General features: G+C 40.9%; 1 protein-coding gene and 5 non-coding genes across 14 annotated transcripts; 5 read left to right on the top strand and 1 right to left on the bottom strand.

Moving 5' to 3' along the window:
• The first annotated feature begins 14044 nt into the window (after positions 1 to 14044).
• Positions 14045 to 14123, top strand: LOC122123092. Its single transcript, XR_006150304.1, has one exon. It is a non-coding gene; the product is annotated as a small nucleolar RNA SNORD115 (small nucleolar RNA).
• A 3073-nt stretch (positions 14124 to 17196) lies between these two features.
• Positions 17197 to 17254, top strand: LOC122123048. Its single transcript, XR_006150262.1, has one exon. It is a non-coding gene; the product is annotated as a small nucleolar RNA SNORD109A (small nucleolar RNA).
• A 1196-nt stretch (positions 17255 to 18450) lies between these two features.
• Positions 18451 to 18512, top strand: LOC122123049. The gene has a single exon (XR_006150263.1). It is a non-coding gene; the product is annotated as a small nucleolar RNA SNORD109A (small nucleolar RNA).
• A 3589-nt stretch (positions 18513 to 22101) lies between these two features.
• LOC122123046 lies at positions 22102 to 22169 on the top strand. Its single transcript, XR_006150260.1, has one exon. It is a non-coding gene; the product is annotated as a small nucleolar RNA SNORD109A (small nucleolar RNA).
• Positions 22170 to 25477: 3308 nt separating this feature from the next.
• Positions 25478 to 25540, top strand: LOC122123047. Its single transcript, XR_006150261.1, has one exon. It is a non-coding gene; the product is annotated as a small nucleolar RNA SNORD109A (small nucleolar RNA).
• Positions 25541 to 43786: 18246 nt separating this feature from the next.
• Ube3a (ubiquitin protein ligase E3A) lies at positions 43787 to 119388 on the bottom strand. 9 transcript variants are annotated; one of them, XM_042697483.1, is made up of 14 exons: positions 119196 to 119388; positions 116031 to 116102; positions 97876 to 97995; positions 92107 to 92151; positions 87994 to 88121; positions 65818 to 66116; positions 63239 to 64485; positions 56966 to 57110; positions 55368 to 55573; positions 54608 to 54772; positions 54202 to 54357; positions 54030 to 54103; positions 46814 to 46957; positions 43787 to 45876 (listed from the first exon to the last, which is right to left on the bottom strand). In XM_042697483.1, exons 5-14 carry the CDS (start codon positions 88044 to 88046, stop codon positions 45756 to 45758), a joined length of 2610 nt encoding a protein of 869 aa, XP_042553417.1. In that variant the 5' UTR covers positions 88047 to 88121; positions 92107 to 92151; positions 97876 to 97995; positions 116031 to 116102; positions 119196 to 119388; the 3' UTR covers positions 43787 to 45755. The 9 variants fall into 9 exon arrangements, with proteins under 9 accessions (XP_042553417.1, XP_042553411.1, XP_042553413.1 ...); XM_042697477.1 differs by lacking the exon at positions 87994 to 88121; XM_042697479.1 differs by lacking the exons at positions 87994 to 88121; positions 119196 to 119388 and adding an exon at positions 118560 to 118644.
• Positions 119389 to 144179: the final 24791 nt, after the last annotated feature.

Genomic DNA, 144179 nt, shown 5'->3' with positions numbered 1-144179 from the left:
GTTGAGAAATAGTCCATATGGTGGAAATGCAAAATGGACTTAAAAACAAACTTCATCATCATAAAGCTAAAAGGAGTTCTGCCATACATCTAGCAACTATGCATTTAAGTATTTACCCATGTTTGCACAAAACTAGAATGCAAATATATATAGCAACTTTGTTATACATATTCTAGAAAAAATGGAAATAATGAATTAACTAAATTATTCAGTGGATGAGTGGTTAAACAAACTATAATATACACATCAACAGAGTATCACTACAGGTAGTTTTATTTTTTTCAGTTGTGGGGCCTGAACTCTGGGCCTGGCCACTGTCCCTCAGCAATTCAGCTCAAGGCTAGTGCTCTACCACTTGAGCCACAGCGCCACTTCTGGCATTTTCTGCTTATGTGGTGCTGAGGAATCAAACCCAGGGCCTCATGCATGCAAAGCAAGCACTCTTACCACTGAGCCACCTTCCCAGCCCCACTACAGGTAGTTTAAAAAAGTCTTTTGAGCTACACAAAAACATAGCAAACTCTCCCAGGTGGCTATAATCCTAGCTACTCAGGAGGCTGAGATCTGAGAATCTCCCTTTGCAGACACCCTTGGGAAGAAAAGTCTAGAAGACTAATTAACCAGCAAAGAAGTTGAACTGGAGGTGTGGCTCAAGTGGTAGAATGCCAGCTGTGAGCAGAAAATTGCAATGTAAGACTATGAAACCCTGAGTTCAAGCCCAGCTACTATAAAGAAAAAAAAACAAACATGGAAATTCTTAGATGTATACCATTAAGTGAAATAAGCCAGTGTATTATATACATATACATATTCCTCCTTTCATACGACATTCTGGGAAAGGTGAGATAGGTAGTGATAGATGGATGGATAGATTGATTGATTGATTGACAGATAATAGATAATAGAGTGGCGCTGTGGCTCAAGTGGTAGAGTGCTAACCTGGAGCCGAAGAGCTCAGGGACAGCACCCACGGCCAGACTTCAAGTCCCACAACTGACACACACACACACACACAATTCTTTGGGCTGGGAAGGTGGCTCAGCGGTAGAGTGCCTTGCACACATGAGGCCCTGAGTTCAATTCCTCAGCACCACATAAGCAAAGCTGGAAGTGGCCCTGTGGCTCGAGTGGTAGAGCGCTAGCCTTGAGCTAAAGAGCTGAGGGACAGCGCTCAGGCCCAGAGTTCAAGCCCCACAACTGACAAAAAAAAAAAAAAAAATAGGTAAGGTAAGTTGATAATAGGTAGACAGACAGACCAACCGACAGAATGACATACTTGTTAGCAGTCAGGCACTTATTCTCATGGAGTTCAGTTGTTGTTTTTTTTTAAATTGCCAATCCTGGGGCTAGAACTCTGGGCCTGCTCTCTTTCACTGAGTTTCTTTTGTTCAAGGCTAGCAATATGCCACTTGAGCCACAGCTCCATTTCTGGCTTTTGGTTTTTGAGTAGTTTATTGAGAAGTAAGAGTCTCACAGACTTTCCTGCCCAGCCTGGCTTTGAACCTTGATCCTCAGATCTCAGCCTCCTGAGTAGCTAGGATTACAGGCATGAACCACCAGTGCTCAGCTTGGGGTTCAGGATTTAATAAAACACATGAGCCTCTTCTGTAGACTCTGGTAACTGTGTACACCTCAGGGCTGTCCAAACCCATAGCACAGAGTGGGCTTAATATACATAAAACATTTTTAAAACACACAATTTAGGAAAATGGACAATCCCAGGATGTGATAACGATTTGTATTGCAAGCGTCTAAGACAATCTTGCTGATAAGCGAGGTGGGTTGGGGCTGGTTTAAGTAACTTTGGAAATGAGTGGAATTTTGGAGACAAAAAGCAAAGTGACAGGACAGGAGCTCTTTGGCCTGCTTGGAAACCTCGCTTCCCTTGTGTATGTGTGCCCGCAGTTCCATACATCCACACAAGAATTGAGAAGTCAACTGCCAGCAGGTGGTGTAAGTTTTCTTACTGTTTCAGTAAAAGGTTGCAGACAAGACAAAAGAGCTAGATGGACTTGTTGCAATGGATTGAAATTGGAAACATCAGCATTTATTTTAATCATAGCATTCTTATTAACCATATCAGTACAATGTCATATAAAGCCATATAATTCATATCGATATATGTGTATTCATTTGTCATGGGTGCATATATATTATTATAGATAATTATTTAATAAAATGAAAGGTATTTGTAGAAGGAAACAATTATGAAACCATCAAAGTGGAGAGGCTAAAAGTTTTCCTCTGAGAATGGGAATCAAACTGATTTTCTGTTATACATTTCTGTCCAACACTGTACCGGATGTTAAGTAAATCACAGATGAAGGGTTTGAAATGAAAAGGCACAAATTTTGTTCTTCACAGACAATCTGAACATGAGTCATAAAAATTAGAAAAGGGAGCCAAGTTGCTGGATTCAAAAGCAGTGGCCAAGTAAAAGTATAGATAGCTCTGTGAAATAATAAATGAATCAGTAATAAATGAAATTTAAAAAAAAATATCAATTGCAAATGAAAAGATCTATGTACAGTATTAGAAAACTTTTTGGAAATGAAGTAAATAATGCTTAGAAATTAAGATGTATATATTCCATTAACAAGTTCAACTCATATAAAGGTGGTCATTTCCCATGAATTCCATGTAAAGAACCAATGTTATCATATGCCCAATATATATCTGATTAAGTTTTTGTTGGAAATTATCAGTCTCATTTCAACAATTTCATAGGATCCAGAGTCAAGAAGAATTAAGATAGGTGATGAAGATGAATTATATAACCAAATTTGAAGGCCTATTATAAAATTAGAGTACTGATAAGTGACAAAACATTACCCTGGAGCTGGGAAGGTGGCTCAGTGGTAGAGCGCTTGCCTTGCATGCATGAGGCCCTGGGTTCGATTCCTCAGCACCACATAAGCAGAAAAAGCAGGAAGTGGCGCTGTAGCTCAAGTGGTAGGGTGCTAGCCTTGAGCTGAAGAATTGAGGGACAGTACTCAGGCCCAGAGTTCAAGCCCCACGACTGAAAAAAATAAAATCAGGAAACGAGCAGTTTAAAAAACAAAAAACAAAAACAAGAAAAAAAAATTATCCCTTGCTGGGCACCAGTGACTCATGCCTGTCATCCTAGCTACTCAGGAGGTCAGCCAAGGAAAGAAAGTCTAAGAGACTCTTATCTCCAATTAACCCCCTAGAAAACCTGAAGTAGAGCTGTGGCCCCAAGTGGTAGCGCGCTAGCTTTGAGCAAAATAGCTCAGGGACAGCGCCAGGCCTTAAGTTCAAGCCCTACAACCACCACACCACCACCACAAACAACAAAAGACTAAAATCTGAAAAAAGAAAATTGATTTTTAAGTCTAATATCTAAGGATCATGGTTTGAATAACATTATTAGATATCACATTAAAGAGACTAGGAGCAGTCTGCAAACAGGAGGAGAATCTAATATAAGAAACAAGAAAGGGAGTGGCGCTGTGGCTCAAGGGGTAGGGCGCTAGTCTTGAGCTGAAGAGCTCAGGGACAGCGTCCAAGCCCAGAGTTCAAGCCCCACGACCAACCAAACAAAACAAAACAAGAAACAAGAAAGAAAAAAATAGGTGGAATAAGGGAAGAATTTAGAATTGTACATCTTGGAATTCAGGTTTGTTGCAGAAAGATACACATTAAAAAATTTTGCAGGCCGAGTGCTGGTGGCTCATGCTGACGATCCTAAGCCACTCAGGATGCTGAAATCTGAGCAACAAAGTTCCCCACCCGCCCAGCAAGCAAATCCCGGGGGTGCTTATCTCCAATTAACCAACAAAAAGCAGGAGGGTGTGGCCCACATATTAGAATGTCAGCCATGAGTGGAAAATGCCAGGCAAGAATATACAGCTCAGAATTCAAGCTGCCATACTGGTACCAAATAGCCACCACCACCACCACCACCACCACCACCACCACCATCATCATCATCATCATCATTCAAGGCAGAAGACAGTGGATAGAAAGGTTCCTGCTTGTCACTCCATAAGTAAAAAAGACGGATTAGCTCCTGAAGAGATTAGGAGCAGTTGGAATCAGGAAAGAGATGACACAGAAAGTTGATACGGAGAGAATCAGGCTGTAGCTCAAACCCTGGCTCTTCAAGCCACGGTGGGAGTCGACCAGGATTTGTTTTTTTTTGTTTGTTTGTTTTTTTGTCAACAGACTGGCTGGCAGACCTAGCTACTGGGGAAAGCCAAAGACCTCCCCAGCCTTAAATCCATTGTGGGGTTTGGTGCATTGGGAACTCCTCTTGCCAGGGCAAGCCAGTGTTAGAGAACTTCACCACCTTGCCTATCATATCTTGGAGTTTTGTATCCATCTTGAGGAGGAGATATGGATTTGGGGGGTGTAGAGGGTGTGTGTGTGTGTTTGAGACTGAGTTATTCAGGGCACCTAAACGCATATGCAGCCCGGGTTCTGGCGGCCTGCCCTCCCGCTGTCAGCAGCAAGCCCCGTCACCTGGGGATTCACATCCAGACTCAGCCAGCTGAGCTGAGGGGCAGGAGCTTTCTCAGTCCTGGAGCTGCTGCTCTGACACAGGCAGGCAGGCCGAAAGCTCTGAGCCCAGGACTGGACTTCCGTGGGATCTTCAAACCCTGAAACCAGCCAGGCGGAGGGGAGTAGCTCCCAGGCAGAGTGGTAGTCAGATTTCCTCAGTTCTCCAGCTCTAGTGCAGCTCAGAGTCCTCAGTCCAAACAGAGTCCTCAGTCCTCTTGGCCTTGGACATTTGCTACCCCTAGGTGCACACACATGGGTGGTGGGGCATGTGTGGAGTGAGGGAAAACCTACCCAGCCACCAGCTGATTGGGGCCAGCAATATGGCTCTGGGTATACACAGACTGAATGCTGCCGGATGCAGCCATCAAATGCAAACCTGACTTTGGAGCACGTTGACCCTTTGGCCTGCACACAGCACCAGCCTGAAAACGAGAGACAGTAGAGCCGGTGTGAGACATGGCAGCCCCCACCCAGCAGATCGCAATGTTAGAGGAGCCAGAAGAGGGGGTGAATCAATAAATAAGAGACTAAAAGAAGAACACAGAGGATCAACAGAATGGGATTTGTTCTTTGAGAAATCAACAAGATTCACAAGACCACAGCCAAAGCTTACCAAAAAGAGAGAGAAGGCCCAAATTAATTTGTTAAAGGTGCAAGTGAAAAGAGATACATACAGTGTAACACATGCTGCTGAAATCCAAATATACCTCTGGGAATGTTTTTGAAAACGTATTTCAAGAAAATTGGATGTGTAGATCCAAAGGACCAACTAAAATCAGATCAACAGGAAACCTAGATCTGGTGAACACTTTGAGCAAACTAGAAGGGTATGAAAATCAACAGGTAAAAGTACACCTTCTAGATAGTAATGATGAGCACATGACAAGGAAAATCAGGAAGATAATCTTATTCACAAGTCCCTCAGAAATTAATAAAATACCTAGAAACAAGACAAACCAAGAAGATAAAAGAACACTACCATAAAAGAACTCTACCCACAAAAGCCAGATCTGGTGGCATATGCCTATAGTCCTAGCTACTCAGGAGGCTGAGATCTGAAGATTCTGGTTTGAAGCCAGCCCAGGCAGAAAAGTCCACGAGACTCATGTCCAGTTGACCACCAAAAAAAACTGGTAGCTTTAAATGAAAAAGCTAAGGGACAGTGCCCAGAAACTGAGTTCAAGCTCTAGTCCAGCACAAAAAACAATAACAAGAAACAATATAATGAAACTATAGAACATCTAAGAATAAATTTGGAGGATACAGAAGACATTAGAAAACACAAAGATCCTCCATATTCATGGACTGGAAAACTGTCATGAAAGTGCGTGTAAAACCAAAAGTTACATACAGACTCAATGAAATAGTCATCATAAAACTATTGACATTCCCCCCAGAAATAGGGGAAAAAATCTCAAAATTCATATGCAAGCACAAAAGCCTCCCAAGTAACCAAAGCAGTCTTGAGCCAAAAGACCAATTTTGGAGTTATCATAATACCTTATTTCAAAGTATATTACAAAGCCATAATAAGAGACTCTGACACAAAAGTAGACATGTAAGCCATTTGGAAAGAGGACATGGAAATAAACACACAGCTGCAGACATTGGATTCTCAATCAAGGTTTTAAGACCATATGGAAAAGGACAGTTTCAAAGAAATAGTCAAGGGAAAACTGAAGGTTCACATGTCACAGACTGAAACTAGTCCCTTATCTCTCAACCCATACCAAAAGAATCAATTTGAAATGCATCACAGACCTTAATAGAAGACCTAAAAGTGAAACTTCTAGAAGAAGACAGAGAAACACTTCAAAATAGAGGCATAGGCAATCACTTTGTGAACAAGAATACAATAGCTCAGAAAGTGAGTTAACAAATGAGATTGCATTGAATTAAAAAAAATCCAAGGCAAAGCTAACGATTATGCGACAGCCTTCATATTACTTCAAATTCAGGATGTCTAAAGAATCCAGAAAGTTCAACAGCAAAAGAATAACTAATCCGATCAGCAAAGGCACAAATGAATGGAGTAGATGGTTCTCAACAGAAGTGCCATAAATAAGGGGGCACGGGGCAGAGGTAGAATTCAACATCTTTAGCCATCAAGAGAATGCAAATCAAGGCTTGAAGTTCTCACCAAGTCAGCATGGCCCTGATCAAGAAAGGAATACATGAGATGAGAATGGAAAGGAGAGGAAGTTCACTACGCTGGGCTTGTAAAGAAATCCAGCCCTGCCAGAAGAAACACAGAGACTTCCTCAAGTAGCTGAAACAGAACTAGCAGCTCACAGTGCTATAATATACATATATATATACACACACATATATATATTGTTGTTGTGTATATGTGGGTATACACATATATACTGCGTTTGTGTCTATGTATACTATATATAGGAGCAAATGAACTGATTAGCTCCCAGTATGTAAACTGTATGTATAAATATATACTATATAAACTACATAGTCTATATACACTGTATATACTATACACTATATGTACAGCATATATGTATATATGTATAGATATACTATAGACTATATACATATATATCTATATCACATATAGATATATATCTACAGTATATAGATATAGATACAGTATATATAGTATATAGATATGTATATATTTACCTATAGTGTATATATAGATATATATGCACTATGTCATATATAGGTGTGTGTGTATATATATATATATATATATATATATATATATGTAATATATATTCCTGGGTATCTATCCAAAGGCGTCTCAGTCAGTTTAGGTAGTGGCAATCCAATTCACAACATCCAAGTTATGGAATCATCCCAGGTGCCAATCAGCAGTTGGATGAATAAAAAAAATGTGGAATGCATACATACATGATGAAGTTTAGTTTACTTCATTTTCATGTTTATCCCATCTGTAATTTATCTTCATGTAGTTGTACCAAAGGGTTTCAACGCAACATGTCAGTTCACGAGTACAGTATGCCTTGACCAGTGTCACCCTTTCCCTTGTCGTCCTCCTGTCTGTCCTGACCTCACCCCCCACCCCCCACTCATTACCTGGTCACAGGAAAGTTTAACTGAGCCATAAGGAAGAATAGTGAAAGGCGAAGATAGGGAGGAATGCATTTGGAGGCCAACGTGAACAAAAGAATTATGAGAGTCCCTCCTTCACCAACAGCTGGGCCCCGTGGTGTGTGACTGTCATGCTAGAGATTCATGGGGAGCACAAATAAGCAATGATAAAAGGGGTGACATAGATCAAGATGCATGCTATGTATGCACAACGAATTCTGTACTTTTGCACAGTCAATCTGCACTAATAGGCACCAAAAAAGGAAAAAGCCTCGTTATAAAATGCTTAGGAAGATAAGCTATTTCAATGAATCAATAACTTATGAATTTGTTCTATGATGGAAAACAATTTTTTAATGAGCTAATCAAGAATATGATGTAATGTTACATGCCAGTGCTTCACTCACACCTGGAATCTTAGCTACTTGGGAGCTTGGGATCCGGAGGATCATTCTTTGAGGTCAGCCAAGGCAGAAAAGTTTGCCAGACTCCATCTCCAAAATAACCAGCAGAAAAACAGTGCCAGAGGCATGACTCAAGCTGTAGAGCACCAGCCTACCAAGCAGAGGACACTGAGTTCAAACCCAGTATGTAGTTTCAAATATATATGTGTGTGTGTGTGTATGTGTGTGTGTGTGTGTGTGTGTGTGTGTGTGTGTGTGTTTCATTTATTTTGTTTTTTGTTGGTCGTGAGGCTTGAACTCTGGGCCTGGGCGCTGTCCTTCAGCTCTTCAGCTCAAGACTAGTGCTCTACCACTTGAGCCACAGCGCCACTTCCAGCTTTTTCTGTTTATGTGTTGCTGAGGAATCGAACCCAGGACCTCATGCATGTGAGGCAAGCACTCTACCACTGAGCCACCTTCCCAGCCCCCTACCCCCATTTTTTAAAAAAGAATGTGCTTTAATGTACGTCAATGATAGAATACTTTCAGAGGCTAGTCACCAGAGGTTTATTCTTATTTATTTATTTTTGGTTGGTTGTGGGGCTTGAATTCAGGGCCTGGGCACTGTCCCTGAGATTCTTTTTCACAAGGCTAGCACTCTACTACTTTGAGCCACAGCACCACCTCTGGCTTTTTTCTGAGTTAATTGGAGACGAGTGTCTCACGGACTTTCCCCGCCAAGGCTGACTTTGAACTGCGATCCTCAGATGTCAGCCTCTTAAGTAACTGGGATTACAGATGTGAGCTGCTGGTGCCTGGCCTGGTTTATGTGTTTTAAGCTTTGAAATGCATCCCATCATAATATTATTTACTACTTACTATTCTCCTTCAGGGTCTTTAGATAGATGGGAAGTTAAAAACGTATACCAAAAAGGTAAAAGAAAAAAATGTAATGCAAATATTATAAAAATCTAACTTTGTGTGCGTGTTGGTGCTGGGGCTTTGAACTCAGGGCCTGGGCACTGTCCCTTAGGGTTTTTTTGGGGGGGTGGGGGGGCGGGGATGTTGGTTTGTTGGTTACTTTTTTTTTACTTAATGCTGCCAACTCTACCCCTTGATTCATTGGAGAAAAGAGTCTCACAGAGTGATGGTGTGTGTGTGTGTGTATGGTCGTTGCTTGTGCCCGGGCTTTGTGTGTGTGTGTGTATGGTCATTGCTTGTGCCCGGGCTTTGTGTGTGTGTGTGTTGTGTGTGTGTGTGGTCGTTGCTTGTGCCCGGGCTGTGTGTGTGTGTGTGTGTGGTCGTTGCTTGTGCCCGGGCTGTGTGTGTGTTGTGTGTGTATTGTCGTTGTTTGTGCCTGGGCTGTGTGTGTGTGTGTATTGTCGTTGCTTGTGCCTGGGCTGTGTGTGTGTGTGTGTGTTGTGTGTGTGGTCGTTGTTTGTGCCCAGGCTGTGTGTGTGTGTGTATGGTCGTTGCTTGTGCCCGGGCTGTGTGTGTGTGTGTGTGTGTGTGGTCGTTGCTTGTGCCCGGGCTGTGTGTGTGTGTGTGTGTGTGTGGTCGTTGCTTGTGCCCGGGCTGTGTGTGTGTGTTGTGTGTGTGGTCATTGCTTGTGCCCGGGCTTTGTGTGTGTGTATGTTGTGTGTGTGTGGTCCTTGCTTGTGCCCGGGCTGTGTGTGTGTGTGTGTGTGTGGTCGTTGCTTGTGCCCGGGCTGTGTGTGTGTGTGTGTGTGTGTGGTCGTTGCTTGTGCCCGGGCTGTGTGTGTGTGTGTGTGTGGTCGTTGCTTGTGCCCGGGCTGTGTGTGTGTGTGTGTGTGGTCCTTGCTTGTGCCCGGGCTGTGTGTGTGTGTGTGTGTGTGGTCGTTGCTTGTGCCCGGGCTGTGTGTGTGTGTGTGTGTGTGGTCGTTGCTTGTGCCCGGGCTGTGTGTGTGTGTGTGTGTATGGTCATTGCTTGTGCCCGGGCTGTGTGTGTGTGTGTGTGTTGTGTGTGTGTGGTCGTTGCTTGTGCCCGGGCTGTGTGTGTGTGTGTGTGTGTGGTCGTTGCTTGTGCCCGGGCTGTGTGTGTGTGTGTGTGTGTGGTCGTTGCTTGTGCCTGGGCTGTGTGTGTGTGTGTGTGTATGGTCATTGCTTGTGCCCGGGCTGTGTGTGTGTGTGTATTGTCGTTGCTTGTGCCCGGGCTTTGTGTGTGTGTGTGTTGTGTGTGTGTGGTCCTTGCTTGTGCCCGGGCTGTGTGTGTGTGTGTGTGTGGTCGTTGCTTGTGCCCGGGCTGTGTGTGTGTGTGTGTGGTCGTTGCTTGTGCCCGGGCTGTGTGTGTGTGTGTGTGTGGTCATTGCTTGTGCCCGTGCTGTGTGTGCGTGTGTGTGGTCCTTGCTTGTGCCCGGGCTGTGTGTGTGTGTGTGTGGTCATTGCTTGTGCCCGGGCTGTGTGTGTGTGTGTGGTCGTTGCTTGTGCCCGGGCTGTGTGTGTGTGTGTGTGTGTGTGGTCGTTGCTTGTGCCCGGGCTGTGTGTGTTGTGTGTGTGGTCGTTGCTTGTGCCCGGGCTGTGTGTGTGTGTGTGTGTGGTCGTTGCTTGTGCCCGGGCTGTGTGTGTGTGTGTGTGTGGTCGTTGCTTGTGCCCGGGCTGTGTGTGTGTGTTGTGTGTGTGGTCGTTGCTTGTGCCCGGGCTGTGTGTGTGTGTTGTGTGCGTGGTCGTTGCTTGTGCCCGGGCTTTGTGTGTGTGTGTGTTGTGTGTGTGTGGTCCTTGCTTGTGCCCGGGCTGTGTGTGTGTGTTGTGTGTGTGGTCATTGCTTGTGCCCGGGCTTTGTGTGTGTGTGTGTTGTGTGTGTGTGGTCCTTGCTTGTGCCCGGGCTGTGTGTGTGTGTGTGTGTGTGGTCGTTGCTTGTGCCCGGGCTGTGTGTGTGTGTGTGTGTGTGGTCGTTGCTTGTGCCCGGGCTGTGTGTGTGTGTGTGTGTGGTCGTTGCTTGTGCCCGGGCTGTGTGTGTGTGTTGTGTGCGTGGTCGTTGCTTGTGCCTGGGCTGTGTGTGTGTGTGTTGTGTGCGTGGTCGTTGCTTGTGCCCGGGCTGTGTGTGTGTGTGTGTGTGTGTGTGTGTGTTGTGTGTGTGGTCGTTGCTTGTGCCCGGGCTGTGTGTGTGTGTGTGTGTGTGTGGTCGTTGCTTGTGCCCGGGCTGTGTGTGTGTGTTGTGTGCGTGGTCGTTGCTTGTGCCCGGGCTGTGTGTGTGTGTGTGTGTTGTGTGCGTGGTCGTTGCTTGTGCCCGGGCTGTGTGTGTGTGTGTGCGTGCATGGTCGTTGCTTGTGCCCGGGCTGGCTTCACACTTGCATTCTCTGAGCAGCTAGGATTACAGACCTGCGCCACCGGTCTCTGGCTAGAATTGGGGGAACCTCTATTTTTATCCTAGATTTTCATTTTGGCCGGGAAGTTGTTAAGTCTTGAAGAGAGAAGATGACAGAACAATCCCGACCCCATCTAGGCCGAAGCCCAGCGGTGGGCGCTGGGCGGCGGCGCCATCCGGCGGGGAGCTGGGCTCGTCCTCGAACCCCCGACTCCGCGGCCGGTGGTCGTGGCCGTCCATCCGCAGACAGGACGCGCGGCTGCCGCCCGGCTCGGGTCTCACTTCCCAGTGTGTCTTCGGCCGGCCGCCATTCCCCCGCTGCCCCTGGCCCTGGCTTCTGCTGCATCCTGCGCCAAGGCCCAGGTTCTGGAACTATCCCCAGGCACCAAGGATGCTTCCCGCGGGTCCGCGCACAGCCGGTCCCCGCCCTGCGTGCACCGCGGAGGACTCTGCCCCGGTCCTGCCACAGACACGCCGTGGCCCGTGGGCGCCACCGTCCGTGCACGAGCCCGGCCCGGGCCCGGGGTGCGGAGTTCGCTGCCCCGCGAACCAGGGCTGCCATCCAGGGTCCCCTCGGGAAGCAGACAGAACAGCGGGCCGTGCGATGGAAACCTGATTTCTGGCCCCAAACCCACAAGGATTCCTGGGGAAAACAGTTTTTTCCCTGGTCCCAGAATCTCCTGCTTGGAAAGGCCCCGTGTGGAGCCAATTAGCGTTGGCTGCAGGGGTTCTCCAGGGGTTCTCGCGCGGGATGCCGAGGGACTCCTGATTGGTTGGCTTTTAGATAAGGGGAGGATTGGGAATCAGGCGGAAGTGTGCCAGAGCTCCTGATTGGTTGATTTTTAGATGAGGGCGGGGTTGAGAAAAAAACAGGTAGAAGTGTGCCAGAGCTCCTGATTGGTTAATTTTTTTAGATGAGGGCGGAGTTGGAAGCAGGTGGAAGTGTGATGGAGCTCCTGATTGGTTGAGTGTAGATGAGGGCGGAGTTGGGAGCATGTGGAAGTGTGCAGGAGTTCCTGGTTGGTTGATTTTTTTTTTTTTTTTAGATGAGGGTGGAGTTGGGAGCAGGGAAATGTGTGGGAGCTCCTGACTGGTTGATTTTTAAGTGAGGGCGGGGTTGGTAGCAGGTAGATGTGTGCTGGAGCTCCTGATTGGTTGAGTATAGATGAGGGCAGAGTTGGGAGCTGGTGGAAGTGTGCGGGAGCTCCTGGTTGGTTGATTTTTTAGATGAAGGCGGAGTTGGGAGCAGGGGGGAAGTGTGCGGGAGCTCCTGATTGGTTGAGTGTAGATGAGGGCAGGGTTGGGAGCAGATGGAAGTGTGTGAGAGCTCCTGATTGGTTGATTTTTAGATGAGGGCGGGGTTGGGAGTAGATGGAAGTGTGTGGGAGCTCCTGGTTGGTTGATTTTTAGATGAAGGCGGAGTCGGGATCAGGGGGGAAGTGTGTGGGAGATCCTGATGGGTTGATTTTTTAGATAAGAGCGGGGTCAGGATAGGGGGAAGTGTGCGGGAGCTCCTGATTGGTTGATTTTTAGATGAGGGCGGGGTTGGGAGCAGATGAAAGTGTGTGAGAGCTCCTGGTTGGTTGATTTTTAGATGAGGACGGAGTTGGGAGTAGGAGGAAGTGTGTGGAGCTCCTGGTTGGTTGATTTTTAGATGAGGGCGGGGTCGGGATCAGGGGGAAGTGTGTGGAGCTCCTGGTTGGCTGATTTTTAGAGGAGGGCGGGGTCGGGATCAGGGGGAAGTGTGTGGAGCTCCTGGTTGGCTGATTTTTCGAGGAGGGCGGGGTCGGGATCAGGGAAGGGCGAGGCCGGCTTTGGCCTTGCTCTCTTGTCTGGAGTGAGCGACGAGGGCGGGTGCTGGCTGGCTGAACGACGCAGGGAGAGAAGCTCGAGAACTCTCTGCCCACTTCGAGGAGCAAATGGCCCAGGTGAGCGAGCGCGGCCCAGGCCGGGGAGGCGCCTGGCGGGAGCCTGCGGCCTGCTCGTAGTGAGGCCGGCTGCTCCGACTGAGATTCCATAGCCCCGGGCTGGCTTTGTGGGACAAACAACCCGGGTCAGGTGGCTCTCGTTGACAGTCAGGAAACCGGGCCGGAGAGCCACAGCCGCTGTCCCGCTCTGAGCTCAGCCTCGGCCCTTGGAGGGCTTCCAGTCTGGACCCCGGTTCGGATCCGTCCTGGGGGCTTGAGCGGATCAGACTAGGGATCATCGACGCCTCACGTCGGCCTGGGCTGTCGGGCCTGGCCTTGGCTGATGCTCCCAGAGGCCTCGTGTCAGTCAGCTGCTGTCTTTTGAGACCAGGGCTTTTAAGGTATCTTGGAAAGGATGTGCCATTTGGGCCGTGCCATCCCTCGTTGGAGGACCACGGTGCTGCCAGCTCGGACAGGTCACTGCTGGCTGCGAGGCTTGTGGCTGGAACTGTAGATTGTCAGGAAGGAACGAACGCTGGACGTTCAGCTGACGGTGCTCACGGAAGGACCTCCTCAGTGCTGGGCTATGCGCAGCCCCTTTCAAGATCTTCCTGGGCCTGATGGACTGATGATCTATGGGTCCGTGTTGAGGATCCATCTGAATCCTGAGTGGAAGTCCAGAGCCCGTGAAACCCATCCTTGAGGCAGAATCTGCAGTTTACTACCACACTCCTTTTTATCCAGGATACTTTAGACCTAACGGCAAAGCTGCCATGCCTCACAGAAAAAGTGTGTGTGTGTGTGTGTGTGTCTGTGTGTGTGTGACTATGACTCAGCATGGGTCAAAGATGACCCCTTACATTGTCGTGAAGAGTGGCGGTGACCTAAAAACGATGCCCAGCCAGGCACTGGTGGCTCATTCCTATCTCCTAGCTACTCAAGAGGCTGAGATCTGAGGACTGTGGTTCAAAGTCAGCCCGGGCAGGAAAATCTGTGAGACCTTTTATCTCCAATAACCTGCCCCCTCAAAAAAAAGGTGGAATTAGAGAGCTGTGGCTCAAGTGATCCAGGACTAGCCTTGGGGGGTGGGGGGTGGGGGAACAACAGCTCAGGGACAGTGTCCAGGCCCTAAAATTGGAGTAAGGTCCAGAAAGTTAGGACAGGAACAGACGGCTTACCTCCTCTTTGCTCCTCTGGGGATGGGTGCCCTTGGACCCTGTGGAGGTGTCCCTCCAGGAACCAGCAAAGCTGGTTGACCAGGTCAATTCTGGAAGGCTTCAGGACATCCAAGCAGCTGCTGCCCTACTCTTGTCTTTCAGCGACACCTGCTGTCCAGGTTTGGCCCTAGGGCCTTCAGTACCACAGGGGAATCAGACTCACTGGCATCGTGGCTCTCCTGATGGAAGGGCAGTAGACCAGAACGATCCCAGGGGATGCAGGATGGACTCAACTACCGAAACTTGAGAGCAAGGGTCTCAGAGAGGCAGCGCGGGATGCTGACAGGTAGAGTGGTCATTGATCTCTTAAAAGTTTGGGGTAGAACGTGGATGTGTGTGCTGGGGGTGACGTGACCTTGGAAATCCAATGGCTGAGCAAAAATCCTGTTAGAAGACTTGGGAGAAACAGTTTGTCTAGGCCCCTGTGGGAGTCCTGGAGTTGCCTAAGGTGGAGGCTATGATCAGGAGACTCTGAATGGCCTCCAGCTGGGGAGCCTGTTGGGGCAGGTGGAGGCGTGGGGCTAGCGAATGGCTGGGGCCTGGCTTTGTGCATTGTCAGGGAAGATAGCAGCTGCATTCCGGGATGACTCACATGAAGAACACTGAGCATGCGTGGGCAGGGAGAAGCCTGCAGCTAAGGTGTCCAGGCACAGACCTTGTTCCATGCGGGCCTAGTTCTAAGGTAGATTTGGAAAAGGGATTAGCCCCGGCTGCTGGGCCTGAGAAATGTCCTTGATACATTTGATTGGAAATTCAGCATCCCTGTGCCAGTGGCCAGTGGTACCTGGCTGTTTGAGGGTCTATAAGTATAAGGGTGGACTCTAAGTGAGCCTCAGTTCATCCTGCTTTATAATTAGAAAGCCTCCACCTCTGAGGACTGGCCGTTCCTGAAGCCCCAGCTTCTGGCCACATGAGCAGACCACTCCTGGATGAGATTGGTGCCTATGGACACGGGTTCTGGTCTACCCTGAACGGCCATGATGAGATTCCTTAATTCCTGGAGGCTGGCTTATGAATCAGTGAGCCATGGCTTATGGAGGTGTGCGTGAGATTTTTTTTTTTTTTTTAAATCTTGGAAATCCATGCTTGGGGCTGAAATTTCCAGTTGCAACAGGTGTGTCTCGTTGACAGTTTTGCGGCTGGAGAACGTGTGCAATTGTGGCAACACAAAATAGCAGCAGGGGCTTGGAGGGCTCTTTCGGCCCTCAGATGGACTGAGGGGTAGCTGTGGCGTCCCTGCAAGCAAGGAGGAGCCGTGTGATGCTCAGCAGCATCACACACATAGGGGAAAACTATTGTCTGTCTATGTCCTCCCAAATGGTTCAGTTTTAGGAGAGATCTGCAAGGTCTTGAGCTATCCAGATTGACCCCCCACCCCAAAACCAAAACAACGAACAAACTCCATGCTAGAAACAGCGTTTGTGCATTGCTAGGACACTTTTCTACTTCCTTTCAATCCAGGGGATCCCGCCGGCTAGCTGCCTGACATTCCCCACAGCCACCACAAGAGGGCAGCACAACCCCACGGCCGTTTGGCCCGCGGATGGTAAGCAAATGCAGGGAACCTTTCAACTATGCCTGCGAGGGGCTGTGCGGGGCCTGGCTGGCTGGAGAGAAGGGAAGATGCAAAACTCATGCTTGCCAGGATGGCTAAGGCCCCGTAGAGGCGGAGGCACGGCTGGAACAGGCGGCTTCCTCCTTCCTTTGCTCCCTTGGGGACCTGCAGGCCCCAGGCTCTGGATTTCTTCCTCCCTGAACCCCCAGAATTCTCATTCTGGCTCTTCCAGTAGACACCAGCCCCCTCCCCATCCCACCCCCCACCCCCGTTATTTTTAAGATTCAGAACAGCAGGCTACCTGCTGGCTCTGTCGTTGCGGTTCCATTTTTGCCTTTCAGTGACACCTGCTGCCCGGATCAGCCCCAGAGCCTTCTAGATGGCATATGGGGGAGTGGGGTTGGTGGGTTTGGGGTTAGAATGGGAGGATCCTGGGATCCGAATACCATCACAGGACTCCCCTGTCCATGAAAGATGCCCTTCTTGGATGCGATCCCGGGACTGTGGTGCGCCTTGGGCCCTGCCAGACTAAATGGCTTCAGGCAGGAGAGGACGGGGCCCGGCAGAAATGCTGCCGACCACGGAGACCCCTCCATCCTTACCTGCACTGATTTCAACACGAGCAAGTGGCATTTAGACGCCCTCTGTGCCAGACTTAAGCTGCTGTTCCCTCCCTCCCTCCCTCCCTCCCTCCCTCCCTCCCTCCCTCCCTCTTTTGCCAGTGCTGTGCGCATGGAGTGTTCTGATTCTTTCCTTTACGTCTTTTATGACCTACTGTGCATAATCATTTTTTTGGGGTGGGGGGTCCGGTCGTGGGGCCTGAACTCTGGACCTGGGCACTGTCCCTCAGCTCTTCAGCTCAAGGCTAGCGCTCTACCTCTTGAGCCACAGCACCACTTCTGGCTTTTTTCTTTTTGCTTATGTGGTGCTGGGGAATTGAACCCAGGGCCTCAGGCATGCAAGGCAAGCTCTCTACCACTGAGCCACCTTCCCAGCCCGCTGTTAAGTCTTTAACTTCTTGAGGGAAGCCTTGACATCTTTTCCTAAATTCTCCTCCTAACTTTCACTATAACTTTACAAATCAGAAATCTCTTTCACACCCACAGTGTGGCAGATGCATTCCTGTCACTTGTAATCTTTCGAGGATCGCTCAGTGTCGTTGGCTGCCCAGAGCCAGCCTGCTTGGGGGAGTGCTTATTTGTCACCAGGGCGCATGTCTGGGTCCATGATGAGTACAGGACACTGAAGGACTTAAAGCAGGTGTCAATCTAAGAGCCAGATGTGGGCTCTGGAAGAGAGGCGGGAAGGACAGGTTTATTTGGCGACTAGCTTCCATTTCCTTCGAACACAGAGAGGTAGAAACCTCCTCCTAGGAAACAGGCTAGTCCTGTGTAACTTAACAATAGGATGGCAATGGGACTGCGCGTCTATTCATCATGGCTCATGTTGCGAAGCATTTTCTAAGGTGGCATCTTTTTCCTTTCAGGATTTGCTGACACAGAAAACCTAGCATCTCAACATGTCCTTCGCAGGAGATGGGTGAATAATCCGCCAGTGTCTGTTGGAACTCACGTGTCTCGTACCCGTTAGCTTGTATTTGGAAGGTCATTGTGTTCAGATTTTCAGAAACCTGTTGGAAATTCTCATCATGGTGTTTTGTTTTTCCTGTTGAGCTTGTCAAGAATGATTCCTGCAGGATTGAATACTTTATCATTCTTTTTCGTAGTTACATCTTTCTCACAGAGGTGTGAAAATGTGTAGAATTGTTATAGAAGAAACAGAAACCCCCTGTTACATCATCTTTATAATAATGAAAAAGTATTTGTACAAAGGGTTCACTGTCATAGCAGTTTCATAGCGGATCAAAATATTTAGTGTAGCAAGACCTCTTTGTGCCAAAATATTTTCAGACATTCCTCAGATTTCCCTTTTTAGTTTCCTTTATCTGGCACATAAAGAACTTGTATATTTCCATTCTTGTCTTACCTATAATGATATGACTTAATTCTTTTTTTTTTTTTTTCTCTTGATCATGGGGCTTGAATTCAGCCCTGGGCACTGTCTCTGAGCTCTTTTGCTCAAGACAAGTGCGCTACCACTTTGAGCCACAGCGCCACTTCTGGTTTTTGAGTGGTTCATTGGAGATAAAGAGTCTCACAGGGACTTCTCTGCCCAGGCTGGCTTCCAACCGCAATCCTCAGATCTCAGCCTCCTGAATAGCTAGGATTATAGATGTAAGCCATCTGCACCTGGTGATAGAATTTAATTTCCTAAATGTGAACATTTGAAAGTTCATAAAAAAAATTCCTGAACATAGTCAGCCAATTCACTAAACAAATAGGAGTCACAAACTTCTTCATACTGCAGAAAAAAAATGTCCACTGTGCATTTCCAGTTCCTTTTGTATAACCCAGTAGAGGACCAAGGCTGGCTGTGGAAATGCTTGTCTGCCACCAGGGGGCGCACGTCTCACTGCACGGTGAGCACAAGCGTCTGAGGCTGCTGAAAGACTCCATGCAGGTGTCAAGCTGAGCACCAGATGCAGGCAGTCTAAGAAGACAAATAAGAGTCTCAGCTTGGTTTCATTGATTACTCCGCAGTGGTACCACCGGGGGAAGGCCTTGCTGCTAACAGGCACTAGCATCCTGTCTTTTAAGGCCATGCACATCTTTATTCTACTCAGTGACTCGTTTTCACTTGAACACAGGGTTGTAAATGTATACTTATTTTTAAAATGTATTTGCTAGCCACCAAGGAGGACATAAAAATATGCAATTCAGAAAAGATCCAGCAATGGTTATTTGTCCCGAAATGATTAACATGGCCAAAGGGAGGGAAGGCTGCCTATTGGCACAGTGGCAGTAGCTCATTATTGGATTTGTGGTTGAGTATCTTCTAATATGTCCCATTTTTTTCTATCTTTCTGCTGTGCTCAGCTAATAGGGAAGAGTTGGACTCTGTTGCTCCACTTCAGTAAAGAGGGGTGAGTAATCACCCAACAGTTTCAAAGCCTACATGTTTTGTACCCTGTCCCAGGTTCAAGTTTTTATGGGCTTTTTGGACAATACTGTCATGGTGTTTTGTTTTTTCTACTGGATCTTCCCCAGTGACCCTTGAATCATTGAAACCTTTATCATTTTTTTTCTTTCCTTTTACATCTTGCCTATGTTGGTGCAAAACATGTGGCACTTATGATCACTGATAGGGCAAGTTCCCATTTGAGCAAGTTATTTATTATAATAAGTCTTGTTGTTGCCCAGATATTATCAGACTTTGCTGGCTGGTTTAATTCTTGGAGTTTCAAAAGAGTCAACCTGCAGTCCACAAGTTATGCGTCGTCTTGCTCTTTGTATCTGCATTTAAATGAGTCACTGGCTTGATTTAGTTCTTATGAGTTCTCTTCAGAACTCGTAAGTTTTGAGGATGGATATGGAACAGCTTAGATGAGAGTCAAAATAAGAAACTTGGAGGTGCTGGGGAGGTGGCTCAGTGGTAGAGCGCTTCCCTTGCATGCATGAGGCCCTGGGTTCAATTCTTCGGCATCACATAAAGCAGAAAAAAACAGAAGTGGAGCGGTGGCTCAAGTGGTAGAGCACTTGCCTTGAGCTGAAGAACTGAGGGACAGCGCCCAGGCCCAGAGTTCAGCCCCCGCAACTGACAAAAAAAAAACCTGGGTTGTGGCTGCCAATTTATCTCCTGTGTGTCTCTCTCGATAAGTGCTCGCTATGTTTAGAGTAGGGTGTATTTACTGAGTTTAAATTTTTTTATTTTAATTCCATAATTTTTCTATTAGAATGCCATACTTTGATAGAACCATGTATTAGCGCAAGAAATGAGTCTAAGTATTGCTTTAATGCATCCCGTAGGTATCTTGTCCAGTAGATTGAGTGGTACTTAGTTCTCAATGAATAATGTCAGAATAGTAAGTCATCCTTAATCTATTAAGTGCTTCGCTTCCTTTGTATTTGAGCAGAGAGTGGTAGGTGCATGTATATGCTTTTAGAAACCAATGAAAGAGTTTGAAAATGCAATTCAGAAAGGAGCCAGCGATGGCAGAGTTGACGGAAATGGTTGTTACCATGGATACCGAGAGGGAACAGGGTCTACGAATCTGATACAATGCAACAGAATCCCATTTTAGCTCCTCACTGCATTCGTTGCTGAGCATTTTCTCGTCTCTCTCTTTATGTCACGCTTTGTGAGTATAGGAGCGAGGCCAGCCGTTCCCCACTTGAATGAAGCATGAGCAGACGGGAAGAGCAGGATAGCTTTGATCCCTTGAAGAAGCGAATGCAGGAGGATGGCAGGTCCAGGCAAGCCCGGGCGGCGCGGAGGGACACCGCTCTGAGCGAAACGGGCAAAATCCTACCAAGCTCTTGTTGGTGGTTCACATATGTAATCCCAGCTGCTCAGAAGGCTGAGGTTGGTAGGGTCCTGGTTGGAAATACAAAGAAACTAAGAGGAATGATGAACTCTCATGTGATCCATGGGGCCCCCTCCAGCCAGGTGATAAAAGCGTTCTGGGATTTCCTGCAAGGAAGAAAGGGGCAGAAGCATTAAAAAAAAAAAAAAGATATATATATATAATGGCTATTAAACTCCAGAATCTAGAGCGAGGTACGAACATCCAAGCACATGGTGTCAAAGATTAGCACAGTAGACCCGAAAGAATCTCACTAAGAGGGGCTGGGAAGGTGGCTCAGTGGTAGAGTGCTTGCCTTGCATGCATGAGGCCCTGGGTTCGATTCCTCAGCACCACATAAGCAGAAAAAGCCAGAAGTGGTGCTGTGGCTCAAGTAGTAGAGCCTTGAGCTGAAGAGCTGAGGGACAGCGCCCAGGCCCAGAGTTCAGGCCCCACGACCGGACCCAAAAAAAAAAAAAGAATCTCACTAAGAGCTGGGTCCTGGTGGCCCACACCTGTCATCCCAGCTACTCAGGAGGCTGAGATCTGAGGATCGTGATTCAAAGCCAGCCTGGCAGGAAAGTCTGTGAGACTTTTATCTCCAGTGAACCACCAGAAAAAAATGGAAGGAGTTTCATGTTTGCTATTATCAGGTGATTGCAAATATATATTTTTTCATGGCATATCCAAGTGTGCAGTTAATTCTCAAAGCTTTGCACCTAAAATATTAAGTAAACATATTAACATACCTGTAAAAAAGAAAAAAGCACTGTGCTTTACTTAGAATGACCTTTCACGTTTTTGAATCTGATATCTTTCTTTGCTATGTTGCTGCAGGTAAAAAACTACAACATACTTGGATGAAGAAAAGTGAGCCGTTACTCTGGTGCTTTTAATTTTTTTTCTAGTATGCTTTGCTTTGTGATGTCAAAAGGCCAAAATCTTCTGAGTTCCCTATCTCAGAAGCTCGAGTGGCGGTTTATTCCTGAAAGATGTATTTTGGCCTCAAGAATGTCACTTCCTTTCTGAGGAGTATTTTTTTTAATTTGTTGATATGCATTTATTCATTTTAATTCATTTCTAAAGAAAGAAGTTAAATAATATTGGGAAACCAGTGGCATTGTTTCAGGAGTTTTGTTTAGCCACAGTAATTTCTGATACAGTTCAAAGCATTGGCTTGCTATTATCCCGAACTTTGATATTTGCACGCTTGTTTTTTGTTTTTTTTTTTTTTCTGGTCCGTTGTGGGTCTTGAACTCTGGGCCTGGGTGCTGTCCCTCAGCTATTCAGCTTAAGGCTAGCACTCTACCACTTGAGCCACAGCACTACTTACAGTTTTCTGGTGGTTCATTGGAGATAAGAGTCTCACGGCCTTTCCTGCCCGGGCTGGCTTTGAACCATGATTCTCAGATCTCAGCCTCCTGAGTAGCTAGGGATTACAGGCATGAGCCACCAGTGCCCGGCTTGCACGCCTGTTTTTACTGTAGTGCTATGATTGACTTCTTAAACATTAACTTTTTAAAGATCCATGGTGTTTCTGGAACACATTCACCTGATCTACTAGAACTATGGAAGTGACATTTTTTTTTTCCCCTACGAAAGATGCTATGGATCCAACTCAGAACAAACACGTACTGGACATTCATTGTTCTTCGTGCATCACACGGTGCATTTGGCTGCCTAGAATAAGCATAGCTATGGGGCATGTCTGGGCGAATGTCTGGATCGATGTTGAGCACAAGGGTCTGAGGATGGCCGAAGGACTCAATGCAGACATCAAGCAGAGAACTACATGAGGGCTGGGTAATAAGACAAATACTCAGCCCTGCCTGCCTGCCGCCTCCCTCAGAGAGACCACAGAGGGAAAGCTCTCTTGTCATTAGTGTCCTGTCTTACCAGGCAGTGCGCATCCTTCATCTATTACAGGACCAGCTTCACTTGTATTTGAAAGGAGAAGTTTTGATGCTGGTATATAAGGAATACATTCCTGAGCAATAAGTAAAGGCGTTAAGTAGGTGGGATTCAGCTAGGAGCCGGCCATGGTGATGTGTGTGGCGGTCACAGCACCGTGGCAAGACCTTATCAAAGTCAGTGACACCCTGTCCTATGAGACCAGGCACACGTGTATTCAGTGAGTAGCTTCACTTCGTTTCCACACAGGGCTGGTCCGTATTGGTGGTACGGTATAGGTTCTTGAGTAACAAATGACGAAGTTTAAACTGCTGGGATGCTGAGCGGAGTAAGCAGTCCACGGTGTGCACCGAAAATCTCAAATGCCTCACCCAGAAGAAGGTCCGTGTGCTAATGGCCAAGGGACCATGTTTTAGTTCGTTCTTGTTTCTGTTGTCAAGTAACTCCTAAGGTGGCATATGTTTTCTTTCTGCTAGCATTGCTGACATAGACAAGCCGGGATCTATTCCTCCGCTTGAGAGAAGAGGGTAAGTTCTAAACCAAGGCTCTTTGGAATTTTCGTGGTCAAGGACGCTATGCTAGATTTCTCCAGTCATTTCTTCAATGACTTTTTCAAGAAGAGATTGTCACCATGGACACCTGCATTATTCAGTTCTTAAAGACTTCCCCCCACCCCCAAGTCTTTCTTTCATTAGTGACCACAGGATAAACCTAGATCTATGATGACAATTTCATATTGAATCAAGAAACTTGGGGAAGATCTCTTTGTGCGAAACACGATCAGGTTCTTCTTGTTTGTTTAATTCCTGGTTTTTCAGGAAGGAGAATCTGTTCGTACAATTTTAAGGGTCACGTTAGGTTTCTTTTTTACAACCACGGTTATCAAGGACTCGAATTGTTTCTTTTATTGTTGTAAGATTAGAATCTATCGATATATAATTCTTGCGTGGCATGGTATCCATGGGATACTCCAAGATAATTAGGTGATTGCTGCAATCTTGTAAGTTCTTTTGATCTGTGGAGTTGATTCCTTACTGAATTTTTTCTGCTTCTAATGGAATCATTGCCTTAGTTTTTGTTGTTGTTTTTCTCACTGTTTTTGGAGTAGTAGCCAGATGCATAATTTCGTTCTGTCTATAGTACAGATGAGGCAGTCAGAAGTAATAAACCTAGGTGATTACTGCGATCTTATTTTTCTTGTCTGTGAGTTGATTTCTTGCTATGTTTTGGAGGGTGCCAGTTTACTGAGCTATACAGTTTTAGTGTATGTACTTTTCACTAAGTATTTTTTATTTCGGTAGAAAGCAGAAACTATAGGAAGATGCTAGACCAAATAGGAGTTATAACATATCTCAGAAATATTGTCCATGAGATGGCGGGTCACTATGTGCTGCATGAGTAATGTAATGTCTGAATGAGAAGTTGGGTGTCTTCTCCCTTAAATGCAAGATCTTTCCGAAAACCACAGTATATTATGGTGTTGATTATTAATCCATGTGGGTTAATATGGAAAGATTCAAATCAGTCAGTGCAAAAACCTCCAAGTAGCTAATTTCCCCATAAAATTTATAAATGATTTGATGAAAATAGAAAACCATTCATTAATGATGGTGTATTTTTTAATTATTAAGGTAGACAAAGCGGCTGGAGTGAGGAACTTAGAACCAGAGAGACAGCAGGCAACAGAGAATCCCTTCCCAAAAGGAATCAGGCACAACCGTGGTAAGTGCTGGTCTCTAACCAGCATATCTGTAGCCTAGCTTCTCAAGGCCCGAGGTGGAAAGGGTCCCAGTTTGATAAAGAAAAAGCCAAAAACAATAAAAACAGTAACCAAAGCCAATAGGATTGATGGCATACATCAAGAGAAAGAATGTAAGCAAGCCAGACCCAAAGAAACACAGGTTGTATGGCTTCCTTCATTTGTAGGAACTCGAATGTGCCCAGAAATCTCTTAAGTAAACACATTAGATGGCATGAGAAAAAAACAATACACTGAGACGTGACAAACTATACAGGTCTCTAGACATTCACACAGAGTGAGACCAAAGGCAGACATTCTGGAGAGGCTCACATAGGTACAGTGTCTCTGTGCCTTTGATCGTATAAAATAATATTTACCCAAAGAGCTCCAGGAAACGGAAATGAGGTTGTTTTATGGTTGTTGCTGTTTTTGTTTTCATTTCCTTTTGTCTTGTTTGTTCATTTATCTGTCTTTGGGAGGGGAAAGGGGGGGGCATAGAAATGGAGGGACAAAGGGCGAACAAAGGCAGCAGTAGTACTTACCAGACACTGTGTTGAAAAGGAACTCTACAACTTGTGGGAGGGAAAAAACCTGGGAGAGTGAGGGAAAGGGTGACTGTCCAAAATGAGATGTCCTCTCCATCTCACTTACGGAACCGCAAGCCCGCTGCACATTACCTTTACCGTAAATGAAAAATAGCAGTAACGATAAATTAAAAAAAAAGAATGAAGGGACTTCCTGATGGAATGAGAAAAGGGCAGAATTATTAAAAATATAACAGTTCTCCACTTCCAAAACCTACAAGGAGATTGAGTAATACAGATACAGAACACTACAAATCCATATGGAATGTCTGTGAGACTCTTTATCTCCAAAACAAAATGCTGGAAATAGAGCTGTGGCTGGAGCGGTAGAGTGCTAGCTAGCTTTGAGCAACAAGGTTCAGGGACAGCACCCAGGCCCTGAGTTCAAGGATACTTCTTCACAAGTTTATGTTGGGGGGGGGGAACATTTTTTATTATTTTATTATTGATATTTTTATTATTTAAATTCAAGCATGCCCATCCTTGATTCTTCCTTTTTTTTTTTTTTTGGTCGGTCGTGGGGCTTGAGCTCTGGGCCTGGGCGCTGTCCTTGTGCTCTTCAGCTCAAGGCACGCACTCTACCTCCTGAGCCACAGAGCCACTTTGATTCTGCGTTATCTAGCTGGCACACGCAGGACTTGGCCGTTACTACTCTTGCCTTTCATTCTCTGATTTCTTGGAACCTTTCTCTAGTGTTCAAACATTTTCCAGGCTTTTGCATCCTATTTTACTAGCGTAGTACAAGTGATGGGCTTTTCTTACTGTACACTTGCTAGACCTCTTTCTCAGCACAGTAGTCGAAGCTGCCCAGAACGGGTCTGGCTAGGGAGGTTCTTTACCACGAGGGGGCGCATGTCTGGAAGCAGATGAGCACAAGGGTCTGAGGACACTGAAGGACTCAAGTGCAGAAGTCAATCTGAGAAGCAGATGTTGGCTGTCTAATTTAAAGACAAGTAAGCTTCTCATCCTGGCATTAATGGGCGATCTTTCAGTGATGCCATTCTGGGCATTAGCATTCCAAATCTATCAAGGCAGTGCACATTTTTTTTATCTTTTATTTTTTAAATCTTGCTTCAGTTTTTTCCTTTTTGGCGATCCTGGGGCTTGAACTCAAGGCCTGGGGACTGTCCCTGAGCCTCTCTGTGCTCCAGGATAGTGTTCTACCACTTGAGCCACAGTGCCACTTCAGCTTTTTTCTGTGTATGTGGTGCTGAGGAATGGAACCCAGGGCCTCATGCATGCAAGGCAAGCACTCTACCACTGAGCCACCTTCCCAGCCCCTCTTATTTTTTTATGCAGAAGTATTTACTCATTTGTACACAGCAAATACACTATTGAATAACAAATAAATGATGTTCAGAAAGCAGTCTGAGCAACGGTGCTGTGTACTGAAATTGTCGTTAGCTTTCTGAAAGAAGGGAAAACACTACTTATTGTAACAAATAAATGGAACCTTAATTTAGCTCTATGTCACTTTTTCTGTAGAGCATTTTCCAACATTACGCCTCCTTTTCTTTTTCTCACAGGTCAATGATATAGATGAGTAGAAATTTGCTCCACTACATCAGAGAAGAGGGGTGAGTATTGAGCCCATATCTCTTGGAATTTACATACCATGTACTCTGTGCCAGGTTCTGAGATTCCTGTGTTTATCTCGAGGCATATTGAAGAGTATTCTTGTTGGGCGCTGGTGGCTCATGCCTGCAATCCTAGCTAGAACTCAGGTGGCAGAGTTCTGAGGATTCTGGTTCAAAGCCAGCCTGGGCGCAAAAGCCTGTGAGACTCAAATTACTCACAAGAGTAAATTTGTGGTCCATGGGTGTTGTGGTGACAGTATGCATAGTTTAGCTTTTCTTTTGGTTATTGGCTTGAATTAGTGTTGTTCTCATTTTTTATACCCTAAGACGCTACATATGTAATTGTGTTTTCTTGATGGTATGGGTGAGACAGCCAGATTTAAGAAACTTGGCTGGTTTCACCAACTAGTTATGTCTCTGTGTTCTGATTACTGCTGGGTTTGGGATGGTGTGTGTTACTGACTTATCCAATTTTAGTGTCTGTTCTTTCCTATAAGTATTTTATTCTTAGATAGAAAGCAGAAAGGATGGGAAACAAAGCCAAACGTTGGCCAATACGTATCTTAGGAATAGTGTGTGGAAAATTGTGTTTTCCTTGGTGCTCGATGATTAATGTCCTAGTAATGAGTCAAGTGTTTTCTCTCTGTAATGCAAGCCCTTCCAGAAAGAAAACATAATATTCTGTAGTGACTTGAGTATTTTTAATTTTAGCACATTGACGTACCTTCTACGCACATTCTTAAATTCTATTACTTATACTTTTTTCCTGTTACGAAAATCGCCATATGATTATTTCTACATAATTGCCAAGATGGTACTCACTGATTTGAAGAAAAAGAAGGCTAAATAGAGTGTACAGTAGAAAAATGCCTAATGCTGTGCGCTCTGATAAAGTATAGATGATGAATAGCTTGGGTTTTCTGGTCCTTTTTGTTCTTGACATATTTAGACTGTGAGTTTGAACTTTGAATCCTACTGTTCAAATGTCCCCGTTTTCAGCTTAAGGTTTTAAAAAACCCCAGCTCTCAACTCCTACTCTTGCTTCGAGAAATGCTAATAGGAAAATATAAACAGGTTTGTGACATGTTTTTGACATTCCTCCCGTGCCCTGAAGTAATCATGAGAATGAAGCATATCTGCTTAGCTTTCTTTGTGTGGATTTGTGTGGAATGGTCTAGAAAGCATGGGCATTGTTTTTATTTTTTTTGAAAGGTTTAGAAGGTACTGGAGTTATACTTATGTCTTCTAGCAACAACTCTATAAAACATTGCATACAAATGTGTATATGTGAATATGACCAAGAAGCAGGAACCCAGGAGAACACTGAGCTACTCTGGGTTTCGCTAGTCTTAGTGAAACCATGGCTGCCCAGTTCTGCAGTGAATCTGCAGATCAAACCTGGCCAAGTGTGCTGTCCTGCGGTATTTCACACTCATCTTGTATCAGTAGTCACGAAGCATGCATTTTGTGCAAATACAAATTAACAGTCATTTTTAAGCCAGTCTATGTGGTAGTAAAAGGACTATTTACTTACTTAAAAAGATTGAGAGTATGTGGCCTGATCAAATAGTGATTTAAGATTGTACATGTGTGCGTGTGTGTGTGTGTGTGTGTGTGTGTGTGTGTGTGTGTGTGTGTATGCTGGTCCTGGAGGGGTGTGTGTGTGTATGCTGGTCCTGGAGATTGAACTCAGGGCCAGGGCACTGTCTCTGAGTTTTTTTTTTGTCTTCAAGGCTAGCTTTCTACTATGAGTCACAGTTCCACTTCTGGCTTTTTGGTAGTTAATTGGAGACAAGCATCTCAACAGGCTTTCTTGCCCAGGCTGGCTTCAAATTGCGATCCTCAGCTCTCAGCCTCCTGCTGCCTGGCTAAAGTTTTCGACTTGAAAATATCTATTAATTATGAAAATGTCTAATATATGAATGATGCTCTTGGTTTTGGGGTGAGCTCATCTAAAAAGAAATTGGGAAAACACAGATGGCAGGCAGGTCCCGATAGAACTCTAGAGGACTTCGCTAAGTTTTTGGTGGGACACAAACATTTGGTTGGTTGTCCCTGAGTTTCAGCTAGTAACTCGGTTTACAGGTGGACCCTTAACAGTAATAGTATTTTCCCACTGTGGGAAAAAATTATTTAGGGTAAGGAGGGTAATCCACGTTGGTGAAAGCAACAAGCCCCCCAAGCTGGTCCTCTACCACTTGAACCCGCTTTTTTGGACTTTTATTAAGAGTCTTACAGACTTCTGCCAGACCCAGCTCCTCAGATCTCAGGCTCCTGAGTAGCTTGGATTACAGGCGTGAGCCACCAGCGCCCAGCCTCAGGTCCTTTGGGGAATTTCATGGCTCCTAGTGTACCAGTACAATTCCCTCCTAGTATTTTCTTGATATAGACTTTGACTTTTCTCTTCCTGGCTATCCAAGGAGTGAAAAATACCTCAATTTCATATGATGATTTATCAATTTTATGGCAGAAAAATTCTTTAGTAACTCTGAGACCCATATCCTTGTTGTAAAAAAATTGCAACATAGCGGCTGGGAAGGGGGTAGAGGGCTTGCCTTGCATGCATGAGGCCCTGGGTTCGATTCCTCAGCACCACATAAGCAAAAAGAAAAAAGCCGGAAGTGGCGCTGTGGCTCAAGTGGTAGAGCGCTAGCCTTGAGCTGAGGGACAGCGCCCAGGCCCAGAGTTCAGGCCCCACGACCAGACCCAAAAAAAAAATTGCAACATATCCTGCGTTCATGAACAGATCTACAATTATGACTTGTGGTGGTACTGATATTTAAACACAGGGCCTTGTGTTTGCTAGGAAAACATTCTTTCACCAGACCTATTTGTTTTGGTTATTTTTTAGATAAAGGCTCAAGTTTTTGCCTGGGACTAACCTTAAACTGCAATCCTCCTACCTGTGCCTCTTACGTATAGGCAGTAGACCACCATGCTCACCTCGTTGGTTGAAATAAGGTCCTGCTTTTTTTCCTAGATGGGTACCAGCCGAAGACCCAATTTCTGCCTCTTGATATTTCTTAAATCAGTGAAAAAGGCTCATAACCCAATACAGGCCGCCTAGTGGCTCTGAGATTTAGCTAGTCGGCTACCCTTCTGAAGGATTTTTCTACTGCTCTGAGTATCGTGCTTCAGCTTGAAGCACGCTCCTTAGCATTTCTTGCTGGGCAAGTCTTCTAGGGGGTGGTCACAGGTCTATTTTTTATTTCTACCTGGGAGCACACTTACGGCTTCACACGTTTTTCTTTCGGTGCGTTAGCTATTTCTCCCAGCGGCTTTTGGGTTTCCATTGCTTCTAAACAGAAATTTCCTGTCGCTGTTATCTGAAGATCCCGTAGCGTGACAAGGACTACACTTACTGTTTTCTCAAACAACATGGCCTTGAGGTAGACACCCGTTCTGGTTGGAGTGAGATGAATTTCTTGAATGTGTGCGTTCTTCTTTTCCTCAAACGTGGACGTAAGATGTTTCTCCCCTTTTCTACTTCTCCTCCACATTCCCAGTAAGTGTGTGGATACACTCGATGGTGTAGCATCCATCTTCTGGCTTGTTTGTGCTTCATTCTCTTCAGGTTTGCTGGTTCTTCTTGCACAAAGATGATGGCGTTCCTCAGTATGTGTGAGAGAGAGTACTTGGGTTTGAAGTCAGTGCCTTGGGGTGGCTAGGCAGGCAAGCTACCGTAGCTTGGCTCATACCCCAACCCTTTCTGAGTTTGCGTACAATGTTAGAGTCAGGTGATTTTCGTTAAGGCTGGGCTGGATCTGGAATCTCATATTTACACCACCTTCGTAGCCGAGATCACAGGCACAGATCACTCGAGTTTATTGACTGAAATTGGGACATGGCTATCTTTTTGCCCAGGTGGGCCTCAAACTACAATCCTTCCAATCACTGCCTCCTGAGCATTAGAAGCCTCAGCCACCACCACACCTGGCTTTCAATAAGCCTTTCAGTTGCAGATTCCCTGTGGTATTTGTGAATTTCCCAGTTTCCCTTCTGATTCCTGGTCTCATCCTATTATAATCAAAAAAGCTGCTTTCTATGACCTCAGTGTTTTCAAAACTTCCATGAAACATCATCAGCATATTTCCTCATTGGTTTTGAGACATGTTGGATCTAGAACTCCCAAGCCTCAGCCTCCAAGTGAGATTACAAGCATGCTCTACCACACTGGCATGAAAATTTACTATGACTCACTTTGCACAACTAGAAAGAAAATATGATGTTCATTCCTTTCCAATTTGCTTTTATGTGAGGGGTCCAGGTATTTTCTTTGTGGTTACCATGGGGTTGTCATATACAGTCCTATAGGAGAGCATATATATTTTTTTAAACATTGTCCTTTAAAGGACTGCAAGAATGTAAATGGATTATCTGTTAGCTCGTGTCTATAGTACTGAAGTCACTTATTTATGAACCTTTTTATCCATTATTAAATATAGAGCATTAATATCTCCAATTATTGCTTTTTCTTTTTTTTTCTTTTTTGTCAGTGGTGGGGTTTGAACTCTAGGCCTGGGTACTGTCTCTAAGATTCTTTTTCTCAATGCTAGCGCTCTACGACTTTGAGGCACAGCACTACCTCTGGCTTTTTCTGAGTAGTTTACTGGAGATAAGAGGCTCCACCTGGGATGGCTTTGAACTGCCATCCTCAGCTCTCAGCCTCCTGGGTAGCTAGGAGCTACTCCACACCCAGCTCAAAAATAACTACCTTTTAACCATTTAATTTCACTAGAACAATCTGCAACCTTTGCCCTGAATCTAAGTCAAGCGTAGGGATCCTTTGGAAGGAAGGTGAGGTGTGTGTCATAGCTTTGTGTGTTTAGTGAGGAGGAAGCAGCTCTTGTTGAGAAGGAGAACGCAGGTGGTGTTGGCTACTGGGAAAAGCAAGAGAAGAAGGCTTCAGGACTTGATGGGAAGAAGAAAGGGGCACCGGCGTTTGCAGTGTTGAAGGAAGAGTGGAGTAGAGTCAGGGGACCGGCAGGAAGTGGGGTGCGGGTGACCGACCCAGACTGCATAGAGAACCATCGACGGAGCCCCACAGACAGGCAGGTGCAGCTGGTCAAAGTTCACCCGCTGAACATAACAGGACAACCTTAGTTTCTGTATAGTGAAAGAAACAGTTTCCAGGACCAAAGGACAGCCCACAAGATGGAGACATACTTTGCTGGCTATTCAGCGGATATAAGATCGGCCTCCAAAACAGACAAGTAGCTCAAAACAAATTGAGCAGCAGAATAACAGATCAGGCAATGAATTAAAGGGCAAGCAAATTCTTCTTAGAAGAAAAAGTACAAATGACTGATAGATACATGAAGAAATAATTAACATCCTTGGCCACAAAGGAAATGCAAAACCAAAACCACACTAAGATTCTACCTCACACTAGTCAGAATAGCAATTCTTAAGAAAACAACAAATGCTAGCAAAGATGTGTGGACCAAAAAAAAAAAAAAATCCTTGTACCCTGCTAGGGGGAATATAAACCAGTGCAACTACTAAAGAAACCAGTATGGTGTTTCCTAAAAAGTGCAAAAATATTATCATACCAACATAATACCACTGGGCACCTATGTGAAGAGGTGTAAATCAATAAAGAGAAGGCTACAAGCACAGTCCATTATTATAGCTCTGTTCACAATACCATCAACGTGCCCAACCACAGAAGAATGGATAAAGAAAATACGATACATATACCATAGATTATTATACCGCCATAAAGAAAAACTGAAACCACATCATTTACAGGAAAAGATGGAAACAGATCACGTTCAGCCATGTTCAGAAGCCAAGCGGCGAAAGCATAAGTACATCTAAAGGACATAGATACATGGAAATGCAGATGTGTGTGCACATACATAGACTATGGAACTGTTTGAGAGGAGGGGCAGGTGGCTGGTTTAAAAAGAATGATGGAAGGCAAATAGCAAAATCCACTGCAAGTGTGTGTGAAAGAATGAATGAGGAATCTCAGTCAGAGCTGTTCAACAATAGAATGGGGAATGGAGGATGATTTAAATATACGCAGCTCTGGGCTGGGAAGGTGGCTCAGTGGTAGAGCGCTTGCCTTGCATGCCTGAGGCCCTGGGTCAATTCCTCAGCACCACATAAGCAAAAAGAAAAAAGCCGGAAGTGGAGCTGTGGCTCAAGTGGTAGAGCGCTAGCCTTGAGCTGAAGAGCTGAGGGACAGCGCCCAGGCCCAGAGTTCAGGCCCACTACCGGACCCCCCCCCCCAAAAAATATACGCCGCTCTGAAATGCTGTAGTGAAACTCCTTGGTACAATTAAATACAGGCTAAAAAAGAGGTGAACCACAGGCTCTGCTGGCAAGTAGAGCATCAGCCAGAGGGGGAGCGCGGATGAGTGGTGGAAGTACTTTAAATAGAGTAACAAAACCTGTTGAAGCAGGAATGGGGGTGAGGGACGGTGACAAATGGGGTGAGGTTAATTGGGATATGCTGTAGACATGTAGGGAAATGTCACCATGAAACCCCCCCATACAATTAAAAAAAAAACTGTACCCCCCAAAAACGGTAACAGGAGTCCCTTCGAATGTGTGTGTGCCGATGCCGGGTCTCGAACCCAGGGCCTTGTGCTCTTGCTCCCCTTTCTAGCTCGCTGCTGGCCACGCTGAGCCACGATCCCCGTGATTCATGAATAGAAGATGGGATGTCTCAGACTTTTCTGCTTGGGGTTAGCTTTGAACCGCGATCCTCTAGGTCTCAGCCTCCTGAGTAGCTAGGATTACAGGCGGGAGTCCCCGGTACCCAGCCAGTTGTGTGTGTGTGTGTGTTGATACTGGGGCTTGAACTCAAGGTCTCTAGGATTACAGGCAGGAGCCCCTGGTACCCAGCCAGTGTGTGTGTGTGTGTGTGTGTGTGTGTGTGTGTGTGTGTGTGTGTGTGTGTGTGTGTGTGTGTGTGTGTGTGTGTGTGTGTGTGTGTGTGTGTGTGTTGGCCAGTGCCCCCAATCCCCAATAAAAACCTTGAACTGCACAGTAGCGGGAGACACTCGGTACACTGAGAACAAGTCACTAGCCTTGTGTGAAGGTGCTTGTGTCCATAGGACCCTGTCCGAGGGCAGACATAGCAGGACTAAGTCGTCAGAGTCCCGCAGGCTGACTCGGGCCCCATCCACCCACGGCCTGGCTGCTGCCACTCAGCGTGCGAGGCCACCCAGAGCTCAGACATGGAACCAGGGCGACAGGGTGTGAACTTGGCCTTCAGGGACAGCCGCGTCTCCTGCCTTTGCACGGTCTCTTTCTTTTCGCCCCTAACTGCTGCGTAAACTCATGTGGGATCCTATCACAAGCCCTGAAGAGGGCCGAAAGGGAACCAAACCATGAATTCTACCCTTGAGAGTTCACCCCATGACACCGACAGGTATATTTTTTGAGCAGCCTACAGAGAACGTCCCCGACAATATTGTAACGGTTCAATGTCTGCTTGTCACCTCCCGGCGTTGTCCCTTTCATCCTCCGCCAGGGAGAGCGAACCAAATGGAAGAAACCTCTAAGGCCTGGAGTCACTGAAAAGTAACTGCAGCTGTGGCCAATCTAGCTCCTACTGCAGAGCTACTTAGCAGGTGGCATTTGAGGCCTCTAAGCCCTGCAGAAGGAGACGGGTCTGGGGCGGAAGCTCACAGTACGCAGGCCTTGCAGACAGTCCAGCTGGCCACTGGACTGCCAGCCCTGCCCACCACAGAGTTATTCACCCCCCACCCCTACCCCGCCCTGGAATAGAACTGTGTGGTCACAGAGGCCATGGATCACTAAGTACCCTCGCGGGTCTGGACACAGATCCCTGGCTTGCTACAGCCTTAAGTGGATGGAGAAATGGCAGGCCCCCTGGATCAAGTGAGAAGCGCGAGGCGAAGTTACTGGCTCAGCTCTGAGAGCTCGCTGGACACTTGCAGCCACCAGGGAAGCAAGCGCCCCACGGTATCCAGAGAGAGCCTCAAACTCAAAGAAACAGAGAAGTCCTACTCCATTCTTTCCTTCAACTGGAAAGAAGAGAAGTTGCTGAAGAAGAAGCTCAGCTTCCTGGAGTCCATGAAGAGGTACGAGGCGAACGCGCGTCTCATGGAGCAAATCGCCTTTTACAAGCAGTGTTTCTCAAAGTATCAGAGGTCGGAGCTGGCCCACGCCCGGCTGCTAGGCAACAAGGAGCTGGTCAAACAGCTCACGTCCAAGAACACGTTCTCCATCTACAACGTGCCCCTGGTGGACGACAGCGAGGCGGCGGTGAAGGCCATCATCAAGAATGGCGAGGAGAACGAAGGCAAGAAGATGGAGCTTAACGCGCACCAACAGAGGGTCTGCCCGGCCATCAGGAGCGGCCGGTCTTCGAACAAGCCCCAGGTTCAGTCCGTCTCCAGAGTGACAGGGAAGGCCAATGGCAGGGAAGCAGGCCGGAGGGCAAGCAATAGGAAAACAAAGAAAGGCAAGAAGCAGCCAGCGGTGGCCCTATCCTCAGAACCCCCGGGGAATCCCGAGCACGTGCAACCGAGAACCGCTCCTGTGGACAGCAGGCTCTCCTCCTCCTCCTCGTCCTTGTCATCATCATCCTGGGATGGCTTCTCCAGCGGCTACGCGAGCTCCGTGGAGAGCGACCCGCCGAGGCCAGCGAGTGGCGGGAGGCTGAGAGGCAAGCTTCTGAAATTCTTAATAGATCACTCGAAAAAGAAGAGGTCAAAACCCAAGAACAGTCCCCAGGGACAACAGTCCATCCCCACGGATCCCACACAGCCCACGGACACGCAGGCCAGCCCCAGTGACAGGAAGCTGCTCTCGAGTGGAAGAGATCTGTCCCCCATGGACAGGCTCGTGAGCATTCCAGCACCCTCTTACATTCCAGTGTCCTTTTCCATAAGCCCCTTGGAGATAGGAAGGGAGGGGACACCCAGAATTCATGGTTCGGGAAGAAGACAGAACTAGTTCTGGAAGAGACTGGAAGCGATCTTCACCACATAGAATGTGTATTTGTTCTCCCCGTTCCCCTTTTACACACCCTTTCCCCTCTTCTACCCAGTTACCATTCAATAGCTACTTCTTAATTCTTACCTGTGTAACGAAGACAAAAAAAAAAAATCTTACCCCTGATCTCAAGACTGCTCCTGAACTCAGGAAGCAAAAATGCTTTCCTCTTCTACAAGATCACAGCAACCAAGGCAGGATTTTAAACAGTAAGACAGTAGACCCAGGTCACCTCCGGCCCTGCATCTCCTTGAATGGAGACACGGAGACCCAGCAGCTAGAGCAGGCAGCAAAAAGAAGGGCAGGCTGGGCTGGGACCAGGACATCTTGAACTTTCCACACCAGGCTTCCTCTTCATTACCAAATAACAATTTTTTTTTTCAAGGAGAAATATTTAAGAAGATACATGACTCTGGGACACATTTGGCAGTATTGCTCTTACTGTAAAAAAAAGAGAGAGAGTAAAAGACAATAATTTGGGGAATGTTAGCAACTTTTGATTCTTCAGTGACTTGCATACGGAATCTCGTCCTAGTTTCTTATAATAAAACGAATCAAAGGAACGAAAGCTAGTTGGCTAGAGAATTGCTAGCCTCACCCTCGCCCCAGTATTTACTAGGAATCAGTGCCCACTGAAGGGAACTCTAGTTCTCTAGAGTTAAATGATCACCAAGTACTAGGCAGAGGCTCTGTTGTTTAGCTGTATTTATGTACAGGCAGTGGCCTGAGACCTTGGGCAAAATGACTTAGAGCATGTGAGTCGTTGAAAAGATTCTTCAAGAGTTGAACAAGATGATCTCTTGTTAAGGCTGCCCCAGAAGCCTCACACAATCCAATTACTTTGGTATGGGATAGCTTGCCCTTGAGTTGACTAATACACAAATCCTTTGTCCTCTGCAGCTCAGCATTTCAGACAATATAGAGTAGTTACATTCTTTTTGTTAATTGGGTAGTCCTAAAACAAGTAAATGGCATTTGACATTTGAATGACTAGAACCTATTGGCTCCCAATTATTTCTGGGGAGTAAGTTTTGTGATTTTTTTTTTAATACATTTATAACCAACGAAAGTGAAATTGAGACTCTGAAGTGTTGTGTGTGAGATCTCCTGCTCTCCTGCATGGCAGCTTCCACTTCAAATGGATTTGCCATTTTATTTCCTCTCTGCGGTGGTTATGTGTACACATGGTAATGATGAAAAACAAAAGGCCACTTTTGAGTGGGCTGAGGAGCTAGGTAGAAGTAGAGGCCAAGACAGAGAGGAGCGGGGGGAGAAACAAAACTTTTGTAAGTCCCTTAGGAAAACATAATGGACTTAACACTTCCTTAGGAATATATGGAAAGAATGAGTTTTCCTTTTAGTGCTTTTCCAAAATTAGGGGTACTCCAATGAGCACCTGAGTTATCACTACACAGGGGAAAGGTAAGGAGCCCCTGAATGCCAACAAAACAGCAGAGCAAACAAAAAAAACCCCTAAAATGGCACTTTGTGTTCTACCTCCTACTGGTGGTTTTGTAGAAATCTGCAAGTCTGGTTGGCAAATCAGGCGCTCTGGCTTCGCAATCCCATTATTCGTACGTTTACTTGATTATGTTCTGAGCTTGAGGATGAGTGAGTAGTTTTCCTTTCACAGACCCTACAAACTGAGGGAGTTAAGCTATAGTAACAGAAATGCAGAGTGTAAGAGGCCCTGCAGAATTACAAATGCTGGAGAACACAATTGAAACTTGAAAAACAAGGCAGTGGTGGTACCACACTGATGGTGAACGGCACTGCTGCTAGATGTAGGTGCTGGAAGCGGACAGAAGTTGAAAGCAGGTGACAGGACAACTTCTAACTCACAAGGGGCCAGGTGGACACCATCTACTGAGAGTGAACGGGAATTGTACTCCACCTCATCCTGAAGCTTGTGGAGTTCATCTTCCTGCCTTAGATGACTGTGTCTAGAGGGCAAGGATTCATTCTTCTTTGTCTGAACAGACCCAGAGGGACAGGTATGGTAGTTATGCCTGTAATCTCAGCCACTTCAGTGGAGATAGGAGATCATAGTTTACAAGGCCAGCCCAAGGAGCTAAGTGAGACCCTATTCTCAAAAATAAAGCACGTGCGTTCACACAATCTGCTGGGAGGGAGGAGGAGGAGGAGGATCACAGTCCACAGCTGTCCCGGGTAAAGGCAAGAAAGGCTATCTAGAGCAAAAACCCACGTGAGTTACTGGAAGGGCAGAGACTTGTGCTTTGAGGCCAGCCTGGGGTGGGGGGAGAGGGAGGGGATCATAAGACCTGGAAAATAACTAAATGCAGACAAGTGCCGGGGTTGTGGTTGACGTGGGAACACACTTGTCTAGGAAGTGGTGTTTGAATTCAATCCCCCCAATCCCAAACAAAACATCCGAGCCACCAGGGAATGGCTCAGTGCTAGGTTAGGTTGCTTGGCACCGTACCAAGGCCCTGGGTTCCATCCCCATGGAAACAAATGCACCCAGATTTAATCCGCATAGGCCACACGCGGCAGGGCAGGTGTGAAAACCGCATAGGCTAGCCAGTGGGACTGGTTTTGGAGTTATTAGCTTGAAAGCTCTGAAATGCTTTCTCTTGGCTCTTTTGTCTCCATGCAACGACTCTGTGTGTGTGCGTGCGCGCATGTGCATTTTTATGAGTGGAAATTAATCGCAAACAGCAGAGAAGTGAGGGGGAGGGATTCTAAGACTGGCCATCACGTGGGCCGTGAGCAGGGCAAACCCCCTCCTCGCACAGAACGTGGTCTGGTTTTGTGGCTGCTCAACCACAGGCTCCTTGTTTCGAGTGGTAGCATCTCCATGGGCCATGCTTGCTCCCCCTGACCTTCTGGCTTGCCCTTGGTGATAATGCTCCCGAGAAACGGTGGTGTGCTTGACCTAACAGGGCCGTCTGGTTTCATTCTCTTTATAGGATTCTTTCTAGCTCAGGAGAGGTGCCATTGGGTACCTCCGGCACTCGGACTAGAACATGACCAACCTGTACTCAGCCCCTTCCCCCCCCCCCCCCCAAATCTGCAGTCAGAACCAAGACTGTCTCTGTTTGTTGTCTGAAGGGAGTCTGTGAGGGCTGCTTTCTGTCCTGCCTCCCCCACCCACTATCTTCCCCATTCTACTCGCAGGCAATCCACCTTGCTGAAACCACGGCAGTGATTCTGAAATGCAAGGACCATAAGGCATTGCACTCTGCAGGTTCACACAATAGCCGAGTGTGAGGCCTCCGCAAAGTCCAGCATAGAAGACGCCCCTCCCCGCCTCGTCCCAAGGCCTGCAAGCACTGAACTTTGGGTGCTCGACACCCCCCCCCCCCACATCTATCATGTGCCTGTATGTAGGTACAACATTAGAACTGTAAGTCCAAACTGTGCTTTTATATATTCCTTTTACCCATTTTGAGCTCTTTCCCTGTGATATTTACCTCGACTCTTTAGTGCCGGAAAACGTCACTAAAAAGATTTTTAAGGCACTAACATTTCCTAGGATGAGAGGCAGGGCTTGAGATCTCCCAGAGAACTTTCCTCACAGTAAATACCATCCTGAGCGCCCAGGATGGATACCCCCCCAATCCAAAGAGCCGATTTACTTTTTAAGTATGGGGTGGTGGTGAGAATAGGTGAAATACTGCTTCCTCTTTCTGTGTCCTTGTCTCTAGACTTTTCTGGGAATGAAACATCAAGCCATGTGGCTTTTCTAGTCACTTGGTATAACTAAAGCACCTACTGAAGTAGTAAAAAGCGAGGGGTGAAATGCCAGACTCCCTGGGTTGAAGGCATAACTCTGCCTCTTGCTTGCATCTGTCTATGGACGGAAGCCTGAGCTGGGGGGGTGGCAACTTGGTTTTCTCCCTGCACCATCGTTGCCATGCCACACACAGTTCTGACTTGTTTGCAGTAGAGGGATCTGAGGGCAAAACTTGGACTATCAGGTGGTGGTATGTCACTGAGCTACAGCGGGGAGGAGGTTAGTGATTTTCTGATGGAGGACACCCTCCTGGAAGTCCCAATGGAGATTCTCCGGCTTGCCTGGTGGCTTCCAACCCCCCCTGCCCTGGGAGATTCTGCTTCAGGTGGTGCTCCGCGCTGTGCCCGGCCCGAAGGCCGCTTACTTGTGCAACACTGTTTTCAGTGGCTCATTCCCCTTCCATGGCCTGGAGCCCATCCTTGGTGCAAGCATCCTCTAGTCAGTGGCCAAAGGCTGCTTTGAGCATATCTTACCTGGGGACCCTTGCCAGAGCCAAATACATTTCTGTGTTCCCCAACATCTAAAGGTCACAGGTCAAGGACTTGATATATTCCATTCGAAATATATCTCAGTGAGATTAACGCCAGGGAAAGCTCCCAGCAGTCTATGAGACCAGCAGTACCCTGATACCAAGACCAGACAAAAAGATAACAGGAAAAGAAAGCTACAGACCAATATCCTTTATGAATATAGATGCAAATATTCTAAACAAAATACTAGCAAACCAAGTCCAGCAGCATAGAAAATGGTTTATGTAGCATAGACAAGTGGGATTATTCCAGGAATGCAAGGTTGATTCAATATACAAAAATCCATCAATGTAATACAACATATCAATAGAATAAAGGACAAAAACTACATGACAACCTTTATAGATACAGAAGAAGCATTTGACAAAAATCCAATACCTTTTTTTTTTTTTTTGATAAAACACTCAACAAAGGAGGAATAGATGGGAATTTCCTCAACTGGAAGCATCGATGAAAAACCCACAGCTAACATCATACTTTATGGTGAAAGACTGAATGCTTTCCCCCGTAAAATCAGGAACAAGAAAAAGATGTCCATTCTTGCCATTTCTATTCAATATTGTACTGACGGTGCTAGCCAGGGCACTTAGGCAAGAAAATAAAATAAAAAAGAATCCAGATTTGAAAGGAAGTAAAAGTATTTCTAGTCACAGACACATGATCTTGTATGTAGAAATTTTTTTAAAAAAATTAGAATAAATGAGTTCTGAATAGCTACAGTATACAAGGTCAATATACAAAAATCAATTGCATTTCTAAACACTACCAATAGATAACCCAAAAAATGAAAACTAGAAAATAAATGTTTGTAGTAACATCAAAAATAAAATACCTGCAAAATATTTAACCAAACAGGTCAAGACTTATACACAGAAATCAATAAAACATCACTGAAAGAAACTACAGACCTCAACAAATGGAAAGAGACTCCATGTTCATGAACTGGGCAATTTAATACTGTTAAAATAGCAACATTCTTCAATGTGATCCATAGATTCAACACAATCACTACCAAAATCCCAGGTGCTTGTTTTTGCAGAAATTAACAAATTGATCTCAAAATTCATGTAGAATACAAGGGACTCAGAATAAATCCAAAATGATCTTGAAATAGAACCAAGTTGAAGGACTCACAAATCTCAAATTCAAAACTTACCACAAAAGTTACAGTAATCTACACAACAGGATACCGGCATAAGGACACACATACAGAACAATGCGGTGCGGGGAGGGTTGAGAGTCCAAAATCCAAGTCTTATATTTATGGTCACTTGCTTTTTTTGACAAGGGTGCCAAGACCATTCATGAGGAGAGAACAGTCTTTGAACAATCTGTGTGTGTTCTACTGGATATCCACATACCAACACACGGAGCTGGACCGCTACAATGCACCACATGCAAAAATGGACCAAAGACCCCTAAATATAAGAACTAAAACCACAAGACACTTAAAGGAGATAACCAAGAGAAATGAAAACTTAGGTCCACATAAAAACTTGTACACAAATTTTCATGATTGTAGTATTCATAATAGCCAAGAAGCAGAAACAACACAAGTATCCACCAACCAAATGGATAAACAAAAAATACAGGATATCAATACAATGACAGTATTCAGCCACAAAAGAAACAAAGTACCAATACATGCTACAACACAGATGCACTTTGAAAACATTACTCTAAGGGGGAGGGAGATACAAAAGGCCACATATTATGATTCCATTGATAGGAAATATCCAAAATAAGCAAATCCATGAGCAGAAAGTAGATGAGTAGTTCTCAGGGGCTGGGGGGTAAGAACAGGCAGTCACTGCTATGGGTACAGAGGTTTTTTTTTTTGTTGTTGTTTTTGTTTTTTTTTACAGTGATGAAAATGCTCTGGAACTATATAATGATGACAACTGCACAATTCTGTGAACATACTAAGAACCACAAATTTTACACTTCCAAAAAGGGTGGTTTTATGCACGAGAATTCTATCTTAAAGATGAGGGGAGCACTCCTCTTCCATTTGGAGGTGGATGAGAGGTCAACTCTTGCAAAATAAATCTTTAGCGAACACATTCCCAATCTCTCAATAATTTTCTCTTATTTAACTGGCAAAAATTTTGGGAGAACCCATCTCTATCTTCAGGATGTCTTGCAAGATGTTGCCTAGTGTCTGGATCTCACTCCACTGAATCCTGACAGCCAGTGATAAGGTAGGATTGGGTGTAATTCAAGCCACGGACATGGCAAGGCCAGGAATGAAACCTGGAGTCCTCTGACTCTCAGGGCTTGCCCCCTCCACCACTCTGTACTTTCTGTTCCCCATCCCAGCCCATTTCCTGTGGTTTCTTTGGGGGCTGGAGGAGAGTTAGGATAAGTATTCAAAGTCCTACTGAGCTAAAACCTACAACTCTTCATTTGCACATTTTTGGCAATGGGGAAAATGGCTCATTTTAGATAGGTGTAGGCACAGCCCTTAATTCATCTGGCTGTGTTAACTCAGGCAAGGTCCGTGACCTCCTGTCATATCGCAGTGCAGATGCTCTGAGAGATCACCTGTACGAGGTGCCTGGTGTGCACTGAAGTTAGCTCCCTTGAGAACCTAAATTAGAAGTGCAAGAGAAAGGCTAACGTGACCGTCCCGCAGCACCGCGGGACCCTGGCTCACAGTGCTTTATGCAGCACAGCCTTCTTGAAAATTTGGCAATATCCCAAGTGTCAAATCTCCACTCCCACCTCCCCTGGGGAGGAGGGCGAGCAGCCGCTGCAGGCGGCTCCAGGGCACAGCAGAAGCGCAGACTGGACAAAGTTGCACAAAATGGTGCTCCCAAGGCACCCCCCCCCCCCCCCCCCGCAGGCCTCAGGGTCTCTGCTACTGATTGACCAATCCACACGCTGAGTAACAGCCAGTCACTCCAAGGAGCCACCGCCTCAAGGAGGCAGATCCTTAACCACTAGATCTCCAAGTAGCTTTAAATCGGGGTGGGAAAGGCTGTGTTTAGTGAGAGGTCAGGCAGCTTCATTAGACATGCCGGGGCATCTTCCATCGTTACAGCAGAGGGCTGAGAAGTTACTAAAGTGAGGAAGAATGATTGACAGCGACAGAGGCAGACCGAAGAGCGCTGGTGAAGTTCAGGCAAGGCCTTTTAAGTAAAATCTGGATGAGCTGGGATGGAAATGGGGCAGACGGAAAAGAGCAGCCCGGGTTCAGAGCTGTCAAGGTTCAAAGCCAAGAATTTAGATTTTGGCAATTAGGAAGTTAGGAATGTGCTTCGGTAATCAATTTTAAGTGAAACAGTATTGGATTAGAGGACTCTCCCACAGTGAAATCTAGCCTACATGTACGCCCAAACCCTCTTGTTAGGATTAACAAGTGTCAATACAAGAACAGGGAAGGGAGAAAAAGCAGGGACTCTATGCTTAGAAATCTTTTCCCCAGATCGCTTCACACTGACATGGTAAAAGCAAGCCAAGTAAAAGAGGCAGCAATTGGAAGCGGGTTTTTTTTTTGTTTGTTTGTTTTGGGTTTTTTTGGCTCTTTGGTGGTCTGAGGGAAGAAAGGGCGATTATGGGCAGTCCTAGGTGAAGGGAAGGCTGATGGATAGAAAAACTATTTTTGAGGTAAGCAGGTAAAGGGACCTAGATTACTGTGATTTAAGAAGGTACTTGCTCTGACAGCTTATATGAATCATTGAGAAAACTCTCAACAGGGACTTGAAACCTCAGCCTTACCAGGCTCCTACTGAAATGGGGTGATAGGGCCCAGTCCAACCATTTGTCCTTTCTAGTAAACACCTGGCTCAATTCTGAATGAGTGATATAGAAGTGCTCTGCTTGAAGCCTCATTCTCAGGTTTCTTTATTTCAGTGTACCTACATAGAAATGTGTCTGAAAATAAAGCTAAAGAAATCCAAATTGGACTTTATCACATGACCACAGGCCAGAAAAGCAATAAACACGGTCTGGACAGCCAGGTCACCTGCTCCCAAGTTTGTGGCAGCAGGCTATATTTTTGTTGTATGTGTGAGTGCTCTACAATTCTAAAAGGTAAGAAATTACATTTAAGAAAATCACATTTTATAATTAGGGAACTATTTTATAGTTCAATTCTCCCTCTGCCCTGGAGATAATTGGCCAATTCAAAGAGAAGCAAAGCAGCTAAGAAAACAGCCTCCCGCAACCAGCAGTGCTTTTATAACCGACCATGTGGGTGGGGAAGGGAGAGTAGCTGTCACAGTCGGAATCTGTTTTGGTCTTCCTTAAGATTCTATTCACTGGCATTCTAGTAAGTCATAATAAGTAATATGATGCAGTAACTGATCACTGAGGAGCGATTTTTTTCTCCACAAAGAAAAAAAAAAAGGTTTAGGGTGGATTTATTTTGGACACCTTGCTAAATCTGTTGATGTGACTTTTAACTGATAACCTATACTTATAATGGAATTTGAGAATTTACCAACACGAGTTTCTTCATGAACTGATTATATAGAATATCCCCAGCACATTTTACTCCTTACGTTCATAATACTAAGCAGCACAGTGGATGAGAGGCTCTTTTAAATGATTGAGAGCTCCTTGTATTATAATGTATATACCATCAGTATTCTGAAAGTTGGCCCAGAAAAACCCCATGTTACCTTATCACATCACAATATGAAAAGCATTATTTTCTTTTTCCATTATAGTGAAAAATAAATGCCACTGTTTTATTAGCATCACAGTACATTGACAGTTGTATTTCAATTACTAAAAGAATTAAAATAATCCTGAAAGACATCCTTTTTCCCCCTCCAATGATCTGAAAGCTGTATTTTTCATGCCAATTTCAAACAAATTCTCAGGCTGATCTGCAGTACTCTGTTTAATCATCAAGGCACAAGCTCAGCACATTAGCTGTAGCCTGTAGTAAAATGATATATCAATGTCTCTCCTTAGTTAAAAATACATAATCCTTTTATTTTATAATGCAAAAGAAAAAAAAAAGAAATTAACATCACAGACATAGAAGACTAGGAACAGGGAAACCACTACCTTAAATATCCAGTAATTTAAACCTATTTGTTCTTTCCTGTAGTACATGAAAGTAATCTTTTAACAGTACTTTTGAAAGCAAAATTTAATCTTTGGGGATATACAATGTAATTCTGAGGAGTAAAACTTCCATTCCCTTCCAGGCCTACTGACTCGTATGACTAAGTAGCGCCAGGCACGGCAGCCACCCTTCCTGTTAGGCTGCAACACTGATCGCGTGCCTTCACAACGTAGTCGATTAAACGAGGTGATGGCGGCATGAAGGGGAGGCGCTGGATTGTCTAGCTAGAATCTAGGTAATAAGTAATTAATAAAGTTTAAGTGCACTTTCACATGCTTTTTATAACGAACAACGAGCTTCCTAACTTTGTTGCAACAGGTTTGACTACCATATCATTTGGCCAAATGCACTTTCCCCAGTAAACTTAAAACAAGAACAGTAACCGGAAAAAAAAAAAAAATCCCTGTCCTTCCATAGTCTAAGAAAAAGGATTGGCTACTGAAACAGTTCATTGCAAGACACATGAAGACAACGTACTGTGGCAGGAGTTGCTTTTTAATTTGTTGTGCTGTTACTAAAGTTCTGAGGGTTGTAGTTCGAACAGTCTAAGTTCTCCCATCTTTATTGATTTTCAAGATTTTGCACAGAAAACTCTTTTAGGGGGGCTAGAACAGCAGTACTTGCATCACACTGTTTCCAAGACTTCAAGTTTCAAAAGCAAAAATCATTAGGGGGGGAAAAAACAGAAAAAAAAAAAAAAAAAACACACAAAAAAAACCAGTTCCTGATTTGAGTTAGATACAGGGACAAAAAAAAAAAAAAAAAAAAAAGCACATACTTGCAGGTTACATGGTCTACAAATGATGGCAATGGTTTTCTTGGGAGAGTAGTTTTGTTGGTATATATATTTAAATACTCAAAAAGGCTCAACCTCAAGCAGTAATAAACACAAGCAAAAGTGATTTAACCCTTAAAATAAATATTCAGAAAAACCTCTCTGTACATACAAGTGAAAGAATATGTAACACTTTCACACAAAAAATAATTATAATAATAATAAAGGATTTGTTCATCTGTGCAGCTGAAATCTGCTGTTCCAGCCCACATGTCCCCAAATGAAGAAGGGAGGCAGACACGGATGACTACTGTGGCTCACTATCTTACAGCCTTTTTACTGTGACACTACCACCACCAAACGTATCCCTCAGTATATTTATTAAATTTTTAAACTTTTTCTCTTTTTTTTTCTTCCTTTTGTGTTTTTTGTTTTGATTTTTGTTTTACAGCATGCCAAATCCTTTGGCATATGTGATGGCCTTCAACAATCTCTCTTTAAGTTTTTCTTTGCTTGAATACTCCGGAAGTAAAAGGACATTAAAGCAAGTGTGAGATGTAGGTAACCTAAATAGAGAAAAGAGGGAAAAACAGGAAAATAGTAAGTCATGGGAAATATGCTCAATATTAAATGTTCCTACTTTTAGATGGAGTATATATGGTTAGGATGGTTTGCAACGAAGCACTATACATACAGCAAGTCATAAACAAGAATCACGCTGTCTTTATCCTATAACTAATACTATGAAATGATGATGATGATGATGATGATTGCGATGACGGCATATTACCTCCACTGAGCTATCACTCCATAGCAGTTATCATTTTAGGTTTTTAATCCTTGTAGTTTATGTAACTAAGTCTTCCCACAACAGACATACAGACTCTTTAAAATTGAAATCACTGAGAACTAACCTATTTGGGAAAACTATTCAAACCTGATTTTAGATTTCCAAGTCTGTGTTCTTTAATGTTTATTAGCTATTGCTGGAAATCTGACGGGGAAAATGATTTCCTAACAAATATACATTTATGTTAGTACTATCATGAGTTAAGTCTGTACATTTAAAGCACAAAATATGCAACTGCTGGTGGTACAATATATTAGCTCTCCCACGTACAAAGGTACACAATGAGATAATAAAATTAAATACCAAAATTATATTCATAGAGGGTTATAGAATAATCTCATGCTGAACTGACAATCTCCTAAACCTCAATTTAAACCATTCTAAATGGATTTCCACATAATTAGTCTTTCCAATGAACAAAACTGTTAAAAAAGAATCATACTAATTTGTAAATCAGGGCCATAATTTTAATTTGTCACTTTAAAGGACTTCTTTAACAATACTAGCCAAATATTCTCTGAACTAATGCTTGATGTGAATTGTATTTTAAAATAAAACCAAAAGGGTGCCCAGAAGCTACAAAGAAAGCTCATATGTGAGTGACATGGAATGCCAAGTTTTCAGTAGTTATGGAATCAAAACTCAGTAATTACCTTTCTGTGTCTGGGCCATTTTTGGCTATAATCATCTTTAATTTTCCTAGTCCTCCTACAGGCGCTCTGTCGGTGCCTGTTGTGAACTGCAAGAAGAGTCTTTTCTGTTCATCTGAAAATGAATGAACAATTTCCCAGAACTCCCTAGAGAGAAAAGACAGAATTCTGATTTTAATTTGGCATTCACTAGTATTAGCACTAATATAAGCTTACAGTATAAATACTAGGAGACAACTTTAAAGTTAATTTTTAGGACTAAAGAGTCAAGTGATGAGTCAGTAATTCTATGGCAAATTTATCTTAGGAAAACCAACCCAAATATATAAAACATTTTCTTCACACTATTTACAAGACTGAAAAAAGGTAAGCCCTCACAATAAGAAATGACAATATAATCATAGTATAATCACAATAGGTAGTCAGTAACAATAAAACTCATCTACAACTGAAAAACACTAAGAAGGTTGTCAAAATTAACTGCAGATGTTGCCTTGCTCCCTCAATTTTCCTGCAATCTATTCATTCTTTACCTTAGTTAGTGGGAGGTGATACAGATTAATAACAAGCCAACCAATATTTTGTAGCAATAAAAAGTACAAAAATTTTATAGGGGGGGCTGGGAAGGTGGCTCAGTGGTAGAGCGCTTGCCTTGCATGCCTGAGGCCCTGGGTTCGATTCCTCAGCACCACATGAGCAAAAAGAAAAAAGCTGGAAGTGGCACTGTGGCTCTAGTGGTAGAGCGCTAGCCTTGAGCTGAAGAGCTGAGGGACAGCGCGCAGGCCCAGAATTCAGGCCCCATGACCGGACCCAAAAAAAAAAGAAAACAAACCCAAAAAAATTTTTTATAGGAATGAAAACATATAAAATAGTATGTACTGTGTGTAGTAGGAGAGAATGATTTTGGCATTTATCATCATGTGAAGCTATCTGAAGAGAAAGTCCTGGCTTCCTAAAAGCTATGTAATAATCTGATGCCATTCTGTCCCAAGAAGCAAAATGCAATCTCATGCTTATTTAAATAATTAGCCATCTATAAAAATAATATATACATGAATCCACAGCTAAAAATTTAAGATTTTATATACAAATAAGTTTCATTTTAGTATTCATCTGACAAGTTCTTTCCAAAATCACAGAAGAGAATGTCACATTTCACAAATCATTAACTGGAATTCTGGAGTTTTATATTGCGCTTTCATACTACTTTTATGACCAAGATGCTGGCGTTTTTAGTTCTGTGATGTCATGTTTCACCAGCTTGATAAGCTTTCCTGGCTTTCACTAATCTTTTGATACTATTTTGTCACTGCTCCTGCAAACTTACTACTCACCTAGAAGACACAACAAGGACACACACTGCGACAGAAACCAGGACGTGGAACTTGTGGAAGCCACCTCTCAGGAAGGACAAGAATCAGAGCTGCTATTGCCATTCCTTTTGGAAGACTGGCAAGAGAAAGTAAGCTTACTGCCCTCTCTCGGGCTAAAGCTGCACCACAGTGGATGCGAACACAGCATCCTCACACTGTACACAGAGAGCCACAGGCACCAGAGGAAGGAGAAAAACCCGAATGCACTGGCCAATGAGTGATGATCACAAGTCTGGGCTGGACATATTATTAAAAAGCTATTTCTTTGGCTTTTATTTTAAAACATGTTCAACCTACATAATGAAAACAATTGCTGAATAAAATTCATCTCTTCCTGTATTAAGTGCTACATAAAAAGTATTAGAGGAAGCTTCCACACACAGCAGCACCCGAGTCACATCTGTCCTCCTCCTATCTCAGCAACTTGCCCACATCCACAGAGAGAGAACACTAACAGCACCCCAGATTTACAGTCAGGGATCAGTGGGGCCAGAACCAGCCAAGATGTCCCCTGAACGTAGTTTCTGGACACCAATGGATGAAAGTGGCTAGAAAAGGATCTTTTACAAAACAAGATGAAGCTGAAGAATCAGCAGGCACTGTGTCACCTAAGTAAGAACCGTATACCTAAAGAATTCTTGTATCTCAGCAACAGAAGATCACTGAAGACACCCAAACCCGTCTCTACTTGCCTATGAGATCTAGTAATAGCAAGTGAATAAGAAAGCAAAGTCTTAAAATTCAAATAAAGGTGTTATGAAAAAAAGTCTTGCCAAGTAACAGAGAAAATTTCTAACAGAGAAAATTCCAAGAGAAAAAAATAACACAAAACATGCAAATGTCACATTCCAAATTGAAAGTACAATAACAGGTATGAAAGAACTATTAATATCAAGACATAAAAATTCAGGGCTGGGAAGGTGGCTCAGTGGTAGAGCGCTTGCCTTGCATGCATGAGGCCCTGGGTTCGATTCCTCAGCACCACATAAGCAGAAAAAAAAGCCGGAAGTGGCACTCTGGCTCAAGTGGTAGAGCGCTAGCCTTGAGCTGAAGAGCTGAGGGACAGTGCCCAGGCCCAGAGTTCAGGCTCCATGACCAGACCAAAAAAAAAAAGATATAAAAATTCAGAAATAAAGAACAAATATACTCATATATAAAGTGACCAAAGGATAAATTAATACAACTAAAATTTCTACTAAAGATAAAGAACCTAAAAACATAAAAAGGAAAGAAAAGTTAAAAAGTAAAGATCAACATAGAGGACTTGGTTTGGTTGGTAACTGTAACCTCAGTTATTCAAGATGTCAGGAAGACTGAAATTCGAGGCCAGTTAAGGAAACCAAGCCAACAAACATAAATAAAGAGAGACATCATCTCAAGTCAAGCATAGGCTTGACTTGTAATCCCTGCTAAGTGGGAGGCATAAAGTAGGAAGATAGAAGCTGTCACTGGAACCTCAATCCATAAGGTATGTCAGGACTCTGCACGCTGAAACTAAACAGCATGACTCCCGCTAATGCAAAACAAAAAACAAACAAATCCTAAACAGGACCCCAAGTCTGTGGATTTAGCAGGCAAAATGTTCAGGATACAATGCAAACGTCACTTGTCATACCAAGAACAAGGAAAAGTCACAAGACAGAAAGAAAAATCATCTGACGCCAACACAGATGAATAAGATCTTGGAATTATCTGACAATGGTTTTGATGCTGTCATCAGAAAAATGATCTGACAAGCTAGTACAAGCTCTGTTTCAGAAACAATAGGCACTCTCGGCAATAATAATAATAATAATAGAAGTCACAACAGAAAAGAGCCAAATGGAAATTATAAACATGTAGAATGAAGATGACAAGAGACAGAAATCTGAACAAGAGAAACAATACACTGAAAAGTGAACCAAGCATTTAGGTACATGCAGAACAGTAATAAATGACTCACCAATCCTCATCTTTTCAGGCCCAAAAAGAAAAGAATAGGGCTTAAAGAATATGTGAAGAAAGAATGGCTGAGAATTCTCCTTGTTTGGTAAAAGACACAAACCAAAGCTTAGGCTGAACAAACCCTAAATAGCATACATGAAACCAATCTTCAGCGAGAGGAAAAAATGGCTTTAACAAAGGAAAATTAAAAGAATCTAACATTAGTCAATGTTCCATTGAAGATCAAGGGAAATGATTAAAAATGAGTTTCAACACTTTACACAAAGTAGTGTTAACATCCATGAATAATGCTGTTACATGTATATTATCTGTAATATACACAAAAGAAAACTATACAAGGCAAAAAACACAAAAAAACAAATTAACAGATAATTCTTAAAACTGTTTAGTAAGTAATCCATGGAAGAACAATGTAAACAAGGAGCCACGAAGATTAAAGAAACAGACTACAAATGAGAAAATTGCAAAAGGAAGTTCTAACATATCCATAACAACCTCAAATGCTAATGCCTTAATGTACGAATTGAAGGGTAGAGACTAAAAGAATGGCTGAAAAACAATAGCCCAACTATATGCTGTTTACATGAAACTGAGTTCAAATACAGCAACACAGGTTAAAAGTAATGAGAAAAATATGCAATTACTAATCTTAAAAACAGTAACGATTATATGATATGCAGAACAAGTAAAATTACAAGGAATGAGATCTTGATAAAAGAACTAATCCATCAAGACTAAATAATTTTTAAATGGGTAAGGACCAAATAGCAGAGCCAACAGAGATAGAGACAAATCCCAGAAATCAATCCAATATGCCCAAATGATTTCTGATAGGAGAAAAATGACAAGGAAGCAAGAACAGAAGTATATCTACAACACATGAAAAGAACTATCAGAACTTAGAGAAAATCAACTGCAAATTTACCTACATCCACCAAAACTTAAAGTCACCCAGGCTTTTTCTTTTTTCTCTCTGTAAAACTTCACAAACTAATCTTGATACTTCTATAGAAATAGCCAAATCAATGTGGGAGGACTTACAGCATTTGATTTAAACAGAGAATATTTAAATCAAATTCTGATTTCTGACAGAAGAGAAAAATATTTACCAACAGAGGAGAACGAGAACAAAAGAAAGACATACAGAAGCTGATTTTTCAACAGAAGTCCAAGGGCAATTCAGCAGAAAAAGAAAAGCTGCCTGGAAGAGTATATTCACCAAATGGTTACACAGAGTACATCTTAAAAGGGAAGATGGAGGAGACAATTTAAAAAGAGGGCACACACCAATAAACACATACTCAACATCATTACTCAAGAGAACAAGAGAAATGCAAATTAAAAGTTCAAGAGTTATCATTTTACACTCAATAGGATGACTAAAGTTGAAGAATATTACTACCAAATCCTGAAGATGTTTAACAACGGGAACTCACATTGCTGGTAAAATGGTATGGCTGCATTACAAATCATTCTTGCAGTATGATAAAATTATTAAATAGTTAAATATAACCACCCCAAACTTCTACTCTTTACACATTTATTCAAGAGAAAAAAGCTTCACATTAAGACTACATACCATTTTATCCATAATAAACCAAGCCCCCAAATAATCTATCTAGTTGCCCACCAGCAGGATAATGGATAAACACATAGTGTATACTCATCTACTTTACCACTACTCTGCCAAAACCCAATGAATACATTAATGTAATAACATGAACTTGAAAAGCATATACTGTGTGACTTCATTATAGGAAAGCCAAGAACAAGTCTAATGTGGACAGCAATCCAAACAGTGGTTGCCTGTGGGGGATGGAGACTGACTGTGGAGACACAGAACTCTGTGGGAGTTTATCTGGACTGAGGATGTGTTCTAAGGGCATCCTTTTCTAAATTCTACACTGTCCAGTTAAGTTCTGCTCTGCTTACTGTACTCAAATTTCACTCCATACAACATCAATTCCGTCATTACTATCAAGACCAAATTTGGTAACACATAAAGAACATTAGTATATGGAAAATTAGTAAATAACGAGGAACATTCAGGTATAATATAGTTTGATAGGTGTATTTACATATATGTTAGACCATATTTATGTACCTGAAATGATGAGAAACCAACAAGTTGATGACTACTGCAGGTAATACTCAAGAAGCACTAATTGGTAGTAATAAGGAATTACAATAGCATAATTACTGTAGTCTTTGATGAGTTACTAGATCCAGGCAATCACAATCCATGATAAAAAGTCACTAAAAAACCTAGTCAGGGGCTGGGAAGGTGGCTCAGTGGTAGAGTGCTTGCCTTGCGTGCATGAGGCCCTGGGTCCAATTCCTCAGCACCACGTAAGCAGAAAAAGCCGGAAGTAGTGCTGTGGCTCAAGTGGTAGAGCACTAGCCTTGAGCTGAAGAGCTGAGGGACAGCGCCCAGGCCCAGAGTTCAGGCCCCATGACCAACAACAACAACAAAACTAGTCAAAAATGTCTAAGTAGAAAGAAACATAAACTAAAACCTGTGAAATACTTGGTTGGAAACTAAATAAATATCTGAACCAAGCCACTGAAATAGATAAGTTAAAAAAATGAATTTCTTTCTACCTTGCACCCCAAAAAGATAAGGGGGATGACTTGTAAAAATGTGAGTAGTCAAGAAAAAAATCCAAACTTTTACAGCTACTGAAAAACACAAAAACTTCCTTATACATCTTGTTTTTATGAATTCAGAACACATGAAATAAATACTAATGGAGATACTTTCTTGTCATTTAATTCCTAGTATTACAACCACTATTTAGGGCTTTGACTTCTTATCATCTGTAGATACTAGTGATGTATTCATCATATTTCTACTGATGAAATCAATAAGTTGAATCATTCAAAAAGGCTTTTATCAACTCTAAGCTGCTATACCGCTGTCATTTCACACAGTATTTGTCCTTAAAATAATGTATGCACACATGCTCTTCAAGGGCACAATTAAGTAAAATAATGTTGCTATAAAAGCTAATGATTTCAATTTCAAAGAGAATTTCTCCATAACAAATGATACAAGATATTTCTATTTTCAAGGAAGCATTAAGATACCACTTTCATCATAACTTTGTTAAATGTACTATCAGTAGTGTTGAAAATACTTCTGATATGACTTTTGACCAACGTGGGGCTCTTTTTTAATCACTATGTTTGTTATCTCAAACATTTTATGAATAACCTTTGGAACTGAGTTAATAGTAATATAATAGTTGCGAAGAGTAAATACGTTTACAAAAATGGAGAGAAGCGACTAACAGAAAGGGCAGTAACCTACAAACCATGATGAAAGAATCTTAACATATACCAGGGCAGTAAAAATAATAACATGAAAGAATGCTTACTGCTGGACAGAGTTAACTCTCAAGCTTGCACTTCAAGGAGTTGTAAAGCAACAACCTTCCAAGAAGCCTCTTGTTTGAATGCTTTCTCTCCTCGCCCTGCCAGAGGGTGGCAAAAGAGCACCATGGTCCCTTACCAGCCTCAGTAGAGAACACGAAAGCCTACATCTTTCAGGACCAAATGGCACAGGACAGACAACATGGCGCTGGGAATACTAACTTTGGAATTGTTTGGAAATATTAGTAGATATACTTCTTGTCATATTACCTTGAGGATTAAGTTAAGGAAGCATTTCACATGTAAACAGGCTATCAAATTATTTATAGTCCAAATGCAGGAAATAACATGAGACTCACATAAAGTATTTCATTTATGAAAGAGACTACAAAAACTGACCATCATAAATATAGTCCTATTTTTACAAGTAAAATTGTGTAGAAGTAGCACCCAGAGACAAAGGACTGAAGCACAAGCACACACACTTCTTTGGTGAATCAAATCTTCCTTTTAAGAATTAAGCACCTCACCTAATCACAACAGAGTCCCTGGTATAGCCACCGTCATATTCTGTAGTTTCTTCTAGTGCCTGGAAATCTAGATTCTGCAAATTCAAGAAAATATGTCTTAACATCTTCTACACTACAGTATTACAAACAGTAAATCAATAACGTGATTACTTTGGAAGACGTTTGCACTTACCCGGCTTCCACATATAAGCAATTCAATTTCTTCTGGTCTGAATAAGTATTTTAAGGGAGATTCATTGGTTACCATATGAAAACCTCTACGAAAAGCCTTAAATTGTTTTTCTACTGATTTATTGAGAATGTAGTCAGAATAGAGATTGACAAATTCCTGTAGGAAACACAACCACAAGATCTACTTTTAAAATATGGTATGTAAATTTAAAAAAAAACAAGCTGTTTTTTTCCAAGGGAAAAACATTCAAGAATTATTTATATCCAAGATTTAGCCAACTGTAGCTTTACCATTTATATGAATTTTGTTTCTTGACATATTGTTCTTGGTTTGAACTATGTAAGGTACTTCTTTGAAGACTACTAACATGCATGCTTTGAAACCGTTAAAGTAACAATGATATTACCTTCCTGTTTTCATTTGTAATTGGAATTTTATCACCATTCTCCTTCAGATCATACATCATTGGGTTGCCAAAAAGATCTGTCTGTGATATCTGGAAAGTGATCATCATATCATCTTCTACATTCCCTTCATATTCCAACAAATCTTTTAAGCTCTGATATAGAACCTAAGAACCAAAATTGGAAAAGTGAGCTACCACAGAAGACTAAAACACAAGACATGCGTATTTCATTCTTCTTAGAATGTAAGCATAGACCGTATCTCTCCTGTCTGCTAATAGTTGGTAATAGCAAAGGAAGATTATCAGTCATGAGTTTTCATCAATATTGCAGCAGAGAAATCTCTGAAACCTTCCACCAGCAATTCAGTAACACATTTCACATGGTTAAAGATGAGATCCTCCACCGTGCCTCCATCTAGGCTACTGGGCAGGGTGGAGGATGGGAAATAGGCATACTAACTGTAGCTATCAAATAACCCAAGCAGCGCTGAGATCAGCTGGCAGATTCACTAAGTCTATTCAAAAGCAAATTATTTTAAAAATGCTTCTCCACAGAATTAAGTGATTGTTGGCAGGATCTATAAAAATTGTCCTTTTTTTTTTTTTTTTACTTAAGCTAGATTAAAATAATTATTATTTTACTGTGTATAAATACCAACAAGAATCCCAAACACAAACTCCAACACTTTTGTAGAAATTGCAATTCATCACTTAAATAAAAAAATCGAAGAGACTGAATACAAAACAATAATGAACTTACTGGGTGAGAGTCTCCCAAGTCTCGGAAAGTTCCTTTTTTCCCCATCAGCTTCCTGTAGACAACCATGGGAAAATGTACATCCAGTATACAGTTATTGTAAATAGCCAGACCCAGAACTATGCCAATCAGAGTAAACTGACCCTCCGTTTCAAAAGAGGATGGGTTAAACCAAAACAATTTTGTAGATTCATCATATGTGAACATACCTACAAGAAATAATTTTTAAAAATATATTACTTTTATATTTTATGATAAAGTAATGAACAATACAAATGTCAATTTGAAAGAATTCATGTCTACAACTTAAAATATAGTATATTAGAAAAGCTTTTTCTATTATAGTTAAATAATGCCTAAATATAATATCTGAATGTGGTTAAAAGTGTGAAATAGTATGTAATTTTAAGTTGCCAAAGTAATAAGCAGCTGTGGAAGAATTCTAGAAAGGAAAAAAAAAGTTTTTCATTAATTCAAGTAATGAATGGTTAATTTACATTCATACTTTATACACTCAATAGGTAAAAATACATGCATATATTTATTTTCTCTCAAATAGGGCAGTTTTGTGTCTTTGGCTTTCAATGAACACAATAAAATACAAAAACAGTTTTGATTAATAATAAGCACGACTATAGAATATAGCAAAATTAATCTCACCATAACAATATTTGTTTCATGAACCCAAAATGTTTGCTTCTGTTTCCACATGTACACACTCAAATAAAATGAATAACTACAAACAGTAACAGAAAGGTCAATTCGATATACATACAGCACTAAGAATCCACAGGCCCAACAGCTCAAACTCTTAACGTCTAGCAAGATGATATACATTATCCTATGCCATGAATCCTTGCAATGTGATAGCTAAGTTAAGCAGACTATCCAAAAGACTGTATCATTTCTTCCTGGCCTACTTTATCAGTAGGAAAAGGAATAAAAGCATACTTTGATTTTCACTTTCAGACTGACATATGTATGTGTCTTTCCCAAACTGTGTTCAAATAAAACTTTTTGGGAAACAAATATTATATGTGGAGTGAAAAATGGAGTCGCCCTCATTCATGTTATTGTTTGATTAGACTTATTATTGCTGTAATTGAGTGTGAACTCTGAGCCCAAATCAGACAAATGCTCTCCACTGAGCAACATGCTCTCTGCAAGAAATTTTATAGCAAATAAGCCTAATTTGATATGAGCCAGTGTTTCTGAACCTTAAGTACAATACACAGTAAGCCATTTCTCAACAGATATTTTCCAACTAATTTAGTTTCAGGAATACCATGAGCTGGGCAGCCATTTCAGACTATCAAGAGCAACAAAGGTCTTTCTATTTATAAAACAGAAAGCAAATATAAAGTATCACATTCTAAGATGTTCCAACTAAATTTACCAAAATGGTAATCTGATGTCATTAAAATATTTGGCTAAGTAACTTAAAGAAAAACTTGAGTAAGGGAGTAATACAGATCAGTCACAAAAAGAAAAAAATCTAGTTATATATGATTATGGATTATAGATAATCCATACCAAATTCTTTTGTTGCTCTTCATATTCTAAATTGAAAATGATAGAATACCATAATTATTTATATTTACCAATATCTGGATTGAAGATTTCCTCCACAACCAACTGAAAAAATTCTTTGGAAACACCACCCTCATCGACTCCTTGTTCTCCTTCAAATTCTACATACAACTGTTTCTTCAAGTCTGCAGGATTTTCCATAGCAATCATCTCTAGCTAGTAATTGGAAAGATAAATGTAGAGAGAAAATGTATGTCAATTTCAGAGTAAAAACAAGATAAAAATAAATGGAAACAAAATAAAAACAAGGAAAAATGCTAAGTAACAGAGAAGATTGTGACTTTTTTTCCAGATTAAAAAAGGAGACAAACTGCTATATTTTTTTTGTAATGAAACTGTAAAGACAAATTCAGTCTCACAGAAATGGGAAAATAGGATACAAAACAAGAATAAAAAATAGTTACTTTGCTGATTTGTTGTAAGATTAATATAGAGTAGAAAACTGGAATTGGATTTTCTGCGACTTTTTATATTAAAGGATACCAAAATGGGTAAGATAACAAAAGGTCTGTTGTTACAGACTGCTCTGATTTTAGCAAAAATAGTCGGGTGCAGGAACTTGACTTCAAAACTGCTCATCAGTAGTCCATTATGTTTATTAGATTAGCAAAATATACAGGATAAATAAGAAAGGAGTTCATGGTCTCTCACAATAGCATTAGTGTAAGTTACCACTTCTGATGGATTAGAATGTAGCTTATATCCGTATTTTCCTGAGAGTGAAACACCCTGGCTGATGTCCTTATTCTTCGCATCTATCAGGTGACAAACAAACCCTACTTAGTATTTCTTCAGATATGAATCTTTCACCAACTACATTTATATGCACAGAATAATGTAGTGGTGATTAACTTCAGTTAATTATGGGATTAATCATCAACACCAGAGTCTAATGTGAAGTATTTACTCTGTAATCTGTTTTACTTTGTAAGTTTAGAATTTGATAACAAAGCCTGATTACCCTTTTTTTTTTTTCTAAAATGCTTCCAACATTTGCTGGCTAACTTAAAAAGAAAGCTACTCTTCAAGATGTTTGTAATTATTCCAAATGTTATTTTACAAGCAGTTTTGGGCCACGCAAACCTCATTAGAATAAGTGTGTAATAGTAATTTCAGCCACATAAAAAACAAAAATCATGTTGCCCCTATATCCACTCATTCTCAAAATGCCAATAGATAGGCTAATACAATTAAAGGTTTGCAAACAGCAATGAGGAAAAATGAGATTGCATGCCACATAGTAAAAGAACTTACAGTTTTGTCAAAGTTTTGCTTTAATGAGATGTATAAATTGTGCACTAGGAAGCTATGTAACAACTGCTAGGGATGCGTGGCTAAAATTACTTCCTGGATATCTTTAACTTTAGGGTTCTATAGTTTTAGCCATGGAGGTTCTTAGCTTCAGCTTTAAAGAACATCTGTTGCTCAACAGTAGTCTCTAACATTTACAAATTCACTTTTAGGCTTTATCAAGAGACATTATTAAGGCCTATTATTTTTGAGACCACATTATGCTGTAGAAAGACTGAGTCTGAGAATAATCCTCACTTGTCTCACTGTCATTTAATTTTTAATTTTTTTGGTCAGTTGTGGGGCTTGAACTCTGAACCTGGGCACTGTCCCTCAGCTCTTCAGCTCAAGGAGAGCACTCTACTACTTGAGCCATAGTGCCACTTCCCGTTTTCTGAGTGGTTTATTTGAGGTAAGAGTCTCACAGACTTTGCTGCCCAGGCTGGCTTTGAACCTTGATCCTCATATCTCAACCTCCTGAGTAGCTAGGATTACAGGTGTGAGCCACCAGCACCTGGCTAATTTTTAACTTTTAAACCTTAGTAGGGAACTCAAATCTTACTTTCTAAACTGCAAAAAAAAAGCAGGTAATGCTCTTCATACTACAAGGATGTGAAAGCTTAAGAATATGAGGGGAAAAAGAGTTGTATGGAGCCGGCAATGATTAAGATCGAAATGTTCTTTTAGAGCAACTTTGTTCTTTGAACAATAGGGTCACAATTTTATGTCCAAAAAGGACATAAAATCTTGGAATCTAGTTTCAAGATTCCACAGTAAAATAAATGTAAACTTGAAAATAACCTCCACGGTTGGGAGGACAGGGGATTCTAATTAGAAACCTGTCGCATGCTAAGGAACATACAAAACTTTGAAGACTAAACTTCTAATTACTGTCTCAGCTCAAATTTGGTAACTCGGTAACCTCCTGTATTGCTATGTAGCCCATTTCTGTTTTTCTTCTCCCAGTTCTCAATTAGCTAGGTGTTGAAGTAGGTAAATGTTTATTTTTTGATTTCTATCACCAAGACAAACATGCTTATATCATATATTTAATTCCAAAGTGAAAAAATTGTATGATATTTAGACTACACGGCTATTGCTCCTCCCATTCTTATGGGATATGTAACTTTTCAGAAGATTTGGTAGAGATTTTCCCTGAGATTCAGATGTCATGTATTCTAGTATTAGCTTCACCTGAAATACATCACATAACACTCGAGACAAATTTATTTTCATTTTAAATAAGGTGATATATGTCTGTTCACTTCCATCAGTCTCTACACTGGGTGCCACAAGAATTTAATGCAATAGGGTCTGTATAGTCCCCATAAACATTTAACTTCACCTACTTTTGCATGCAATTAAACTGCATGCACAAGAAGCATCATAATACAGTATGAACTTGAAATGCATAATGAGCTTAAATGAATTCACTTCTGGAAGTCAATGCTTATCTGTACCAGTTTGCTATTATTATGATGATGATGATTCTAAAAGTTATGTGGGGTTTTTTTGGCTTGTGTAAAAGTCTAACCACCATGCCATCATTGAATAAACATTCTAGGAACAATATACAGAATTTATAAAATACTTTACAAAGAGCAACTTACTCCATTTCACAACAATCTTATGGAATAGTTATTATTAATCTCATTTTACAAATGGGGACTCTGAAGAAATGAAAATCTAAGATAAATTACTCAAGTCACAAACAAGAGATTGCTGGTCAAGGCTGCAGTCTCTGAAATACTTCACTGCCTCTTTATGATGACTAGTAATATTTTTTTTAAATTATCAGTAACTTTTCTTTTTATTTAGGCTTTCCATATTTTAACTGTTTATAGTGAATACATTATTATTTTGGGAATCATGATATGTTCAAATGCAAGTATTTAAAAAAATTGTGTAACTAACTTCTACAGATGAAAACTTCCAATTATCTATTTTAGAGTGGCACTCTCAGGTATACATAAGTGAGTCTATAAAATATCTGGATGATTTAAAGATACAAGGGTAGAGGGATGGAAGGAGGGAGAAAAATAAGGGAGGTGGTAACAAGTCAGACAAGAAATGTATTACTACCTTACTTATGTAATTGTAACCCCTCAGTACACATCACCCTAGCAATAAAATTAATATTAAAAAAGGGTTCTTGAGATTAAAAAAAAAGATACATGGGTAGCTTGTCCCTTTAAAAATATTTTTAAAATTGTAGCAACAAATACAGAACATAAAATTAAATAACTGAAAAAAATCCATTATTACATACAGGACTCCCTTTTTCTTATTCTTAAAAATAGCCTGAGTCAACCAAAGAATGAACTCAATTATAAAGGGTACTACTTGATGCACATGTTTAATTTAAAACAATCTTTAATTAATATCAAAAGCTGTTTGGATATGCTACTCTTTCAGTCAGCTTCTAGACTCTACAGACAACAGAGTGCTAGTGAACAGCATTAAACTATTACAATGAGATTTTTTTTAAGGGTATCCAGATAAGTTTAACATTTTCATGTTTTCCATAAACAAAGGCAGAACAGTTTGTTATGTCTTAAGAATAAACTTTAAATATTTAAGTAATAGCCCAGTCACCTATCTGTGCTTGAGTCCTGGAATCCTGAGTTCTACTTCCAATTTTGCCACTGATTTCTGCAGGTAAGAATCTCTATACATTTCATTTTTCTAACATGTAATAAGGAGTTCGAAGTGTTTCACTGTTTAATTGTATGATGCTAAGAATTTATAATGCTGACTACTTCATTCTCTCATTCTAGTCCTAAGAAACTTCTTTGAGGACAGAAACCAAGAAGAAAGCTCTTCAATTTGAATAGTAATAAACAGCACTGGCAATTGAATTAAGCACAATATAGTGAAGATATAAGATAAAATTAAGCCTCCCTGGCCCCACCCAAGTAGTGCCGGCCCTTTAACTCAGGGCCTGGTGCTTGTTAGGAGACACTCTACTACTGGAGGTGTGCTAACCACCCAGCCCCTTCTTGTACTGCTTATTTTCAAGGAAGGCTGTGATCCTCCTACTTGTGCTACCCAGTGTGGCTAGGGCTCATAGATGGGCCCTGCTGCACCAGCCGCTGTGCTTCTCCCATAGCTGGAGTAACAGGTACATACCACCATGTCCAGCTAAGAATCTCACAAACTGCTTGCTGTTGAGCTGGCCTTGAACTACAATCTTACAATCTTCTTAGCCAAGATGTCTGGTTGATCTTACTTTTAAACCACTCTGTAAGTCAACCAGTTAAAGAACCAAGTTTATGGCTCAATGATAACTAAGGGTATTACCAAGGGTCATTGTGGAAAGTAGGTCAGATTGTAATGTTCGACCCCAGATACAATGGGACAGGGACTTTCGGGTACTGAGCTTTACATTTGTACCTCTCACCATTTGTCTTGATTTCTGTTTTTGGATTCCCTTATCCAGTTGCACATTTTAGCCAATCTATTTTGTTTTTTGTTTTGAGGGTTTTTTTTTTTTTTTTGGCCAGCCCTGGGGCTTGAACTCAGGGGGCCTGAGCCCTGTCTCTGGGCTTCTTTTGCTCAAGCCTAGTGGTCTACTATCATTTGAGCCACAGCACCATTTTTGGCCTTTTCTGTTTATGTGGTGCTGAGGAATCCAAGTCAGGGCTTCATGCATGCTAGGCTAGCACTCTACCACTGAGCCATCTTTCAAACCCTCCATTTGTTTTTATTTTTTTGACAGTCATTGGGCTTGAACTCTGGGCCTGGGCACTGTCCCTCAGCTCAAGGCTAGAGCCCTACCACTTTAGCCACAGCACCACTTCTGGCTTTTTTCTGCTTTTGTGGTGCTGAGGAATCGAACCCAGGACCTCATACATGCGAAGCAAGCACTCTACCACTGAGGCAACTTCCATTTGTTTTTTAAGTAGGCACTCAAACTCCTAAAATTCACTTACTAATCAGAAAACAAAGTCTCCTACCACCTTAAATTCTATCCTAAGCATGCTAGTTATTTAATGTCTTACTATTTTCCCAGTTTCATCTCTCTGGAGCTGACTGATGATACAGGGGTTATTAATCCCCATATTCTTAGAATAGTTGCTATTTTCCCAGAAATTTGCTCATATCCTCTTTAACATGCTCTATCAAATAAAACCCTCTCCCTCTCCTCTTTGCCTCTCTCTCCCTCTCTCCTTTCTCTCTCTCTGTACTACACTGCACTGCAGTCATCTTCCCAAATATTGGTCAGCAACATGGTTTTACCAGAATATCTGGGGATATTATCAGAAGCACAGATTCCTAGACTCCCCATCAGAACTCTTTTAATTTGAAGTCTGGAAGTCAGAACCTTGGTTTTTATTTGGTTTTACTTTATTTTGAAAACTTTATCCCATTCAGAAATTATAAAGGCAACCAACTAAAGGCACCTTACAGATGGTAATTCTGTCTTCTTCCTCCATGCCTACAGTCTATCTCCTTTAAAAAGCAAAGTAAAAAAATTTACATGTACAGTATATCTTTGGGAAAGATTTAAGATGAAGAGAGAATATCTCTCTTTAAAAAGAGGACTTCCAAGTCTTACTTGACAACATGCACCAAACTGTCCTTGTTATTTCCTCTAGCTCAAGCTTTTCATGACAGAATGTACTGGACGTCATGTATCTTTGTCAAGTAGCTTTACTGTATTGCTTTTGTAACTACTTCCCCTCACACTTCATACCAGGTATTACCACACTGTCCTTGCTTCCACTTTCCTAACATGCTGTTCTTTGCTGAAGAAACTTTTAAAATTAATTTTCAAGACTCAGAAAATCTCAAGATAGGGTCATCATCGGATAAGGGTCATCATCAGATAAAGATAACCAAAACTTGGGAGTGAGACACAAAGAATGTATAATATTCATTAGAAATAACCACTGTGTGCCTATGTCTATATCACTTATTAAATGAATTCGCGGGCGTAAATCAATTATCTCCATCAGCCTTTTAATTTAGTACTGATGTTAAACCAAACTTACCCGGACAAGCGCATCATCTATGATATGGTCGCGTCTGACTTTGAGTCTCAAATACGGATTCAACTGCTGTCCTTGAACTAGGCTGTAGAGAACAGTGATTCTTCGTTCACTGTACATGCGAATTCTATTGTCATAGTACAGTCCCAAATTTTTTGTGACAGCATTCAATATAAAGGGACATGTCATAAAAGAGAATTTGTTCTCTGTTTCTACTTTGAAAAAAGTGTAATCTTTATCCATTTCAAGAACATCATTCAGTGGTTCATTAATGAACTCTTCAAAAGAGATAAGTGGTTTCCGACAATCCAGAGTTTTAACACCAAGTTCAGTTTCTAGTGGGTCCACTCGAGGACCTTTCTTATTCCTTCTTTCCTCTCCCAAAAGCTCTTGAAGTGTCAATTCGCTGGACTCAGGGATGGGCTCCTCATCATCTTCTTCATTATGGTTTGTGTCCACTTCCCCTCCCACTACATTTGCATAGTAAACCATTTTCAAGCACTTTGAAGCAGCAACAATGGCATCATCATCATTCACTAGATTTCGGCTGTTAAATTCATTGCTTATGACTTTATAAGTAATGAGTTGCTGAAACGTTTCCATCATTCTCCGAATCTGGTCTGCACTGTATTTTGACCACAGTCTAATCAGTTTGCCTTGGGCTGCAAGAGGTAACTTGCTCATAGCTTTGCAAAATAACGGCAAGGCCATTTCCAGGTACTCAGGACTGTGGAGATTTCTATTCTCCATTACGATAATGAACAGATTCAGGTAATTAGGATCTCGGGAGTACACGTTATGATATGTCAAATCACATTCCACATTAGGTGACAAATATACAAGTGCATTGAGAAAGGCAGTTTCTATTTTTTCATTAGAGAGCAATCTTGTGTAGACCCTTCTAATTGAATCAATATCTACTGACACATCCTCACAGCCTAATTTTTGTACATTGTTTTCTCCCTGTGAGCTATCACCTATCCTGGAGGAAGACGCTTCTGAATCTTCTTCCATGGCAGCAGCAGAACACGCAGCTTTTTCCTTTTCATCTTCATCTTTGTCTTCATCCTTTCCTTGAAGAGACTTTAGTTCTTCCTTGGTATGTTGTTTGATTTTCCGAAAACTCTGTACCAATGCCTCAGCACTAGAAAAAACTCTTCCAATGACACGAATTAAAGGGGAATAATCCTCTCTTTCTCTACATAATTCAAGAATTTCATATACCAGCTCTTCAGTTAAGAAACTCACATCTAAAAAAAAAAAATCAAAAGAGAAAAAAGAGAAAGACCATTCATTTTCGTAATACGTGCATGTTTACTTTAAAGTTCTAGTGAAAAACAGAATAGCTAAATATTATAAAATAAAATAGCCAATAATCACATTAGAATTCTTTTTTATTTTTATATACATACAAACACTGTAAGGCATGTTGAAAGTTTTAATGACTACTTGCTCTATTATAAAGGACAATATAAAATGGCAAGGGAGTACTGAAGAAATGGCTCCAAAAACTTAAACTGCAAAAATGCCATCAACACTACAAATCCTATTTGTGGCCCTCCTCCATGAGGGCCCTTAACTGTAATTTCTTCTAAGGGCTCAAATTATTTAATTCTCAAGTGTGAAAGATTATAAAATACAGATATCCTTTACTGTTTTTAATCGTTTTTAGAGACACAGTCTTGCTGTGTAGCATAGGCTGCCTTGAACATCCTACTCCTACCTCAAACTCCGAAGCGCTGGAATCAGCTGAGAGTCATCACCCTGGTTTAGGTATCTTTTACTGAACACCCTTCTTGAAAAGTGAGAGGGCCTATTTCTCATTTTCTAATGACAAAACATCTATTATAAGTATCTACTATAAAGAAATAACCCAAACAGGACATGGTGGTATTCAGGAGACAGAGACAGAAGGGTCAGAAGTTTGAGGTCAACCTGAGCTTCATAGTGAATTGCAGATACCTGGGGGCTATACAAGGAGAACGTACCTCAAAAACCCCAAAAATAAAAATAAAATGAATAAGCTTTTGGATATATAACATTTTTGTCTCTTAGTCAGCAAATGATAAGGTGATGACCTGATTTAGGTGCAGTAATAGTCTACCTGACAGACAGCAACATTCCCAGACTTACAGACCCCTCTACGGATTATCTTGTTTTTCTGGGTTTTTTTTCAGCATAAAGTCCTGGGGATCCAGAGCTCATGCCAGATATTTATTCCAGCTATTCTATAACTTAACTAGATCTTGTGAGCTTGTCTAAAAAACTTAAATGCATCTTAATCCATTTTTCTAGTGAAAAATATTTTAAAGTTGCAATCAGTTTATTAACAAATAAACTCTTGAAGTATAAGCTGCTTCTGATCAGCAACTACTAGATGTATAAAATGTAGTTAAGACAAGAATTCAAAGTATTTCTGTCCTATTCACAATTAAAAGCTGGTCTCACTATACTATGATGCATTAAGGTCACACAGTATAAGACAAAACACAGACCCTCACATTTAAATCTCTCATATGGCTTCCAAACAAGCATGCTCAATTAAAAACATGTTACCTTTAAGATATTTAAAAATATCTTACCTTTAAAATCAATCCTAGGTTTTCCTTCCTTCTTGTTCATTTTTATCTCCGAGTTGTTAGGGGCACCTTTTGAGTTCTCAAGGTAAGCCGAGCTTGCTCCTTTCTTGGAGGGATGAGGATCACAGAGTTTTGCATTAATCTTATAAAGCTCCAGGGCTTTAATAGCTGCTGCATTGTTATCCATACGAAGAAAAGTTGGACAAGAAGCACAAAACTCATTCGTGCAGGCCTCATTTCCACAGCCCTCAGTTAACTGGTGGTAGTAGCGTTCTATTAGATGCTTTGCAGCTGCTCGCTTCCTGTACCAAACATTCAAACAAGAAGCACAGTCACTAGTACGGCTCAGAAACAAAGCACAGCAGATCAAGGCAAACGTTAGTCAAGCACTAAAGTAACAAATTTACAATACTAAGATGAGATGTGAAAAAAAAATGAAATCCACTACTCACTCATAACCTTTGAGTAATGGAACAATCGGTATTTTCTAGGAAACCAAGACTAAAACACCAATGCTTGTCAAAGGTGCTGTTTTGTACACTATGCTTTGGTTAAAAATGGGAAGACACTTTTTTGGTGGTGTATGTGCTTAAACTGGATAACGCAACAGCTGGAAAATAGGTATTTACAACTCCAAGCTTGTTATTTTATCACTTTACTGATGAAATCTAAGTTTTCTCCTCTGCCCCTTTCATGGCCTGTGCATGCTACATACATAAGTGCTTCACCACTGCTGTACACCCAGTATTCCTGCTATTTAAGCACCCCTGCAACTCAAGAGTTGTAAACACTTGATTTGCAATTAAGAGTTTCCATTTAAAATAAAGACATTTTTCCAATTACCAACCATGAGAAATTTACAAGTAACCCTACAAATAAATTATCTAAAGTTGATATTATAATCCAAAATGTACAAAACTTGCTTCTAAACCTCCTTGGTAAATAAATCTAAATGGCAGGACCACTAAAAGATTTCAAACCCCATTAATGCAAAATCTAGCATCCCCTTACATTGCAAACTATAGATTAATGTAGATTAATGTCTTATCACAGCTGTCCCAGGGCAATATCCAAGAATACCAGACTACATGAACTATCTCCACTGGAATTTATAGCCTGTTATTTCTGAGATGCTCCAGAAAGTGGTGAACAGGTAAGTAAGGAACACCAGTAAGTCTAATTTTATCTGGAATGTAGGACTCTTAAACCAGCAAAGTAGCTTACAAAGAGTGGCAAATCAAACACATTCAGTTCATTCTGGTACTTACAGGTGCAAAACATTGTATGATAATTTACAACTCATGGCATGCAGACAGCAAAAAAAGAACCACAAAACTCACTCAAAAATTGTACAAATGTGACTGAGGTATTTTACTTATAAGTAGCTATAAAAAAAAATCACTTGGGTAGAAAATTTGTTCCTGATATAAATACATGCAAAATGTAAAAATGGCACCTAAAAAAGAAATATACAGAAACTTTAAAGGATGTATTGTCATTCTTCACTAAAGCAGATTTATGCTAAGCTCTCATAAACTATTGTGCAACTTCTGTAGTAATACAGTTTTTTTCTTTTTTGGAAGGAAGTTAATCTTAAAATATAAGTAAATATCATGAGTGAGAAATCTCACTTGAGGAAAACAGACAATTTTATGAAAATATTTCTATGTAATCTGGGAAGAGTCTGTGTCCAACAACAGGGGGTTTACTTAAAAGATTACTTAAGATTTACTTCTGAATTTACTGAATAATGAAAACAGAACAAGACCAACAAGTCAGTGGATCTACACTAAGTGTCAGCTCCTGAGTATTCTGAGCAACCACAATTAACTCTCTCCATCAACTTTCCCACTTTTAGGAAGTCCTTCCCATTCACCGCCATTTGTTGACTGGCTGGTAAAAACTCAACACATTGCCAGGAACTTGACATTGGTTAATTTCTCTGAATTCCAGGACTTAAGGATTATCTTCAGTGGATAGTCAGTGGGAAGACAGAAGTGAAGGAAGGAGTTAAATCTTTTTAGAAGCAAGACCTCACTTATGTAGCAGAAACTGGCTTTGAACTTGTGCTTCTGCCTCAGAACCCAACCCCCTCTTATCCCCCCCACCCCCAGTGCTAGGGATTACAGGCATGTCTTACCATACCCTGTAGCCAAATCTTATAACAATATCACACAAAGGAAAAAAAAACCAACTAGGAACATTTGGGGGAATATCCCAACTTGTTCATATGTTAAGTCATTGACATACTGTTTTCACAGACAGTAATTTAGAAAAAAAAATTCAAAAAAACTCTGGAGAAAGAGGAGTTACTAGGGTTTGAACTCAGAGCCTTAGCTTGCTAGCAGGTGCCTAAAATGAACCATACCTCCAGCCCTTTTGGCTTTGTTTTTGGATAAGGTCTTGCCTGTTTGTCTAGGGTGAGCCTTGGAACACAATCCTCCTGCGCACGCCTTCCAGTAGCTAGGGTTATAAGCCTCCAACACCCAACTCAGTTTATTGGTAGAGTTGGAACTGTAGTTATTTGCCTCTCCATAACTATTTTTCCTGGGTTGGTGTTGAGTTAAAATCGTACCAAACTCCACCTCCTGAGCAGTAGGGATTTGGGGTAGGAGCCCCTATACCAGGCTGTTCTTAACACTAGTAGTCCTCAGAAGTTTTAAGAGAAAAAAGAAACCCAATAGTGCATAAATGATAGGAGCACAAAACTGCAGTTGAATCTCATACATATGCATGTTGTCTGGTACCACACAGGACGTCCCTGAGGAAATAATGCTCTGTATTCTATTAATGTATCTAATTTTTGTTTTTTTGAGTCCGGCCTGAACTCTGGGCCTGAGCGCTGTCCCTCAGCTCTTCAGCTCAAGGCTAGCGCTCTACCACTTGAGCCACAGCGCCACTTCCCGGCTTTTTTCTTTTTGCTTATGTGGTGCTGAGGAATTGAACCCAGGGCCTCATGAATGCAAGGCAAGCGCTCTACCACTGAGCCACCTTCCCAGCCCTGTATCTAATTTCTGAAGACCAACGTGTGGTAAGCAGTCCCATTCTAGAAGGCAGTGTATCTTAAAAGAACTTTACTCTCAGGCCACACTGCCCAAGTTCATCTGCTAGTTCTGTAACTTATTACATGACCTTCAACGAGAAACTTTTTTGTGTCTTGGTTTCCTCATCATTAGATGGCAATATACATATGAAAATATACACTTGTGGTTGTGAGAATATCAAATGTGTTACTAAATATAAACTGCTCAGAAGCTTGCCTGGCCGATTTAAGCGTTAGCTGCGGTGAGATGGCTATATTAACTCTCATTCCGCTGATACTCAGAAATATTAACTAACAAGTCACATATTTAATGAAAAGCATTCAATCTAATCTAGGCCAGACTTCAAAACTTGAACTTTAAATACTAGCACAGGGATACTGTGGAATAACTACCTCAGATTATTATGCTCCTCTGACCCCCCGGCGACAAACTGCACCTTCACTAATAAATGACTAACGGGTGGTGCTACCAGAACCTTCATTACACTGGTAGAATAAACCACAGTGAGCATTACTTTTGCCTCACTACAATGACACCCCGAATTATCTCAGCGCATCTAATTTAAGGCATTTAACTTTCAGTTGAAAGGCTGCACAGTAATGACTCTTTTAGGAAAATGCCTGTTTAAGGTCAAAGTCTGTACAGATGACTCACCAAAGCACAGTTCCTGTGCCCACCACCTGTTTTTTAATTTAATAGCTTACAAACTTACAGTATTTTATATTCTTAAATGGATGAAAAAGTGACAATATTTATATATACGTAGATCAATAGATAGATATATGAAATCAATTTTCATGTCTATAAATTTTTTTTGGGGGGGGCAGTCCTGGGGCTTGAACTCAGGGACTGGGCACTGTCTGTGAGCTTCTTTTGCTCAAAGCTACCTCTCTACCACATGAGCCTCAGCGCCATTTCTGACTTTTTCTGTTTATGAGGTACTGAGGAATCCAACCCAGGGCTTCATTCATGTTAGGCAAGCACGCTACCATTAAGTCATATTCACAGCCCCTGTCTATGTTTATTGAGACCTGACATAGCTGTTTTCACACTGCAACCGCGGTTTTAACATACTGGGTAGCCTGGACAGCCTAAACTATACCACCTGGCACTTGACTGAAAAATTAAAAAGAAAAAGAAAAAAATCACCATCATTTACATGTCAGTATTCTCTCCACCCTTCCCTTCTCTGGCTTCTTCAGTTTTTCTCCTCAGCAGATGAATGCAATAAAATGGAGACCTTAAATCTAAGTATTACTGCAGATAAGAAAGAGAGGAAGGAAAGAAGGTGGTGGTGAAGAGGAGAGGAAGGAAAGAATTCATTTTGGGCATTCTTGACTGGGTCCCACTGATGAAACTTACCAGTCATTCATAAGCAAAACTCTACAAAAATCTGTAGATTTCTCATATCCCATCAACTTTCCTTACAAAACAAAACACAGTACTTTATGCTGCAATGATTTGTTAAATATATATGCCTTTTTATTTAGTCAATAATGAAGATCAAGTAAGACCTTCCACTGAGAATACTAAATGTTAATGAAGACACTTGAAAATACTTTTCCATCTAAAAGAAGTATTTTTTAATCATTTATCTAATTTCTCTTGTGGAAACAACTTGACTGACATCTTTAAAATCCATCTTGGGAAATATGCTGATGTCGGCAATGAGCTGAAATGCATACAAACAAAGGACTGGTGTGTTAGAAAGCAGTGGATGGAGATTATTAGCAGCAGCCTCTGAGCAGCAGGTACACGGCTGCCACCTGTCCAATTGTCTCAGTTTGCTATGTGCTTCAGAACTTTCATAGCACAACGCTGGGAGAAAAATGCTATTACCATATTGCAACTTTCTAGAAAGCAACTCTGCTGGCAAAGTGGAAGAATGATTTCCACAAGAAGAAGAAATATCTCAGTATTACCGACAGTATTAATTATCATGTTTGCATCTTCTAGTTTAGAACACCAGAACTTACCAAAGAAAAATACTATTATAAAACTAATAAAGAGGGTAACTACATACAGCACTTAGTTCACCCATTCCAAGAAATAAATACTAGAAGAATATATCCACATAAACAGCAACAAGCCATGGCAATCAGAAACATAAAACAATTACCACCATTGCAGAATGCAGAAACTAAAAAAGATCTTAAAAGTGAACTAAAATCCAAGACAAAGCAATAAGTAGAAGCACGAAGAAACCAAAAAACAACTCACAAAGTGAAGATGTGACAGTGAACAAAGAGCAGAGGATAGGAATTAAAATTATAAACGGCAATGATAGGATAGAAAATAATAAATTGAGACGAAACACAGAAACAAAGGGTGGCTAGATAAATATAAAGAAAAAAATGAGCCAGGCATGGCGGCTCATACCTATAATCTCACCTACTAGGAGGCAGAAATGAGAAGGGTCACAGTTCATAAATGGCCCGGTCATACTGTCAGCCTGTAAAGCTAGTAACAATGGTTTAGTGGGCAGTGATATATTAATGCTATTCCAACAATCTTATTAACCCAGAAGAAAAAGACAAACTCCTAGACACATGAAGTCTAAGATGAGCTGGGGACACTGGCTCATGCTTGTAATCAGGAGCCTGAAACCCGGAGGATCACAATATGAAACCAGCCTGAGCAGGAAAGTCTAAGACTCCATCTCATATTTATTAACCAGCAAAAACGTCATGTTGGAAATGTGGCTCAAGTTACAGCGTGAGCCATGAGCAACAAAACTGAGTAAGATCTTGAGGCCCTACAGTCAAGCCTATGTCCAAGCCCCAGAAACAAAACAAGAAACAAAAAACAAAGTTAAGATGAATCATAAGCTACAAACTGTAAATGGGCTTATAACTCATAAATGGAATCAGTAATCCAAAATCTCTCAAACAAAGCAAATCCCCAAACTAATACCATATGCTTTCATTGAGAAACAGAATCCCATCTAACATTTGAAGTATCAACAATACCCCTTCAAATTCTAGCAGTAAACAGTTGTGCAGAAAACACTTGCAAAAGCATCTGATGAGGACAGAATTTATTTATTTATTTTAATGTCTGCAGTGGGGCCTGAACTCTGGGCCTGGGTGCTGTCCCTCAGCCCTTCAGCTCAAGGCAAGCGCTCTGCCACTTGAGCCACAGTGCCACTTCCGAGGTCAGAATTATTTAGATATCAAAACCACATAAAGTTACTACAAGAAAAAAACACGATACAAGCTAGCCCACTGTGGCTGCTCACACCTACAATCCCAGTTGAGGCAGGAGAAGCAAGGCTAGACACTTTTAAATTTTGAAATGTTGGAGGGAATTGTATGGTTTTGCCTTAAATTATTAAATAGGTCATAAATAATGTGAACATACTCATATAGCTATATTATTTTTTCAATATGGGAAGATATGAGTAGAGGGAAAAAGGGAGAGGAAAGAAGGCAGGGGAAGAAGGAAGGAGGAAAGAAGGGAGTCAGTGAGGGAGGGAAGGAAGAAGGAAGGAATGGAGGGAAGGACGGGAGTAGGGAGGGAGGGAAAGCAAACGGTATTCCAACTGGAATAACTGGGATGTGTGCTAGAATGGTGGGGCAACTCCTGCGGAATAGCAAAACCTATTGCCTGTCTAACAATGTCTGTCCCTCTCAGATCTGCAGAGGAGCCAAGAAAAAAGACTTCTCCTGACACAAGCAAAGGTAAGCTAGAGACGTACAACAGCGCCCAATGCAGCTGCAGTCTGCAGCCAACTTCCACAACCCTGGTAGACTCTCGACAGTTCTGACAACTGTCCAGACTCTAAAACAGGAGCTCATAGTGTACACCTTCCACTATCCCCAATCTGACATTGTTGCTTACTATCTGGCACCATCTTGAAAGCACTGCTAGAGTGTGTTCTGGCCTGGAGCTAAGTGCCCACAGAGATCTCCTTTAGCCTGTGGTCATTCCAGCACACTACTCACATGGGTGACCATGGCACAGCCCCAGTGCTCAGATCCTAGGTTCAGCAAGCAGAATTTCCAGCTACTAAACCCACGCATTACCACAGAATCCTGGAACCTAGTGCACTTCCACTGAGAGAAAGCTGACAACCCTGGTGTGCCCTCATATGTCTATGTGTGCCTACGTCAGACTTCACAGCCAGGCAGACAGAGGTCCCATCGTCCTCTCAGAGAGCCTACTCCAACTGGTATCAAGCAGCAGCAGACAGACTCACACAGCAACCTCAGCACCAACAGTCTCCTGCCACTGCAAACACAAATATGCTCAGCCTAGAAGACAGAGACAGCTGCAGGCAGCCATGAGAGGATTACATCTGAAGAAACTGCAGATCACAGTACCGCACAGAATCAAAACAAACAAAACCAACACTCTTATTATACCCAACAATACATTAGCACTAGTTCACCAGAAAACAGAGACATTTAATGAGGAGACCTAAAAATGTAAAGTACAACTATCACACTGGAAGCACTGGTATCTACGTAAATATGTAAGAAACACGAGAAACCTAGGAAACATGACACCAAGGGAACATAATAATTCTCCTGTAACAATCCCCAAAGAGAAAGAAATTTTAAAACTGCCACTTACAAAGGACTTGGAAAAATTAATGATCTCAGGAAGCTACAAACTATTTAAGGAGATCAGAAAAAAGTCATGATACAAATGAGAAATTCAACAAAGTGATGGCAAAAGAACAAAATTAAAATTGTACTTAAATAACTGGATGAAATTAGAAACTAGAACCAGGAATGACAAGACACTAGATGCAACAGAAGATTTCCTGAGCTTGAAAAACATGCTTTTGATTAAGCAATCAGAGAACAAAGAAAAAAGATCAAAGAATAAGAAATTCAACAGCAACTACAAGACAAATAATTATATTATGGAATATCTCAAGAGACAAGAGGAAAGAAGGCATAAAAAGTTAGTAATTGAAACCTTCCCAGATCACAGGACAGAAACTGACACCCAGACAGATAAAACTCAAAGAACCCAGTTATATTCAATCCAAAAAGATGATGTACGAAGGCATATTATAAGAAAGCTGTGGGCTGGGAAGGTGACTCAGTGGTAGAGTGCTTGCCTTGCATGCATGAGGCCCTAGGTTCAATTCCTCAGCACCACATACACAGAAAAAGCCGGGAGTGGCGCTGTGGCTCAAGTGGTAGAGCACTAGCCTTGAGCTGAAGAGCTGAGGGACAGTGCCCAGGCCCAGAGTTCAGGCCCACAACTGACAAAAAAAAGAAAGAAAGAAAGCTGTTACAGGACAATGAGACAATTCTAAGAGTAGCAGGAAAAACATGTCAAATCATACATAGGAACTCCTCATTGACTAAGCAAAGACTATTCAGAATCACCTTAAGACCAGAAGCAGATGGGATGAAATATTTAGAGTTCTAAATTCTGAAAGACAAAAAAAAAAACAAAACTCTGCCAGTCAATAATATTATACACATCAAAGTTAATCTTCAGAAATAAAGGAGAAAGTCTCAGACAAGCAAAAGCTGATGAAATTCATCACCCTATCAACTCTAAAAGAAATGATTAAGAGTCCTAAATATAGAAGCAGAAGGAAAAGAAGTACACAAACGTATGAGAACGCATAAAATTCAATGGTGGCAGATAAAGACAGCACCTTCTTAGGTCTATGCAACACTGAGCCTGAGTCCTGGTTCAGGGAGGGCAGTGGAATGAACAAAAGCAAGGGAAAGCAACAGTAATAGTACTAAACACCAGGTGACAAACACCAGTTCTGCCAATACTGAACACAACTTGATTTAGGAAACAAAGCCTAGCACAAAACACTACACAAAATGATAGGGAAAAGAAAGATTACTCGTCAGTGGAGCGATGAGAGAAAGGTAAACCTTGGGAAGATGCACAGGTGCACCCTCAAAAAAGTAAAATAAAATCTGAGCCAGACACCAGTGGCTCAGGCAGGAGGTACTCAAGAGAGCTTGAAGACATGATTCAAAGACAGTCCAGGCAGAAGTATGCAAGACTGCAATCTCCAAATGAATAGCAAAAAATCAGGCTGCAGGCCTGGCTCAAGTGCTGAACCTAGGTCTGAGCAACTAGGGCTGAGCCATGGTCACACACGTGAGTAGTGTGCTGGAATGACCACAGGCTAAAGGAGATCTCTGTGGGCACCTAGCTCCAGGGCAGGACACACTCTAGCAGTGCTTTCAAGATGGTGCCAGATAGTACGTAACAATGTCAGTTTTAACAACAGTTTTGACAACTGTTCAGACTCCACAAAGATGCAGTAGCCTAAAACAGGAGCTCATAGTGTACACCTTCCACTATCCCCAATCTGACATTGAGGACGGCTTGATAGCCAGTGAGTGAAAGAAAACATTGGGTATTGAGTTCGAGGTCCTGTCTTGGACTCTCCCCGCCACCAAATTTGAAGCAAGAAAGGACTGCATACCCAGCTGGAATCCAGCCTGGGATACATAATGAGACAAAAAAGGTGGGGGGGGGGGGGGGGGGGGGGGGAAGAGAACCAGAATTAATAAGAAAGAAGAAATCTCACAGAAATGCTGAAATACCACTAAAAGAACAAACCATTCAAGTTACTGAGGTCCAGCAAGAACTAGAGAATGACAATGACACAAAAATTGTTCAAAGAGATGCTATAAGAAAAAATTTCAATCCTAGAAAGCTATACAAATGTCCATCTACAACATTAGAAGTCACTAGTCAAATTCACTTCAAGCTAGTCTATACCAAGACTTATTATAGTCAAGCTCTCAAAGTTTTAAGATAGAGGATTCATAAAGGAAGATAAAATACATTACATATACGACATGTGCCTGACAACAGACTTCTCAGAAAAAAACTGTTACAGACTACGGGAGAGATAAATGAGATTTTAACACTCTAGAAGGAAAACATTTTTCAATTTTCTAAGAATATTCTCTTGGACATGAAGGACAGATGGAGACTTTCCAAGAAAAACAAAGCTGTGAGAATTTCTCACCACAGATATGGCCTAAAAGAAACGCGAAAGGGAGTTTTTCAAACATAAAGACAAATTAGCAAATCAGAAGAAAACATTGAAACTGGCACCAGTAGCTCACAGCTATAAATCCTAGCTCCTTAGGAGGCCATAAAATCTAAGAAACCAAGGTCTGGAGCCAGCCCAAGCAGACAAAAAAATCCTCAGATTATTTTATTTTTTTTTGGGGGGGGGGAGAGAGTCCAAGACAGGACCTCGAACTCAATACCCAATGTTTTCTTTCAATCACTGGCTATCAAGCCACACCTCCAAACCGTCCTCAAGGTTCTAACTAGACAAGAGGGGAAAAAAGGAGAGGGAGACAGGGAGAGGAAGGAAGGTTTAAGAAAGAGTCAAACAGGGACTGGAGAGAAAAAAAGTGCTGCAAAGTATAAACCTCACTAGCAAGAGTAAGTAAACATACAAATTCAGAATGCACTAACATGACATGTAGCCATTGATACTTTAGCATAAAGATGAAAAACAAAATGACTAAAATATTAGCCCCATTAATATGCTAAGAAGATATCAGAGATATCAGAAATTCAAACTGTGAGGAGCAAGGGATGAAAGTAGGTTTATTACTCATGTGAATGAATTAAATACTCTCCTTAAGACTAAGTGTGTAAAACAAAAACTGTCTTTAAAAATGTATCAACATAGCTGGGCGCTGGTGGCTCACACCTGTAATCCTAGCTACTCAGAAGGCTGAGATCTGATGATCGAGGTTCAAAGCCAGCCTTGGCAGGAAAGCCTGTGAAACTCTTACCTTCAATAAACCACCACAAAACCGGAAGTGGCACTGTGGCTCAAGTGATAGAGCACTAGGCTTTGAGCTGAAGAGCTGAGGGACAGTGTCCAGGCCCAGAGTTCAAGCCCCAAGAGAGACCAAAAAATAAAAAATGTATCAATATGATGCTTACAAGAATTTACCTAAAGACTAAACAAGAGGAACGGAAAAAAATATTGCATATAACTAGTATCCAAAAGCATACAGGAATCAAAAGCTTCTGTAAGATAAAGAAATGAGGCAATGATCAGAGGGTTAATTCAGCAAGAAAAATATGGGTCAACTATAACTGATATCTGCAAGCTACTATATCCAACAATGGCAGATTACTTCATCTTCTCATGCTCACAAAGAGCATGTTTATGTTTACGATAGCCCACATTTTGAACCCTAAGGCATTAATAACAGAAATGCAATGTTCACTCTAAGACCATACCTGAAATAAACAAGAAATGAAGTTACAGATAGCTAGAATATTACAAAATATTGGCAGATTGAGAAAAATGCTTCCACATAATTCATAAAGAAGAAAGCTCAAGAAACTCAAACCACTTAGATGAAAAAGGAAGTGCAACCTACTAGAATTTATGGAATACACTGCTTCAAGGAAATTGAAGTTCGTGTATATATAGAAAAGATCTAAAATCATGTAAGCTAGCATCTTCTAAGGAAACTAACAAAAGACGATTAAATTAAAAGCAAGTAGAAAAAAATAACAGTAAGAAATCATTGAAATAAAATATCAACAGAAAAAAAATTAAAAAGCTGGCTCGTTAAAACGATCAATAAAAACAATAAACCTCTAGCCAGTCTAAGAAAGAGACAAAGTGCTAAAAAATAGTAATACTAGAAATAAAGGAGGAAACTTCAATACAGTTCCCATGTAAGATTAATCAAAGCCTGCTGGAGAAGGAAAGTCCATGAGACTCTTAACACCAATTAACCATCAAGTTTTAGCCCTGAGAAAAAAAGCTTCAGGACAGGGACTGGCCACTGAATACAAGCCCCAGGATCAGAAAGAAAACAAGGGTGGGGGTGGGGAAAGGTTAATTAAAAAAATACAATGAATGTACCTAGTTAGGTACATAAATTTGATAACCAGTATGAAAGGTGCAAATTCCTCAAGCCACAATCAGAGCGCCCCTTAAGAACAAATGCTCAATGGTCAAGCACTGCCTAACCCACACAATCCTCAGTGTTCAATCCCCTGCAGTTCAAAAAAATAATCTTAATAGGTATTTTTTTAATGAATTAATTTTGAGCCAGAAAGCATCACACATATATATGTTCTCCAGAAAATTCTTCTTTCCCAGCATTTAAAACAGTAATCACAGCCATTCCCATAGTGGCTGAGGGGATAGTATCATATGCCATGAAGGGAAAAGAACAGTAGTTATTCTATAAATGCACATTTTTCAGTTGTTTTAGAAGATGAAAGAAATTCTAGATATCTGCCACACAATAAATAATGCATATACAGTTAGTACTACCTTACTACTAAAATCATTAATGTGATAAATTGTTTTTTACTTAATTTTCAAACTGGCATTCATTAATTTCTCTACCTCAAAAATGGACAAAAAACCTTTCTTCTAGTACCTATCTGGTACACCCTGGAAAAGGAACATGTCAACCAGTATTATTTATTACAGCTCTTGGGTTTGCATAGTAAAGGTGAGAAAGTAGGTAAAATACAGGATTGCAGATGGAAGAGAGTACTGGAGCCCAGGAAAAGGCAGAAGAAATGAAGTAACAGAAAGCAATTTGAGAAACATAACACAAGATCCAAAGACTTCATAAACTAAGGTGGGTGTTTTCATGAAAAGTTTGACACCACTGTGGATGTAGGAAGCCGTAGTGAGGCACAGATGAGTACTATTGCAAATAAAATTGTTGACACAGAGATGATTGGGAATAATAAACACAGGTAAAAAGACGAGTTAATAAAGTTCACACATCAATCTCCCAACAACTAAAAAAGATACACATGAAGCTTCAAAAAGCAGTATTTATGCTGAAAGAAATAATTTTTATGCTTACAGGTGCAGTGAACAGGGTATGGGGACAAGAACAGAGTGTGGGAGAAAAAAGTAGCTTCCACTACTCAGCTTCTGTAACTTTTGGCTACAGTCAGTCCTTTTCGTACTTATTTTAATTGACTTTGCTAAGGAAGGAATACAGACTTTTGAAAAAAAGACTGACTTCAGGCTTTTAGGACACTATTTCTTGCTTTTCTTTCTCTTTGGCTTTCAAACACTTCCTTTCTAGACACATGTGGTTTCTAGAAACACATATACTCCCCTGGGATTTATCTACTATTAGATGCTTCTTCTCTGGACAGTTGCATCTTCTTTCAGTTTAATAACCACATGACTTCAAAATGTCTCCTTCAGTACAGATCAAAATCATTCTGAGAATCAAGATCCCAGGTCAACAAGCAATATGAAATGAGCTCCTTAATGACATTACATTTAAAGGACAAAGACAGATGACTGTAATGCCATGGTCATGCCTATAGAAGCATGGCAATACAGAGAGAGGGAACTCTGCAGAGGTGGAGCACTAGAGATGGCTTGGAATTGATGATACAAAGAGTGGGAAAAAATGTTCAGACAGAGGAGTATGTGTGAAGAAACAGATTTGAAAACATGGTACCTATAGGATAACAGCAGCAGTTTAGTTCAAGGACATGCTCAATAAATATGAAAACAACAAAAGGGAAGATGCCAGATCATGGGAAGCCTCACCACCAGTGACAAATTTTCATTTTTGTCAACAGTGAAATAAAAGCTAATTATATTCCCATAAAAGTAAACAGAGGCTTACTCGTATCAGACATTTCACATACTCAATAAACCACTAAATAGTAATCAATGAAGCTAGTCACTAATGGGTTTTCAGCAGGGAAGTGACTAATTGAGTTTGCCTCTACAAAGTGTTCTAAATGTGGACAAAATAGATAGAACTGGATGAAGGCAATCCAGTTAGGTGGTAACCACTGCAAAGCCCATCCAGGAAAAGAACGAAGAACTAGCAAGAACGAAGAGGCAGTGGTCAAAGTACTTAAAGGTAAGTAATTTGTAGAATGTATCTAAGCAGGAAATGCTGACTATAACACCTAAGTTTCTTTATCAGCAACAGGATAAAGGAATAGTGCCAGAAGATGATATATTAAGGACCCAGAGTGTTGGCACACTTCTATAACCCCAGGCAGATACAGGAGTTGGGAGGTCCAACCTCGACAAAAGGCCCTGGCTGGGAAGGTGGCTTAGTGGTAGAGTGCTTGCCTGGCATGCATGAAGCCCTGGGTTCAATTCTTCAGTACCACAGACACAGAAAAAGCTGGAAGTGGCGTTGTGTAGCTCAAGTGGTAGAGTGCTATCCTTGAGCAAAAGAAGCTCAGGGACAGCAACCAGGCCGTGTTCAAGCCCCAGGACTTGGGGGGTGGGGGGAAGGGAGGGAGGACAAGGCTGGGGATTCAGCTCAGTGGTAGACCAACTGCCTGGCGTGTTCCAGGCTCTGAAAAAGCAAAAACAAACACTGCCAATAAAACATTCATCAAGATTTAGCACATTCTTGGCACAGTGCTGTTACAACCCCAACTATTCAAGGGCCTAAGTAGGAGGCCTGGCATATGAGATTGGTCTCAGGGAAAAAGCAAGAAAATAACTTAGGGGAAAAAAAAAAAGATGTAGGGGAATGGTTCAATTACCTGCCAAGAGCAAGTGTGAGATCCTGAAATCAAACCCCTAAGATTAATGTCAACAGAATAAACCAGATTTTACACAATCTAACTTCTGAGAAGGTTCAGACACAAGTGCACTAATGTAAACTGGAACGTAAGTCTCTCATATTTAAAATGGAAGGTACAGGTCTAAATGTTTCATGTGGTAGAAAGAACAGAGTGCCCAAGGCCTTTCACCTGTCTCCCGTGTCTTTTGTGAGAGAAAACCAAGAATAACACTTGGTCAAGATCTTTCATGATCAAGTTGTAGTTTCCTAATTATAATTTCGATGCCTCCTCTCATTGCCAGGCCCTACATTCCATCAGTACTGAACTGCCTGTACAGTTCAGTGGACTAGCTAGCTCTGCTGTCTTCTTTGATTCCAGGCCTAAAAAGTGTCTTCCTTCTTGCCTAGTACACTATAGTCTTTCCTTGTGCCCCATCACCACCCTGGAGGATTCACCTTGGCATCCTTGTTGACTGTGCCCACAGCCATGTACCTCTCCATTACTTCACCACCACACCTGATTAGAACTGCTCATTTAGTAAATAGATCTCATTACTGTCTTGTACTTAGAAGCTAATAAATTACTGAGAGCCTCAATAAACATCTATCTCTCCTCTGATGATACCTAGATAGATAACACTGTGAATTAACCTCTTATATGTCCCAGGAGGCTCCCACTGTAGTAAAACAATGCAAGAAATCAATAGGGAAGAAGGCAAAAGACATTTAAGTCATTAAAAAAAAGAAAGAGCAGGGCTGGGAATGTGGCTTAGCAGTAGAGTGCTTGCCTAGCGTGCTTGAGACTGTGGGTTCGATTCCTCAGTACCACATAAACAGAAAAGGCCAGAAGTGGCTCTGGCTCAAGTAGTAGAGAGTGCTAGCCTTGAGCAAAAAGAAGCTCAGGGACAATGCCCAGGCCCTGAGTTCAAGCCCCAGAGCTGGCCAAAAAAAAAGTTGAGAATGGAGACTGTGGATACCATAAAGAATGACAACACACTGTAGGTACAAGTCATAAGAACACAAAGATGTAGGGGCAAGAGCATAAATCTCATGCACACAACGATGAGTTAGTGAAAGGAAAACAAGTTAACTGGGGGCCAACTAGACTTCTAGGTATTATTTTGAGAGAAATAGAAGTCTTTGAAAGGGATGGAGTACAGGAAACATAACAATGTATTTATTAGAGAATGCAAAGAGAGACTTTTGAGGGGAGTGGTAGGGAGGAGTGAGGATTGAATCCAGACCACTACCACTGTGCTACTGTCCCAGACCTTCATGCTTTAATTTCTTTTTAACAGAGCGTCACATTTTGGCCTATACAGGCCTCAGACTGCAATCCTCCTACTTCATCTATGGAGTAGCTATGGTGATGGGCAGGCAACCAAGGACAAGAGTACTACTGAAAAATTCTTTCAGTAAAAGATGATGGCCTTAATTGGCCCAGTGGCTCATACCTGTAATCTTAGCTAACTGGTATGCTGAGGTAAGAAAGACCACAGCTCCAGCCAAGCCTAGGCAGAAAGTCTGTGAGACTCCATCTCAATGGAACAAGCTAGGAATGGTGGCTCACATCTCTTTTCCCTGCTACAGCAAGAAACAAGACCAGTCAGTGCAAAAAAGGGCTGAGACGTGGCTCAGCAACTGAATACATGCCTCGCAAATACCAGGCCAGGAGTTCAGACCCTAAACCCTATCCCATACAAACAAACCAAAGTGACAGCTTTACTCAGGGTTAATACAGCTAGGAATGGAAAAAGGTGTGATTAAGGTGGAGGCAAATGGATGTCAATTACTTAAGTATGTGAATTAAAAAAAAAAAAGGCTTCCAAGGCTTTGACTGAAGAGAATGATATGGGGGGAGGGGGAATGTGACAAGTAGTTTTGAGAGGCTAGAAATTGATTGCTTCATTTTTTTTTCTTTTTGTACTTTTAACTGAGAAGTTATCCAATTGCTGCATGAATAAATGTAGAGCCAAATCAGAACTGGAGACAGATATAGGAAAGTTGTAAGAATATGGACTGCAGAGCTCTTATCTAGAAAGGATAAAGGCAACTTTAGAACTGGTCTGGGGACGTTCCAACGTTTAAAATACACTGAAGATTATTTAAAGAATATGGTTTTAATAAACCAGTTACTTGATACATTTACCCTTGCTTCATTTGTAGTAATAGAGGTAACAGTAGAGAGCAATTATGAGAAACCTGATGTTACTGACAAACTGCTCTGAAATTAAGAAAATTCACAAGTCTAAATACATACAAAAAGATTGTATTACATGTTATTAGTTTAAACAAAAACCTAGGTATAAGCATATAATTAAATAAAAAGATCTCATTCAGTTAGTTCTATTTCTAGGCTGTTCCAAAGTAGTAGCAGTTAATAATCTTTGCTATGCTTTTTTGTCCCAAGAAATAGGAAGCATTAAAAATTTATTTAAAAAAAAAAAAAAAAAAAGCAGTAAGTGCTAGAAGCAATGGCTCAAATCTTTAATTCTAACTACTTGGGAGGCAAATAGGAGGTCATAGTTTGAGATCACTCCAGGTCAAAAAAAAAGGCTCATCTCAACCAATGACTGGGCACAGCGGTGCACACCCACTATACCAGCTATGGGGAAACGCTATGGCTGGGCACGGTGGTGTGTACCAGTCTTCCTACCAACAAGGTAGCCTAAGTAGAATTAAAGCCCGGGCCAGAACCAATGTGAAAGGGGCTGGAGGTGTTTCTCAAGTGGTAGAGTGCCTAACTAGCAAGCGCAAAAATTACAAGCAACAGCAGCACTCTAAATCACATAAATTATTATTTCACATACATTCAGTGTTAAGTGTATCTGTAAATGTATTTGAGATATGACAGATGCAAATGTGTATCAAATTGCAAAGAAAATGCCTGGATTAACAGGAGATACTGTCATTAATGAACCTTCACTTATTTCCAGGTAAAACAAGTAATACCTATTAAGACAATATTATGGTGGAACAAACCTGGATCTTACTCACTAAAGTGCTGCCTAGTTACAGTTTCTACATGTATAGAAACTCAAGATATGTTGGCAGATGTGAAGGCTTACACCTGTATCCCCACAGGACTTATGACTAGGACCTTACACTGCCCTGATGGGACATGGTAGGTCTACTTTGCTGTTGCTCTATTTTAACATGGTCAAAATAAGCACTATGAGAGCTTCCTTAATAAACTTGGGCTTATGCCAGAGATTAAGTGACAAATCTATCATAGCTCATGTCAACATCCTTAATTTTTACTATAAATCCAAGTTTCATTTAAACTCTTGCATTTAGTCTGGAGTCATCTTCCTGACTCCTCCAAGATCTCTAAAAAGCCATCTTCAACTGCTTTATATAAAGGGTCTTCAGCCTCTTAAGATTTCAATACAGGTTGGCTCTTTCTCAAAGGTACTTCTTATGCTGCAACATTTTTATGTGCAGTGTTAAGTCTCTTAAAATTCCTAAGCCCATTTTCCTAATTCCCTGTTTTAAAGACAGTGCCCACCTCCTAAGATAAAACAGAGAATAAGTTCTATTTTAGAAACTCGTAACCTACCTAAGATGGGAGTATTAAACAGCTACATAAAGAAAAATGTAGCCAGGCACTGGCGGCTCATGACTGTAATCCTAGCTGCTCAGAAGGCTGAGATCTTGAGCATCAAAGTTCAAAGCCAGCCAGTCAGGACCATTGTCTCCAAATATCCACCAGAAAACTGTGGCTCAAAGTGGTAGAGTTCTAGCCTTGAGCATATAAAGCTCAGGGGCAGTGCCCAGGCCCTGAGTTTAAGCCCCACCACCAACCAAAAACAAAAAGAGAAATGAAATGTGATGCAATTGGAGAAAATGAGGAAAACTAAAGCTCAAAAAGAAAGAAAGAAAGAAAGAACCTTATGTTTTCATTTCTATGGGCAAACTAGACTTAAAAGACATATATATTCCTAGATATGAACATACATATGTTATACATGCATGCATATGTATATAGGTATATATATACATGTGTATCAATTATTTAAAACAGTACGAATATCAAGCTAAGAAACATTTTAGAAGAGAAGAGAAATAAGGGTAAAATAGAATAGTCATTATTTTTATACAATGCAAATATATACAAAAACAGCATGAACAACCTCATTTATCAGTAGAAGAAAGAGGTGGAAAAAAAAAACTAGTCTATTAGGGGAAGGTTCAAATGGCAAATGGCCAGGCTAATGAGGAGTATGAAGATGTTGAATACAGTTGAAATAAATTATTTGAAAATAGAACAGTGAAAACTGCTGAAAATGTTCTAGGATAGAGAAAGGCAGAATGACCAAGGAGTGAGGCTGATGGAGGTAATTATAAAGCTTTAGAACAGCATTTATAGAGTTATTAACACAAGGATCTATTTGTATAGAAAAAAAATAAATTGACAGTTAAAAAATTTACTCATACAAAATCTTTCCAAAATACCATGACACCAGATTTTTTTCAATTTTCTTTATTTTTTTCGAATTGACAAGAAATGTATATATTTGCCACAGGCAACATGATACAGCAAGTTAATATATGTAATGTACACAGCAGTTTCTTGATAAACACGTTTCTTAGTGATTTTCAAGACAATACAGTTAGTAACTACAAATCATCATGCAGTACAATAAATATGAATCAATTTCTAATTTTTTTCCTCCCTTTTCCAACACCTCTGCTGCCCCCAACTAACCAATATTCTATTCTCTACTTCTAAATTACCCTTTTGACAGTCCAAATCCAGGTAATATCACGCAGTATTTTCCCCTTGTACCTGACTTTAACACAGCGACCCCAGCTTCCATCTATGTCAGGAAAAGACAGGATTTCAGTTGCGTAGTATAACATGTATATTACTGGACAAATTTTAAACTTATTCATCCAGCAATGGACACTTGCTTTTAATTTTTTCTTGACTATTGTGACTAATGCTGCAATGCCATACACCTTTTGCAACATGCCAATTTGATTTTATTTGATTTCCTCGGACTACATATTCAACAGTAAGTATGCTGAATCTTGTCAATTCTATCATTTTTTGGAGGAAGTTCCATATGATTTTTCTCTGTAACTGCTGCACTGAATGCAAGGTTTCTCTTTTCGCCACATTCTTACCAACATGGATGTTTATTTGAACAGGTATGAGGTATACAAGTAAACTCTTAATAGGTGTAAGGTGACATCTCATTGTTTTCATTAGCATTCCCTAAATGATTATGATTTTTGTTTGCATTCACCCGTTAGTCATTTGTTATTACTTCTTTTGAGGAATATCTATTAAGGTCCTTTGCCCATTTCTTCAATGAGTAACTTTCATACTACTGTTTGATTTAGAGTTCCTTATGATGTAACTCTTCTCAGATGTGCAGTTGCAAATGCTTTCACTCCACAGGCTGCCTCTTCATTCTTGATTACATCTTTGGCCTGTGCAGCTGCTTTTTCATTTGGTAGATACAAACTATTTTGGGTTTACTTGCCTGTTCTTTGGGGTTGTAGTTAAAAAAAAAGTCGCAACCAAAATTAGGCCTTTTTCTCTATCTTCTATTACTTTTAGTTCGAGTTCCTATTTGTGTGCTTAAGCTATTCTGTGTTGGGCTCTGTTATAGGGCATAAGCCCAGACAGTACAATTTCATTCTTCTCCATGTGATATCCATTCTTCTGAACACCATTTTTTGATATGCTTTGTATGTGCTTAACAACTATATCAAAAAATCAACTGAAATTATGTGTACTTATTTCTAGGATCTTTATTGCATCCATTTTGTTTATGTGTGGAATTTTATGCTATGCTAGCCTACAGCTTTCATAGTGCACTTTCATGTCAGAAAGTATGATACATTCAACTACATTTGAGAGGGGGTGACTGGTATGTTTTTCCTACAGTACTGGTGATTATACCCCTATCTTGTCAAGTGACCTACTACGTGGTCCTGACCTTTGGTTTTCATGGTTCTGTTTGTTTGTCCCAGTACTATTAACAATTTAACATGTGATTGCATAAAAACTCATCACATCATTTCTTCTCCATTTATTTTTTACCTTTTTGGTGTCATAACTATTATTGCTGTTGCTACTATTTGAAGAGGTTGTGCTTTAACATTTTAAAGATATGTGACCTATACACCACTACCATAGAATTAGGAACATTCTAAATTAGGCCGTGCATTTAACATACTATTTAATTCTATTTTTATGCTACAAATTAGAAAACTTTCTTTTCAGCTTGAAAATTGCCCAGGCTGGAGGCATGGCACAAGTAGTAGATCACCTGCCTACCAAACACAAGGCCTAGATTTCAAATGCCAATATAGCCTCACATAAAAGGATTCTTGGTAGTATTTCTTTTAAGAGCAGTCCAGTACTTAAATATCTCATTTAATTTCTAAGAAAACTTTATCTGTTTCTGAAGGACAGTGTTACCAAGTTAAAGAATCTTGGCTGGTAGTCTGCTGGGTTCTTTCTTTATAGTCCTTTATTTCACAGGCTAAATTTATCATTCCATTCTCTTTGACCCCAAAGTCCTCTACTTAAGAAGTGTCCTCTTATACTGGTGCCAGTGGCTCTCACTTGTAATCCTAGCTGTTCAGGAGGCTGAGATCTGAGGATAGCAGTTCTAAGCCAGCCCGGGCAGGATAAAATAAGATAGTCCACGAGACTCTTATCTCCAATTAAGCACCAAATAAACAGGCAATGGATCTGTGGCTCAAGTGGTAGACACAAGCCTTGAGCAAAACAGTTCAGGGGTTATCACCCACATACCAGGACTGGCACAAAAAACGGAAAAAGAAGTCTCTTCCTAATTCTTGGACCTCTTTTATATGTGAAGCATTGTTCCTTTGGTGCTTTCAGAATCTTCTTTGGTTCTGAATTGGTTATATGTTGTATGTATCCTATCTTCATGCTGTTTTTATCTGAACTGAAACTTACTGGGAACCTCTGACCTCTCACATGCAGATATATTGCTTCAATTTTCTCAAATAAGCTTTGATTTTTACTTGATTTTTATAATGCAAGCATTTCTTTTGCTGCTGTCTCATAAATCCTGCAAGCTTTCTTTATTCCTTTACAATCTTATTTCTTCTATATGTGCTAGCTATATATGTTTAAATAAATTACCCTCCTATGTAGATTCTTGTTACATCAATTCTGTCAATGATGCAATTTCAGAATTTCTTTTAAATAGTTTCAATCTCTTAATATTCTATTTGTGTTGCTGTTTTCCTGAATTACATCTCTGTATTTTTTTTTAAAAAATTCATCTGTCTCCTTAAAAACTATTACTCTGTTAAGCATGCTGTGCATGCTTGTAAACCCAGCAACTCCAAAAAGGTACATAGGAAGATCACAAACTCAAGGCCAGAACGTTTCAGATCCTGTCTAGAAAAAAATCAAAATAAAAACAAAAGGAATAAAGGACATAGTGATAGAATGCTTGCCTAACATGTGTAAAGCCCTGAGCTCAATCCCAAAGCCAAGACAAGAAAGGAGGGGAAGAGGAAGGGAAAAGAGAGGAGAAGGTAAGAGGGGAGGGAAGGGAGGAAGAAAATGAAGGGGAGGGAGTTTGAATTATCAAATGGACATTTTTTAGGATTAGGTAATGGTGCTTTACTTTGTTCCTTTGGTGGTGACATGTTTCCGACTGTTCTTGATCCTTGTGGTCATATTTGGTGTCTCAATATTTGAAGTAAGGATTGACTGGTCTTTGTAGATGTGTTTTGCCTTTAAAAAACAGCCAACCTGTAAAGAAATGTTCAGCACATCATCCGATGTGACCATGGGTAGGCCTGCACTTGAGCCTCTGACTACACAGGGCCACCCCACAGGTCAGCATGTAGGCAGGCCTCTACCCTGCATCTAAAAGACTGGAGACGAAGCCTGATTTACAGGAGTGGGTTTATTGATTTGGTCCATAAGGATCCATATCCCCGTACATGCCAAAGAATCTACATCCACAGGGGCTGGCATGATGCACAGTTCCATGGAGACTAATGGGCACTGGGGTAGGCCTAAAGCCTAAATATGCAGCAGCTACTCCTATACTGGGATGGACATAACACATGAGTTTCCCGAGATAAACCTGATGGCTGAGCACATAGTATTTGGCCAGTTGCTTGGGGAAAGAAATACTGGAGCCTCAGCACAGGGCATGGTAACAGAAGGCTCAGGTGGGTTTAATACTCTTGGATCACTGAAGCTTGAGGCCAGAGAACCTAGTTTGGAGTCAAACTAGTTCTGTGACAGACGGTGTAGCCAGGATCTGGAAGAGCCAGTCGGGAGGCTGAGTGAGGGTGCTGGCCTGGAGGGCAGGTCCCTGAAAGAAGGCTGCTGAGGCTGACCTAGTACAGGGATGATCCTAGAGCTGGAGCCTAGAGGGGACTGAGCATATGCAGATCCAGGTCTGGCCTGAATCCTGGGCCTACTGGAATGTAGAGCCCTAGAGGTTAGGCTAGATATGGATTTGGAGGTTCAGCCTGGCACTGGGCAAGCCTAGAGCCCTGGATTATAGGATTTGGTCTGGCACTGGGATGGCCTGGAAGTTCAATTGGGTACTAGCTGGAATCCATAGCCAGGGACTGACCAAGCCCTGGGTTTTATTAAGAACCCAACCTCCTCCCCCCACCATACCCCCCCAACCCCCGCCGTGTCCATGGCTGATGCTGAGGTATAGGGACAGGTAAAGCAGGAAATGTAATATGATCTTCCAAACCTCTTCAATGCATTGTTTCTTATTTCCATGCCATACCCCACCTCTCATCTGGTTTCCTTACCTTTTATAAAGGTGATTTTATCCATGGATAATCATTTCTTGTTTCTACAGTGTGATGAGTACTGCAAATCGTACTCCAACCATCTAACAACTAGACTACACGACACAACTCTCTTTTATAATCCTACAACTTAGTTTGGCCCCACCATCTTTCCAAACATGGCACTGTCAAGAGCATATAGATTTAACTACTAAATGTGAAAATTCTATGTGATTAGTTCTGTCTCACTGAATCTGCTAAAACACAATCTGAAATACCATAAATAACTTTTTGGCTCCTGGAGAAGTCATTAGATTACAAGTATGAAAGTCTTCTAACCTCAGCTGGCTGTTCAATGCATTAGATTTTCAACAGTTACTAGTCTGCTTCTTCTGCTTCTTCCATAATAAACTTTCTAGGTTTTCAGTATCGCAAATCCTTTAACCAAAACCCATATTCTTCATAGTATTCCACAAAATGTGGAAAAATATTTCATAAAAAGTCAATGAAATGCCACCTCACATCCATTAGGTAACTACTACCAAAAAGTAAATTAAATTTATTTAACAAAGATGTAGGAAAATTGAAATCCTTGTGCACTACTGGTGCAATGTAAAAAGTATAGAAACCACGGATAACAGAATGTCAAGTTCTCAAATAATAAACACGTAATTACCCTATCACTGAGTAATTCCACTTGCGGGTATATACCCAGAATAATTTAAAGCAGGATCTCAAACAGTATACATATACTCATAGCAACATTATTCACAACAGCTAAATCATGAAAATAATCATTAACAGATAAATGGACAAAGTACTGCATATATAGAGAGGTATTATTCAGCCTTAAAAAGAAATTCTGACATATGCTCTAACATGCATGAAACCTGAGGACATTCCATATACTAAGTGAAATACACTAATCACACTAATCACCCAAAGGCAAAACCTGATGCATACACTTACATGAGGTACTCAAGTAGCTACAAATAAGATAGTAAGTATAAGGGTAGTTGCTACGGGCAACTGACTTACTGGGCACAGTTTCAGTATTACAAAATTAAGAGTTCTGGTGATGGCTGGAGGTATGGTTCAAGTGGTAGAATGCCTGCCTAGCCAAGCATGAGGGTCCTGAGTTCAATCCCAGCATGAACCAAAAAATGGAGAAAAAAGAAAATGTTTAACCAGGTGCCAGTGGTTCTTGCCTGTAACCCTAGCTCCTCAGAATGCTGAGATCCAGAGGATTGTGGTTCGAAGTAAATCGGGGCAGAAAAGTCCACATGACTCCATCACCAAAATAACCCGCAAAAAGCCAGGCTGGAAGCACGGCTCAAGTGGTAGCCAAGCAAGCAAAATCAACAAGCATAACACCCCGAATTCAACCCCTAGAATTGGCAGAGTTCTAGTGATGACTGCACAACAGTATTAACATTCATAATACCACTCAAATGTTCAACTTTTTCATGTTTATTTTACAATTTTTAGAAGTTACAGAGTCACATAATTTGAGGAATACACTTTAAACTTTGAGACTCACAATGTTCATAAGCATTTGGAATGATGTGATCTATTTACAGAGAAAAAATTAATTTTGTCAAACCTGCTAATCCATACCATTTAATCATATCTATCTTTACACCTCCTGATGAGGGTCTTTCCTCTTATTCAACCTAAAACTTTACATCTTAAAACCCTTGTTTTAATAATGACTACCTATATAATGTTAAACATCTAAAATTCTTACAAGAAATTACTCCAGTATTATTTATTTCATTTTCTGAACACTTGCCTTAAATTCAGAAAAAAATGTGACCATGAGTCCTCATTACAGCACTGCCTTATCAAGGCTTTAAGTGACTGAGCAACTAGTAATGCCCTAATTACCCTAATGCCACACCACATGTGTCTTTAAATCTACTTTCTGCTACTAAGTTCATTGTTCTCAAGGTCTGAGAGGAAGAACCCAAAGGCACAATGTCTCTGATTATATATAAAGTAATAAGTATCAAAATGAATTCCAGGAAATGGAAATCAAAATGCCTAACAGGACTAATACTAAGCCAGTGGCTTATGATTCCCTCATATCTAGGAGATAGAAGCCAAAACCCTTTTCATAGCATACAAAGCCCTACTGAGTCATGTCTAACAATCAATTCATTTCCATTATTTGATGCTTCTCTCAATCAATAATCTAAAAGACCTCAATTGCCTACTACTTCCTACACTCAGTATGCTGCCTCATGACCTTGGGCATGCTTCTACTTAAAATAACCCTAACTCAAGTTTCCAGCTGCCCAACTCCCAGTAACAATAAAAGACTCTAGTCACATCTGTCTTTCTGCCATGTGGACTTAAGTTCCTATCATCCAAGAGGTACTTGTGTGTCCAATGCATCCCCAATACCATCCTATTTCAATGACAGAAAAGATGTGCCGCAGAGTCTTTCACTCTATGTATAAGCTTCTCTGTATATATTATAAGAATTAGGAAAATTCTTATACATCTTTCATCCACAATATAGGATCTGATGCCTTATACTTAGAGTAAACTAAGGATGCATTTAAACAGTCCTGCTTTAATGAGCCAAACTGCCTGATAACAGTCACTAAGGTTACTGTACTCTTCACCTAGTCTCCTAATTTCCTCACAAATGCAAGGGGAGTAGAGATGTAAGCATCTTCAGGAATATGCACTATAGGTAATTGCACAAATAAATAATTATCTATTTCCTAGATAATTACAAGTAAATTATCAATTACTAGATAACTGTCAAAAGCAAATTATCCAGTGTCTTAGTGTAAGAAGTGTAGAAGTACTTGGTAGGGAAAGAGTAAATATGTTCTTATCTCTTGATACATTTTTAAGTCATTACTTTTCTTCTATCTAGAAATTGTTTTAAAATAATGTGATACCATTTAAAGCAGTGTAGTGTAACTTAAACTACTCCCCAGCCTCAACCAAGTTATACTTACATTCGGCTAGTTTCAGTGTTGTCAGACTGGGATTCTCCTGATGATCTGCAAAATGCAATGAAGGAAAAGTTAGCACAGCACTCCATAGTTCAAAAAAGAACACACATGCAACTTGGGAAGGCAAACTCTAAAACAAGCTTAAGCACTAAGTAAGAATTGTAAAAATAAAGACTTCAATGTAAGAAAAAAATAGTGGTCAGATCAGATTGCCATAGAAAACATCTAGTTTAAGGACTAATAAAATGCAAAGGAAAGAAAAGTACCAACACTGTACTTGCCAAATGAATATAAGCCATGATTACTTGAAAAGTGAAAGATTTGTAATAAAAACACACAACTGTGAATTTTTCTATAGCCAAGTACTGGTTATCCCAGTAACAAAGTGATTTTCCTGCTCTTAATTTTTTTTTTTTTTAAAGATCGGGAAGGGGGTCAGCAAACTGCAGACTGGGCAAACACACTAAATACTAGGCTCACCAACTACTTTTTTGGTGTGTGTGTGCATGTGTGTGTGTGTGTGTAAAGAGTAGCCACAATCATTTAGGAACTGTCTATGACAGCTTTCATGTTAAAGGCACTAGGCTGACTAGAATACATTGCATAAAAGCATGGAACAGCACATCACCTTCTGTATAGCTAATACACAGTAACTTTAAAGTCTGACGAGATAAATGTTTAACCTGATTTAAGCATCATATAGACATATTGTGTGTGTATGTGTACACATAGAAAGCCTAAAATATTTACTAGGTGACTGTTTAAGAAAAGGTCTACCAAACGTCTACCAAAAAAAGGAAAAAACAAAAAAAAATCTAATAGCTCTGGCACATTTGAGAGACAAACATGATTATCTTGTCTCAAGCGCACGCGCGCGCACACACACACACTAGCAAGAACACCTGTCAAAAGTGCATCATATAAGTAAGCCAGGTGCCCAATGTTCAAGCCTATAATCCCAGCTACTTGGAAGGCCAACAGCAAGACTGAGGCTCAAGGCCAGCCTCATATACAGAAAAGTACATGAGACCCTTCAAAAACACATAGCTAAGCACAGTGGCCTGTGCCTGTCGTCCCAAGCAACAGATGCTGAGAATGAGAGAACAACAGTACCAGGCCAGTACTGGCAGAAAAGTCCAAGACTCTTGCTGTGGAGGAAAGTTAGATACAGTGGTCCAATGATGACGGAAAACCTGAAGTTAGCAGATTGCTGCTTGGGGAGCTCATGGCAGGAAGCCAAACCCTACCCTAAAAACTAACCAGTGAAAAACAGGGCTCGAGGTGTGGTTCAGTGGTATTGTGCCAGACTACAAAGTACAAGGCTGTAAGTTCAAACCCCAGTAACTGCCAAAAATGAAAGTGTATCATCTGCAGTATATTCAGTAACTAACTTTAGTTTAAAATAGTTGTCAACTGTTTTATTTCTAAATATATAAATATATATGAAGTCTTAAAATTCTAAGGCATTAAGAAGTTTTTCACTTTCATTTTGGGGAACAATTTTTCCTATCCCTAGTGTGTTACTTTAAAACAAACAATGACAACAAAAAGAAACCTCAGAACCAAACAGAGTGGCCCAACTTCAGCACTAGTGAAGCTGAGGCAAGAGGATCTCAAGTTCAAGACCACTCACAACTACATGATGAGACCCTATCTTAAAAAAGCAAACAAAAATCTCTTTTACTCCATAAAAAGTATCACCGGTAGGAGTCAATGTTATAAAGTGAATAATGTAAGAACCTATTTCTAATGATTACAAATTCCCTAAATGATTTTTTCAAACATTTAAGTATGGCTCATTCTTCTAATCCTAGCTATTCAGGAGGCTGAGATCTGATCATGGTTTGAAGCCAGGCAAGAAAATATGAACCTGATCTCCAATTAACCACCAAAAGGCTGGAAATGGGAGCTGTGGTTCAAGTAGCTGAGCGTGCACGCGTGCGTGCATGCGTGCGTGTGTGTGTGTGTTGTGGGGCTTGAACTCTGGCCTTGGGTGCTGTCCCTGCACGGCTCAAGGTGAGTGCTCTACCACTTGCGCGCGCGTGTGTGTGTGTATGTGTGTGTGTGTGTGTTGTGGGGCTTGAACTCTGGCCTTGTTGCGTGTGTGTGTGTGTGTGTGTGTGTGTGTGTGTGTGTTGTGGGGCTTGAACTCTGGCCTTGGTTGCTGTCCCTGCACTTTTCAGCTCAAGGTGAGTGCTCTACCACTTGCCTTTAACTTTTTTAAAAGCTCAGGGACAAGCTGGGAGCCTAGCTACTCAGGAGGCTGAGATCTGAGGATCAAGGTTCAAAGCCAGTCCGGGCAGGAAAGTCTGTGAGACTCTTATCTCTAATCAACCACCAGAAAACTGGAAGTGGCGCAGTGGCTCAAGTGGTAGAGCACTCACCCTGAGTTGAAGAGCTCAGGGACAGTGCCCAGGCCCACTGTCCCCACACGGATCAAAAAAAAGAAAAAAAGCAGCTCAGGGACAGCATCTAGGCCTTGAGTTCAAGCTCCAGTGTACACACATACGTATACATACATACATACATACATACACACACACACACACACACACACACACACACACACACACACATCTTTAAACAGCCATACAAGGAAGTGATTTGAGAATGTATTAGACTATAGAATTTTAATTTTAATTTTTTTTTAAACAGAACAATCTTCAAGGGCTTAGAGCTTGGCTCAAGTGGTAGAGCACTTGCTTAGTGGGCTGGAGGCCTCAAGTTCAATACTCAGTATCACAAGAGATAAAAAGTAATCTTAAAAAATCAGCTCTATCCTAAATTTCCTCACTTAAAAGAAAATCTCATTTCTATACTAGGATTTCAAAATTACACATCACAATCCATTCAACATTCTAAGTCAATAATGCAAAAAGACCTTTATTTATATTTTCAATCTATACAAAATAATATAGGAACTAACCACTGAGGCAGGTGGGGCTAGGAATGTGCCTTAGTGGTATAGTACTTGCCTAGCAAGAACAAAGCCTTGGGTTCAATTCCTCAGTACCACATAAACAAAAAACAAAAAGCCACAAGTGACGCTATGGCTCAAGTGGGAGAGTGCTAGCTTTGAGCAAAAAGAAGCTCAGACACAGTGCCCACGCCCTGAGTTCAAGCCCCAGGACTGGCCAAATAAATGTAACAGTGTCACAGCAATGACATCAATACAAATTTTCTGCACTGTCTCCCCAAGGGAATAAGCAAATCACCTATATGATGCATGTGCTCTCTACCAGTTCCATAGGTAAATACAAGACTGCTTCCAGACTCGAATCCCCAAAACAGAACACAAATTTCATGATAACCAGCTGACTCATTGTTGACTGTGTAATCATCCAGCATCAAATGTCATACTCTAAGGAAAAACTGCCGGCTTACAAAACAAATACTGGCACTGAGAAAAGAGAAGCAGATTAGAAGCTTTTATACAGGTAAATAGAAAAAAAAAGTTCCAAATGAACATGTAAAAAGATAAAACAAGGGAAATTAATCCATCTCAAAAGAACAATAAGTAAGTGCTCCAAGTTTTAAGATCCTGAAACTGTACAAAAAACTGTATCATCAAAAGGCAACTACAGGTTTTTTCCCAAATTATGTTCCCTAAAGAAGCAAATATGTATTAGTAACAAAATCGCACCAAAATATTGTAAACATATTAGATTACTAATTGATGTTTACATATATCAAAAACCAGTTATTTCAAACCAAATAATTTAAGCCAATCAAGTCTAGAAAGTCAAGAGAGCAGTGAGAATTCAAAGATAATTAGCCCTAAAATAAATCTGTCATGGGTCTGAAACATAAGTTGCTTTCTATTCAAATTGTCAGCTTTTTTAAACCTGAGAGAAGTGAACAGAAACGTGTTCAATAATCATAGTACATGTCTGAATAAATTTCCAGACACCCTTGCTTACAGTGATTTCTCTAATATTCTAAATTAGTTACTCTAAAATTAGTCTGTGGCTGTGTGTGGTGGCTCATACTTATAATCCCAGCAATTTAGGATACAGAAATCAGGAGTGTGGCCTACGTAAAAGCTAGCAAAACCCCACCTCAACATATATACCAGACATGGTAGCGCCTGCCTATGATACCAGCTACTTGGTAGAAGTATGTAAAAATCTGTGAGCTGGAGCCAAGACTGACCCAGGCAAAAGCTTGAGAGTTTATGTAAAAAATAACTAAAGTAAAAGGGGGTAGGAGTATGGCTCGAGTGGTACAGTGCCTGCCTAGCAAGTTCAAACCCTAGTATCATTAAAAGAAAAAAAAAATTCTAAAATCAAGACTCAAACTCGCAAAACATGGCATATATATATATATGTATATGCGTGTATATGTATATAAGCATGCAGATATGTGTATAAACATACACATATCTATCTCCTCTTCTAATAGTTCCCAATCTACATTTTGGCTCCTAAATAATGTATTTATAGTAAGAGTCTTGTACATGATCTTAATTTTAGAAAATGTTATAAAAATTCAAAAGATTTAACAAAGGAAAAAATTTTTAAATAAAGATGTTTAAAAAAAAAACCTATGACATATCCTAAAGTTTGCCAGGAGATTCACCAGAAAGACAGTTTTAAATAGAAACATTTTAAAGTTATATTAAAAAATAAATCTCAGGATTATCAATTTTTAGGTCTTAATTGAAGCAGAGAAAATATGGTCATTAAACAACAAGAAAATATGACCACAAAACACCACTAATCTAAATACTGCAGTATGAGCTAGTAAGTTCAAATGCTGACTCATTTCCAATAACACTGAGTGTAGCTACTGCATTCTATAAAGCTACTTTTACACCACTGTAACTCTCTGAGAGAATAGCTTATTATTTTCATTAAAGATGCAAAAACTTCTAGACAAATATTTTAACTTCCGCCACATAAAGGCATAGATTACAATGTATACTAAGCTGGGCACTGGTGGCTTATTACAATATACAGAGCTGGGTAATGGTAGCATGGTGGCATATATGTATGTGTGTATGTACATGTATATTTCCAGCCATTCAAGAGGCTAAAATCTGGAGGATTAAAACAAGCCCAGGCAGAGAAGCATGCGACTCCATCTCCAATCAACCAATAAATGCTAGACTAGAGGCATGGCTCAAGTGGTAGTGAGCACGCAAGCAGAGCAAACAGAAAGCCTCAAGTTCTGGTATCGGCAAAGGGGTGCGGGGGGAGGGGGGGGATAAAGCATACACTAAGACATTTTCCATATCTTCTGTAAAATGTTCATATTTTAAAACCTGAATCCTGATTAATACTTCTTTATCCATGTAAACAAATCTTTGGTGGTAGTTTCTTATCTCATGGAGAGGAATGGGAGCGAAGCACTGAAACATTTCAGGAAAATTAAATGGACAAAAAAGTAAATTCTTGCTGGTGCTAGTGGCTCATGCCTATAATCCCAGCTACTTAGGGAACTGAAATCTGGAGACTGAAGTTAGAAGCCAGCCCAGGCAGACAATTCCCAGAGACTATCTCCAATTACCAAGTAAAAAGTAGAAGGTAGAAATGTAGCTCAAATAGTAGAGCATGAGCATTGGGCAGAAAAGTCAAGAAAAAACAAGAAGCACTGAGTTCCAACCCCAAAACTGGTACAGAAAGAAAAAAATAAATAAAAGGTCAATTCTTAGGTCCTCTATTTTTTACAATGTTCCTGCTAACTATACATTTTCTTTGTTTGTATGTATACCATGTATTTTACTTTACAATGACAGCCTTTTAAAGGCTGTAAAATAACGTTCAAAATTACCTTTTACAAGCTGTGGCCATTCGGTGACATCAGGGTGATCACAGCTTTGAGTCACTGATTAAAAACAGGTTGTCACACCAGTCTAGCTGCTAACTTGATCTGAGCGTAGGCTTAGTAACTCTAATAAATTAAACAAATCTTTAGTTAGAAACACTTAATATATAAACTCAATTCATTGTTCAAATAATAATCTTTGAAGCTGTAAATCAGGTATTCATACAAAATGTATCACAAGGATAATTATCACAGGAAATTTTCTGAAGACTTTGCTAGTATGTAATTTTCTTTAAAATGTCTTCTCTTGAGAAAATGTGATATAGGATAAGCATCCTTAACCCTAAAATGAAATATGCCCGCAAAGTTCAAAATGTCTGAAACACCAAGTCAACAACTCAAGTTGTACATTTGCGAGCATTTCAGTCTCCGGATTTTTGAATTAGGAATACTCAACCAGCAAAGTCTATAAAAATATTTCAAAAGCTGAAAAGCACTGAAATCTGAAACATCTGAGAAGCACTGAAAACTGAAATCTGAGACTATATGTCTCAGGCACTTTGGGTAAGGTGCTTATCCTTAAAAATTCCTTGTACTTTTTATGTAGTATAAGAGTCTTCAAGGTACTCTGATCATAGTTTAAAAGTCTCACAACAACTTAATACTAATAAGAATCAGATGCAGGGTGATTGACTTGCCCAAGATTTTAGAGTCAATTTTGAAATTAAAATCAAGATCTACTAACTTTATACTGAGGGGTTGGAGGTTTTGTTTTGGCTTAGTTTTGCTATACAGAGTTTTATGACAAATAAATGAATATAACAGATGAAAAAGGATGTATAACAATATGGCAACAGTTTCAATGAGACTAATGATTCATCACAGGATTCTTAAAGTGAAGGAGCAATGGGTTGCAAATTCTAAATATACACACACATACACACACACACACACTTACTGTGCATTATTAAGTAGTCATCTAACAGCAGCAAAAATACCTGGAGTGCTTTACCAAACTATGTTTTACTCATTCTCAGTCACAAACCCATTACATTCTGTTTTATGAAAGACTAAAACAAAACATACAAATACATCTCTCTTGACCAAGTATGTATCTTTCTTACTCCATGCAGTGTCTTAACCAAACTTCCTGACTGAAATTTAGCAGACCTCTTCAATCATAATATGATTCTGACCAAAAAAAAAAATCACGTGTAAAAAAACCCCAGGATGTAAAGATCCTTCTTGCCATCATTTTCCCCTTAAAATTTCTCTACCCAACTATGTATCAAAGCAAATCTGAGAAGCAAAATAAGCAAAGATGAGATGATTAAGAAGAAGGAAATTTCATAATTAAAACCTTCACACTAGTAACAAATGGACCCAGCACCAGATGAAGGCTTGAAACATCCGTGCTTAAGCTCACAGCCAGGCAGCTAGGAAGACTAAGCTTCAAATCCAGATAAGGGTTACAGTTGACCAAACTTTAGTGGATTGTAGTAAATAGAATTTATAATCCCTGTAAGAAGTAACTCTATTTCCTATCTTAGCCATAATTCCTAAGAAGGATGCAAGCATCACTGAGTAAGTAATAAAGAAGCAATGACATTCCTGAAATACACAATGTACTCAAGGCAGGTCTTTCTTCGTTTCTCCTGAAATAGTATGTGGACTTAAGAGATCCCAGAGGCTAAGACCAACTTCCAACTCACAAACAGAAATGAGAAAGATAAACTATTTTGCAGCTGACAAATTGACCTCAAATAATTACAAGCTACCTGTAATTTTAGAACGACTACCGTCAAATACTATCTTCCAGTCCCCTCGTTTATGAGGCACAGTGCTCAGCAGAATACAAACAGGTTCCAACGTCAAGGCTGGGATTCATGCCTGCATGGTCATTTACTAGCTGAGAAATCTTGGGCAAATTACGTAACCTTACTGAATCTCAGTTTCTATGTAGACAGAATTAACAGTAATATAAGCTGTCATTAGTATGAATGAGCTAACATCTAATTAGCCACAACAATGCCTGGCATATAATGTGCTTACAAATGGAAGTGATTACTAATCTACACAGTCTAACAGCCAAACTTACATCCTCGATCTCTATACGTGTATCATTTTATATTTCGTATTGTACTAATTGCTTATAAATTCTTTCAGCAGCCCACTTAGGTCCCTCATATAGTCTACCTGGTAGCACATTCAATACTTACAGAAATGCTTTTAAATTGACAAGTGCTCAAATTTATTGAACATGTCATTATTCTAATATGGCATTAAGATAATTCATGCAATTTGAATTTCAAACAATAAAACCAATATAACATTACTTTGCCAAACTTCTGAGGAGGTGGTGAATTCTAAAATCAGGCTCTTAGGACATATTTTTAACCTAAAATATAAAACACTTCACTCAATTCTCTTTACATAGAAAACTGGATAAACTTCCAATTTTTTTTTAAAACTAAGCTTCATTATAAAATAAAAGCAATTCCATCTTCTGAAATATTTAAGAAGATCCAAAAATACATCAAGAGACAAATTACCCTACTGCTTGTTGCCAGTATGAGAGGCAAGGTGGTTGAGCAGGCCCTGTAGCCTGAACTTGGCAGAGCCAAGTTCCCGTTTTTATCCAAAAGGTAACATTTTCCTGTTCATTAATTACTCTATTCACACTACACATAGGATAAAAACATATGAAAACCGACTCTATACCTCTAATCCCTTTCAGATACCTACAGTAATTCTGCTTTTAATATGTTATCTACAAACATGGATATAAATACACTGCCGCCTTGAGTAACAACCAGGGGCAGATCCTCTGACCTGAGTCCACAGGGAAAGACTGTTGTTTTTAGAGACACCATGTACTAAAACAATATAGAAACCAGGTACTTGTGGCTTATACCTGTAATCCTAACTACTCAGGAGGCTGAGATCTGACGGTCATTGTTCAAAGCCAGCCAAGCAGTACATATCTGTAATTAACTAGCAAAATGATGAATTGAAGATATGGGGTAGGCAGTGCCAGCTGTGAGCAAAAAGGGCCAAGTAACAATTTAAGGCTCTGAGTTCAAGCCCTACTGCCAGTAAACACAAATACACACAAGAAAAAAGAATTGTAGAATGTCTTGCTGACACTCAACATATTGTTGGAGTTGTTGTTTTCTCAATAAATCTACTGATTGTAATGCTTACAAAACAAAAACTTATTTTAAAGCTTAGAGCAAGCCCCAAAGTCATCTTTGTAAATTCTTAACTCATTTATAAACAGGAATTCAAGTCTTTCACTGTTCTATCATAATTAAGACCTAATTCTCACAAAGAAATCCACCCAGTGTCCTACAGGCTGATGTAATAAAATACCCTGCGGTATTTTTAATGAAGTTAAACCAAATTTTAAGACCCCAGAGAACTTTCAAAACTTGTCTATAGTAGAACTACTTGAGGAATCTATAAACATACACCTACTTAGAATGGACCTGCAATGATTCTAATTTAGTGCATGAATCTGAATTTTTAATTTGCCCCATTACCACTGTTCTACCTTTATGTAGCTTGAAGTCCTTATCTATAGTTATAATACTGCAATTACCAATAACCAAAGACATGCAACTGTATCTTCTTAGCATGTTTGCTAAACTCAGATGTGGGAGTTAGGGTTTGACAGATGCCCAAGCAGGAAAGTCCATGGGACTTATCTCCAATTAAACACCAAAAATCCAGAAGTGGAGTTGGGGCTCACATAGCAGACAGCCTTGAGCAAAAGAAGTTCAGGCACAGCATGCAGGCTGGGTTTAAGCCCCACAACCCGTGTGCAAGCATGTGCACCCCCCCAACACACTTCATTCTACTCTTCATATTCCTAATCTCCAAGTTATGTACAAAAAAATGCCATTCTTTCTTTTCTCCCTTTATTTTTACTTAGTTTAACCACTACTTGTCGGTCATCAATTTCTTACAAGTCTTTCATTCAAAATCTATCAACTGGAATTTAAGTATCTATTAGGTGCAAGAAAATGCAGTTAGTTAAAAAAAAGTCATCTCTAGTCTTCATGTGGAGGGCCACAAGTAAATCACAATGAATTGCACAATTACAATGATAGTAAACTAAAAATACAGGCAGAGGTATTACAAAGTCCTGACTTCACCTGTGGTAAAGAGAAGAGCAAGATTTATCAGAGGTACTGGTTGCCAAAATCAGAAAAGCATATAATTCTAAAGCCTCTCTTCCTCAGTATAACAAATTACTTACCAAGCTTTAACAATTCTACCACAGGAATTTCTCCACATTTCAACTATCCTCCAACTATCATCTTCTGATGGCTTTTAGTTACTCCAAGAATAAAACTAAATGTCAGTTAAGACTACTGTATACACAGTCTGGAGAAAACATACTATAGTGTAGCCTTTTCTTCTCGGCTACATGAAACTTCTACGGAATATGTAGATCATTTGCTCGTGTGCTTCCAGTGCTTAACCAACATTACAGAATGACATCTTTAAAAAAAAATAAAATTCAGACATCTCATTTTAGATCTTTTAGTAATTGCCAAGGTTAAAATTCAAATCTAAGCTAGGCACTAATAGCTCATGCCTATAATCCTAATCAGGAGGCTAAGACCTGGAGGATTAGTTTAAAATCAATCAAGGCAGAAAAGTCCATGAGAATCCATCTCCAGAAATAACTAGCAAAAAGCCAGAGTGAAGGATGGCTCAAGTGGTAAGGCACCAGCTAGGAGTGATCAAGCATGAGGCTGTGAATTTAAGAAATCAAACTAAACTCAAATTCACTTGAATCTAAACGCTGTGCACATTACCTTGCAATCTCTTCTGGTATATATTCTAAAGCCTGTAAAAAAAATTATTTTCTTTTCCCATGCTTACCTACATTGCCAAAATACAGTGCCTCCTCATTTTATCTGGTTGTATCTAACCTGGTAGAATTATTAATTGCTTCAATTATCCTCCTAAAAAAATCTAACTATATCACTTTTATATTCAAACATTTCTAGGACTTGTCGTTGAAAATACATTTCCTATTCAATCACATACTGTTTGCGGCCCTTGCCACCAGGTCCCTACCACCCACCATTCAAGCATTACCGCTCTCTCACAAAAGATACATACCATCATCATATACCAAATCTAATCGAATCCAGTCATCAAATTACTGGCAATCACATAATACCTATGTGTAACTCCAATTTCAATGGCTTTGTTTCCCAAGACATTTCATTTACAAATGCTTCCCTGTGCTCTCCAACTCCTGTTCCCAACTTATGTACCAAGTCTACTGCACAGCCAGGTATAGTGGCTCATGCCTGGTAGTCACAGACCAGGAAAATCAGGGATCAAAGCCATCACAGGGAGAAGGATAGATTCTATCCCAACCAATTAAGCCGGTGATGCATCCTTGTGGCCCAGCTATTCAGGAAGCTATGGGGAAGGACAATCAAGGACCAGGCCATCCCAGAAAAAAAAGGAGCCCCTATCTAAAAGGCTATCAATCTGTCTAACTAATGTAAATGAAAATAAATAAAATAAAAAACATCCTGAGCAACAGTACCACACTGAAACCAAAGAAAGAAAGGAATGAGGTCCATGGCCTGACACTATCATGAGCTAGTCCCAAATGCAATTCCTTGCTAAATAAGATGATCATTTCTTCCAAAATTAACATAAATATAATCCAATGCCAATTTCACTAGCTATTTCAAATACTAAATATGTAAGAATAACCAAATAGTTGTTTCTCATACAAGAATATATCTTTCTCCCAAAGAATCTTCCAGATTTTAAAATATAGTACATTAATTTATAAATACAATTAAAATCAGTACAACTCCTTAGAAAAATCATTGCCAAAATTCACTAAAACTAAATAAGTATTCTGTATGATTTGAAATTTTCATAAGCATACTGTACGATTTGAATTTTTCGCTATGTACAAACAGATATAAGGACATATTCACAAGAAAACATTTATTGCAGTGCTTAGAGTAGCAACAGTCGTGTGTGTGTGCTAGTCCTGGGGTTGACTCAGGGCCTACCTAGGTGTACCTAAGCTTCTTTTGCTCAACGCTAATGTTTTACCTGTTGAGCTACATATAGGTCCACTTTCAGTTTATGAGAATAAGAATCTCATGGACTTTCCTGCCAGAGCAGCTTGGAACTGTGATCCTTACATCTCAGCCTCTTGATTACTAGGATTATAGGTGTAAGTCACCAGCACCAAGCAATACTCTTAATAGTCCCAAACCAAAATGAAAATGTCCATCAACAGAAAACTAAGCGGAAAACTCCAAAACAGAATACTACATGGCAACTACTATAAAAAAAATCAACTTTTATACCCAAGAAATAATCTCACAAGTATGCTGAATGAAAGAAGCCACACACAGCTAACTACAGGTGCTCATCAACTTATTATGGGGGGAGGGGGACGGGGAAGCCATCAGAAGGTGAAAATGCATTTGACCCACTTATTGAACATTGTAGCTTAGCAACACAGAACATTAGTCACCCACGTGCCCAAGCGTATGTTCCAAGACCCACAGTGGATGCCAGAAACTGCAGATAATACCAAACTCTAGTAAAAGAATAATTACAAGAAATACAATAAAAATTATGTAAATTTCGAAATATCTTATTGTGCTGCATACGTTTCTTTCTGTGTGATGGTGTTAGAAGACACTTAAAAGGAAAACTTGGTAGCTTCTTTTTGGCATATTTAAACTGCTGCCTGCCATCACTACTCTTGCACTTTTGAAGACACTGATAGAAAACTAAGGTTTACCTTAATAAAAACACTGTGAAACTTTAACAACTTATCTATAACCAAGTGGACATCAATTAAAAAAGGAAATGATTCATATCCAGGGCAGGATAAGGCAGGACAGTGCAAAATTTCACCATTCTACTCTAAACAATAGGCAATTTAAGACATAAACTGTTTCTGGAACTTTCCATTAAATATATGAAGATAGATAAAAGTAAATATCAACTGTTTATCTTCATAATCTCTTGGCTGTCTGGGAGCTGTATCACTGCTACTATCTTTTATTACTTTTATTTTATTATTAATTGTCTCTAGACAGACTCTAATAAATACAGCCTTGAAGGAATACCAGAACCAGCAAATTTAGTTGGGTTCCATAACAAAGTTCCACACTGGCCTCAGCGACGATGCCTCTAAAGAAAACAGTACAGTATTAGTTCTGTGACTTTTGATGCTAGGTCATAAAAAAAGGCATCAATTTCTTGCTCCTCTGAAATGATCTCCCAAGGAATCTATTCAGCCATACATATGGCAAGGCAGTCAAGTAACTATATGTAAAAACAACATGTCACGTGCTGACAACCTGCTTCTATCTCCAGGTGCATGAATGAGCAAGCCCTTCAGATGATTCTAGCCTCCACTGATCAGGCCACATTCCAGCTGATATCCTCAAATTAGACATTTGTAAGTGGTGTCAATAACTGCTGGTGCTTATGAAAATACATCCAAGACAATTTGTTACACAGCAGTATTTAAGTGAACAGTATATTAAATTCTACATAAGTTTTAGTTAAAAATATGAATGCTGAAGTTCAAGGTGTGGTACACTAACATCTGCAACTTTTTTTTGAAAAACCAAATTAACAGAAGGATTAAAAAAATGAGTAGTTGCAGATAGGAAACAAAGTAAACACTGCAAAACGTTAATTTTAGAATTATAGTGCACAAATATTTTAAGGCACATTTAAGTCTGAAAACTTTTTAAATTAAGTATTACCAGTAGAGCTGCACTTTAAAATTGCTGAAGTCCAGCTGGTGGCTCAAGCCTGTAATTCTAGGTACTCAGGAGGCTAAGATCCAGAGGATGGTAGTTTGAATAGCTCAAAGCTAGTCAAGACAGGAAAATCCATGGGACTCCATCTCCAAAAGTAATCGGGGAAGGCCAACCGCCCAGCGCCAGCTGAGCAAGTCTCCCATCAAGCACAATGTATTGAGTTCAAACTTGGCACCAAGGGAAAAAAAAAAATGTTTTTACAGTTCTTCAAACAGAAGAAAAATAATACCACTCCCTCAAAAAAAAGAAAGAAACCTGGATCTATAAAAAGAAAACAATGTAAGTCTTACACAAAATAAAATGGTAAATATAAGGGTAAACAGAAAAAAAGACAACCTTAACATAAATTTCTTTATAAGAATTTATAATTTCTCTATAAACCCTACTACAGAATAGCATACTGAAGTAAACCATAAAACCATAACAACAAAAAGATGAGGGAAGGAAAACAATTCTATATTGTTCTGATGTTATGATACACTGAAATGTACCTTTTTCAACATACACTGAAATAAACTAAACATGTATACTCGTAATTCCCACAGTAACCACTGGCGGTTGGTGGGGGTAGGTATTAGCTAATACTAGAAACAGAACAATAATTTGTAAAAATGAAGGAAAGAAAAGGAGAAATTTCTTAAAGGAAAAAGACAGCCAGGCACTAGTAGCTCATGCCTGTGATCCTGGCTACTCAGGAGGCTGATACCTGAGGATCGAAATCAGTCTAGGTACACAAATCTCCAATTAGAAAGCAAAATGCTGGAGGTAAAGGTATGGCTCAACTAGTAGAATGCCATCCTTGAGCAAAAAAGCTAAACAAGAGTACAAGAATGTGAGGTTCAAATCCCTGTGCCAGCATTAAAAAAAAAAAAAAAAAAAAAAGACTAAGAAGAATGAAAAGAAAGTATCATAAACACCACCATATAAGCAACTCTACTAAAATGTAAATCACCTGAACAATCAAACTAAAAAGACTGAAAAGGTGTCAGAGACTGTAAAATTCAATCAATCCCCAACATAATTATTTATTGAAAAATTAAGGGATTAAGAAATTAAAGAACTCAAAAAATTAAGAGCCAAAAGAACCAGTAATAAATGGACTGATATGATTGAAAAGCCCTCAAAAGCACAAATGGCCAACAAATAATGAAGCAATGTCCAACATCTTTATTCATAAAGGAAATGCAAATCTGAAAACTGTGGGATTCTATCTCATCCCAGACAGAATAGCTATCACCAAGGAAGCAAACAACAATAAATGCTGGCAAGAATGGAGAAAGGAAGGGAAGACATTGGAATAGGAAGAATAACCTGGGATTGGGGGCTAGGGAATTGAGTGACAGAACAATGCAGATATGGGTGAAGAGAAAACAAGACTGATGCCAACACCAGGAATGAGAAGGCCAGCAAGGCTGTAAGAGGACCCAAGCAGGCACCCTTATATACTGTTAACGTAAATAAACGGGTGCAACGAATATGAAAGCAAGTGTGGAGGTTCTCCAAAAACCTAAAAGAAGAACTGCCACATAATCCAGTTATACCACTCCTGGGTGCATACCCCAATGAATGTAAGTGATGCAGTAAACACAGATGTCCAGGAAGAGAATTCATGTTTATTGCAGCACTATTCATAATAGCCAAGCTGTTACCAGCCTAGGTGCCCATCAGCCAAAGAATGGATAAAAAAGTATGGTATATACATACTATGGAATATTATTTGTCCATAAAAATGAAACTATGTCTGCAGGAAAAAGGATGGAAAATACACCATATTCAGGAAGACCAATACCACGTATTTTCCCTCAAATGTAGAATCTGGACTTGAAAGAATAGGTAAGCAGGTTGGTAGACATGGTCAGATAGATACATAGCTAAGATGTATATGCACATATACATATGAATATGAATTTTGTACAAGGGGGTGGGTTTGGGGATGGGACTGGTTATTGGAGCAAAACGGGTACACATTGTTTTATGTTTTCATGTAACGTACACATAAAAATAGCACAATGAAACTCATTTAAAAATTTTAAAGAGGTACAAAAGGAATAATGAGGTGAATATTATCATAGTACATTATACGTGCCTTTGTAGAAATACCACAATAAATCCCATTGTATGTTTTAATCAAAAAGTATTTTAAAAATAAAATAATGGGAACAAATTTCGAGAAGCAAGATATTAACTGTAAGTTATCTAAAAGACATTAAATTTGGGAACTGGTGGCTAGAAACAAGCTACCCAGGAAGCTGAGATCTAAGGATCATAGGTCAAACCAAGCCTAGGCAAGCAAACCCAAGACTCTTATCCCCACCTAAACAGCAAAAGTAGAGGTGTGGCTCGAGTGGTAGAGTACTAACCTTGAATAAAAAGAGCCAAGGGAGGCCTCGAGTGCAAACCCCAGTACCAGCACACTAAAAGTATTAATAATAACACCAAATATGACAGGTTAGGTTGAAAGTGATGGACAGTAAAATGTATACTATGCAGTAATTATAAGACAGGGTTGGCTATATTATTACCACACAAAGAAGACTTTACGACAAAGAACATTATTAGAGATAAACAGATACACTTCATAAAAATAAAATGTTCAATTCAACAAGGGACCTAACAGTTCTAAACATAAATATACCTAATAGCTTTTAAAAATATGAAGGAAAAATAGAAGGAAGGACGGCAAATTACAGAAGATTAATACTTCTTGTAGTAGGTAGAAACAGTAAAAGTGCATAAGAAATGTGTGTGTGTATATATAGCTAACAAAGAACTTACACTCCAAAATAATGTATAAAACATTTGAACAGACATTCACAAAACAAAACTTCAATACGGTCAGTAATGTTGACTAGGGAGATAGTGTGCAATTCTCCAAAGGAACCTGACAAACTGGTTTTATAGTATATCAAATAGTAAAGGTCTAAGAACTGAGACAATTCTGAAAAGTGGAAAGGCGTGGACTCTCTCTCTCTCTCTCTCTATGTACCTTCAAATGTTTCTGTAGTTATAAACAAAATGTATTCCTGATACCAAAAAAAAATTAAGGCCAAAAACTGAAAAATAATCTAAATCCAATAATCATACAAGTTACTTTTTTAAAAAATGGAGTAGTTTACTACTTAAAATGCTAGAGCTACAAAATTTTCATATGAAGGAAAAAAAATACCTGAAATGACTGGCTTCCTTCAGATGACCCTAAATGCAAAAATTAAACAGTAACATTAAAAAACCTATTAGTAGACATAATAAAAGTGGGTTTTTTTTGGGGGGGGTGGGGGTGGTAAGAGGTAGCCTGGTACTGGAGCGTGAATTCAGTGAGGGTATCATCATACTCTTCACTCATTTTCTGCTCAAGGCTGATTCTCTACTATTTGAGCTACATCTCCACTTCTGAGTTTTGTAGGTAAGCGTCTCATGGATTTCTCTGCCTGGACTAGTTTCAAACCAAGGTTATCATATCTCAGTCTCCTAAAATAGCTAGGATTACAAGTGAGGCACTTATAACTGGCTATAAAAAGGTACTTCTTAAGACAAAAAGCATACATATAAATAAAGACTCCCAATTTTTTTCTTTGGAGGGAGGTTGGTCATGGGGCTTGAGCTCTGGGCCTGGACACTGTCCCTCAGCTCTTCAGCTCAAGGCAAGGGCTCTACCACTTGAGCCACAATGCCACTTTTGGTTTTCTGGTGGTTAATTGGAGTGAGAGTCTTATGGACTTTCCTGCTCCGGCTGGCTTTAAACCGTCATCCTCAGATCTCAGTCTCCTAAGTAGCTACTGGATTATAGACATGAGCCACTGGCACCCAGCCAAGACTCATAATTTTGACATAAAAAAACTGTGTGATTTTATACCACAAAAAAGAATCCTATAATAGGAATGATTTTCTATTTTATTCTCAATCTGAAAATTTTTCATGGCTGCAATGTAAGTAATTAAGGTTGACTGAAACTATCTTCAAAGTTCTTTCAACATTAATACTGCATTGTAGTATCTTTCTTTTAAAGATACTTCTTTAAATTGTGAAGCATTTAAAACACACCAAAAAATGAACTAGTGGTGTGGCTCAAGTGGTACAGTTCTCACCTAAAACGTACAAACACAAAAAAACCATAAAACCTTTATCTTTTTAAGAACCACTCATAAACTCAAAAATGAGAACACAAAATATCACTCACATCCTTTACATTGGCTAGCATTTTACATTGACAGAAACAAATGCCTACACTGCTGATAAGGTATGTATTAGCAGTTCCACTTTTCAGAGAAGAATTTGGCCCTATGTAGTAAAATTACAACAAGACTGGGATGGATTTCTTACACATGCTTTTGACTAAGTGATGTCAAAAATAAAATACATGAAAAATTCACTAACTTTTTGAAAATAAAATTTTGATTCTCAAATTATGCAGCTCCGATGATGCAGAGAGCTGTAAGTCAATCCCATATTACCCTCAGTTGGGTTTAAATGGTTATGTGAACTTACTGAGTCACTGAGTGTTTCTCTGCCCTTAATTTTGGAAAATGCCTCCTAAAAAGCAAGTGGTACCAAAAAGGCAAAACAAAAGTGTGCTAATCCTCCCACGGCAAAAAGAGGATAATGTGCTCAATTTAGGTGGTAAGGTGAAAATATTACATTTGTTGAAAGGTGCCATGTCCTTTGTGTAAGCTTGTACAGCGTTATGGGAAAATATAAGCAAGCATCCACTGTATTCACAAGAGAACATGAAATAGTATTCTAATTTTTGGTAAGCTGAATTTGTGATATTAATATAGCATACTCCATGAGGTTTCAAGCTATGGATGCTCAGAACTACTGCAAAAGTAAAATATAGATTAAATTTTAGTGATTTTTTATTTAATTTTTTTGTAGCTCTTAGGACTTCAATTTAGGGCCTGGGCATGGTCCCTTAGCTTTTTTGCTCAAGGCACTACCACTTGAACCATGGCTCCAGTTCCGGCTCTTTAGTGGTTAACTGGAGGTAAGGGTCTCACAGGCTTTTCCTGCCCATGCTGGCTTCGTGATCCTCAGATGTCTAAGTAGGTAGGATTACAGGCATGAGCTACTGGCACCCAGCAAAAATTTTAGTAATTATGAGCATTCCACAATGGGGATCTCTTAAAACTATAGATCAGTTTTTCCTCAGTGGGGGGGTCTCCTTAAAACTATGTATCATAGATCCTAAGGGTCTATTGTCTTCACATTCTATTCTCCAGCAAATTTACTTAATCTTCCCAAGAGGAAAACCTGCACATAAGTACATGTAAAAATGATCACTGCAGCATTATTTATAACAGCAAACCACTATATCCCATATAGTGGGATATAATCAATTTAGATATGCAGACAATGGAATACCATACAGTTATAAAACCAATGTGTACCAACATACATCTCTCAAAAACTTAATACTGGTTCAAAAATGCTAACTGATAAAAGATATGTGCAAAACCTATCTGTAAAATGTGAACACAATATATCACAAACACATGAACCCATACAACTATAAAAGAATATAAAATATATTCAGTAACTTCAAAACAGTTAAGTCTAGATAATGAGAAAGGGTTTAAGACTTAGTCCATCTATTTTCTAGCTCAAATACATTTATGTATTAGTTCACCCCTCCCTACCCTTTATGGTATCGTTCAGTTAGCCCTACATGTGTAAAGTATTTTGCATGAGAGTGAAGATTCCACACAAAATTAAATAATATCCACAAGGTCTTAATTACTAAAATAATCTGAAATATACTGCACAATTATACATGCTTTGAGGACTAGGTAACACACTGAGTTAAGTAATACCATAAGACTCCATTTCAACAAATGGCTCAGCACACTTGTCAGCCTTAGTGACACGGGGAAACATAGGTAGAAGGATCATAACCCAGGCTGGCAGAGGGAAAAATGAGACATATTTCAAAAACAGTCAATGCAAAAGGGGGCTAGAGGCGTGGTTCAAGTGGTAAGAATGCTCACCTAGCAAGCTCGAAGCACTAAATCCAATCCTAGTACTATCAAAAAATACAAATAAATTTTTAAAATTCTAATCCGCAGAGCAGCAGAATGTTTTACTATAAGTTTCCAGACGTTATCAATTTAATTTCCTATTTTCCATCTTTGTTATTTAAGCCTGTTGAATATGTTAAAGGATCCGTGAAGTGGGTAAGATACTGAATAACAATGAACCAGCTTTAGAAATTAGAAAAGGTTCACTTCTTTAAAAAAACTAGTGGTTTAGAGTCTCATAAATAGTATACATATTTTTTCATTACCATCTCAGAATTATGAGCTCATTTCAGAAAGCTAGGAAAGAAAAATGTTATCTAATTAATCTTTGTATGAAATAGTATTTATCAATTAGCACAATCACAAATAGTAGATGTGTTCAAAAGATATAATTCTTTGATGAAATTTGCCCTTGTACAATTAATGTATGCTAATAAAAGATCATTTTAAAAAGATAAAATTCCTTCCCCTCCAAAAAAAATAGTAACAATGATAAATGAGCCTCATTTATGCACATTTGAAGGTTAGCAAAACGGATGCATGCATGCACACACACAGATATAATAAGGAATCTTAAGGAAAAAATGCGTAAGGGGTGAAGGAATACATTATGTATGAAAATGTTATAATGAAACTCATTGTTTTGTGTAATACACAGTAATTAAAAATTAGAAAAAAAACACTAATGAGCTGGAAATACTCCATATTTCTCCTTATACCTCGTAGTTTATATAGAAAACACTAATAGAAATTTAATACATTCCCTTCCAAAGAATAGCATACTTTATATCAAATAACAAGTAGGAAAGTATTACTTTTTGGAAATATGAAGAGAAACATGCTTGCGGTGCTAAAGGTACCAAGTGAGAAGAAATAAAGAATGACAGTTCCAGACAGAGCAACAAAATTCAAAGAAATAATGAAATGTGAGGTTTGTCCACAGTAAATGGTACATTCCTGGCGATTTATTGTATTATGCTCTATACTGGCCATCTATTTAACTGGGAGGATGGACTGAGCTTATTCTACTTCACAAAGACTACTAAAACAAATGAAACAGGTGTGGTGGCACATGCCTGAAGCAGGGTGACAAGAAGCTGGAAGCCAGCTTAGGCTCCACACCAAGTCTGAGATGAAACTGAGTTACACAGCCAAGAACCTGTCACCAAAAAAAAAAAAAAAAAAGTTACAAGTAATGATGGCAGTGGGCTGCTGACCCTCAGAAGCTTCAAATGGATAAGCCAGCTATTTGATGCAAGGAAACAGAAGTTACTTCATGTAAATGACTTAAGAGTAGGAAAGTACAGCACTTAGTAGCATCTTCATTCACCCCACAGCTATATAATGTGCATGCAACAATACTGTCTTAAGTGTGAAATCTGCATATACAATGGCACACATTAAGGTTAGGAAAGAGCAAAGCATAATCCCAGCTACTCCATATGTAAAGATCAGGAAGATCAAGGTTCAAAGCTAGGATGAGGGAAAAAGTCAGTGAGTCTCTCATCACAACCAATAAACTAGGCATGGTGGCACCTGCCTGTCATCCTGCTATACAAGAAACACGCATAGAAGGACTGCAGTCCAGCAGCCCTAGACACAGATCCTAACTGAAGGATAACTAAAGTAATAAGGGTTTAAGGGTAAGACTCAAGTGGTAGAGTACAGCTTCAGGGAGAAAAAAAGGAAGGTGTATGGAAGGGTACTGGAAAAGAGCTAGAAGCCTGCAAAACATAAAGATAGTTTAATAAAAAGAGTCAAAAAAAAAAACTGCATGATGATAATTCACACCTAAATTCACAGCTACTTTGAAGGCTGAGATCTGGAGTATCATAGTTCAAAGCCAGCCAGGGCAGAAAAGTCTGCCAAAAATAACCAGCAAAAAGCTGAGCTGTAGGTGTGGCTTAAGTTGGCAGAATACCAATGGAGCAAGCCAACTGAACAGGCAAGCCAGGCAGGTGTGAGGCCCTGAATTCAAACCCCAGAATGGAAGGAGGGTGGAGTGCCAAACCAGGGATGCATCTCCCTAGCATGTACAAGGCCTAGGGTTCCATCCCCAGGATTGAGAGCAATAAAACCTCTTTTTCATGTTTGATTTCTGTAACAATGTTTCCAATTGATCATGAAGGCACAAAACACCAACCTGTGGAACATACTCAGCTGCTGCTACCAGTGACAGCAGCAAACTACATATAGGTGAGTCAGCAGTTTCACATATGGAAAATTCTACTGGCATGTAAGTGTTCAGAGCCTAACAGAGGTAGTGATAGTGACTTTATGAGCCATTTCCATAGGATTCCTTTCCCTGATTCAGAGGCAATACCTTACTTAGCAGTCCTGCTCAGACATTCTGGAACTGAACCTCAAGCCTAATGTTAACAAGGATGTGTCTAGGTCCTCTGAAACCACTTCTGCTTTTCATTTACTTGTAGTCTGAAAAAGGATTTTACTTTGGGTCAATAATACTGACATATCATTTGCAGCTAAACATCTCAGACATAGTTACAAATTTAAAGTAAACTCATAGATTATAAATCTCCAAAGTTATGGTTGGTTGAGAATGTTAACAGAAAAGAAAAAATAAGTTTCAGTAACCTATTAAAAGCTACAAGGTCATTTTGTGCAATATTAGTTCATTTTGAGAAATGCCATATTTGAAAAGCACAGTCCTCTGAAATAGCAAAGCATCCATAACCTCAAGCATCTATCACCTCACTCACAGGTAAAGAAACAAGGCTTAGAAAGCTAAGTGACATGCTCATGACTAGATGAAAGCCAGAGAAGACAGGCAAATGCAAAATCTTCTGACAGGAAAGTTAATGGCACTCTCCTCCATTTCAATCATCCTTGGTGGGTTTTGTTCACTTGTTGAAATTCTGAAGCACTTAAAATTTTATATAAAATTCTAAGGAGGTAAGTCATACATACCAGAATCAAATAACAATTGGCTTATAACATAACTTCATGTGTAAACAGTAATTTTAAAATGTTAATTTTATTTCCCTTCCAGATAGGCCTAACACAATCTCTCCAAATAATTACCCAATTAGAATTTACTGGGTACTGATCACATAAACCTCAGCACAAGCTTCATTTTGATATTTAATGAAACTGAAAGCTGACCAAGATATTTACTGCAGATTAAATCATTTTATTGTTAAAAAGACTTTATTTAGAGAATAAGTATTTCATTTCAAACATCCTATGTTTGAACATAGAATATAAGTTTATCTTATACAAGATAGAAGATAACACTATTTCTATTGAATGTAATTGCACACCATTTCCTTTATTAAAAGAAATACAAGGTTCATAAGTGGCACCTTGTTCCCTGCTAGAAATGATAAGACAAAGACTAACATTAAGTCCCCAAAACTGGGTGGGTAATCACAAAGGCAACTACTCTTTGCAACAGACAGAACAACAGAACATGTACCAATATATGGAGAGTTCTGAATAGAAGACAAACACTTGTGAGCAAGTGGTCTCAGTGACTCTAAGGAAACCACTTTAAAGCCTTGTATTTTAATTTCCTTACATATAAAATGAATAACCTGGAGTCATACTCAAATTTACAACATCTATGAATCCATTACCTGAAGCTAGAATGACAAGCTCTCCTCAGGAAAATGTATTTTGTTAATAGCAGAGTAAACTTGCATATTTCATACAAACATACACAAACACACACACACACTACATGGCAGAAAATGAGTAGACTGGAACAAAGATGTGAAGAAATGTGTGTTAGAAGGTTGTACCAAAGAAAAGGGGTAACACAATAAGTCACTGGTGTCCTAACAATGAGGAAGGAGGGGCTGAGCCTATACTATAGAAACATTTCACAAGTGGAAGGACTGGCAGACTTAAGTCCATTATCTGATTAGGTTTCAGATTTTAATATAACATTATCAGCTACCAAATGCAAATGTTTCTTGCCTTTGTGGCCCCTGTAACCTAGCAAAGCTCACAGAGGCCACAGAAGGTGCCTAACAAATGTTAGCTGATCATTTGTTGACTAATTCAGGCATATTCTAGTGTTATAGTCTGAACCCTTTCCCCCCAAAAAAATCCTTAAATTAAAATTGCTAAATTAGAATTCCTGAACTGAAATTCCTAAATTAAAAGTCTAATCTCTAAACTGATGGTATTAGGAAGTGGGAATTTGGGGAAAACAGTCCTTATGAATTGGGCCAATGATCCCCCTTTTTTAAAAAATAAGAGACCACACAGAACTCCTTTTACTCTTCTACTACATAAGGTTACAAGTAAAAAGATACTGTCTATGAATCAGCAGGTGGACCCTCACCAGATATCCATGAATTTTCCAGCACTTTGATCTTGGGACTTCTCAGCCTCCGTAACTGTGAGAAATAAGTTTCTGTTTAAAAGAAAAAAAATTAGTGGGCTGGGAATTTAGCTCAGTTGTATAGCAATTGCCTAGCACACACCAGGCCACGGGTCTGATACACAGCACCACCAAAAACAAAAAAAAAGGTTTTTTTTTCCCCCGTTTTCTGTAAGCCACCCAGTCTGATTATTCTATTATAGCATTCTGAACAGACTAAGACAACTGGTAAGACTCTCTGGTAAACACTAGAAGTTCATAGCTATTAAGAATGAGTTTACAGTGGGAAAGAAAACAAGCATTAGAAAGCATAACACACTATAGTCCACTACATACAAAGTATTTTAAAACCATTCAGGAAAATTTGGTAAGAAGACTTAAGGAAATACTTATTTAGTGACTATGTATTAGGCATTTTACATACCTTAATCCTCACAAATCTGAGGTAGTTTCACCATCCTGTTTTATAAATAACAAAACTGTAGGGCATCAAAAATAAAAGCAGGTCCTAACTGCAAAACTATTTCCATTATATATTCCATGGTATCTTTGATTTTTACATTGTCTTTACACTTGGAAATGAGGGGAAAACTGTCTAAACCTTCATGAAAAGAACATCTAAGACCTTTTTATAAAACCCTTTGGCACATGCATTACTTACTTGAAAACTTGTTCACAAAAATCAGAATGCTATTTTTAACAGCTGTGTATGCACTTAACACAATGTTTCAAATTTAGGCCTATATAAGAGAGCTAAACAGAAAGAGTGCAATATAATTAAGAACATGAGTAAGGAAAAAAACACATTTGGAAACATTATTTCAAGTGTTTGAATTGAAAAACCTAGATATGGCCCACAATTTGGGGCCATGACACTTAACCATAGAAAATAAATTATCACACACACAAAAAAATTGTAGAAGTAAAATAGAAATGATCTAAGTTTTAGAAACTGATTGTTACATGTCAAAGACATGGAGTCTGTTAGATTATTGAATACATGAGTGTTTTCTTTCTCACATCTCTGATCAGTAGTACCCTTACTTAGAAAGTTAATTTTTTTAAGTAACTAAGAAAGGATAGATTTTAAGAGAGACAAAAGCAGCCTACAAAATTTCTGAAAAGGAATCACAACATTATTTTCCATTTCTGTATAAAGTTAAACTCCTCAGGTTCCATCAGGGGCAATGTCCAGAGAGAAATGGTGTGTGCACGACTTAGCAAGTTAAATATTAACACAATTTGACTTTCATAGCTTACATTCTAATTTCACAGAAAAATATTTTGATTACAAGTTCCCTTTGTATCGTTTTTGTATATATGTATGTGACAAATACATAAAGACTATTTTTTGAAGCTATTTCTTGTTTTGCTGTTGGTTTTTGAATGCATCTTGTTGGAAATGTTGTTTGGTTTCAGTGTTTTGGTTTTGGTCATGCATGTACTTATTAGTGCTTAAGAATTTCTGAATATCCTTGCGGCTTATTAACAGTATCAATACTCATTAATATTGTACTCATTTCATTAAAATTATTTTAAGAGCTTATATTCCAGAGTACCAAATTCCAAAGCAATTCCTATTACACATACCAAGACAACATTTTCTGTTTATCTCTCCTAAATTCTAAATTTCGGGATTTATCAAATAATCTCTTTAGTAAGGATACTTATTAGTCAGTGGTGTGAGGAACACGTTTCAACCCACTTGTACAATTTATTCAACAAATGGACTACCTGTCTTTGACACAACTGCATTTCTTAAACCAAATCATTTTCATTTATTCCAAATCCCCATCTTGCTCCAAAATTTCTGGAATGATCCACCGCTTCTAGTGGAATAATCCAAAATTATGGGTCAAATCCGTATTCCTTCATCCTTTAAAAGGAACAACCTTGCACCATAAATCCCATATGCTAACTCAGTTTACATGTGCGCCCTAGCCATTTAATAAATGTAATCCCAAACGGATCGTGCAGATTCTATTTTAGCTCGTTTACAGGAAGTCATTTTTTAAAATTGACAAAATCATCTTTCGAGGATTCTAAGGTGAACCACCCGGGTCTGCATTTCAATCAATCAGAGGGACTAAACACATTCAATTTTGATTTCAATCAAAAGCCTCCACACCAAAGATGAGGAAAGAATCCTTTCCATTTGACAACTGTAAGAGAGGGGGGAGGGGAGGGGGGTACCACCACACACACACACACACACACACACACACACACACGCACACGCGCACACGCGCGACCACCGGCTCGCAGGTTTGCATTTAAATGTAATAGAGCGAGCGGCCTCCCGGCTACATCCAGGAACTCACAGTCAACTCCGGAATCCCGGTGGCCAGCCAAGCAACCAACACACGCGGGTCATCAATCGGGGTGCACGAACCCCGGGGGTTTTGACGAGGCGAATCCATCCGCCCTCCCTGCCCAGATATCCGTCCACAGGCCCCCCCCCCCCGCCCCCTCCACCGACTCCCAACCCACCGAGCACACGTCCAAATATGTCTTCCCCCAAACCTCGGAAATGCTGAGAAAAGAGCTCTCTCCTTTTCGAAGCCAAAAGGCCTGCCTTTCCCAGCCTCGGGGTGGGAGGGAGGGAGGGAGGGAGGGAGGGGAGGGCGGCTGGGCTCTGGCGATCCTGGCTCCGCTGAGGAGGGGGGCGGGGAGGAAGGGGGGGGGGAGGCCAAATCTCGACTCGACGCACCGCACCGCCACGTCCGCCCCGCCCCGCCCCGGGGCCCGCTGCCCGCGTCCCCTTGGGGGTGACCAAACCCTCCCTCCGGCGCTCAGCCAGGACTGACAGTTGAGGCTGCAGCAGCCGCGGCCATCCAGAGAGGCCTAGTCCTTGGCACAGCCCCCCCCCCCCCGACACTCCAGAACATGCGATCCCCCCCCACCACCGCCAAACCCTCGCTGGCTGGCGCAGAAGCGAAGGGGGAGGGAGGGAGAGGGGAGGGGGGGGTCTCCATCCTTGCCAGAGCTGGGCTCCCCCACCGCCGAGGGGCGGCGGGGATGCGGACGTGGGGGGTGGGGGGAGGGAGGGCGGGGGAGGGCGGGTGGGGGAGGGGGCGGAGGGAGGCTGCGCGCCCCGGCCAGGCCGCGTCCGCGGCCGACACTGACCTGTCTCGGCCCCCGCACCCGGGCTGCTGCTCCCGCAGCTGCGGCCGCCTCGCTGGTGGTTGTCGTCGCCCGCGCCCGCCGCCTCCGCCCGCCACCGCCTCGTTCCCTTTCGCTGGCGCCACCGCCGGAGCTCATGCGGGACCCGCGCTTCCTTCTGGGGAAACGGGAGGCCGGGAAGACGGGGGCACCCGGACCACCGAAACCCCGGCGAGCTGGCCGCTGTCGGTCCTCACTGCGGGGCTGCGGGGCCGTCGGCGGGGAGCAGGCCGCGATCCACTCCGACGCGGAGCCCGAGGGGAGGGCGATGCGGCCGGCGACCCGGGCTCGGCCAAGCGAGGGAGGGGGAGGGGGCGAGCCTCGGCCGGCGGCGGATGGGGACGCGGCGACGAGGTGCGCGTGCGGGCCAAGGATGGCGCGTCGAGCTCCTCAGCGAAGGCGAAAAGGCCCCTGCTCGTCTCCTGTAGTCACCCCGAACCCCGCGCCACCATCTTGGGAGAAACCACGGATCTCGCGACCGCCAGCGCGCAAAGACGGGAAGACTGGCTGGGCGGGCCGAGTATCCCAGCAGGCAGCGCGCGCGCCGGCCAGCCGCCCGGGCTCAGGCTCCATCCAGGCCGCGACGCGAGGACGCGGGGCGGGGCCAAGACGCGCGCGCCCAGGGTGACGTCGTCAGGCACGCCCCCTTCCGCCCCGCTCGGCCCGCCTCCTGCTCGCCGTCGCCGCCGGCGCGGGGACGGGTGGGAAGGGGACAGGGCTTGCGGCTTGGCGGAGACCGACCAGGGTCGGTCGCCATCTTGAGATTGGGTAAAGGGGGTGGGGGGTGGGAGAGAGAATAGTCCTGGTTCAGCTCCCCTCGCTCAGGCCTCACTGAAAGGACCTGGGTGCACACGGGGCGGGCCCCGCCGGGGTGACGGCGGAGCTCGGGTCTCCCTTCGCGCCTTTCCTTGGGTGACACGTTTCAAGTCGTGGCCTAGCGCCCCAGGCCCCGAGGAAGAGCCGAAGCCTCCGTTCACGAGGTGCTGACCTCGGATCGTGGGTGCTGACCCCAACCCCTCTCCACCCGCCCCCACCCCGAGCTGTCCTCGGCACCGGGTGGCGGGAGAGTGCGGGCCCAGCAGCTTGGGGGGGGGGGGGGTCGGGGGGTGGGCCCAAGGTCAGGGGCTCAGGCCTCCAGCCAGCCTAGGACCTGTCACTGCTCTTACCTGAGCTTGGAAGGTTTTAAAAAAAAAACAACCCCACTGCCTGACTCCCCAGTGCATTGTGCCCGGATAGAATTGGAGAGAATTGAGGCTGCCTGGTTGACCTCCAACCACCCCCACAAAATACAGTGTTTGTTCATGACCCCGCAACGCTTGCTAGCAACATGAGGAGTCCCTCAAAATAACGAGTCTGACAACTTGGCAGATAAACCCTCACAAGACTACACGAGGACCCAGGAACCTGGTATTCGATTTTGCCTGCATATTAACAATCAAACATACGGATTATTTTTTCCACTGCCATTCTTATGGCATCCTTTAATACGTGTGAATATGTGTATCTAGTCATATATGTACCTATGAACGTGTATTACAGCTGGTTAAGTATGTGCATACACATAGGCGCCTATATATTTTTTACAGCTGGTTATATGTATATGACTATATATTTTACAACATATATATCCCGCTGTAAAAAAAAAAAAACAGCTATAAAAATATATGAAGAAATTGTTTTGTGGGCTGAGGATAACATGATTAAGATTTCTAAGATATTGTTAAATATCTATTTTTCATTTCTCCCTCCCCCTGCCCTTACAGATCCTCATTTGGAAACTTTATTATTATAATTTAGGAAACTGAGGAGTTAGAAACAAAATCGCTAAAGACTTTACTAAAATAACTAAATTTTAATATTAGGGCTGGGAAGGTGGCTCAGTGGTAGAGTGCTTGCCTTGCGTGTCTGAAGCCCTGGGTTCGATTCCTCAGCACCACATAAGCAAAAAGAAAAAAGCCGGAAGTGGCGCTGTGGCTCTAGTGGTTGAATGCTAGCCTTGAGCTGAAGAGCTGAGGGACAGCGCCCAGGCCCAGAGTTCAGGCCCCACAACTAGACCCAAAATAATAATAATAATATTAGGGCTCTATCTACCATGTGAAGATACTAATAGCTACTCCCTCAGAAGTAGAAACTCTCTGAATAAAGGAAATGTGATATTTATAATACTCTGAGGTATCAAAATGTAGTTGCAATCCCTGAATTCTAAAGACTGAAGGGAAAGAAATTTACTTTCAGATGTTAAAATGACTATACAGTTTGTTACTAAGGTCAAAGAGAATCCTTTTAGTTTATTCATGTTAACTGTGTATCAGGTGTCCCAACTTGATACAGGAACTTTTTGGATTTGTCCATTTTCAGATTTAAAAATGTGTGTTGCTATCAGACATGGTAGTGCATGGCTGTAATTTCAGCACTCAGGAGGTAAAACTGTAAGCATCTCAACTTCCAGGCTAGCCTGGGCTGCAAAAAATAAAGACTCTAAAAATAAGAAATACAGATGAGAAGGAAGAGCAAGAAAGTTATACTTAATGTGGCAAGGAATCCTCAGAATACCAGTAGGGCTGTACCTCCTGATGTGTCACTTTTAATGAAAAATATTCTTCTCCCATATCAGAACTCTGTTTTCCTTTAGGTATTTTTTCCCCCAAGAAAAATAAGAATGAGACAATATAATTTGTAAAACCTTTCTCATTTCCAGATGTAGCATAAAAGGAGGAATTTTGTTCTTAGTGCTTTTTGGGTTTTTAATTTTTTAAAACTTTGTTTTGTGGGGGGTGAGAGTGGTATCCTGGGGCTTGAACTCAGGGCCTGGGTGCTGTCCCAGAGCTCCTTTTGCTCAAGGCCAGCACTTTACCACTTGAGCCATACCTCTACTTCTAGCTCTTTCTAAATAGTTTATTGGAGATAAAGTCTCACAGACTTTCCTGCCTGGGCTGGCTTCATGCCATGATCCTCTGTTCTGAGCCTCCTGAGTAGCTAAGGTTACAGGCATGAGCTACCAATACCTGGTTATTTTTATTTTTTTGAGACAAGATCTCACCAAGTATCCCAGGATAGCCTTGGACTGATGATCCTCCTGTCTTTTTCTTCTAAACTTTAGGATTACAATAATGGGATTATAGTCCTGAAGTACCACACTTGACTGGAGCGGTTTTAATCTTATAAGTCATAAGATTGATTTGTAAATCATGAGGTCATAAATCATTGATACATATGCAATGCCTTAAGCAAACTTTAAACTTCTACAATTTACCCAGAACTGTGCCAAGCTTTGGAAAACCATAAAAGACAGCAGTCTTGATACCTGCCCTGAAGAAATTATTTGAAGAGGAAATCATACCTATGGTTTCCTCTTCACACCTATGAACCTTTTTTTTTTTTTTTTTTTACGAGTAACCCAACACTTCAGTGACTATGGGATTAGCTGTTACTATGTAGCTGCTAAGCCTAATCAGGCTGTAGAAATTGAAACATTTTACCTGGAACTATCAGTGAAGTTAGATTTTTGACAAAACCAGTTGTTCAAGATTCCATGTTAAAGGGCTGAGTGTATGGCTCAAGTGGTAGAACAACCTACCAATCAAGCATAAGGCCCTGAGTTCAAACCACAGTACCACACAAACAAACAAACAAAAAAATGATTGCTTGTTGATTGGAGTCATAACAAATGATCCCCCAAAACAATTTTTAGTACCCAGCCTACCACAGAATCAGAAGTAATCTGAGAACATGGAATAGAAAAGGGGTCAGATATGATTGTATTCACTATTGTTATTCTTAGGCTGCATCAAACTATTACACAGTCAGTTACTGACAGACATTCAGCTTTTGGTATATAAATAGCTCCCAGTATTTAAGCAATACTATTGAAGCAAAATTTGCTCCCTGCAGAGAACACTCTCTGGCATATTCTAAGCACTCAATAAATGTTAAACCTAATGGTAGTAGTAATGTTGTGGTTTAAATAGAACCTACCCCCAAAAAAGAAAGGAAAAAAAAAAAAAAGCTCATGTGCTAAAGGCATGTTTGCCAGCGATAAACTTTCAAAAAGGCTTGGACCTATAGCATGGGTTTTGAGTCAGTTCAAGACTTATTTCCTCAATCATTCCCTCTCCTGTTCATTAACTCTCCCTGTATTGACCATGTCCCATACAGCTGGTCTGTGTTTAGATTGCTAGTTCTTCTCAACCAGTTCTTCTCAACTACTAAAGTTTAGCATCTCTCTCTACCTTACTGTCTACATTGTGCTTGTCTATCAATGTCATCGGCATAGTAGCCAAAATCCAAAGGTTTCTCTTACCTGACAATCACTGCTTCCTGGAAAAGACTGCCTTGGTCCCATAACCTTGCATTCTCGGCTTCTCCTGGTCTCTCGTACCATACTTCCTGTCTCTTATGCAGAATCCCCTCCTTCTCCATTCTTGATTTTGTTTGTCCACCATAGTACAGTCTCTTGGACAGCACCACTTATATTATATACTCTATCACTTCAGTCAGAGATTGCATCTGAATTTTGAACACAGACCACTCACTGAAGCCTCAGACAAAAGCTTCAGCTTCTGTGGATGCCCCATAGACACCTCGAACTCAGCACGTTTAAAATTACACTTCTGAGTTTACCCCATTTCCCACTATTAATGTGAATAACTGAGGAGGAACAGATTTTGGAAGAACAAGAAGTTAGTGTAAAATTTGAAAAGGCTATCAGATATCTATAGTAGAGACTGCTACTGCTCGTTCATTGCGTAATACATGTATCTAGCTAGACACACATAATAAGTCCTAAGTGTGGCCATGTCAGTAAGTTCTGGACATTGAGGTATGAGTAGAAATGGTGTTTGCAGTTTCTTGATCACATTAGAAAGAAGAAATGAGTGTGATGATATATGTGTGCAATCCTAGTCTCGGGAGCTTAAGGGGAAGGGGTGTCACTTGAGCCTGGACATTTAAGGATAAGCCTGACAACAGTAAAACCTTCTCAGAGGAGTCGGGGAGAGGGAGGAGGAAGAGGTTGGGCAAGGGGGGTGGGGAAGAAGAAGAGTAGGGGAGGGGAGAAATGGAATGTCCCATACCCTTTTGCTTTCTCCCCTTCTAATGATACAAATGTGATGGTAGGGGTGAGCTATGCCAGAGGGTTTCATTGATGATGTCCTTGCCAAGATGCATGTTAAAACTTCAGTGATAAAGCCAGAAGAGCTCTTCCCCCACGAATGGACTAGTGCCCTTAGAAAGGGACTGGAAGCGTAGGGTCTCCTTTGTCCTTTGTCCTTTTGCCAGCAGCAGGCACTAGCTGGGAAGCACAGAGCAGTTCTCATCAGACACCAAGGCACCTGGTGTCTTGACCTTGAGTTTACCAGCCTTCAAAACAGGGAGAAAATAAGCTTTTATTCTTTCTCAATTTCCCAATATTGGGTAATTTGTGATGACAACACAAACAGATTAGTCAAAAAGAAACATTCTAGAGCTCACAAAGTCATACAGTGAGTCCCTGAGGAGTTAAGTAAACAAAGCTTATGTACCAGTTTGAACTTTGAGAAGGCTCACTTGTGTCATTATATGAACTTGTACAATCTGCCATGATTATTCTAGATCCCTTTTACTTCCCTGATCTTGTGTCCTAATATCCAAGTAAAGGTATCAAATATAGTTGGGTGTAGGTCTCTGGAGTTAGGAGTAAATCAATCCAACTCATTCTATATTTCTTTACTTGGTTAATAAAGACTATTTGTGGCAATACCCAATAATAATTTAATAGTTCTTCCTCTCCCTCAATTGAAATACAAAGTCATATATCCCTGAAAGGATTATTTTTTAGTTAGATAGTATAGCAAAGAGGTTAAGAACACAGGCTCCCAACTTATATGCACATGCAAAATGTCAGACAAGATCGTAAACTCCTCTCTCATTTAGTTTCCTTATTAGGTATTAGGAGGGTTAAATGTCAATATACACTAAGCACTTTCAAGATTTCCAGGCACATGGTACAAGGCCCACAAACAAGCTGTGTGTGTGTGTGTGTGTGTGTGTGTGTCTGTGTCTGTGTCTGTGTGTGTGTGTGTGTCTGTGTCTGTGTCGGTCGGGGGCCTTGAACTCTGGGCCTGGGTGCTATCCCTCAGCTCTTCAGCTCAAGGCTAGCCCTCTACCACTTGAGCCACAGCACCACTTCCAGTTTTCTGGTAGTTTATTGGAGATGAGTCTCACTGGCTTTTCTGCCTGTGCTGGCTTTGTATTTCAATCCTCAGATCTCAGCCTACTGAGTAGCTAGGATTACAGGCATGAGCCCCTGGCGCCTGGCTTCACAAGCTTTTATATCCCACACCAATCCCAGTTCCGCCACTTGCCAAATGGAGAAGCTCAAGTACGCCAACTGATCTCAATCTCTTCATCAGTAAAATGGGAAAAAAATTATAATACTGACTTTGTAGAGTTATTGTAAGACTTATTTCTTCCACTCAGTACACAGTTACTCAATAGAGTAGACCAGCACCATATTAGATCCCAAACCTACAACTATAAGCAGGACAAAGACCCTGTCCTCATGGAGTTTATGAATGAATAAGTAGAGGAAGAAAACCAATAAACGTATGCTGTGTCAGCAGGTGATAAGTGTCCAAGAGAGCCAGAAAGCAAGGCAAAAGCAATAGGAAATGCTACTGGAGCTGTGTCACTCAGGGTGGACAAAGAAGGTCTCCTTGAAAAGATGACATTTGAATGGACTTGACAGAAGTGCAGGGATGAACTATGGTGCTATAAAAGCCTTTGGAACAGAGAAGGTCCGGAAGCCATAACAAAAAGTCTGGATGAGCTGACAGAACTTGCAGAGAAGTGAGTCAGAGCCTGGAGTGCACCATAGCTTAATCTGAAAACTTGGATATAGGCACTGAATAGGGTGGTTTGCCTCTGGAAGGGTGGTACAAGGTAAAAATCGCCATTTAGATCAAGCCCGCATTCCCCTTAAACTGTGTATTCACCATCTCCACCCCTCCTTGCTTTGATTAAAAAAAAAAATCACCATAGCTACTAGCTGAAGAAGAGACAAAGATAATAGAGCATGTGAAGTGATTAATGCCTGACACTGGGCAATGTTCAGTAGATGGTAATAAGCACTATCATTATTATGATTGCCATTTTGATGATCACCATCATGATGATAATACCCATTTCTTCCTATGTAATCTCCCCACTACTATTTTAATTTAGAGCCTTCTTGAACTAAACTGTAATCTCCACAAAGGAATCTTCACTATTTTATCCCTATCACCCAGCAAATTGCTGGTTCATATTATAATGCTCTCCTGATCACAGAATTTCTTTTTTAAAAAAAGAAACAAATAGCACTTTGTTCCTTTTCTTAACTTTATCCATGGTTCAGCATGTCCTACTGAAGTCTAAACTCTTAAAAATAAGGCCTATTGGATGTAGCCTTTGCTTCCCTTCCAGTCTCTTCTCCCCACACCATATATGAATTATTGCTCAAACACTACTTACACACTTTCAAGTATTTAGAGTTGTTATGTATACAGTTCCTTCTACCTTTTAGACAGAACCAAGTACCTCCCTGAGAAGCTTCTGATCTACCCAAACAGGGTTGGTTATTGCTCATACTTTTGTGCCACTTTTTTCTCCGTCTTGTTCTCTTGCTTCTTTTTACCCTTAAACTCTGAAAAAGAAGGAAGTTCCCTTCATGTCACCCTTTTGTCCCCAATAGCAATCTACGTGGCTGACTTTCTACTAGATGAGACACACCTCCACTTCCCGCTTTTTGCTGGTTAATTGGCGAGAAGTATCTCACAGAAACTATGACACTATGTTGAAAATGAACTGTACAACTTGTGTGTGGGGATGGGAGGGAAGAACTGGGAAAGAGCAAAGGAAGGAGCGACATTGTCCAAAAATAAATGGACTCATTACCTGTCAGATGAAACTGTAATTTCTCTGTACATCATCTTCATAATAACAATAAAAAGGTAAAACAAAATCAAGTTTCATAGAATGTTTTCTACATCAGTCAACAGCCTTTTTGGTTAACTGCTTCATAGACACATTATACCACAATAATATTCTTAAAGGGCTCTTTTTCTATACTCTTCAATTGAACACTAGGCAACAGAGACTTAGCCGACCTCAGAATGCCATTTTCCTTCACAGTACCATATCCTAATGGTGTGGCTATCTTCTTTAAGCTCCCCCCTTTTTTTTTCATCTGTAAAGGGAATGCTATTTTGATGATTAAAAAGACAATGTGATTTACCTGTTGCTAAGGCCAGGCCAGGTCCCTACCTGGACACATACTCAATGATCTAGCGATGCTGATGAATTTATGAATTAAATGGTCTTATTTTGAAGTTCCCTGGCCGGGGGAGGAGGGGGAATATTGTGAGGCAATGATTTGAATGCAAATAATTTATTGGGGAGGTAGTCCTGAAAACCCTGGCTTAAGGAAGGAAGGACCTTGAAGAGAGAGAAGGTCCCCCAGAAAGGGCATATGCCAAAGTCAGTCACTGGTATTGACCTCTACTAAGTACCTCTGGGAGCCACTTATCCAGTGAATGGATTGCAGAGTTGTCTTCATCCTGATAGCTTGCTGTCAGGGCACTGGAGCACCCGCTGGTCACAAAAAAAGCCCTAGACGAGAAATACAGATGACTGACAATCGATTGCAAGATTCAGGGCACCGAGAGCAAACAAGTGAATGAACAAGCCAAAAAATTAATAATGAACTTATCTCAGAGATCCAGTCTGGTCTCCATAATTGCGTGCTAAAAATTCATCTTAGCCAGCTCACTGACCACATTCACGCCAATCAAGCTCAAGATAGGTTATTATAAATTAGAGCATTGGTTTATTGATTTTAAGTTGAGAGGGATGTGTCATGAGAATTAGAATGCTGGAAAGGATTAGCCTGTTTTCTTCCTGAAAGAAAATATACAAAGCCCCAAAATAACACCAGATTGATTAGAAAATGTGTACTTGCAAATAAGGCAATTGAAGGAACTGAATTTTGATGACAATAAGATAAAATATCCAATACATTCAAAATTTCATTAAGGTTTGTCTTGATGGAGGAATTTGAGAATATTTGATGGTTTTTAGTCAAGGCTCACTGGCAAGTCAGAGCTAGTATTTTCTATTCTAACTTTAGTGATTTTTGTTGATGATTAGCTGTCATGTATAGAAATGTCAGGTTTCAGTTTTATCTGGCAAGCCCAGAAACCATTTCACTGTTTAAAAGTGTTTTTTCCTACTTGCTTTTATCAGTAATAAGTACAGTAACATTTATTTTGATTGTGTATTTTACTTATTTTTGAGTTGCATCAATTTTTGCTTTGTGTATTTTGAAGCTATGTTATTGGATACACATAAAGTTAGAGCAATTCTTCCTTCTGACTGAATTGAAGCAATGTCATGATCTGTTTTTCTTCACTCCTAGTTAGGATTTTGCATAGAAAGCTAGAAGCTAAAAAAAAAACAAAAAAAGAAAAACAGTAATCTCTGAAACTGTGAAGAAATAATTTTAACAGAAACATGAAACTCTAAAACATAGTTAAATGAATACTCTAGAAATGAAAAAATAACATGTCTCAATTAAGGACAATTTGAGTGGCTTTAGCAACAGACCAGATATAGCATAGAAGACAAGAACAATATATTTGTTCAAAACAGGTTATTACAAGGTAGCCAGACTGAAGCATAAAGAGAAGAAAGTAATGGAAATAAAGATAAGAGCATAAAAGGTATGTAAAATAAACAATCTAAAAGAAAATAATCTAATGCATGCTTAATGAGAATTCCTTTAGAAGAAGAGGATGAAATGGACCATATGGAATATTTTTTAAATATAATGATGCTGGCCAGCACCAGTAGCTCAGGATGTACTTTTAACTACTCAAGAGGCTAAGATTTATGATAATAGTTTGAAACAACCAGGCAGGAAAGTCCATAAGACTAGTATTTCCAACTAACCAACAAAAACCCGGAAGTAGAGTTGTGGTTTGAGTGGTAGAGTACCTGCTTTGAGCAAAAAAGCTAAGAGACAGCACAAAGGCCCTGAGTTCAAGCCCCACTACCAGCACAAAAAGATAAAATAAGTAAATTTAAATAAATATACATGTTTATTTAAACATATTATGAAAATATTATATTATGTATTTATTTGAATATATATGTATGTATAAACTCTATTGAAAGCTATCAACCCACTAGCCAAAGACTGGTGAATCTCAGACAAAAAAAATTACAAAGAGAATATCACTGAAATGCATCATAGCCAAAGAGCCACAAAACCAAAGATAATGGAATGATCTTAAAAATAGAGAAGTGAGTCACATTATTCTTAAAGGACTAGTAATAAGACTGACACTGACTTTGTCACTACCACATGACAAGGAATGGCATCTTTGAAAGGTAAAAGTAAAATAGCAGCCAGAGTAGAATTCTCTACTCAGAGAAAGCATTCTTCTTCATAAATAAGTGTGAAACTAAAAGAAAGTATTTTAGAGAAGTTGATAATATCCAAGGCCAGCAAATCTTTTCCTAAAGAAATTCTAAAATAGATATTTTAGGCTGCAAGAAAAACATCCCAAATGGAAGCATACAACTGCAAAAATGAATAAGGAATGAAATGGAAAAAGTGTAAGAATATAATCCGGGCTGGGAAGGTGGCTCTCGGAGCTGGGAAGGTGGCTCAGTGGTAGAGCGCTTGCTTTGCATGCATGAGGCTCTGGGTTCGATTCCTCAGCACCACATAAGCAAAAAGAAAAAAGCTGGAAGTGGGGCTGTGGCTCGAGTGGTAGAGCACTTGCCTTGAGCTGAAGAGCTGAGGGACAGCACTCAGACCCAGAGTTCAGGCCCCACGACCGGACCAAAAAAAAAAAAAAAAAAAGAATATAATCAGGCTTCAGAGGGGGTCATTGCTCAAATGTTAAAGCACCTGCCTAATGAATGCAAAGCCCGCTGAGTTCAAACCTAGCACCACAATAAATACATAAATAAATGTCAGAAATAATATATTATAGTGTACAATTTCTGACATGTAAATATAAAAGTGCATGCCAGCAATGGCACAAAAAGATGAGAACATTAAAGAGACTATATATGTTGTAATGTGCTTTTTAAATTTCTTTTTCTGTAGGTCATGGGGCTTGAACCTGGGGCCTGGATGCTTAACCCTGAACTCATCTGCTCAAGGCTAGTGCTCTACTACTTTGAGCCACAGCACCACTTCCAGATTTCTGGTGGTTAGTTGAAGATAAATGTCTTAGGTAAATTTCATAATCATAATGACTGTAACTTGTAATATTCAGATAACTATATTATGATACATTTGATCCCTCTGTACAGAAATTGTTTTATATAGCATAATTTTAATAAAGAAATCAATCATTTAAAAAAAAAGTGTCTCATGGAAGCTGGGTGCAGGTGGCTCATGACTATAATCCTAGGTACTCAGGAGGCTGAGATCTGAGGATCACAATTCTAAGCCAGCCTGAGCAAGAAAGTCTATGAGACTCTTACGTCCAAATAACCACCACAAAACCAGAAGTGGTGTTGTGACTCAAAGTGGTAGAGCACTAGCCTTGAGCAAAAAGCTCAGGTACAGTACCCAGGCCCTGAATTCAAACCCCATGACTGACAAAAAGAAAAAAAAGGAAAAGAAAAAAGAAAAGAAAAGAAAGGAAGGAAGGAAGGAAGGAAGGAAAGAAGGAAGGAAGGAAGGAAGGAAGGAAAAGAAAGAAAAGAAAACAGAAAAGAAAATGTCTCACGGACTTTTCTGCCCAGGCTGGCTTCAAACCATGAACCTTAGATCTTTGCCTCCTGAATAGCTAAGATTATAAGAGTGAACCACCAGTGCCTAGCTGTTGCAATGTTTTTGTATTGAGCAGAATGTGCTAAAAACAAAAATCTAATATAATGTAGTCTGAAGTAACAAGGGATTCATACTGAATTTCTAAGTAACTATAACTACTCAAGAGTTGCTAATAGAATGAGGCACTAGTGGCTCATGCCTGTAATCCTAGCTACTTAGGAGGCTGAGATGTGAGAATCACAGTTAGCTAGCCTGGGCAGGAAAGTCCATGAGACTCTTATCTTCAGTTAACTACCAAAAAGCCAGAAGTGGAGCTGTGGCTCAAGTGGTAGAGCTCTAGTTTTGAGCAAAAGAAGCTCAGGGACAGTTCCCAGGCTCTGAGTTCAAGGATCAGTATAAATCAATATATATTTATATGCACTCTTATAAGGACATAGAAGAGCTACGTATGCCATATACCAATCTCTAGTTAAAATCTGAAAAATTCAAATTACTAAAATACATTTATAGTGTATTCTTCCGAACACAATGAATTTAAACAAAAAATTAAACGCAGAAGAACAAATTTCCAATAGATTAGCAGTTGAACAGCACACTAATGATAGCAGTAAGAGAATAAGTTTCGGGCAATGTTTAAAAAGTGATAATGAAAGAAATGTGCAGTGGGAAACTAATGGCTCAAAAATAGGGTCACATTTGGGGACCAATCCTCTAAACTTGAGGTCATCAGCATTTTTCCATAAAGGGTCAAACAGTGAATGTTTTAGGCTTTTGGAGTTGTATGGTTTTGATCTCAACTACTCAACCCTACCAGCCTAGAGTGAAGGCATCCATTAACATTTAAGCTAATCTGAAGCTTGCCTTTGGAGCTAGATAGAAGACAGGAGGAAAAGAAGTGTCATTTAGTGACTATGGCTGGATCTGACTCTTTGGACTATTCAGCGACTAAATAACTGCGTGCCCTTTAGATCTAATAATAAAGAAGCAGACTGGGTGGGGTGGGGGGGAGTAGGGGAAGAATGAAATGACACCCTAGCCTATATGCAAGGAAATTATAGAAAATTTCCATCTCTGTGAGGTCATATTCTTGAAGTGTTTGTTCCAGGCCCTGCTGGCCCTTACATATTAAAATGACACGGCCTCCACATAATTTCACTCCTCTTTTCTCTAGTACATTTTTTTTCTCTAGTACTTATCACTGCATTAAATTATCCATTTGTATTGCTTCCTTTTTTTTTTTCATGCTTCCATCTCACCTGATACATTATAAGTCTTATGAAGGCCGTCTCTTCAGCATCTCGGAAGAATAGCAGCCTAAAGTAAGTGCTCACAATTATGTGCTGCCAGTGAATGACAGAAAAGAAGGCGGAAAGTCAGAAATCCCTAAGTCCCCACAGTAACACCGAGTCTTGAGCACAAAGAGCTATCACAATCACATTCAATCAATCTCTGGGAAACAGGCAGCCACCGGGGTAAGAGGGATGAGTCAGACTTGACAGGTCTTTGATTGCTCACTTCAAACCCACACTGCCTACGCTATTTTTTTAAAATTTATTTTTCTATGGATTCTGTGTAACCCAGGCTGATTTCAAATTCAAGTCCTTCCTCCCTTCCCCCCCCCCCCCCCCCCCCCCCCCGCCCATTAGCCTCCCAAGTATTGGGCTTCTAGGTGTGGACCACTACACTCTGCTCTGCACTCTTCATTATACTTACTGGACATGATAAATTATACAGGATTCTAGAGACTCACAGGGAGACCCAAAGAGGATACTCTTTGGAGAGAAACACAAAGGTTCATTGCCTTAAGTGCCTCTTCATATTTATATAAAATAATATACATATGGAAGTGAACTCTAAGATATGGAAACAAGTGGCCTCTTTTTTTCTTTCTTCGTATTTTTTTCTTTTTCTTTGGTTTTTAGTTTTTGATGATTCTGTCCTCTTTACTTTATGTATGGTGTATTCAAGTGTACCTCTTTGGAAGGGTTGCGGGGAGGGTATAGAACTTGCGGGGAAAAGCAGTAGAGCTCACTGGACACTGATGAAAATGAACTGTACAACTTGTGGGTGGAGCCTGGAGGGAGGGACTTGGAGAGAATGAGGGAACAGAAGACACTGTTCAAAAGGAAATTTGTGCGTGACTTGATGCATGCAATTGTAATCCCTCTGTACATCACCTCTATATTGACCATAAAGTAAATTAATAATTGAGAAAAAAAAGTACCTTGCAAAATGACAATTCTTCAAGAAAAGTTTAGTATCTTTAGGGGAAACAATTAGCATTCTATAATGTAAAGTCAACAGAACCAATCATCAGAATTCATAAACCAACTTAAAAAAAAAAGCAATCAAATTGCCTTCTCAGATTCTCACCAAGAATTGTTGATGCAGCCAAAACACAGTTTTCTTGGCTTCATTGTTGGCATAGCTGGTAAGATCTCTGACTTGAAAGAGTCTGTATAGAGAGGCTGGATGAGTTTGACTTAATCTTTCTTTCTTCCCTAAAGGAAATACTTCAAGAGACGATTTCCTTCCAATTCTTCATACTTTTGTCATATACATTTAAATTCTTTTTTTTTTTTTAATTTTTTTTTTGGGTCCGGTCGTGGGGCCTGAACTCTGGGCCTGGGCACTGTCCCTCAGCTCTTCAGCTCAAGGCTAGCGCTCTACCACTTGAGCCACAGCGCCACTTCTGGCTTTTTGCTTATGTGGTGCTGAGGAATTGAACCCAGGGCCTCATGCATGCAAGGCAAGCGCTCTACCACTGAGCCACCTTCCCAGCCCTATAATGTGATTCTTTTCACATAAAGTTCAAAATGAAGCAAAACCCAACGATACTATGTTTAAGAATTTAAATGTAGGGCTGGGAAGGTGGCTCAGTGGTAGAGCACTTGTCTTGCATGCATGAGGCCCTGGGTTAGATTCCTCAGCACTACATAAGCAAAAAGAAAAAGCCAGAAGTGGCACTGTGGCTCAAGTGGTAGAGCGCTAGCCTTGAGCTGAAGAGCTGAGGGACAGCTCCCAGGCCGAGTTCAGGCCCCACGACTGGACCCCCCCCCCAAAAAAAATCACAATATATATATATATATATATATAAATATGGTATATAAATATATATATGGTATATAAATATATATATGGTTCTACCACAAAAATACCAATCAAAATTATGTTTGTGAGATTTAGCCATTATTTTGCATGCATTTATTCTTGGTTCACTTTCAGTGCTATGTCATTCTAATATACTGCAACTGATTAATCTACTTAACTGCTGAACAATTAACCTATTAATTAATCTATTAACCTATTCAATTTTTGTTCTTTCTTATTTGGAATTATACAGAGTAATGCCACAAGGAAAATCCTTGAAGTGAAGATATCCTGCTGCTTTCTGAGTCATGAGCAAAGGACTCTTCCACAGAAGTGGTTCTCCAGGCTTATTGTAGTTTAGCTTTGTGCTTTCTATAGCTGTTTGCTTGATTGTATTTTTTTCCCCACTAGACTTTGTGATTCAGCAATGCAAACATAATCTTCACTTTCCTTATTGTTCTGTTGATACATTCAACACATTTCCTAAGAGTGAATAGTAGGAGAATTAATGAATGTCTATCAGTGAAATGTTTTTCTTGTAGGCAACAAGTGTTCGGGTCTTGCTTTTCATCCAATCCACCATTCTATGTCCTTTTTCTTTTTTTGTCAGTCGTGGGGCCTGAACTCTAGGCCTGGGCACTGTCCCTCAGCTCTTCAGCTCAAGGCTAGCGCTCTACCACTTGAACCACAGTGCCACTTCCGGCTTTTAATGCTTATGTGGTGCTGAGGAATTGAACCCAAGGCCTCATGCATGCAAGGCAAGGACTCTACCACTGAGCCACATTCTCAGCCCTTTTTTTTTTGCGGGGGGGTGGCGGGGGGAGCAGGGAGGGTCTGTCATGGGACTTGACCTCAGGGGCTGGGCACTGTCCCTAAGCTTTTGTGCTCAAGGCTAGCATTCTACCACTTGAGCCATAGCTCCACTTTCTGCTTTTTGTGGTTAATTGGAGGTAAGAGTCTCATGGACATTCCTGCCTTTGTTGGTTTTGAACTTTGTTCCTCACATCTCAGCCTCCTGAGTAACTAGGATTATAGGCATGAGCCACCAGCTCCAGGCCATTTTGTCTTTTGATTAAACAATTTTTGACCATTAACATTCAGTGTTAATATTAAAAAGTATGTAGTATTCCCTGCCTGCCTGCCTGCGTTCGTGCGCGCGTGGTTTTGTGTGTGTGTGTGTGTGTGAGAGAGAGAGAGAGAGAGAGAGAGAGAGAGAGGAGAGAGAGATTTACTTCTCTGATCCTCTTCTGCTAATTTACTCTTCCAGTGGAATTTATTCTTTAAGTGTATTTCTACTGTACTGGCTTAGCACTCATGAAATCCTTTAGTTTTGTTTATCATGTAAGGCTTTATTTCTACTTTATTTCTTAAAGTTGCTTTGCTGGATACTTTAATCTAGGCTGACAGTTATTTTCTTTCAGGATTTGGAATATATCCTTCCATGCCTCCTTTGATTTTAGAGTTTCTGTTGAAAAATCTGCTGTTATTCTGATGTGTTTGCCTTTATATATGACTTGTCACTTCCTCTTGCAGCTTTCAATATCCATTTTTCCTGTACATCTAGTGTCTTAACTCTAATATATCCAGAAGTGTTTTCTTTTCTGATCTTGCCTTTTCTGTTTTCTGAAAGCCTCCTGCACCTGGATGACTCTCTTTCCCAAGATTGGTGGAGTTTTCTGCTATTAAGTATGTTTTCTACACATTTATCCTGTATCATTTCTTCTTCTTTACCTGTAGTTTTTAGTTCTGATCTTTTGATGATACCTCAAAGATTTTTATATATTCCGTGTGCATTTGTTTATTTATTTTTCTTCCCCCATCCCCCTCTGCAACCTGGCAGTGTGCCGTAGCTTTTGTGTTCAAGGTTACTGTTCTACCACTTGAGCCACAGCTCCACTTCTGGCTTTTCTGTGTGTAGTTAATTAGAGATAAGAGAGTCTCACTAACTTTGCTGCCTGGGCTGGCTTTAAACCATGATCCTTAGATCTCAGCCTCCTGAGTAGCTAGGATGACAGGCATGAGACACCAGCACCTGGTTCAACTGAGTTTTTATTGGAGTTTTTGAGATTTACAATCCCAAGATTTTAGAGATTTTTTTTTCCCCTCAGGATTTGTATATCTGTTTATTGAATAAAGACTCCCGATTCAACCTCTCAAAATGTGGCCTCTCTGTTTTCTCACTGTGTAACAGTCCCAGTGCTTTCAGGCTATGCTTTAACAAGTCACATCCCTGTAGAGAGAGAAGTCTGTGAGTATCACCTGATACCCAATCTGGGTGCAGGTCTCAGACCCACTGAAGAGTCAACATGACATCCACCAGGGGATACGCCCTGATCCTGAACACTAAACCAGCCACAGGCTGGTCAAAATGATGGACATTTTCTGATTTAAGATTTAAAAAATAATAATTTTATTTCTAAATAGCTATACAAAGGGGTGTCAATTCAACATGCCGATTTATGAGTACAATGTATCATGATCAATATCACCTTTTCTATCCTTTTCCCCCATCTCTCCCATCCCCACCCATTCCCTCCAGTTTCATGATTCCATTTTCACATATGTACATTGAATATATATGTATTTATATTTCTATATGAATGTATATATTTGTCAGTCATGGGGCTTGAACTCGGCCTTGGCACTGTTCCTCAGCTCTTCAGCTCAAAGTGAAGGCTCTACCACTTGAGCCACAGCACCACTTCCGGTTGTCTGGTGGTTTATTGGAGATAAGAGTCTCATGGACTTTCCTGGCTTTGAACCATGAGCCTCAGATCTCAGCCTCCTAAGTAGCGAGGATGACAAGTGTGAGTCACTGGCACCCGGCTTGTACATTGAATATTATGACTACATCTGCCTGTACTTTCTCTTGCCATTCAGAAAATAATTTACTATCTTATCTATCTCACTTCTAAGAACTTTCTCACACTCTGTCCGATGTATGCTATTTTAGCCCATTTTATAGGATGACGGAAGAAAAAGTAATTTTCCAAGGCCACAAGCTTCTAATAGCAAAAGCCAACCTTCTGATGCCTAAGACAATAACATCCCTTTCAACGGTAACTTCCACCTACTTTAAAGCCTTGATTCCACATTACATAAATTGCTAGACAGATTCTCCCAGTGCTAGCTCCCAAACTTGCCACCCATCCCTTCTTACCACCCAACCAAAGTATTCCCATTGTCAATTTGTCATCTTTAGACCTACTATCTCTTTGTCCTAATTCTTCATTCATTGTTAGAAGATGGCTTTCGATCTGTTTCTGTCTCTGTCTCTCTGTCTCTCTCTGTCTCTCTGTCTCTCTCTGTCTCTCTCAAAGCCTGAACTTGTCTATCAGAACCAAAGACTAGCAGCTGACACTGCTGCCTGGCACACTTCTTTGAGCAGCTGCATAAATGCCTGTGTGTCACTTCCCCATGACCCTGTCTGCCTGCCTGTGAGGACCAAACTTCACATTGAACAACGTGCTAGCCCTCTGCCAGCCCCACCACCTCTGCTTTGTCAGGCCTGGTGGTGTTGCACCTTCAGTCATGCAAAGTCAGATCACCTTAAAGGAGGAATTCCTCCCATCCCCAGGGATCCCAAACTCACTACTAGTGTACTAGTAGGCACTGGGTTTAAGGTTATTAATTAAAATCTGAGAGACATGTAGTTAGAAATACTTTTCTTTAGCTGAGATTTCCCAGAGATTTTAACTTTTTTTTTGTTTATTGTAACTCTCCAAGATCAAAACTATATAAAAGCAGGTGCCAGTGGGTCACGCCTGTAATGTTAGCTACTCAAGAGGCTGAGATCTGAGCATGGTGGTTCAAAGCCAGCCTGAGCAGGGAAAGTCCATGGGACTTTTATATCTCCAATTAACCACCACTCAAAAGCCATAAATGGAGCTGTGGCTCAGTGTTAGCTTTGAGGTGGAAAAAAAAAGAAAACAAAAGAAAAGAAAAGAATCAGGGAGAGGGACAGGCCCTGAGTTCAAGCCCTAAAACTGGCACAAAACAAAAAATAAAACCCATACTTATTTGAAAATGGGATCCTGTTTTCCAAGGAATCACTCTCAAACATTTCAGAAACATTGATGATGTCTAGACTATTTATTCTTTGCATGACTTAGCCCATTAAATACTGCCTATACTTCAGAAACCGTGGTAAGCACCATGTATGTTGAGTTCCCAAAGAGCTCACAGTCTAATGATAGGAAGATTTTCTCAGAGGTAAGGGGCCCACAATGGATAAGGATCACTTTGGAGACAGAGGAATACATCATTCTCCAGGAATATTTGAGGAATTTTTTTTGTTGGTCATGGGGCTCGAACTCAGGGCCTGGGCACTGTCCCTGAGTCTCACACTCTACCACATTGACTCACAGCTCCACTTCCAGCTTTCTGGTGGTTAATTGAAGAGTCTCATGATCTTTCCTGCCCAGGCTAATTTGGAATGGCTATCCTCAGAGCCACCAGCACTGGCTGATATTGAACATTTATAAAATTTCTATCTTATAAAATCTCTTCAAAGTTGGGTGCTGGAGGCTCATGCCTGTAATCCTAGCTACTCAGAGGCTTGAGAAATGAGGTCATGGTTCAAAGCCATCTCAGGCAGAAAAGTCTATGAGATTCTTATCTCTATTAAACTACTCAGAAAACGATAGAAGTGGTGTTGTGGCTCAAGTGGTAGAGCTCTAGTCTTGAACATAAAGAGGTTCAGGGACAGTGCCTGGGCCCTGAGTTCAAGCCCCAAGACTGGCAAAACAGAAAGGAATTTTTATAAATATTCAATATATAACTTGGATCTTGAAGAATAGCTCAAGGAATTCTGCTCTCTTTGAAACATGGACAGAGTCTTCCAGGTAGGGGTGTGTCTGGGCAGTGGTATGTTTCAGCAGATCAGAAATGCAGCAGGTATGAGGACCAGGTGTAACAGGTGACATACAGGCTCGGACCAATAGGAAAAGGCCTTACAAATGCAAAGAAGTTTTCTGCCAACCTTCAGAAAATGTATCGTATAGCACTCCAGAAAGTGACTTTGGTAATAATGTATGATGTATAACAGGTTTTGTGGTCTAGGTTCTGGTCCTGGTATAGATGAAGTCTTAGCTCAACAAGGCTGGCATGACATATATTTAAACTATTATTCTGGTCCATAATCTCTCCAATAGGATAATACGTTCTTTTCTTTTCTTTTTTATTGTTGGTAATGGACCTTGGACTCAGGGTCTGGGCGCTGTCCTTGAGCCTCTTTTTACTCAATGCTAGCGCTCTAGCCACAGTACCACTTCTGGTGAGTGGCTCATTGGAGATAAGAGTCTCACAGAGACTTTTATGCTGGGCTGGCTTCGAACCACAGTCCTCAGATCGCAATCTCCTGATAGCTAGGATTACAGGTGTGAGCCATTGGCACCAGGCAGGAGCTCTGTGAGGCTGGAGTAAAGGCAATAGGAACTTTGGGGGGGATTTGATTTTGTTATGGAAGTATGGAGGAAACTAGGGTGTAATATGGATGAAATGGAGGAAAGGCAACTCATCCTAGTAAAGAAAGTTGCTTCTGCAAGGGCTAGAAAAGGAGTGAAGAAGATTTAAAGGGCAGGAAAGCCAAGGAGCTGGTGATGTGATTGGAAGACAGAGACTCACAGCTCATCCCTGCCCCTGTGGCTGCCTCAATTGACAGCTTTCCATCTCCCTAGAGAAGGCTATGATTATTAGAACTGAGCACAAACCAGGGCCTTGGTGTCAAAGCCAAGGAGGAGCTCAGCAAATGTGAAAGGCGAGACTTGGGGTGAGCAGCAGGGCAGACCTAGGGCAAATGACCGGGCAGTGAACCAGGGCTCCTCAGGTTTCTGTCTGGGGGAGACAGTTGTACCCAGGCCAGAGGGAGAGTTGGAGGAAAGCAGTCGTTAAACTGAGAGTTGGGGCTTGGCAAGCACAGTCAGGTCTGAGGAGGAAGGAAAATGATTGCTGATGGACAGTAAGGAGTAGGAAGGGAAAACAAGGCATTGCATCAGATAGGAGCACGTGTTAGTCAGCTTTCCCTTATCGCAGCACATACCAGAGGCAAATCAACGTAAAGCAGATGAGGTTTATTTGGGCTCCTAGCATGCAGTCCTTGGTTACCTGGGCCCTTGTGACTAGGCAGTGTATCTAATCAGGAGTGTAGAAGGAACAGTTCACTGAGGGGGGAATGGGAGGGGAAGAGAAGGGAGGGGGGAGGAGGAGAGGGGAAAGACAGGAAGGGATGGGAGTGGAGAGGAGGGGAGAGGGAGGGGGAAAAGAGGGGAGAGGAAGGAAGAGGAGGGGAGAGGAGGGACGAAGAGAGGAGAGGGATGGGAGGAAAGAAGAGGAGAGAGGAGGGGAGGAGAAGAGAGGAGAGGAGGAAGGGAAGGGGAGAGGTTAGAAGCCAGGGTCTCATTATCCCCTTCAAAGGCACTCCCCAAAGACCTACCTACTTCTTCCTATTAGGGCCCACCTGCTAAAGGTTTCAGCACCAACCAATAGCACAGGCTGAGGCCCACAATTTACCTAGAGCTCAGACATTTAACGCATGAGCCTTTGGAGGACATTCCAAGATCCAACCTCCAGAAGAGTGGGATTGGTTTAAGCTTAGGAATGTCCACTTCCACACAAGCACAAGCATATCCATTCGAAGGAGCAGGCCTGTGAGGAAAGAAGCGGCAGTACAAAGGAAAGCTTGGAGTCCCCAGGTCTATTCAACAATCAACAAAGGAGCAAAATGATGGGATCAGGGAGGGTTTTCTTAGGAGAGGATCACAATGGCACAATAACTATGCGCCTCTGATCAAATAAAATAGTATTTATGGCCACAAACTCCAAGAAATGGAAACAAGAGGCTTTTTTTTCTTTGTGGCTGTTTTTGTTTTCTCTTCCATTTGTCTTGTTTGGTTGTTTATTTGTCTTTGGGAAGGTAAGGGGAGGATACAAACAGTAGAACAAAGGGTGAACGAATAGAGCAGTGGTACTCACTGGATACTATGTGGAAAATGAACTATACAACTTATGGATGGGGATGGGAGGGGAAAACTGGAAAGAGTGAGGGAAGGGATATCAGTGTTCAAGAAGAAATGTCCTCCTTACCTGATTTATGTAACTGTCACCTCTCTGAACATCACCTTTACAATAACAATTTAAAAATGCATTTTAAAATGATGGGATTTGGGCTGGGCGCTGGTGGCTCACTCCTGTAACCCTAGCTACTCAGGAGGCTGAGATCTGAGGATTGTGGTTCAAAGCCAGCCCAGGCAGGAAAGTTCATGAGACTCTTATCTCCAATTAACTACCAGAAAACCGGAAGTGGTGCTGTGGCTCAAGAGGTAGAGCACTTTCTTTGAGCTGAAAAGCTCAGGGACAGTGCTGCCCAGGCCCAGAGTTCAAGCCCCACAACTGACCAAAAAAAAAAAAAAGATGGGATTTGGAATCTGGAAAGGAGCTGCTTTGGTTGGGGTGAAGAGACAAACAGCACTTGATGTGTGTATGTGGGGGGGGTGGGGGGGGGGTGAAACTTGCTAAACAGGTGACTAATGAGTTTATTGGATGGAGTGTATGAGAGATCAGGACCCCAAAGTTGGTATCACCAGAGACTGGTCCCTAGGGGACACTGACTGCCCAGCATAAAGGCCACCACATCTCAGCCCCAGGCTTGTGATCTCTTGGAGATGGAACCCTAAATATCACAAATAGAGCGAGAGATGAGTATGCATATTATTCATACAATGTAAAATTTGAGGTGCCAGTGTGGGGAGCGGGGAGGTCTTGGGACCATCAGTGAAGCTCTACCACTTGAGCCACAGCACCACTCCCAGTTTTCTGGTGGTTTATTGGAGATAAGAGTCTCACGGCCTTTCCTGCCCAGGCTGGGTTTGAACTGTGATCCTTAGGTCTCAGCCTCTTGAGTAGCTAGGATTACAGGCATGAGCCACCAAAGCCTGGCTTCCATTTTTTTTCTTTGTACCAGTCCTGGGGATTGAACTCAGAACCTTGGAACTGGTCCTTAGCATTTTCACTCAAGGCTAGTGCTCTACCACTTAAGTCACAGCTCTACTTCTGGCTCTATAACTGGTTAATTGGAGATAAGAGTCTCATGGACTTCTCCACCCTGGCTGGATTTGAACTTCGATCCTCAGATCTAAGCCTCTTGAGTTGCTAGGATGACAGGCATGAGTCACTAGTATCTAATTCATTTTTTCATTTCCAGCACCTACTGCATCAAGTATTATCTGAAACAAGTTAGACTGTCGGTTGAGTCTCAGGGAAGTTTTGCATTGGGGAGAGTTTCACTTTATATTGATCATCATGAAGAATGAGATGCAAATCCTCAGCATATATTTTAGGAGTAGCAGGTGAGGTCACTGCTTTTGGCATATTGATTTAAAACAAACAAACAAACAAACCCCTCCAAAAAAACCCAAGAAAACAGTGCTGAGGGAATAAACCTTGACATCAACCAGTTCTCTTAGCTTACTGTGAGCATGCCATACTTCCTTGATCTTCTGCCAAGGAACATTGCCAACCGCTGGCTCAGAAGCCAGCAGAAAATGCTGGGTGTCTAATGTCCCTCCTGCCCTCAGGAACAATCCTAAAATAATTCTACTGGCACAGACAAGGCCAGCCTGCAAGAAGTATGCATCTGCAGGCACTTTTCTCCGAGTTACTTCTACCCTGACTCTGGTAGCTTTTTATTGATGGGTTCTATTTTTCCCCCCCTTGTTACAGTGGGGGGCAGGGGGGCAGGAACCCAACATGATGGCTACTGGATGCTTTTTAAATAGGAGTTTAAAGGTTACAGATTGAGATAGGGAACCCATATTAAACTATGTAGTGGGACAAGAAACAGGAGACTATTCTTTCGTAGCTCACGGGCTGAGTTCTGTAGCAGCTCCTGACTTGTGAAGGCCAGGATTCACACAGCATATTTTGTTCACATCAGGGGCAGCGTCAAATAAAGCTTACATGGACAGATCTCAGAGTAGAGAACTAAGAGTCAGAAAAGTTGCCCTGGAATGCAACACTGTCCCAAGAGGAGGGACATTCTACTGACAGGCTGGACAGCATCAACTTGCCCAATGATTCACTATAAAAAGTCACACCTGTCAATCGCAGCAGCTGCTGCTGCTGCTGCTCCTCCTCCTCCTCCTCCTCCTCCTCCTCCTCCTCCTCCTCCTCCTCCTCCTCCTCTTCCTCCTCCTCCTCCTCCTCCTCCTCCTCTTCCTCCTCCTCCTCCTCCTCCTCCTCCTCCTTCTTCTTCTTTTTTTCTTCTGGCTTGAACTCAGGGCCTGGATGCTGTCCCTGAGCTCTTCTGCTCAAGGCTAGAACTCTACTGCTTTGAGCCATGGCACCACTTCCAGTTTTTTTTTTTTTTTTTTGTATTTTGTTTTTTCCCAGTGGTTCATTGGAGATAAAAGCCTCACAGACTTTCCTGCCCAGGTTGCCTTTGAACCTTGATCCTCCGATCTTAGCCTCCTGAGTAGCTAGGATGACAGGTGTGAGCCATCAATGCCTGGCAAGAACTACTTTTCAGAGAGGACTTTGAGCTCTCAGAAATAAGAGCTCAGCGGCTGATGGAACTATTGGAGAAAACTTTGGGATGACTGTGACATGTGCAGAAATGTTAGGGGCCCAGGGACTCGAGTGTCCCCTAAGGAGCAGCATAGTCCTCTCTCTATTGCAAAGAACACAAGATTCACTAGCAACCAAAGAGCACCCAAGACTTCCAGACAGGACATGGGCACTGTCATTGTATAAGCACTGGGGCAGGGAGAGAAGAGACCTCTGTGTGTGATCTCTTTAGATGGGCCTTGTCTGGCAACCACAGGCTAAATGGAAGACCTCCACCTGTTAATGTTCCCAGGACCAGAAAGATGATGTGTTTATTTCCAAGTAAAAACTACAACCATGAAGATTCATTTCAAAGCTCAGCCCAGTGTTTGATTGGCTTTCTAGTCCTGTTAGGATATCCTAGTGGACAAAGCAGCTGGAGGCTGCTGCTGAAGGATGGTGGCAGGTGTGTGGACCGTCACTGGCCTGCCCGATCCCCAGGGGTCTTAAAG

The sequence above is a fragment of the Dipodomys spectabilis genome, unplaced genomic scaffold, assembly GCF_019054845.1.
Source record: "Dipodomys spectabilis isolate Male_0828 unplaced genomic scaffold, ASM1905484v1 ptg000219l, whole genome shotgun sequence".
Taxonomy (NCBI): Eukaryota; Metazoa; Chordata; class Mammalia; order Rodentia; family Heteromyidae; genus Dipodomys; species Dipodomys spectabilis.
The sequence above is the reverse complement of the archived record's forward strand: the minus strand, read 5'-3'. Positions and strand labels throughout refer to the sequence as shown.

Excerpts from the sequence above, each read along its gene's own strand:
- Ube3a (XM_042697477.1), bottom strand. The coding sequence starts at position 97,895 with ATGGCCACAGCTTGTAAAAG. Across the intron at positions 54,773-55,367 it reads ACTTGGGAGACTCTCACCCA|GTTCTATATCAGAGCTTAAA; the intron begins GTAAGTTCATTA and ends TTTGGTTCTTAG. Across the intron at positions 45,877-46,813 it reads AATGGCCCAGACACAGAAAG|GTTACCTACATCTCACACTT; the intron begins GTAATTACTGAG and ends TTCTCTATTTAG.